The following is a 144,179-nucleotide window of genomic DNA, read 5'->3' as shown; positions in this document are numbered from 1 at the left end:
AATATTTTTGTACATCTGGGTCCTTTCCCCTTTTTTAATGATCTCTTTGGAATACAGACCAAGCAGTGAGACCACTGGATTCTCCATACATTTCTAAATAACTTTAAAATAGCTTATCAAATTGAATTCTGGGGTGACATAGCCAATACAATTGGATTAAGCCAATTTTTTCTAGTCCAAAACAATTTAGGAGATTGAAAGGAAAGGGTTGTGACACTGGGGTTGGGCCTAGCTGAGAACTCGGTGTCCAACCCAGAATTAGCTGTAAAAACAACAGATAAAAAAAGCCCAAAGCTTGGAAAAATAAATTTTCTTCTTGTCAGGTGAGTAGAACTCAATTCTAACATAAAGCCAAAGCCAAGAAATAACCTGGAAAAAAATGGAACAACCAACTCAAAAAAAGGAACTTTTTCACAAAAAGCTACTATGGTGACAGTGGAAGCTCAAGACACAAACTCAGAAAACAATGATGTGAAGAGATTCTGTGAAAATGGATGAATAAGTTTAAAAAATTCCAAGCTCTCCAGATTTCTCCATAAACAAAATAAAATAGCTCCTCAGGGTGAACATGAGTGGCAAAATAAACTAGAGTTGGGAGAGAGCAGTAGTCTTCCTGAGACAACTGGAGAAGTGAAAATACCTCCAAACTATCTTTATTGAAACAACAAGCCCTGGGAACAGTTGGGTTGGATAGTGACCTCAGCCAGGTCCACAGAAATTCTCACCTTAATGATAGTGTTTGGGAGGGAGGTGAGGAGGGTTAGACATCTGGACAGATAAAGTTCGAAGAATCCCAATGCCAAGGGATGCCAGGTTCAGCTGTGCTGTCAAGACTCTCTAGCAGCTGAAAGTGAGAAGGAACCAACATATGCTCAGTGAGTGCAGAAACAGTGGGGTAGGGATGCTGCCAGTTGTAAGCACTTACAGGAGGATGGAGTTCTTGGTTTCAGTTCTAGGCCAGAAGGAAGGACTGAAGATTACAGCCACTGGAAGGTCCTCAAGGAGCAGGAGCATTTCCAGCATAATGTATCTGGGGGTCCTATCTGTGCTTTGGAGGGGAAAAAGTGATGAGATTGAAACCTCAAAAAAAATAACAGCAAGAATATGAAGTCAGAGACACCATCCCTCACATCTCAAGACTAGAGGTGATTATAACAAGCTGCTAAAAATATAAAAATAAAAATGAATAAACAAAGGAGAACGAATCCAATCACTGATAGCTTCTATGGGAATAGAGAAGATGGGTTCATTTTCAGAGGAGCATACTGAAGCAAAAAAAGTCTCTTTTATCTCAAAGAATAATATCAAATGTTCGCCTGCTCATAAGAAGTTTTTGGAAGTACTTAAAAAAGAATTTTAGAAACCAAATAATAGAGACTGAAGAAAAATCAGAAAAAAAAAATAAGAACAATCCAGGAAAACCAAGAAAATTACAAAAGGAAGTCAACTAACTGGAAAAGAAGATCCAGAATCTGAGAAAACAACTTATTGAAAATTGGCCAAGGAGAAATGGAGGATGTTATAAGAAATCAAAAAAAAAAAAAACAAACCCCAAAAAACAAACAAAAAAAAAAAATAAAAAGAATGAAAAAATAGGAAAGAATGTGAAACATCTCATAAGAAAAACAACCAATCTAGAGAACAGATTAAGAAGAGAAAACAAAAATATCAGACTACCTGAAAGCTATGATCAGAAAAAAAATCTTGATATCTTTTACGCAAAAAATTAAGAAAACCATCCTGAAATTTTAGAATGAGAGGGGAAAGTACAAATAAATGAAGGGGGGAAAGTGCCAATTACTCTTCAAAGAGATCTCAGTATGAAAACCTATATGAATATAGTAGTCAAATTCTAAAACCCCAGGTTAAAGAGAAAATATTAACAGTAACAAGAGACAAAAAATTCAATTTCTGTGGAGCAAAAATTAGATTACATAAGACCTAGCAGCTGCTATACTAAAAGACCATAGATCTTGGAACATTTTATATCAAAAAGCAAAAGAACTGGAGTTGGGATCAAAAATAATTTACCAAGAAAAGTTAAATATAATCTCCCCCCCCCCAAAAAAGAATATTCAATGAACTGACAGGGTTTCAGGATTTTTTCACGAAAGATCAGAGCATTATTGAAAATTTGCCATACAAGATAGGAAGAAATATAGGTAAACATCAAAGAACAATTATGAGATTAAACTGTTTAGTTTTTATACATGAAAATTTCAACTGTATGTATAAGATTAATAATTGGGTAATTAGGAAGAAAGATTAGGGAAGAGATGGTTATAATGTGATTCTAAAAAAAATCAAAATTGTATAGGAAAAGATAAAAAGAGCAATTATCTCATACAAATGAGGTGGGAGAAGAAAAATTGATACAGAGGAATCAGGAGCAGAGGGTTAGTAGTGCTGGAACCCGAATCTCCTTAGATTTGGATTTAAAGGGAATAGCATATACTTTCAGAAGGGTATAAAAGTCTTCTAAATGTATAAAGAAATAAGAGGGTAAAGGGAAAGGATAAGGAGGTGATATAGAAGGGTGTGTGGCTTAAAGTTTAGGAGGGTGGGGAAAAAAAGAGAGAAACCTTTAGAAGAATAGGTAGAATGAGGAACAGGAGGGTAAGAGGAGAGCACAAGGAAGAAGTTCTTTTTTAAAATTTTTATTTTATTTTAAAAAACAGAATAAGAAAAGGAAAAACAAAAAAGGAATACAAAACAAAATAAAACAAAACAAAAGAGAACATTATACATATACATAAACACCATCCCCCCTCACACACATATCTTTCCTCTCCCTGCTGACTCTTTGCTTTAATTCTGCTCCTTAATTTGCCTTGCTATTTATTACTTAACTTCCCTCCACCCATGGATCCCCCCCCCATGTATTCTTCCCTCCCCCTTTATTTCTTTATAGATTTTGGAGGGGGCTATACTCTTTGTGGTATATATGTAATAGTGCCTATTTAACCCATTCTTAATGTGAGTAGGTTTTCAGAACTATGAGCTCTCCTCCCCCCACTAATGACTCTATTTCTATTCTTCCTCTGCACCTCATTTATATAATAACATGATTATTATTTTTACTTTAACTCTGCTACAATCTTTCTTTTGAGTTACCTAATTGTTGATGTCAATCTTAAACAAATCGTATACATTTCCTATGTTCAAAAAATTATTTGTCCATATTGATTTACCTGAAATTTATCTTTGATATTGTCTCTTATATTTTAAATTTTCTATTAAATTCAGGTTTAATTAATAGAAAGTCCTAAAAATCTTCAAATTTGTTGAATATTCTTTTTTTTATCATTTGTTATTATAGATAATTTTGCTGGATGTGGTATTTTTTGGCCTGAGGCCTACTAATTTTGATTGTTGGTAAATATGGTTCCAGGACCTGTGGTCTTTTATTATGGCTGCTGCTAAATCCTGTACAATTCTAACTGTAGTTCCTGTGTATTTGAATTTTTTTTCTTTTTTCTTGCAAAATTTTCTTTTTGATCTTGAGATTTCAAAATTTGGCAATAATATTCCTATGTGTTTTTCACAAAAGCTCTTGTTGAGGTAGTGACTGGTGAATTTTTTCTCTTTCTACTTTTCCTTACTGTTCTATCACTCTAGGACAATTTTCTTAAATTATTTCTTACAGTATTATATCAAGATTCTTTTTTTGGTCACAGCTTTCAGATAGTCCAATTATTCTTATATTTTTATTTTCTTGATCTGTTCTTCAGATCTGTCATTTTTCTTATAAAATGTTTCACATTCGGTTCTACTTTTTCATTATAATTTGTTTTGTTATTTTTTGGTTTCTTATGACTTTACTGGCTTCCCTTTACCCAATTATAATTTTCAAAGAATTATTTTCATTTTTGAGATTCTGTATCAGCTTCTTTAGTTGTTAACTTTTTTTCATAATTTTGTTTTTCATGGATGATTTTTATTTTTAAATTTTTTTCCCTCAATGTCTCTCATTAGATTTTTAAATTCTTTTTTAAGTTTTATACATTTTTTCTGGGCAGGAAACCATTTCACACTACTCTTTGAAGTAAAGTGTCCTCCACTGAAGATGAATCCCGACCTTCCCTGTTTCCATAGTAAGTCTCTATAGTGAGGTTCTTTCTTCTTTGATAGTTCTTTTTTTTAAAATAAAAAGTATTAGTGTAAGCACCTCTAATCATGGGTCAGGGGGATGGTTCCCCACACTTCATTTCAGCTGTCTTCTCTGATCTGGAACCCCAAACCAAGAGCTTCTCCCTCTAGAAAGTGCCCACAGCCAGCATTGTCCCTGCCTCTCTACTTCTACACTCATGGCTGTGCTGGTTCCTTATCACTCAGGGATGCATCTCTGCAGCACAGTTGGGCCTGGCATTTCTAATCAGCCAAGGTTCACTAAATTTTCTCAGACTTAGACCCCAATCCCACAAACAGTTTTAAAAAGCTTTTGTGCTTCCTGTTGAAGCTCCAGTCAAACCCAGTTAGCTCCAGAATTCCCTACTTGGTGTTTCTGCAGAGGTAGCCTAGAGTTTGGACTTTCTGGGTTGATCCCTAACCTAATCCCTAATCCCTGGAGTCTTTCTTCAGATGTTTTCAGGTTATTCCTGGAGGACCCTTGTTCTATCCCAAGTCTTGATTTTTCACCATCTATGTTTTCCCTGAGGTGCAAATTTGTTTTATTTGTGGGGGAAATCTGGAGAGTTTGAAATTTACCAACCTACTCCATCATCTTCCCAAGATCCCCCCATCCCCCAGATTTAAAAGGGTGTAAAGAGGGAGGTGGTTAGAAGTAAACTAGAGGAGGGATAAGATAAAAAGAGAGACCAAGAAGGACAATAATGAGGAAAAATAGGGTGAAAAGAAATATACAAATAGTAATAACTTTGAATGTGAATGGCATGAATTTACCCATAAAATAGAAACAGATAGAAAAATGGATTAAAAATCAGGATCCAATAATATGCTGCTTTCAAACACATTTCAAAATTAGAGATGCACAAAGAATTAAAATAAAAGACTGGAGTAGAATATATTATACCTCAGCCAATGCAAAAGGAAAGGGGGAAAAAAACTGTGATAGAAATCTTTATACACCACAAGGTTAAAGTAAACTGTATTTAATTAGAAGAGATAAACTTGGAAACTACATTATGATATGACCATATATTAGGGCACAAAAAATTATAACTAAAAACAAAAACATTAAACATTTTCTTTATAGACCCAATGCAATCAAAATTATATTTAAACAGGAAAAAAATTAATTGGAGGCTAAACAACCCAATTATAAAGAATGTTTTAAAAATAGAAACAATCAGTAATTTCATTAAAGAAAATGACAATAGTGAAACAACATATCAAAACCTATGAAATACAGAAAAAGCAGTAATCAGGAGGTAATTTATCTTTCTAAGTACTTCTATCAGTAAAAAAAGAGAAAAAGAAGACCAATAAACTGGGTGTGCAATAAAAAAAAAAACTAGAAAAAGAGCAAATAAAAATCCCCATTAAACACTAAATTAGAAATCCTAAAAATTAAAAGTGAAATTTATAAAACAGCATAAGAAAACCTTTGAATTAACAAATAAAATTAGCAATTAATATTATGAAAAATCAATAAAATAAACCATTAGTTAATATGATTTAAAAAGAGAAAAAAAGAAAAAAAAATGAAAAAGGAATATATATCGCTAACGAAGATGAAGCCAAAGTAAGCATAAGGAGTTAATTAGCCCGATTATATGTCAAAAAGTCAACAACTTAAGTAAAATGGAAAAATATTTACAAAAGTACAAACTCCTCAGATTTGCAGAAAAGGAAGTAAAATAAAATAAAAAACACCTATTTTAGGGAAAAAAATTGAATAGACCATAAATAAGTTTGCTAACAAAAAGTCACTAAGACCAGATGGATTTACAAGTGAATTTTATCAAACACTTAAATACCAACTAATTTCAATATTAAATAAGTTATTTGGAATGTTAGGGAAAGAAAGGATTTTATCAAATTTCCTTTGTGAAACAAATGTGATACTGATACTTAAACCAGTAAAAGAAAAAAGAGAGAAAGAAAAATTATAGACTAATTTCATTAATGAATATGGATGCAAAAATACTAAATAAAATAAAAATCCTAAAAACTTAAAAGATTATGACAATATACTACAATAGGATTCTGCAGAAAGAGATAGCAAGAGATACCCCATTTAAAATAACTCTAGACAATATAAAATACTTAGGGGCATACTTGTTGAAAAAACCCAGGATCTATATTAATAAAAACAAAAAAAGTTTTGTACACAAATAAAATTTAATTTAAATAAATGGAGAAATATTAATTTTCATGGATAGGCAGGACCAATATAATAAAAATTACAATTTTATGAAAGTTAATCTATATATTCAATGCCAACCCAATTAAATTACCCAAAAAAATCATTTTATGGAGTAGAAAAATAATCACAAAACTCATTTGGAGCATCATAAGGTCAAGAATATCAAAGGAATTAATGGAAAAAAAATGTAAAGGAAAGAGATTTAGGAGCACAAGATCTTAAACTATATTATAATGTAATAAATATCAAAATTATTTGGTACTGACTAAAAAATAGAAAGGTAGATTAATATAACAGAGTAGACATATAATCTTTTTTTTTTTTTTAATTTTATAGCCTTTTATTTACAGGATATATGCATGGGTAACTTTACAGCATTAACAATTGCCAAACCTCTTGTTCCAATTTTTCACCTCTTACCCCCCCACCCCCTCCCCCAGATGACAGGATGACCAGTAGATGTTAAATACATTAAAATATAAATTAGATACACAATAAGTATACATGACCAAAACGTTATTTTGCTGTACAAAAAGAATCAGACTCTGAAATATTGTACAATTAGCTTGTGAAGGAAATCAAAAATGCAGGTGTGCATAAATATAGGGATTGAGGAATTCAATGTAATGGTTTTTAGTCATCTCCCAGAGTTCTTTTTCTGGGCATAGCTGGTTCAGTTCATTACTGCTCCATTGGAAATGATTTGGTTGATCTCATTGCTGAGGATAGCCAGGTCCATCAGAACTGGTCATCATATAGTATTGTTGTTGAAGTATATAATGATCTCCTGGTCCTGCTCATTTCACTCAGCATCAGTTCGTGTAAGTCTCTCCAGGCCTTTCTGAAATCATCCTGTTGGTCATTTCTTACAGAACAGTAATATTCCATAATATTCATATACCACAATTTATTCAGCCATTCTCCAACTGATGGACATCCATTCAGTTTCCAGTTTTAGCCACTACAAAAGGGCTGCCACAAACATTCGTGCACATACAGGTCCCTTTCCCTTCTTTATAATCTCTTTGGGATATAATCCTAGTAGTAACACTGCTGGATCAAAGGTATACACAGTTTGATAACTTTTTGAGCATAGTTCCAAACTACTCTCAAAATGGTTGGATTCGTTCACAACTCCACCAACAATGCATCAATGTCCCAGTTTTCCCGCATCCCTCCAACAATCATCATTATTTTTCCTGTCATCTTAGCCAATCTGACAGGTGTGTAGTGGTATCTTAGAGTTGTCTTAATTTGCATTTCTCTGATTAGTAATGACTTGGAGCATCTTTTCATATGACTAGAAATAGTTTCAATTTCTTCATCTGAGAATTGTCTGTTCATATCCTTTGACCATTTTCAATTGGAGAATGGCTTGATTTTTTATAAATTAGAGTTAATTCTCTACATATTTTGGAAATGAGGCCTTTATCAGAACCTTTGACTGTAAAAATATTTTCCCAGTTTATTGCTTCCCTTCTAATCTTGTCTGCATTAGTTTTGTTTGTACAAAAACTTTTCAGTTTGGTATAATCGAAATTTTCTATTTTGTGATCAGTAATGATCTCTAGTTCTGCTTTCGTCATAAAGACCTTCCCCTTCCACAGGTCTGAGAGGTAAACTATCCTGTGTTCCTCTAATTTATTAATAATTTCATTCTTTATGCCAAGGTCATGAACCCATTTGACCTTATCTTGGTGTCAGATTGTTAAGTATGGATCAATGCCTAGTTTCTGCCATATTAGTTTCCAATTTTCCCAGCAATTTTTATCAAACAGTAAGTTCTTATCCCAAAAGCTGGGGTTTTGGGTTTGTCAAAGACTAGGTTGCTATATTTGTTGACTGTTTTATCCCTTGAACCTAATCTATTCCACTGATCAACTAATCTATTCCTTAGCTAATACCAAGTAGTTTTGGTAACTGCTGCTCTATAATGTAATTTTAGATCTGGTACAGCTAAGCCACCTTCATTTGATTTTTTTTCATTAATTCCCTTGAAATTCTTGACCTTTTGTTTTTTCATATGAATTTTTTTGTTATTTTCTAGGTCATTAAAAATAGTTTTTGGGAGTCTGATTGGTATAGCGCTAAATAAATAGATTAGTTTAGGTAATATTGTCATCTTTATTATATTTGCTCGCCCTATCCAAGAGCATTTAATATTTTTCCAATTGGTTAGATCAGACTTAATTTGTGTGAAAAGTGGTCTGTAATTTTGCTCATAAAGTTTCTGATTTTCCCTTGGCAGATAGATTCCTAAATATTTTATATTATCAGTAGTTACTTTAAATGGAATTTCTCTTTGTAACTCTGTTGGATTTTGTTAGTGATATATAAGAATGCTGATGACTTATGTGGGTTTATTTTATAACCAACAACTTTGCTAAAGTTGTGGATTATTTCTAATAACTTTTTAGTAGAATCTCTGGGGTTCTCTAAGTATACCATCATGTCATCGGCAAAGAGTGATAATTTGGTTTCCTCATTGCCTATTCTTATTCCTTTAATCTCTTTCTCAGCTCTTATTGCTAAAGCTAGCGTTTCTAATACAATATTAAATAGTAACGGTGATAATGGGTAACCTTGTTTCACTCCAGATCTTATTGGGAATGGTTGCAGTTTGTCTCCATTACATATGATGCTTACTGATGGTTTTAAATAGATGCTGCTGATTATTTTAAGGAAAAGTCCATTTATACCTATACTCTCAAGTGTTTTAATAGGAATGGATGTTGGATTTTATCAAATGCTTTTCTGCATCTATTGAGATGATCATATGGTTTTTGTTAATTTGGTTATTAACATGGCCAATTATATTGATAGTTTTCCTAATATTGAACCAGCCCTGCATTCCTGGTATAAATCCTACTTGATCATAGTGTATTATCTTGGAGATGATTTTCTGTAGTCTTTTTGCTAATATCTTATTTAAGATTTTAGCATCAATATTCATTAGGGAGATTGGTCTATAATTTTCTTTCTCTGTTTTCAGCCTACCTGGTTTAGGTATCAGTACCATGTCTGTGTCATAGAAGGAATTTGGTAGGACTCCTTCATTCCCTATTTTATCAAATAATTTATATAGCATTGGGGCCAATTGTTCTTTAAATGTTTGGTAAAATTCACATGTAAAATCCATCTGGTCCTGGGGATTTTTTCTTAGGGAGTTGTTTAATTGCCTGTTCTATTTCTTTTTCTGAAATGGGCCTATTCAAGCAATTTACTTCCTCCTCTGTTAGTCTGGGAAGTCTATATTTTTGGAGGTAGTCATCCATTTTACTTAGGTTATCAAATTTATTGGCATAAATAGACATATAATCTACAGCAACAAAGGCATAGTTACCCAGTATTTCACAAATGTAAAAATCTTTGAATAAGAATTCATTATTTGGTAAAAATTGCTGGAAAAGCTAGAAATCAGACTGGCAGAAATGGGGCATAGATCAATATCTTACACCGTTTACCAAGATAAAACCAAAATGGATACATGAACTATATACAAAGGGAGATAAAAAAAATTTGAAGAATATGGAACATATTACCTATCAGACTTATGGATAGGTGAGCAATTTATGGACAAACAAGAGATAGAGAGTGTTGTTGTGAGATATAAAATGGATAATTTTGATTACATTGAATTAAAAAGGGTTTGTACAAATGAAGCAAATGTAGCCAAGATCTGAAGGAAAACAGAAAAATGAGGGAAAATTATAGACAATTCCTCAGAAAAAGGTTCCATATCTTAAATAGATAAGGAATTTTGTCAAATCTAAAATAATGGAAGTCATTCCCCAATTGATAATTGGTCAAAGAATATGAAAAGCTAATTTTCTGATGAAGAAATCAAAACAATTTATAATCATATAAAAAAAGTTCTAAATCCTTTTTGATTAGAGAAATGCCAATTAAAACAACTTTGAGGTATTATTTTACACCCATCAGATTGGCTAAAGTGATAGGAATGGGAACTGACAAATGTTGAAAAGGATGTGGAAAAATTGGAATCTTAATTCATTGTTGGTGGATCTGCGAGCTGATCCAACCATTCTATTTTTTTTTTTTATTATAGCTTTTTATTTACAAAACATATGCATGGATAATTTTTCAACACTGACCCTTGCAAAACCTTCTGTTCCAAATTTTCCCCTTCTTCCCCCCCACCCCCTCCCCTAGATGGCAAGTATTCCAATACATGTTAAAATATATGTTAAATCCAATATATGTACACATATCTATACAGTTATCTTGCTGCACACACACAAAAAATCGGATCTAGAAAGAAAAAAACTGAGAAGGAAAACAAAAATGCAAGCAAACAACAATAGAAAGAGTGAAAATGCTATGTTGTGGTCCACACTCAGTTCCCACAGTCCTCTCCCTAGGTGTAGATGGCTCTCTTCATTACTGAACAACTGGAACTGATCTGAATCAATTCATAGTTGAAGAGAGCCATGTCCATCAGAACTGATCATTGTATAGTGATCCAACCATTTCAGAGAGAAGCTGGAATTATGTCCAACGAGTTGTTAAACTGCCTATTCCTTCTGATCCAGCAATACCACTATTAGATTTGTTTCCCAAGATGATTAGGGAAAATTAGGAAAACCTATATGTTTTAAAATATTTATCACAGTTCTCTTTGTGATGGCAAAGGACTGGACATTGTGGGGATGATTATCTTTTGGTGAATGACTAAATCAATTTTGGTCTATATTTATGATGGAATATTACTCTGCTCTAAGAAATGATGTGCTCCGAACTGATGCTGAGTGAAATGAGCAGGACCAGGAGATCATTATATACTTCAACAACAATACTAGATGATGACCAGTCCTGATGGATCAGGCCATCCTCAGCAACGAGATCAACCAAATCATTTCTAATGGAGCAGTAATGAACTGAACTAGCTATACCCAGAAAAAGAACTCTGGGAGATGACTAAAAACCACTACATTGAATTCCCAGTCCCTATATTTATGCACACCTGCATCTTTGATTTCCTTCACAAGCTAATTGTACAATAATTCAGAGTCTGATTCTTTTTGTACAGCAAAATAATGTTGTGGTCATGTATACTTATTGTGTATCTAAGTTTTATTTTAATATATTTAACATCTACTGGTCATCCTGCCATTTAGGGGGGGGGGGGGGGTGGGTAAGAGGTGAAAAATTGGAACAAGAGGTTTGGCGATTGTTAATGCTGTAAAGTTACCCATGTATATATATCCTGTAAATTAAAGGCTATTAAATAAAAAAAAAAAAAAAAAAAAAAAAAAAAAAAGAAATGATGTGCTCAATGATTTTAGAAAAGCATGGAGAAAACTCCATGAAATTATGAAGAGTGCAATGAGCAGAATCTAGAGAACATTATATATAGTAACAGCAGTATTGCTTTAAGAACAGCCTTAATTAACCAAGTCATTCTGGTTATCATACCCAAATTACCCTCAAAGATTTTATGAAGGAAGATGCTATTTGAATCCAGAAGGGAATTTTCTGTTTTGGAGGAAATGATAAGCTGGTTGATTTAGGGAAAAAAAAAAACCCATGGAAAGACTTGTATTTATGAAGGAAGATGCTATCCACGTTCAGAGAAACAGATGATAGGAAGAAATAAGCATAGTGTGGCCTTACATATGTGTCTTTGTTTATAAATATCCATGTATGGGTGTGTATATGTACACATATATATTTTTCTCTACATATATGTATATCCATGATTAATTATAGTCTTCTTTAGAGTTGGAGGAGGGGAAGGAAAAGAAGGGGGAAACATTAAAGTAAAAAGTACAAAGCAGAGAACAAAAGAAAATCAACAATGAAGCAAAGAAAAACTGGTCAGCTTTGAAAACAATGTGTAATATTTCGTATATAGGTTTTCTTGAAATAGAAATTTATTATTTTATATTGAGGTCTCTCCTATGGTCTTTTGTGTACATGACACTTTTTTTCTTTTCTCATTTTCTATTTAAGTGTAAAATTTAAAAAATTTAAATGAAAAATAGTCAATGATTTTAAAATATTTACAAAGTACCAAAGGAAAAATGTAGATTGGACACAAACTCAATAAGAATTCCTGGGAAAATTAAAGAAAAAAAATTTAAAGAGTAAAAATAGTTTTAAAAATCTCCTGGTTCTCCTTACTTGATTTTGCCTTGGTTTATCTAAGTCTTCTCATTCTGCTCATTTTTTCATCACAATAGTCATCCTGTGGTATTCCATCACAATGATATGCCAAAATTTGTTCAACCATTCCCCAAATGATGGGAACTCTCATCTCTAATTTCTAGTTCTTTGCTACTCCAAAAAAGAACTGTATATTTTGTATATGTACAAAAGGTCCTTTTCCTTTGATCTCTTTGAGTTATAGACAATGTATCAGAAATATCATAAATTTTGGCCAAAGTGGAATTTATACCAGGAATGCAGGGCTGTTTCAAAATTAGGAAAACTAGAAGCACAATTGACCATATCAATACCAAAACTAACAAAAATAATATTAATACATCAATAGATGCAAAAAAGACATTTAATAAAGTACAACACTTACTCCTTTAAAAACATCGGAAAGCATAGGAATATATAGTCCTTTTTTTTTTTTTTTTTTTTTTTTAAAGATAAATAGTAGCTATCTAAAACCAGAAGCAAATGTTATATGTAATGGGAATAAGCTAGAAGCCATTCCAATAAGATCAAGAGTGGAGTAAAGGTAGCCATTATCTTCATTATTATTCAATATTATATTAGAAATGCAAGTTATACAGTCAAATGATTCAGGCCAATTCCAATAGACTTAGGATGAAGAAAACCGTCTGCATCCAGAAAGAGGACTTTAGGAACTGAATGTGAATCACAACATAGTATTTTCACCTTTTTTGTTGTTGTTTGCTTGCTTTTTGTTTTCTTTATCTTTCTTTCCCTTTTGGATCTGATTTTTCTTGTGCAGCATGAAAATTGTGGAAATATGTATAGAAGAACTGCCCAAGTTTAACATATTTTTAAAATGCAGGTTATAGCAATAAAACTAGTAGAAAAAAATCGAATAAAGATAGTCAATGAGGAAATGAAACTCACTCTTTTCAGATGATATAATGGTAGGGAACCCAAGAGAATCAACTAAACACTAGTTGAAAAACAACATTAGCCAAGTTATAGGATATAAAATAAGCCCGCATAATTTATCAGCATATCTACATATTATAACAAAATTCAGCAAGAGGAGATTTAAAAAAAGAAATTCCACTTAAAATAACTATAGACAATATAAAATAAAGGGGGAGTCTAACTGCCAAGTCACACCTAGGAACTATATGTACATAACTATGAAAATACTTCACACAAAGATCTAAATAATTGAACAAATGTGCATTGTTCATGGGTAGATTGGGTCAATGTAATGAAAATAACAGTTTTACCTAAATTCACTTATTCAGGACATGTTGCCAATCAAATTTGTTCAGTCTTTTCAGTTGTGTCCAATTCTTCATGACCTTATTTGGGGTGTTTTTAGCAAAGATGCTGGAATTGTTTGCCATTTCTTTATCTAGCTCATTTTACAGATGAGGACCTGGGGCAAACAAAGTTAAAGGACTTACCAAAGGTAGTAAGTGTCTGAGATTGGATTCAAACTCAGGAAAAGGAGTCTTGCTGGCTTCAGGCTTTACCTACTTTGTCACCTAACTGCTCTTCCAATCAAATTACCAAAGAATTATTTTATGGAGCTAGAAAAATACTAACAAAATTGATTTGGAAGAAACAACAAACAACAGGTCAAGAATATCAATGGAATTAGTTTAAAAAAAAAAGTGAAGTGAAAATGAGTAGTATCAGATTTCAAATGATTCAAAATAAAATGATAATCATCAAAATAATTTGATACTAAGAAAAAGAGGGGAATAGATGAGTTACACAACATACAGTAGTAATCTAGTATTTGAGAAACCCAAAGAGCCAAACTTTGGGGGCAAAATCTCACTATTTGACAAAACTATTGGGAAAACTAGAAAGCAGTCTAGCAGAAAGTAGGAAAGATGAACATCTCACACCATCTATCAAGACAAGGTCAAAATGAGAATATGATTTAGACATAAAAGGGGATATCATAAGCAAATTAGGGGATCATAGAACATCTCTGTCAGATCTATGGATAAGGAAAGAGTTTGTATTTAAACAAGAGATTTAGAGGATGAGAAGTAAAATGAATAATTTTGGTTACATGAAATTAAAAAAAAATTGTAAAAATACAATTAATACAACCAGGATTAGAAGTAAAGCAAGAAACTGGGAAGAATATTTACAGTCAATTTTTCTGATAAAGATCTCATTTTTTAAATATATAGGAACCTGAGCCAAATTTATAAAGTAAGAGCCATTTCTCAATTGATAAAAGGTCAAAGGATATAAAATGCAGCTTTCAGAAGAGGAAATCAGTACTATCAATTGTCACATTAAAAATGCTCCAAATAACTAATAATTAAAGAATACAACAAAAATAACTTCTAGATGCCACCTTATATGACCAAAAAGGAAGATGACAAATGTTAGAGGCGATGTGGAAAAGTGGGTACAATAATGTATTATTGGTGGAGTTGTGAACTGATCCAATCATTCTGGAAAACAATTTGGAACTATATCCAAAGACCATAAAACTATGCATAATCTGTTGACCTAGCAATAGTGCTATTTAGTCTGTATCCCAAGAAAATCAAAGAATAAAAAAGATTGATATGTAAAATATTTGTAGCATTTTCTTTTTGTGCTTGCAAAGAATTAAAAATTGAAGGGATACCCATCGATTGGGAATGACTGAATAAATTGTGGCATGTGATTGTGATGAAATACTACTGTACTATAAGAAATAATGAACAGGGGGGTTCCAGAAAAACTCAGGACTGATACAAAAGAAAGTGAACAGAACCAGAGAATATTATACACAATAATGGCAATTTAGTAACAATGATGAATAGTAAAAGTATCTATGATGATTAATATAATTATCCACAGTAATTTCAAGGGACTCATGATATAATATGCTCTCCATCTCCAGAGAGAAAACTGATGAACTCTGAACACAGATTGAAGCATATTTTTTCCAGGCTATTTTCTAGCTTTCAGTGGCAAGGTTATTTTTCTAAAGAACATCTTACATGTTTTACACTTCCTCATCTTTTCTTAATGAGCTCTTCTCTCTATTAACTTCAGGATCAACTACATGCTCCCTTATTTGGCATTGAAAGCTTTTCATGAATTGGTCCCTTAGTACTTTTCCAATCCTCTTATATTTTATATTCCACTACCTCCCCACATCCTTACACTTTATAATCCAGCCATACTGGCTTACTTAGGACACTTATTCTCATCTCTATGTCTTTTCACTTGTAGTTTCCCAAACTTACAATATTCTACCTCTTCTCCACATTTTAGTTTCACTGTTGTCTTTCAAGGTTCAATTCATATTTCATTTACTGCAGCAGATTTAACATCCCCTTAGTTGCTAATGCCTTCCACAATCAAAATATCCTCTCTCTCTCTCTCTCTCTCTCTCTCTCTCTCTCTCTCTCTCTCTCTCTCTCTCTCTTTTCCTCTCTCTGTGTCTTTGTATCTCTCCATCTCTAGATGGATTCTTAACTAAATATGTCTTGTATACATTTAATTGTTTGCACATAATTTTCATCATTACAATATGCCTTTGCCATTCTTTGTATCGAAAGCACTTTAGTGCAGTGCCTCTTGGCACATAGTCAAAGCTTAATAAATGATTGTTGATGACTCAACTCTTTTCCATAGCTTTTGTGAAGCATCCTCTTTGAAAAGCAATGTTAATGAATTACTTAGATTGTGGGGATCTGTTGCAAGGGGGATTCTTTCCCATGCAGACCTCACAGTATTATCTTGTGAGGGCAGTTTAAATAACAGGATAATACCATGAATCTTGAGAGGATTATGCATGTACCTGTTGGAAAGACTACTTTACATATTAAAGTGTTTGCCCAGTGATAACCATAATATTATTGGAGTGTTCTGTGTACTTTCTCTGTTTATAGACTCTCATTATTTTTCTTTTGCATTTTTTATAAGCAAAATAAAGACATACCCTTTACCCATAGTAAAATACCTTGATTACCTATAGGGAAGCTGGGCATTCTATTACTCACATTTGGGAAAGTTTATAAATTAGGAGATTTTTCCTGGAGGAACTTCAGTTTAAGGCAATGAACTGAAATTGCTATGTTGAGGTCAGCACTCAGGATCAAACTCAATATGTGTAAACTCAGAATTCTGGTGGGCCTGGTTTACATCTAGAATTGTGTCAACTGGACTGAAACTGGCCAGAGCTGAAACATAGCAGGCTAGAGACAGTAAAGTCAGGACACATACAGAAGCCTAATTAATTTCAGAGCAAGGAAAATGAGGTTTGCAAAGAAAAGTTTCCCCTTCCTAAGAAGGAGGGTTTAACATACTGGAACAAAGGCAGGTCTCATGTACATCAAGTGGACTGTATTGTGAAATTTTTTTTTTTTACAAAATCATTTTTAGATCTTGAGTTACTTGTTCCCATAGGTGCTGTGGGAATGGTATTGTCTCAAGTCTTAAGGGTTGTGCTGAACCTGCAGGGCACAGAACCTATTCTGTGATGGGGAAAGGAGAGGCTTATATATCAGTAACAAGCAACAGAGATAGTGAATATGTGATGGATGGCCCTGGGAAATAGGGGAGCTATTCACAGTGGTGAACACTTGCTGTTGGTCCGAGAAGTACACTTTACCAGAGGATGCTCTCATTCCACAGAGCAAAGGATTATTGTTATGCCAAACTTAGACCACAGCCTGCTTGCTATGGGAGCTCTGGGAAACAAGATATTTCTAAAATATTTTGAGAGTTGACCCAAGCATATAGCATCATTAGCTAATAAGTAAGGAATCACTTATTTATTGATACAATAATCAAAATTATAAATTCTAAAGGAATACATGTTGATATTCTATAAAATAAAAATCCTTAAACAAGAATAACTGAGATTTTACTTTATGCCATTTAAATTGGCAAAGATGACAAAAATTTAAATATAGTCAATGATGGAAGGACTGTAGGAAGATAGGCTTACTGAACCATTGAGAAGCTGTCTATTTATTCTGAAAAACAATTTGGAAGTTTGCACAATAGAATATAAAAGAAACTGATTGGACAACATTTTCTGATACAGTGATCTTTCTACTGAGCATCTTCCATAACTAAATGGGAGATAGAAACAAAAGTTCAATATGTACTAAAATATTCATTGCATCACTTTGTGCTGGAACTAAAAAAGGTAATTCTTCACTGATTAGAGTAGGGCTGTAGAAACTATTGTATGTGTATATCATGGGAGACTAGCCAATAGGTGCTCAGTCCTTCAAGCAAGTATAATCTGCTTTGCTTGGTGCAGATCTGTGAATGCATGAGGATCTGATCTCTGGACAAACCCACCATTTCAGAGCAGGATAGATATTCTATGACTTTCCCTTGTCTATTTGCCTTTTAATTGGATGAGGAGTAGGAACTGAGTATATGTACAAAAGCCTCCAAAGGAGAAAATTTTTTCTGTCTTTCTAGTTGACCATGAAGTATAAGGAAAAATCTTTGAGCTATGAAGATCCAGTGAGCTTCCTCACACTTGTCTGGCTAATGGGAGGATAGATGCCTTTGTAGCCTAATCCAGAATTGACATTTTTCCTATTTCTCTCTTCTTTCCTTTGGTACAACACCTTGCAAAACTCCCCAAAGTCAAAAGAACCACTAGAAGCCCAGCAAGCTGAGCTGGGAAAGGTACCAATTCTGAGCGACTGTGTGACCCTTCCCAGAATTGAATTTAATGGACAATAAGAAATGACAAATAGGAAGATTTCAGAGAAACATAGGAAGATATATGTGAGCATCTGCAGAGAAAAATAAATAGAGCCAAGAAAATAATTCTACAACAATGTAAACAAAAAGATCTTTAAAGGAAAGTTGAACTTTGAGGAATGGAAAAGGCAGGAATGATACTGGACAAGAAATAATGAAATCATTTTTCCTCCTTCATGGCAGAGAGATGAGGAATGAAGAAAAATAGTCCATGTCTGATGGGATTACTCTAAGCCTATTGTTGGTAATTATTTTTCTTTGTTACAAGGAATGCTCAATTCCGGAGGAGAGTAGTTGAAATGACTATGCTGTAAAGACAAAAGACTTCAATAAAATGTGTTGAATAAAAGGAGAAAACATTAAGGGGTGAAAGCCCAGGGCACTGTCCAAATAGCCCCAACTGATGGGCAAGGGACAAGCCTGTATATATCAGCTCTGGCTAGTATGATTTCTCTCTAAGTTCTCCTCTTTCATCTTCTAGTTTAGAGTGGAGGGAAAATGTCTCATATCCTAGTAGACATGCAAGTCCATCAATCTAGTCCAAATTCATTCTGAGGCAGCAGCATCAATCATTTTGGCTGGTTTACATTCTCATCTCTCTAGGGGTTATATTCTCTCTCTCCATTGTCCTATCTTTCACCCAGTGATGTGTCCATCAAACTAATCTAGGTCAGGTTTTAGTCATATCTTACCTGAACTATTGAAAAAGCCAAGTAACTGGTCTTCCTTTTATCAGTCTCTCCTATGTTCAATCCATTTACCACAAAGATAATAAAATAAATTTCCAAATATCACTCTTCTGTTCAAAAATCTTCTATGGTTCTCTAATGCCTGTAAGATAAAATATAAACTTAGATGGATACTTAAAATCCTCTGCAATTGAGCTTCAGACAACTCTTTCAAATTTAAATCACATTTCTCCCCTTTATGTACTCAGCCTTTTAGATTAACTGTTCTAAGTTCTGTTCTCCAAACTTAGACTAAGAGACTCTCTGTGGTTTCCATGACTTCTCATAAGCTATTCTCTATGCCTAAAAATGCATTCATTCCTATTTTCTACTTCTTAAAATTTTTAGCATCTTCCAATCCTTAGCTCAGATATCTTCTTACAGGAATCCTTTCTTCACCACTTCAACTAGTGTTCTCTCCCTTCTCAAATTAGCTTACCTGAACTTGTCTGTATTGACACTGTGTCTAGTCAACCTGGGCCATTAGCAGTCAACTTAACTTAAGTCTTACCATTGGACTTCAAAGATTTTGGAAAAGAGAGTGAGCTTGATGACTTTGCCCAGCTCTGCCTCACTTAAATCCAATTCACTCGAGACAGTTAGGTAGCACAGTGGATAGAGCACCAGCCATGAAGTTAGGAGGACCTGAGTTCCAATCTAGCCTCAGACACTTAACCCTTCCTAGCTGTGTGACCCTGGGCAAGTCACTTAACCCCAATTGCCTCAGCAAAAAAAAAAAAAAAAAATCCAATTCACTCCCAAGTCAAGATATCATTCTTGTGATATTATTGGTCCTCTTCCAGAATGAAGGCTAAAACAGAAATCTAATATACAAAATCTAAGTTTCTAGAGGGCAGTAACTATCTTTTATTCCTAGCATTCTAGGATTCTAGCACTGTGACTCGCACACAGTAGACAGTAAAATTTGTTGAATTGACATTGAATTGCAATTAAAATGTAATCTTCTTGAGAGCAAAGGCTATCATTTTTCTTCTTTGTATTCTCCATGCCTTGCATTGGTATAGTTGTTGAATTGAACTTCTCAAGTAGTCGGATAAATTATTATTGAATGTCAAATCCTCTTGTCCATCCCATTATTCCCAAGGAAAATAGTGACAGGAGTCAAGAGTCTAGAGGAAGAGGGAGTGAGTGTTTAAGAACATCAGAGCGGCCCCTAAAGCATGGGGAATTGGGCCAACCCATATTTGGACCGGACCATGATGCTTTTGGATGGGCGAAGATTCTGAGAGGCAGCTGGTAGGTAGGAGGTGTCTCTGCCATCTCATGCTAAAAATGATTTGAGACTCATATACATAGAATTAGTTTATAGCATGTGTACCCGTTACTGAGGCAAAGGGAGATTCTGCTCCTCTTATACACATAAACTTTGGGTTCATTTGAAAAATTTTTTCCCCTCATTCCAGATACTCTTCACATTCTTTATTCTTCAGTGATTTATCCCCTTTAGCTTTGATGCTTTTTAAAGAAATAGTTTGGTCCACATTATTTGATTTTATATCATTTTCATTTTTTTTCCCTGAGGCAATTGGGGTTAAGTGACTTGCCCAGGGTCACACAGCTAGGAAATGTTAAGTGTCTGAGGCCAGATTTGAACTCAGGTCCTCCTGACTTCAGGGTTGATGCTCTATCCACTGTGTCACCTACCTGCATTCCCCCATTATCTTCATTTCTGAATATATTCCTCCCCTACTCAATGAGTCATACCTTGTAACAAAGACTGAAAAATGTGTAAAGATCCCAAGCTTAACCTTTCCCATTAAGGAAAAAAAGAAAATACAACTCTGGTCTTATACAGACCAAGTTTGTTTCTGAACAAGCCTGTCCCAAAGCAGAAAGTCAAGCTCTTCTCTCATCCTATGGCTTGTCATAACTCTACCATGGAAATGAGAAGAATTTTCTCTTTCTTAAACAGCATTTTATTTTTCCAAATACATGCAAAGATTTTTTCAATATTAAAAAATTTCTTAAAGTTTAGGCATGGCTCATGTTGAGAGCCTCCCAAAAAGTGATTTGCTGTATCCTTTTAAAAGGAAATTTAGTACATACTCTGGACATATGCTTCTAACCTTCACTCAATCGGTGGGCTGAGTTTCCAGAAGGTGGTTGCTAATTCTTCCTTCAGGGTTTTAGGGACCCTAAAGGAGTAGGAGGTGTTTTTCTAGTTCTATAGTTTATGAGTATCCATCTTTGAGCTTCCCATCTGATTATCAATTGCTATTAATTAGCTAGTCAGACTTAAGCAGTCTTTAGTTAAGGGTATCTACTAAGAATAGTAAGAAATAATTAGTATGATACATATTCCACCTCTCCCCTCACCAAGAAGCTGTGACACACCCTTTCATCAGCTATATCAAGACCAGGGGGAAGTGGGCTTAAGCTTGAAGAACATATGTGGCAAGAGTATAACTCATACTTTCTTGGATGCTGGAAATTCATGAAACTTCTCATGAAGTTCTCCTTAAGCATAATATAGCTTTCTGCTGGGTTTCCTGAAAAGACTTAAAGCTGCTTTTTCTCAGTGGGTCTTGTTGGAATCTTTACAAATTGTTAAGTCATTAGAGTTGATAGAGACAATAATTATCTAATTTAGCATGGTTCAGTATGATTGATCTAATCCTATGAGGAGATGTTATGGGCCAGAACTTGAAACAAGGTACTAAGTTCAACGGATAGAAACAATGCTTGTGTTCACACCTTTAGAGAGCTCATATAAGCAAGAAGTATTTAAGTACTCATTGGAGTTCATACATTTGGGAGATTTCAGGGTTTAGTATGAGATATCCAAATTCACACCTCTCTTAATCCCTGCCTCCAGAAGGAGGAGTCAACCTTTGGGAGATCATATATAAAGAGGCTCTTAGCTTCTGGTGAATTACTTCCGAACATTGTCAGGGGTCGGAGAGGAGCACTCTGGGAGATTGAGAGCCAGGAGCACTTTGGGAGATACAGAAGCCCCAGAAAGCTGCCCAGCCCCAGGCAAGGAGGTGCTGGCTGGAGGCTGAAGAAAGCAGAGGCAGAAGCAAAGGATAAAGCTGCAAGAGCTCTTGGAACCAAGTAGAAAGAGAGGCCTTTAAGAAAGCTAACTGGGCTATATTGAAGGACACAATAAAAGATCTGAACTTTTAGCACCTGGCTGCATTTGGGTGATTATTATTTTTAACTGAAACCAAGGCTGCCTCCAGAAAATCACCCCAAAAAACCTGCTCTCAGAGAGAACCATTATATTTTAAAGAAGAAAAAACACCACAGGTCTAGTTTTCCCTTGGTTCCCAATGTAAAAATTGATCCCAATCCATTCCTATTCCACGGATACTGTAGACTCTTGTGAAAAGCCTAAGTTGTTGGACGCTTTTTTAAAATTTGTTTTTTTTTTGTTTGTTTGTTTGTTTATCATTTTTTCTGGTAAATTTATTTATTTTTAATGCACGTTGCTTTATGAATCATGTTGGGAGAGAAAAATTAGAGCAAAAGGGAAAAACCAAGGGAGAGAGAAAAAAAAAGAAAAAAGAAGTGACCATAGCATGTGTTGATTTACATTCAGTCTCCTTAGTTCTTTTTCTGGATACAGATGGTATTTTCAATCCAAAGTCTATTGGGATTGCTTTGGATTAAATTGTCAGACCTTAAATTCACAAGGCTGTCCTTTGGTCAAGGTGGTGGAGGAGACAAGGAGTCTATTCCCAAATGTGCCCCCATTCATCTATTAATTTCCTCTGAAGAGCTCAGATAAAACTGCTCCCCTCTAAATTGCCAGATGTTCAAATTGGATTCCAAACTGTTTTGTTAGTTTGTGGAAGACCTACATGATGACAGGACAAATTAATTTAATGACTTTGGTTGATTGATTAAATAAAAATAACTAGGATTCATTCACACCTAATTCATACTTCTCATTAATTGATTTGATAGATGTGTTCTCATTTCATTTAATAAAGGAATGGGCACTTGTTACTTACTACAATTAGGGAATTTCAATTATGATTAAATTGATTGCCCTACCCTTCAAATAGTACTAAAAATAAAGATTCAGTACAACTAGCTATCTCTTCCACCACAAAAAATTCTTAAAAATTTCATGAATATGAATTGACAATTATTTTAAATATGATACAACCCATCAGAATTTTACCTAAAATATGAAGAACTTGGGGTTGCTGTTTGATCCACCTGTGCCCAGGTAAAGAAACACAAAGTAGAAAATGTAATTAGGGTTTGGAGATCTAGTCTCAGGATCACTGAAAGAGCATATGCTCTTCCTGCTACATACAAATAGTTCCCATATCTTCCATGGGAAGAGAAGAAGAAATCTATCTTCTTTGTAAGAAGTCCAGGGAGAGCTAACAGTGTTACAAACCACACATCCAAATGAGGGGAAAGGATACTGGACGAGGAATCTGGAGAACTAAACTGACTGAGAGATATATGCTTTTTTTCCCTGTTGCTGACCATTGGTCAGTGTTTGTTGTGGGTAGTGGTGAAGAAGAGGAGCTCCTTCTCTAGAGGCAATCTTTCCCTCAGTCATGGCTGCAGGGGCAAAGCTGGAAGTAGTGGGGCATGGCAATTTCCAGAATGCTGAGATTCCTTCATTGCCTTTATTAGGATCTGAGAGAAAATGGTGGTTGGAATGGTGGCAATGATTTAACTTGTCTGACACATTCTGCCTCTTGTCTCTTCCTCAGAGAGAGAGGGAGAAGGAATTAAGGAAAAATTCAGTAGGGCCTTACTAAGCTCCTCTTGAATATAACTTCACCTTCTACATGTGTATTTGTTATATTGCCTTCCTTAAGGGCAGGCTTTATGCCATTTTTGTCTGAACTTCACATACCTCATCTGTAAAATGTAAAATATGTAAATATAACCCATAGTGCTTACCTCACAGAATCATTGTGAAGATCAAATGGTATAATGTTTGTACAGTAAATTGTAAATCTTAAAACACTGTACAAATATTACCTATTATTATTTAAATTTTTTTATCTCTAAAGCCCCAAACAGTGGCATAGATTATAATTAATGAATGTGTTGAATTTAATTGAATTTGAGTCTTTGATGCTTATCTTATATGCAAATCATTTGGCATTTGTATTGGCACAGGTATTGACATTTACCTTTTTATAGTTAGATATGACATCCCTAATTGGATTGTAGGCTCCTCCAGGGTAGGGACTATGTCTTGTAATTGTGCCCTAGAACCCAATATTCAGTGCTGCTACTGATTTTCTAATTTTGTGGTATAGCATCAACTCTGGGGCTTCCCTCCTTTCCCTGCACTCAAACCCTGGCCACTTGGGGCATGGTCAGGGTTTATCCCATCCAATGACAAATTGCCTTTCCAATTCAATTCAAAAATTTTCTTCCATTTGTAAGGAGATAAAGATAGACTTCTCTTTGCATTTATTTTAATACATTAGCACCTTATTACTTCTATAATCTATCTCATATGATGGAAGCAATTGAGAAGAGTCTGAAACCACACCTTCCTACCCTACTCCCTAATACCAGTTTCTCCTTAAAGCTTTTCCCAACATACTTGAAGACTTACCGATTCTAATCTTTAGTGATTTAGATAAATCATGAGCTGCCAAGGAAGAATAACCAAAGTACACAAATATTCTGAAAGGAGGAGGAGCAAGGACTGGGATGGATAGAAGCTCACTAAATCACATTGCCTTGTACATGGCAAGTATGCCATAAATTTCCGTGGAATAAATGAATTGATTTCCTGGAACAGAAGAACTAGCGCCTAGCTTACTGATGTTCTGTTACCTTTACGATAAAATCACATTAGGGACCAAATTAAACAACAGCCCCATGGAAATTCTGGGCACATGAGCAGGCAGCTCCAACAGAACTCATGGGGGAAGTAGAGTTTTGAAAGCTTAGTCTCTAATGATGAATGCCCTAATGAGAGAAACCAATGCTAATGAGGCATGGGCTGAGGGAGTTTTTTTCTCTCCTCTGCTCTCTGGGTATAAAATCTTTCCTTTGCTACTAATGAATCTTACACTCTTATTTGACTTCTCCCTCCACAATATAAGGGAAACCAAGGCACATAGCTAAGATTAGAGTCCAGTCTCAGCCCTCAGCCTCAGCACAATTATAGACTTTTCAGCGAGGGGATTAGTAGGGAGAGTTTTCATGGGAGGTAGGGGTAGGGTTGGGATTGAGAAAGAACCTAAAGGTTCTAAGATATTATCAGGATCATATTGCGATCATAGAAACCAAAGAACCTCTGGTGGATGTGGACATCATATGAAGCAAAAGAATTTGGGTTGGGGGGAAATTGGATAGAGTGATTAGAAAGCAGAATGAAGGACGGGGAAAAGAAAAGATCAGAATTTCTCTGTTTCTGGGAGCTTTAGGTTCAGGTTGCTGTCAAGGCCCTTTTTTCCCATCCTTCCAAATTTTCAAGGATTCCTTAGGAACCCCCAAACCCCTCCTGCCCAGCCTCCCTGCCTCCACTTCTTCATCATTTATTAACGCAATTACTCATACTGAAAGTATCCCTTGATTAGAGAAGCCCTGAGTCCCTTAGATCTCTCTTTCACCATGGTGGCCAGACTGAACAGAATAGAACCCCAGCCAAGAAATGTAACCCTTGGAGTAAGGAGGAATGTGGGGGAAAGTGAATCTGACTATAGAAACCGTCTTGAAGCTGTGAATTGAGACAATGAGAGAGATAGAGACAGAGAGAGAGAAAGACAGAGACATACACTCATGCGGGGTGGGGAGAGACAGAGAAATAGAGACAGAGAGACAGAGAAATATCGAGAAATACACTTTCATAGCCACCTGCCTGGTTGAGATGGAAACGCTGATTCTGGTTCCAACCCCCAGACAGGACTAAGAATATCCTAGGGAAGCAACAGCCACCACCCCCTCTGTCTTTGATATGCTCCTATATTTTGAATGCCATGTTGAGAGCCATAGGGGTTCAGGAGGAGAGCATTAGGGTGGGGGTGGGGAAGGGAAGGCAGGATGAGGATGGGGAGGGAATAGAAGTTAAAAAAAAAAAGAAAGGGAACATAAAGCTAGGGAAAGCACTGTAAAATCAGGGAGCTTAGAAGAAAAAAGAAAGAAAGAAACGAGAGAGAAGGAGAGCCAGAATCCTGGGCAGGGAAATTTTGAGTACAGAACTAGAAAAAGCAGAGATGGCTTTAATGAGAGTTGACATTTCCATGGCACTTTAAGGTCATTATTTCTCACAACAACCTTGTGAAGTAGGTGCTACTATTTCCATTTTACAGGTCACATAGCTAGTAAAGGTTTGAGGCAGGATTTGTAACTTAAATCTTTTTGAAACCGAATCCAACACTATTCACTGCATCTACAAACAGCAATAGGGAAACAAAGATTATAGCACAGGGATAAGAAAGTCTGGGGGAGCCAGGCCAGAAAAGAAAAAAATAGAGAGGGTTGGACAGAATTAGAGTTGGGATCTGCTTTGGAATTGATACCAATTTTCTGAATTCCAGAAACTCTCATCCTGAATAATTCTCTATCCACAAGAAGTCCCTCAAGGAGTAAGAACTTCCTACCAGAGATTTTAAGTGATGGATCTTGATTTTGAGACAGAGATATATGGGAAGGGGTGTGTGAAGTGGTTGGTTGTACACGGTTTCAAAACTGTTATGAAATCTCTGAATTTTGTCCCTTTCATCTTGGACAACTTTCTACCCAGCAGCCTCTGCTGCACTGCTCCTCAGAGTGTATTGCTATTCCTCAAATGTGCTCCCAACCCATTCTCTTTTCTAAAAACCAAACCCAACCCAATATTTGAATTATTTAATTATTCTAGCCTGTTGGTAGAACAACTGAGAGGACATGTGAGAATTTGAAAAAGGGGAGAAGGAAACAAGCATTTATTAAGTACCTATTATATGTTAGTCACTTTACTAAACTCTTTACAGATCTCTATCCCTATTCCTAGGATCTCACTTCTGCAGTATTTTCTTGTTCCTAGGGTAGGAAGAATATTTGAACCTAGAAAGCAGGAATGGAGCTGAGTGAGAACATATTTTCCATCGGATTGGTAGAAAACCTGGAATATCATCAGGAGAAATAAGGAAGATGGGAAAGGACAGGAAACATCATTTATCTATGATTCCATCTAGGCTGTTTCTAAAGTCCCTGTGAATAATTTCTGTTTTAATAGGTTCCTTTTGAGTTTTCTGTTTTGGAGGAGGATGCTTAACATAAACCTTCCAGTTGCCTGTGCTGCTTTGATTTAGGCCTGTTCTCTGACTTCTCTCATCAAGAGGGCATCATTCTACTTTCTAAGAGAGGAAATGGGTGACTCAAATGGCTGAGGTCATGGTTACTATGTATATGGAACTGTTTGAAATACTGGGGATGCAAAAATTAAAAATAACTTCTTCCTTTCCCCAACTTAAGAAATTTCCAATCTAATAAAGATAGAAACATAGTGAAAACCCTAACCCTAACCACCGAATCAGAATTTTAGAGCTGTAGCAGAACTATATCAACCATCCTAACTCTCATTTTACACATGAGAAAATGAGATCTAAAGAAATGTATTGACTTGTCCATGATGCCAAAAATATCAAGATAGAAGAATGATAGATCTAGAGGTACACAGAAAAGTGAGCTATGGTTTCTTGTCCTACATAGAATTTACCATCCTTAAGATGAAAAAAAATTCTTTGACCTACTCTACCACCCTTTCAAACCATATTTTAAAATCCCCTTCCATGAATAATACTTATCAAAAATTCTGTCTACATTTATTATCTTTTTTTCCTTTTTCTCTCCTCTCAGCCACCTCACTCTTCAAATTCTGGTTTCTAACCTAATTTTCCAATTGAAATGACCATCTCCAAAGTTATCAATAACCTTCTAATTGCCCAACTCTGCCTCACTTAAATCCAGTTCATGAGCAAGTTAAGACATCACCCCATGATGTCATTGGTCCTCTTTGAAAATGAAGGACAAACAACAAGAATAGTTCAATCCAAAGATCTTTTCTCAATCTTCATGCACCTTGAATTCTCTATAGTATTTGGAATTGCTGAGAATGAGTACCTCTCTAGCTTCTCTTGCTTTTCACTAAAATGTTTTCCTCCTTGGTTCTCCTTTCATTGGCCTTCCTTCTCAGTCTTCTATACTGAATGAATCTTTGTCCATTTTCTTCCCAGTTTAAGTATGCTCCTGGGTTCTATCCTGGGTTCTCTTGTCTTATTTTTTTATACTCTATTGGTGAACATAAAATATTCTCTCTCTCCCTACCCCCTCTGCAAGGAGTGTTCTTATTGCACAGGTATTGCCATGCTACTCTCCTGCTCAATGACTTCCAGTGTTCCCTATTCCTTCTAGGATCATATCCAAGCTGATCTGTTCACATTTTAAAATCTTCACAATCTGGAATTACATGTCCAGACTTACTACATATCATTCCTCACCACATGCAGTATTCTTACTAAACTGACCTATATGCTGTCCCTCCCAGGCAACATTCTGTCTCCTGGTTCTATGTTTTTGCATAGCTTCTAGGCTTGGAATACACTTCCTATCTCTGAGACCTTTTGAATCCTAATCTTTTTTCAAAGCTCAGTTCCAACACCACATTCTCCTTGAGGCTTTTCCAGATACTCTTGTCTGTTAATGCCTTCTCTTCCAAAATTATCTAGAATTTGCTTTGCATATATTTCATATATACTTAAAGTATACATGTTTCTCCAAATAGAATGTAAGATCCTTGAAGTCAGGAACTATTTAACTGATGTTTTTGTATTTTAAGAACCTAAAATAATTTCTCACACAAGGTGAATAAATATTTGTTGATTGATTGAATGGGTATATAGACAAGAGATATTTACACTGCAAACAAATTGAAAGGAAACAGTAGAACAGTGAATATCGGAAGTTTCCCAGCCATTCCATGAAATCCTACATCTTCTATAAAACCTTCCCAACTTGTTCAAAAGTAAGAGTTTTTCTAGCCTTTTACTTTTCATGAGCATGGAATACCTATAGCTCTTATGGCCTTGAAAGTCTTCCATTTTGCTATGCATATAATGGAAATTCACTTTTTATTTAGGTGGTTGATTGATTTTCCTTTAAAAGAAAGAATTTTGTACCCACTATAAGTTCATTCCTACTAATCCTATCTTTCTTGAGATATTAATTGGCATAGTCTCATGGAAAGTACATTGGATGAATCAGAGGACCTGAATTTAAATTCTGTCTCTTGTTTACTAGCTGGATGATCTCGGGCAAGACACTTAACTTATCTAGGCATCAATAGTCAACAACTGTAAAATTATGAGGTTGAATCTGATGATCTCTGAGGTATCTTCTCATTCTAAATCCTACAGCCCAATGACATAGAAAGACCTTAAATGTTCTTTGTTTAGTACCAAGAACAACTATGCAAATAAGCATGAAACATAAGCTTCCTTTTGATGGTAATAAAGACAAAATCAGAGTGAGTTTATTGAAATTAGCCTCTTCTTCACAAATGTTTCTTGAAGGAGGTCAGATTTCAGGAATTGTTGGAACAATTTTTGGAGGTAAGATATTCCAAGTAGATGATTCAATGTGGGGAAACACCAGAAGGTACAAAGAAGCTGGAAGGAAGTTAGTTGGGAATAGGGAGCGGAAAGCCCTAATAAGGAACAGAGGAAGCAGAGTGAAGTGTGTTTGTGGGATGAGAGAGGGAAGAAGTGAATCTGGGATTCCTGTATAAAAATAGAGTCTTTGACTTTCCTCAGTTGATCAATAGGATCTTAATGACAGAACTGACATGATCGCAGATTCCTGTATTAAAACCAGAGTCTTTGACTTTCCCCAGTTGGTCAATAGGATCTTAATGACAGAAGTGACATGATTGCAGACATGGATGAAAAAGAATGCTGTGAGACAATAATCTTGACAGCATTGGCCAGAGGTACTTAATTAAAACTACCATAAAGGTATGATAGGGTGGTGGGGAGGGTGGAGAGAGAACGGAAGGAAAGGAATCATGCAACTCCTTCCCAAGTGGTATGCTTTATGTGAGTGTAGATGCAAGTTTGGGAGGGGGGAATGTTGACTCTTGCTTTAGGACGAATTTACAGTTTCTTGGTTGTTTGAGAAAAGCTGATTAGAGACTAGCATAGTGACTTCCTGGAGATATGGAGTTCTATACCCAATGCAACAGTTTCGGGGTCCGAAAATTGCGACCCCAGAATGGGGGAGTCAGAAGCTTCATCTCCACCCCTGCAGAGGTCCACTGTTTCCCTAGGCTGCCGGGCCATCTTTCAGCTAGCCATAAAGGAAGTACCTAGATAAGGAGTTAGCATCCTCCTCCAAAGCACAATCCTCTGGCATGGGGAAGAAAAGTGGGGGAACAAAAACTCATGCAAGAATCCATAAGTCTGCATCCGTGGCCACAATGCACACCTATGCACACAATACACATATTTTGCACAACACACGCGCGGATACACACACACACACACACACACACACACACACACTGAGTCTCACAATTCATATCCCTCCCAACCTCTGCAGCGGCTCTCATGGCGGGAGGGAAGAGGAAGAGAGGGAAGGTTGGAGGAGGTAAGGGAGAGGGATGGTCCTCAGAGACCTGCCTCTCCGCAACTTGGGGGGGCAGGGCATCACTAGGCAAGGAGCGCCAGCCCTTTACTCTTCTCCCCCACCCCACGCCCTGGGGCCCCCCGTGCGGGCTCCCCCTCAGCCTCATCGCAAACTCGGCCCCACTGCACCAAAACAAGACAGGCCCGAGACGGACCCCAGAGGAGTGGCAAGAGGGAGACAGCCGCCGGGTGCTCGGAGAATCCTTCCCCTATCCTCCACTGCGGCCAGCCCCAACCCCTCGGCCCTGCCTCGGCTTCCTACAAATAGCATCTCTAAACCCCCAGGTTCCCAGCCGCCCCCCCACCGAGCGGAGAGAACAAGGGGGTGGGGGGAAGGATGGGAGGTGGGGAGGGAAGGGCGGGACTTGGCGTCCCGAGGAGAGCGCTTATTGGTCCGAGGGGCTGCCAGTCGCGGGGGCAGCCCGGGCTCGGATTGGGTGCGTGGGGCGGGGCGCGGCGCCCAGGGGGAGGGGGCCCGAGGGGTGGGGCTGGCGCAGCAGCTGGCGCAGCTCAGAGCCGGAGAGCAGCCGCCACCGCCGCCGCGGTGCCGCTACGTTTCCCCCTCCTCTCCCCCCCCTCCCTCCCCGAGCCCGGGGCTTCCTCCCTTCCTCGGGCCCCGGCCCCCGGGTGCTGCAGCAGCGGCGGTGCCTTTCCTGGCTGCCCCGCGGGGAGCGTCGCCCGGGGCCCCGTGAGCTCTTTCTGCCCCACAGGATGGGCACGGTGCTGTCTCTGTCGCCCGCTTCCTCGGCCAAGGGCCGGCGGCCGGGCGGGCTGCCCGACGAGAAGAAGAAGCCGCAGCAGTCCGCGGGGGAGGAGTCGCTGGCAGGCTACGGGCAGCTGCCGTCGGGCAAGGGAAGCAAGGGCGAGAGCCGCCTGAAGCGGCCGTCAGTTCTCATCTCGGCGCTCACCTGGAAGCGGTTGGTGGCCGCGTCCGCCAAGAAAAAGAAGGGCAGCAAGAAGGTGACGCCCAAACCCTCCCAGGCGGGCCCAGACTTACTGGTCCAGCAGCGCAACCGAGAGAACCTTCTCCGCAAGGGCCGGGAGCCCCCCGATGGCGGCGGCGCCGCCAAGCCCCTGCCCGTCCCCGTGCCCACAGTGCCCACCGCCGTCGAGCAGCCCTCCGGAGTCGGCGTCTCGGCTCCGCCGGGGTCAGGAGGGGGGGGAGGGAAGCCGCCGCCGCCGCCGCCGCCGGCGGCGGCCCCGCAGGCTCCCTCCGTCCCGGGGGGTTCCCCCCGACGGGTCATCGTGCAGGCCTCCACCGGCGAGCTGCTGCGCTGCCTGGGCGACTTCGTGTGCCGGCGCTGCTACCGGCTGAAGGAGCTGAGCCCTGGGGAGCTGGTGGGCTGGTTCCGAGGGGTGGACCGGTCCCTTCTGTTGCAGGGCTGGCAAGACCAGGCGTTCATCACCCCGGCCAACCTGGTGTTCGTGTACCTGCTGTGCCGGGAGGCGCTGCGCGGGGACGAGCTGGGCTCGGCCGCCGAGCTGCAGGCCGCCTTCCTCACCTGCCTCTACCTCGCCTATTCCTACATGGGCAACGAGATCTCCTACCCGCTCAAACCTTTCCTGGTGGAGCCCGACAAGGAGCGCTTCTGGCAGCGCTGCCTGCGGCTCATCCAGAGGCTCAGCGCGCAGATGCTGCGGCTCAACGCCGACCCCCACTTCTTCACCCAGGTCTTCCAGGACCTCAAGAACGAGGGCGAGGTCGGCATCGGGGCTGGGGGTCCCGCGGGCGGTGGCGCTGCCAACGCCAGAGACAGCAGCGCCGGAGCCAAGCACTGGACTATGAACCTGGACCGCTAGGAGGCGAGGCTGATGCCGCCTCCGCCGAGGGGCACCTGGGCCGGAGACAGGGGGCGACCGGGCCCCCTCCCCCCTCCCCCGGACACAGCCACGGAGCCCCCGGGACGCCGCCGCCGCCGCCGCCGTCGCCACTGCTGCTGCTTCTCCAACCCCCTGCCCCCGCCCCTCCACCGAGGAGATACCACCACCCACTGGAGTATGGCGGATAGGACACCTGGGTCCTGCTGGTCTTTGGATTTGCGGAGGGGGGAGGGAGAGCTGAGCAGCGGGAGGGTGAGGGGAAGAGTTGGGAAGAGGAAATGGGAGAGGGAGAACGGATTCTCTCTTCTGCCTGTGGTCTCTCCATCGCTTTCTCTGTCCAATTCTCCTCCTGTCTGTATAGATGTTTCTAAATATCCATTTCTCCTCTTACCTGTCTGCTTTAGTCTCTGCCCCTCTCTTTCTCTATTTGAGGGTGTCTCTGTCCATTTTTCTCTTCTGTCTGTTTCTTTTCTCTCTTCCTATTTGTATCTGTTTGTGTCTGTCCGTTTCTCCTGCTAATGAGTCTCTGCCCTTCTTATCTCTGTCCATCCCCTCTTCTGTCTATACGAGGGTCTACCACCCCGTCTATGTCTCTTTTCTCTCCTCCTATTTGTACCTATTTGTGCTTGTCCATCTCTTCTTCTGCTTATGTGTATCTTTGCCCTTTTCTCCTGTGTGTGTCTCTATTCATCCCTTCTCCTGCCCCTTTCTGTTCATTTCTCCTGTCCAGAAAGATGCTTGTTTCTTTTCTAGAAGTATGTCTCTAACCATCTGTCCTATCTGGAAGTATATGTGTCCATCTCTCTTGTTTATGTCAGTTTTTATTTCCCTCCTCCTCCTGTCTGCATGTGTGTATGTCTCTGTCCAACTTTCCTCTTATCTGTTTCCTGTGTGTGTGTGAGTGAGTGAGAGAGAGAGAGATCTGCGCCTTGTATGCCCCTTAGTCCATCTCTTCCTCTTTTCTGGACATATGACTGCCCCTCTCTGTGATTATCTCTTCCCCTTTTCTCCATGTGTTTTTCTCTGCCCACCTTTTCTCATGTCTACAAGAGTCTCTGATTCTCTGTTCCTTCTCCCCTACCCACCCCGTTTCCTCTCCCCTCTCTGTGGAAGAAGATTGGATTGATTGTGGTTTGGGGCTGTCTCTCCTGCAGCAGAAAGTTGCGGTCTTGGGAGCTAAACCACCAGGATGCCCCTTGTTCTCTCCCCACCTTTTCTGACGCGGTGCATGCCGGGAGAGGGGGGAGGTGCTGCGGGATGAGGGAGTTGGGTTGGGGGGGGGGGAGATTCCACCCCGAGTCCTGGGTAGGGTGGATTGGGAGAGGCCCCGGCGCAGCTCAGCAGAAATGGAGGAAGGGAGAGAAAGAAAACTCTTCTCACTTTAGAAGAGGCCTTCCCCCTTTCTCAGCTCCCCTTTCGACCCCTTTCCCCTCTTTTTATTTATTTGGATGTTTTCAGGGAGTGATCCCTGGGGGAGGGAAGGGGAGGGAGAGGGCTGGCCGGTCGGGAGCTGTCCGAGGTGCTGAGCTGGGGCCTAGTTTCCTGGGGGAGGGGGCCTGAGGCCTGATTGGGCCTGGAGGCCGTGTCCAACGTGCCAATGTTGCGTACCGAAGGCGCGGGCTGAACAATCTGTCTGTCCCTGAGGGAGCTATAAAGCGCTGGAAGCGCCTGCAGAAGTCTTTGCGACTGCCTTTCTTTGGGGACTGGGTGGGAAGGGAGAGAAAGTGAGGAGATTTAACCTTCGCCGATTGGGAAGCAGAAAAATCTACAAATCAACGCCCTTTTAATTCCTCCAGTTTGCTCCCATTTTTTCACAGAAAAGGAAGCTAACGCTGGTTAAAGATCTGGTGGGGTTGGATCTGGTGGGGAAGCTGAAACTCCTTGAAGTGGAGAGGTGAAGATAGGAGAAAACTAAAAATCGCCTTCTAGTTCACTTAGACTCCTTGGTAAGGGAGGTTAGAAAACAGACCATTATCATTTTAGACTAGGAAAAAATGAAACTCAGTTTGACCAATCTCTGCCTCCCTTTTCCCCTTCCCCAGTCCTCATTGGCCTTTACAACTGGTCGAGAGGACAGTAGAATTATTCCATCAATTGAGGCCTGTTTTAGCTCTACTCAAATATTGTTTTATCAAGGCCCTGCCAGCTTCGAGGGGCCCCTTAAAGCTATTTCTTTTTCATTCCAACCCAGAATAGCCCCAGAGACTGAAACATAACCTCTTCTCTCATCATCTCTAGAGAAGAGCTGGCATATATAGAGAAAAGCTAGCTCTGCACAGGCAGATTTTTTAGGCGGAGAGAGAGTCCAATGGCCACTGGCCACTTTCCACTCAGTTGCCCAGATTGTGCCTCTATTATCCATTTCCCTTGACCTTGGAAAACTGGTTCGAGAGGGTCTCTGACCTCAGTCAATGCTAAGTTACTTTCTTTGTCTAACAACCTTCCCGAGCCCCACCCTTTCCAGTCCGGGGCTGACTTGCCTACACTAAAAGATGGGATCTCCAAGTCTGAGTTGCTGGCACCGCTGTCCATGGTACCAGACGTCAGCGGTGGCCTGGAGAGCCGGGTGTGTGTGTGTGTGTGTGTAGCAACGGGAATATGACTTGGTGTCCCCATGAAGTTGGGGCTCTAGGTGGAATCAAGGCCAAACGAGAAAACCCTGGGACCCTCCTCCTATCTCCCCATTCCAGGAGAAAAAGGATCTTCCCCTTCCCGACCCGCAAGCCTTTCCCATCTACACCAATCCCATACCCCCCACAGCACCACTTCCCCGGAGCCGGAAATCCCCAGCACAGATTTGTGAATCAAGTTCCTAGGGGAGTTATCTTGGGGGAGGAGGGAGAGGGAGGAGAGACTGGAGCAACCGTCCATTGGCTAGATTTTGGCGCAGTCAGCAGCGCGCCGTCATCTTCCTTACCAAGCCTGGAGTTGGGGAGGAGGGGGTCGGAAGGAGTAGAACACTCAGGTCACCCTGCGGCTGTCACCATAGTAACCAGACGGAGCTGGGCGTAGTTTACCCTCCCCTGTTCCTCTAGGTGGCTAGCCTGCTGGAGCCACGTTCCGGGTTGCCATAGTAAGGACTGGAGCGGGGGTAGTGGGGAGGAGTTTTGGGGAGGCGGAGGGAGGATCTTCGTCTGGTCCGCGGGGAAGAAAGCCAAGTGTCTGATTGAAGAAGAGAGGACCGGAACAGAAAGAACCTTAATTTTGAGAAGAGAGAGCTGAGTTCCAGCCCCATAGCTGCACCTGCCTCTTCTCTGTCCACCCGCAGCCAACATACACCGGAGAATATATTCCCTAAAATATCCCTGTCGGGCTACAGTCAACCAGAGAGCCACATAGAACTACAATCATTGAGACGTCTATAACCAAATAATCTAGACTTCCATGTTTCACTCCCAATGCCCTTCAACTGTCTTGGGACCCTTCAATGACATTGGGTGCCTAGGATACACTGGGATGACCAAGTATAAGGTCAAATCTCTTTGCCGTGTTATAAAGGTTATCTGGGAGGAAAGCAGCTGTCCCCGGTGCCCTCCCTAATCAGATTAGCAAGGGGGAGGCAGATGCTAGGGATCAGCGTGAGGATGGAGAAGGTATCATGAAGGCTAGTTAGTCTCCTAGGGGCCCACGGAACAGAACAAATCTGGATTCCTGGAGAAAGAGAGAGAGGGAAAAATGAATAATTCTGTACCGAGGCAAAGGCAAAGAAACCCAGACTGATGCTTAGGACCCTGGGTCGGGTGGTACTGGAGACAGGATTCTTTCTCAATTCTCTACCAGAACTCAGTTCAGAAATAGAGTAAGGAAAGGGGAGCATGATGGGGGATGGGGAGAAAATAGAGCATTAATAGAATCAGAAGAGTGTATGAGATAGGGCTGCAATCTATGTCAGACACACTGAGCCCGTGATTCAGCATTCCTCGAAACAAAGGTATACAGCTCCTCTTTCATGATAGGGAAAAGAGAGAAAGAGAGGGAGGGAAGGAGAGAGAAACAGACACAGAGACAGATAAACATAAAGACAGAGAGAGGTAGAAAGTTCTTGGAAATTAATAGAAAGGTGTCACCCTATGTAGAAATGTGGAGAGCACAGCGTTTCCACTGACAGTGTTATTTCAATGGGAAGGGGGAGGAAGAATATGTTTCCTAGGTGGAGGACATCCTGTCCTAAGGGCTCTATTTTGATATCCTCATCACCCACCTGGAACAGGTGTTGTAGAAGGCCATCCTAATGCTAGAATGAGCTGTTGGAAGTGGTAGGGAGGGGGAAGCAGGCATAAAACTGCTGACATGTCCCTGAAGTTGCCATGGTAACCACTTTGCCAAGATGCCTGGCAACCAGAGCATCTGGCAGCATCCATGAAGTTGTCCTATGAGCTCTTATCCTGTGGGCACCTGCTGCAGGCCATCCATATGGACAATTCAGGAAGATTTCCATAATAAAAACCATGCAGAAAGTCCCTTCAACCAACTCCCAGGTCACCAAGGATAGCTACTAAAACAGGCTTAAACTCCCCCAACGTCCTTCATATGTTACTCTATAACAGGGCTTCTAAAACTTTTTCTACTTGAGAGCTCTTTTCACCCAAGAAATTTTTCTGCAACTTCAGGTGTATAAGATATACTTGAATATACAAAATATAGAAAATCTATAATAGAACATAAAAAATATATAAATAAATAAAATATATAAAATAGGTATACCAACCATTTACTGATAATAAATCATAATTTTGCAACCCCCACATTCAATTCTGCAGCCACATATGGGGTCATGACCCTAAGTTTAAGAAGCTTTGCTCTACAGCACATGTAATTTGTGCTTTTTGCCTACCTTACACCTCAATACCTATCCAGTGTTCATCACTTATAAAAATGGGTCAGAACACCACACACACACACACACACACACACACACACACAATTCTCTTTGATGTTTTTCCCAAAGACTAAAATCTGGGGACTATACAGCCTTTGTTCTTTATTCCTTTCCTATGCTTCTCACCCATGAATCTTCAGCACAACATAAGCCCAATCAGTAGACTCCAAGAAATCTTGAAGTACAAATTATTTGTAGATAATATTTCTATTTTTTATTTTTTATTTAATAGCCTTTTATTTACAGGTTATATGTATGGGTATTTTTACAGCATTGATAATTGCCAAACCTCTTGTTCCAATTTTTCACCTCTTTCCTCCACCCCCTCCCCCAGATGGCAAGATGACCAGTAGATGTTAAATATATTAAAATATAAATTAGATACACAATAAGGATACATGACCAAACCATTATTTTGCTGTACAAAAAGAATCAGACTCTGAAATATTGTACAATTAGCCTGTGAAGGAAATAAAAAATGCAGGTGGGCAAAAATATGGGGATTGCGAATTCAATGTTCAGAGTTCTTTCGCTGTGTGTAGCTGGTTCAGTTCATTACTGCTCCATTGGAAATGATTTAGTTGATCACATTGCTGAGGATGGCCAAGTCCATCAGAATTGGTCATCATGTAGTATTGTTGTTGAAGTTTATAATGATCTCTTGGCCCTGCTTGTTTCACTCAGCATCAGTTCATGTAAGTCTCTCCAGGCCTTTCTGAAATCTTCCTGTTGGTCATTTCTTACAGAACAATAATAATAGATATTATTTCTAAAATAATTATGTTCTGGCTTAACACAATAATCAGCATCCCTGTGACCTTTCTTTTCATTGTCCACTAAAGGATAATTATGTTTAATTCTTGAAAAACTGCAGTATTCTGTGTCTTAATGAAATGCAGTAACACTTGCTCAGAAAGAAGAAAGAGAGAAAGAGAGAGAGAAAGAAGAAAACATTTAGTGTCCCAAAGTTAATGTGACCTGATTTCTTCTGCTTTAATTCTAGAACCACCATTTGTGCATTTGGGATGGAAATGAAAGAAAAATAATTTATTTTTTTGATATTTAAAAAATACAATGATCAGGTTCTTAAAGTATATTTCTCCCACCTCTCAAGTTAGCTAATTCTACATCTCAGGCCTCTTTTGTTAGGCTCCAGGAATTCCCTCTCATTTGAGAGACTAACCTAGAAATTCTATCTTTCCTTGGATTGCTAAAAATGTGGTATGTGGACTTTATTCATGATCCCTCTGTATATTTCTTTTTGATCACATCTCATATACCATATTCTCATGTACCATGTCTCTCTTCTGACTTAAAAAATATAGAGCAAAGTTGGGCCTCAGAGCCAGCAGCTTAGGGGATTTTTATGCCTTGCTGGTCTATAGCTGAAATTGTCCTTGAAGCGAGGCATGATGTGTACAGTAACAAGAGGGTCAGTACAGCTAGATTTCTGTCAATACTTCCTAGTTGTGTAACTATGAGTAATGCATTAAATCCCGCTGAGCCCGTTTCTTTATTTCTAAAATAATAATAACATTATTACCATTATCCACATTACATGGTTGCTGTGAAAGAAGTGCTTTGTAAATTTTAAAAGAGTCAGTGATGCCATTTATAAGGAAAGCTATAGAAATAGCCCTTTCCCCCTTTCCCCAAGGTCCATTTACCACACCTTTGTTCTGCATCTTCCAGGTCCAAAAATGGACTCTTTCTGGATAGAGGAGTGGGAAATCTGCATAGTTGCACATTTTCCTACAGACTCACAAAATAATAACCCTGCCATTTACCAAACCAAATTGTGCTGGACAGCTCATTGTCCCAGTGGATAGAGCATTAGACTTCAAGTTATAATAGTCTGAGTTTGAATACTGACTAGCTATGTGATCTTGGGCAAGGTACAACTTCTCTCAGCCTCAGTTTTTTCATATGGAAAATGAAGGAGTTGTATTAGAGTGGTCTCTAAAGTTTCTTCCAACTTTAAATCTATGATTCTATGATCCTAGTGTAATCTTATCTGTTTGTTTCCTTGGAGGATCCCCCACTGCAAGCTTGTTATAATAACCTCAGGATCTTTGAGGGAGGAAAGGAGACTGAATTTCACTCCCGAATACCACTCCCTTCCCAAGCTTTCTATGATTAATTGCTCCGGATTTATCTTGAGAGGGTTAGTAAGAGGTATTGTCACCAGAACAGAATCTAGGATGTAAAACAGAGGCAGGATCTCTTCCTGAGAGAACTCTTTAGCATGGAGCTCTCAGATTAAAAAAAGGCTTCTCTTAACCTCCTATATCTGAGAAGGATTTCTAGGAAACCAAGAGGCTGGCTACCAATGACTGAAGAAGCTCATCAATTCTGGCTTAGATGTCTCTGCAGGAATATAGAAGCAGAGCTCAGAATGAGACTAAAGACTCTCCTGCCCATCTCTACTTGTCTTTGGCACACTAAAGACTCCTGGGAATCTAGACCTCCCCTGAGCTATCCTGTGTCCTGGGTGATATTTGTTTACTCTTCAGCTGCTAGGACATTTCTCCTTTCAGGCCTTCAGTCCCAGCAGAGCCCAAGAATCTCTCCCTATCAGACTAGGTATGAAAGTTACCTCAGATGCCAGGATATAAATTTTGATTCTGGCTCTGCCCAGCTGAAAGGATATTCTGGGATCCATACCTTGCTCAGGTTTCTACTCTAAGGCTAGAGTGCAATACCTAGTCAGTCACCAGGACTGATCCTAAAATGCTCCAGGACTAGTAAAATGGAAGACTTCCCCTAGTACAATCCAGGATCAGGATAGGTCATTAGGTTCCCATTCCTGAGAACCTTCAACTCAGGCTTGCAAGAGTATGAGACTGAATCTGTGACTATGTGTGTATGCACGTTTTTTTGCCTATGCATGTGTGTGTGTATGTGTGTCTACCTCAACATATCTATCCATGGAGATACAGGTATAGCAATAGAATGCAGTACCAACTTGGAGTCAAAATCCCTGGGACCTGGTCTTGATTTGAACACTTACAAGCTTCATCAGCCCAGGCAATTTTGTGCTCTTATAAAAAAAAAAGTATCTGTAAAACTTAGATGTAATACTTGTATCATCTTCTTCACAGAGGTTATTACTAGTATTAATGCAAAAATATATCTTGGGGTATCTCTATAACTAGTATTTATGTACCTTTTTTGAGGTTTACAAAGTTTAAGTAATTCATTTGTCCAGTTTCACACAGATGGCAAGTATCTGAGATGGGATTCAAATTCAGATCTTCCTGTCTCTAAGTTCAGCACTCCATCTACTATACCACTTAACCGTCCCTCCCCATTGGGAGGAATGTAACTGGGGAAGAGGTGAAACCTTAGCATTTCCAACTGCAATAGCTAAATGCAGTGGAAATTCTACTGGACTTGAAGGAAAAGAATCTGGGTTAAAATCTGGCTCTGCTACTCACTGGCTATATGATCTTGGACAAGAAATTCAGTTCCCCAAGTCCCAATTTCCCCGACTGTAAAATGAGGGTGTTGGACAGGGTCCCTTGTAGTTTGAAATCTGTTTCTCTTCATTTTTTAGTTCCTGGATTCTAGATAATTTAATTGATCTTCAGAGATCTTCTTCCATATATAGACTTTGTATGTGTAGGAACATTAATCTTTCTCTTGTTCATGGTCAAGAATGCCCTTGCCATTGCTCTTTCTTAGGGTTTTATAGTGTTGACTCCTTCATCACCTGTATAGAAATCCACCTAATCCTTAATGCTCCATATCTCTCAGGGATAGATTATCATTTCAGTTTACTCCTCTTCTTCATATTCTGAAAGGAGATTGGATTCCCCAAAATTTGTGGGACATTTAATGAAGATGATTATTACTCATATATGAACAATCCAGTGTGACTAGATGGTCTTTTCCAGCTCTGTTATTCAGTGAATCCCCAACCTTTAATGATCTCCCCCTTCTCCCCACTCTCTCATTGCTTTTCCTGTTCAACCCCCTCCCCCAGCTCTCTCCACATTGTAGGACTGAGGAGTACAAAGCTGCTCACAGCTTCCCTGACAACCTCCTGTTATGTTGCTAAGCGACTTGGTCTCCTCTCACTTCCCAGAAAAAAGAACCAGATGCTTGGGGCCCGGTTGCCCTATGCCTCTTGGCTCCTTCCTCTTCCTGGGAAACTCACACCAGTGGATTTTTCATTAATATATTGAAAGAAGTAGCAGTGGGGCAAAGAGATGGAAGAGGCATTGATAGCTCAGGAGATGCATCCTAATGAAGAAAGGAGTGACATCATAGATAGTATGTATCTTCTCTTGGACAAGACCATGCTTGTGATATACATAAGTTGGCCACGAGTTTTTAAAAATAGGGTAAAAGGTTTGTTTTGCGTCTCCTGTTAAATATTTTCTTAAATTCTTTATTTATTCTAGAAGTTGAGATTAAATCCTACAGTGGGGATTGGGTTCAGGAGACACCTGTACAAGTGGTTCATAGGTTTTTCTTTGTTCTATTGTAAACCTGTTTCTAGGTCTGGGTGTCCCAGAGCATCCTCTCTATATTTTTTTTCTTCTATGGAATAGGAATTAGGATGGGGGTAGATGTGGATAAGAAGATTCAGTAATAGTGGCAAGAGCACTTGACCTCAAAGAAAGTAGTGAATTTCTCCTCACACATCTTCAGAGGTTGAATGACCATCTGTCAGGTGTACCAATTGATCACTGAGGTCTTTCCCAATTTTATCCCTCCAAATAGTTCATCTATAGTTCAATCTACAGGAGATAGTAATCACTTAGGAGCAGCAAATTTAGCTACATCTATGCATCTAATAACTTTGTTATTAAGATCAAAATTTGCCATTTTCAAATAAGTTAACCCATTTTGGTTTTGGATGTCCACATTTATTCAACATTGGGATTCTATGCTTAATTCACAACCTGATATATTTTGGGCTCTGATGTATACACATATATAGGTTGAAGTATAGGTAGGGGATTAGGGAAAAGGATGTCTACTTTATCCATAAATCAATAATTTATAATTATTACTTCTTTGTTCTTATGTGAAAAACAAAAATATTATATGATATTGATCTGGATTTTAATTTCTGCTCTGACATTTTTAGCTGTAAAACAGCAAGCAAATCTCTTATCATCTAAGTGTATGAGACTATCTCTGTGACTAACATTATGAGATTTAGAGCTGGAAGGCTGAGCTAATCTATCTCCCCCTCCCATTGCAACACAGAATAAAAAATTCAAGTCACAGCTGTTATTTTCTACTTATGTGATCTAAACACTCTGTGTTTCAATGTCCCTCTCTGTAAAATGTAGAGGGTTGTTCTAATTGATTCTAAGGTTCCTTTCTAATTTAATATCTATGATCTTCAACTTCCTCACTTTACAAAGAAAGAAAGTGAGACCTTGGATTACATAGATAACAAGTAGCAGAATTGGAATTTAAAGTTACATCTGTGGTACCAAGTACAGGGAGTTTAGCAATTCTGTTATGGAGTACTACGCAGGAGACAGGAGGAATTGGTGTTGAAAGGGAGTGTGATCCTGGAAAAAAGGTAAGACATGGAAATTCCAGTTTGAGATGGCTCATAAATACTTTTGGATGTCTAAACAGTCCCTGAATTATAGATAATCTCATTAGTACACTAGATGCAGTGCACTTGACAGTGCTGCAGGCTCAAGTTAAAGCTTCTCTGAGTCTACTCTCTCTGAACTTCAGTTTCTTTATCAATAAAATGGCAAAAGTTTGAAGGGAAAGAAATGGAAAAACCAAAGACTGCAAAATACTACAAAATAGAAACATTGTCTTTAATTTAAGAGGAAAGTCAAGGTCAGAGAAAACAATTTCTTTTTCACAGGAGAAAGAAGATTAAATAACATAAAATATGCTTAAGTATTTAGAATCAGGAAGGTCTGCATTTGGATCATGATTCAGACAGGTGTTGACAATTGTGCTTCAGAGAATTGTGAACATCAAATGAAAGAATAAAAATAAAGCAACCTACAAATCTTAAAGCACCAAATTGTCAGTTATTATTGTTGTTATTAATATTATTGTTATTTTTCATCTTTTGATCTCAAAGAGGACCAATGATATTATGAAAGTGATATCTTGAACTTCAAGTGAATTGGGTTTAAGTGAGGCAGAGCTAGGCAAGACCATCAGATAGCTCACTCTATTCTATAGAAATCATAAGGCATAAGTCAAGATGACTGGCAATGACCCAGGATGCAGTGGGAGTTAAGGTCTTTTCCAGGTTTCAGTTTGTCTGGGGCAACATTTAGTGATTAAGAGTTATACATGAATTGAGACAAAAGATGGACCAGCATCATCACAAAAGAATCATTCTGGGAGGGGAAGATCCTCAGAGTTTCTGGCCAGAGAAGAAATGATTACTTTTTGTACTCACTCTGAGCTATCAAAACCCAAACAGTGACCCAGAGAGACTTGGGCCCAGAGATTATTGGGCCAATTAATGAAAGTCAGTGATTTGGGTTTAAAAGCATAATCAAGGAACCAATGGATTTTTTCAAGGCCTGTTTTTTCAGAGCTATATTTCAAATAATCATAAATGAAAACTACAGGATCCAAAGAATTCACTATCTAAGATTTTTGAAAAAAAGGATAAGATAAATAAGAGGGGAAAACCCCTCCCCAAATCCCAAAATACTTTGTGAAGTATAAGTGATCAAAACTTATGTTCTTTTGGTTCATTGTTAGTCGTCTTGACTTAGGTCTTTCCACTAGATTCTGATGACTCCGGAAAGAGAGAGACTAATAACTGTTCAACTCTATCTCATGGAAGTCCAATTCACTAACAAGTCAAGACATCACTCTTGTAATATCATTGGTCTTCTTCAAGAATGAAAGACAAACAATAGTCTGTGAGTACTAGTAGCTGCCCCTTGGATACCCACCCAGTCAGTTCAGGTTGGGAAATACTGATATGGTTGTAGGTACCAAATGATGTAATTTAGAAGAGCAATTTCAGTCCAAATGATATGTTTGGGTTCAGCACTAAATGTTGAAATTGAAATGCCATTCTTCTTGGGAAAATGTAAGTTTATTTAAAATAGACAAAATGAAAAGATACAATAGATACCAGGAGCAGTAAATATGAAATAGAGTTGGAAGAGCATATAGTTAGCCAGAAAAGGTGTTTTTAACAATTAACAATGGAAAAAACAAATTCCCTAGTGGAATTCATAATTAACCAAGAGAAAGGGAACACTCCATGAGGTTGGAGTAGCCCTTAGCTGACAGGCTAAATCTTAAAAGAGATTTAGCACTTTAAAAGGGTTAGTTAGCTATAAGAAGGAGAAAGACACCATGAAGCATGTTGGGGGGAGGGGATGAGAGGAGAAACACCATGTGGCATAAAGGTGGGGGGAAGGGAAAAATACCACAAGGTAAAATGTTATAGTGTGCTATAACCCCAAAGGGGAATCAGCAAAGATGACATGGTCATGGACAGATTTAAAGGGGAAATTTAACCTCAGGGGTTTGATATAACTCAGATTTCTGACTGGACAACCTCCCCAGAGGGTAGGACTATAAGGTTAAATTGATTCCCATCAGTGTCCTTCCCTATTCACCTCAGAGAGTAATTCCATCAATACTTTAGTCTTTATCAACTTCACCCAGTGACTCAGGACCTGCTATTGTACCTTGGTAACCAATTTTATACCTCTGTATTGTCACCAAATTTAGGCTTAAATTCATCTCTGTAATACTCCCATCCACCAGGTCACTGTATTTCACTCCCAACTTCTGGACATTGCTTAACAAATATTTCTGGATTTGTCCTCTAAAATTTCAGCAGTAAAATTTAGGGATCTTAACCCACTTTTCAGAAGATTTCTTTAACAAATTAAAAGTGTGGAAATGATGAGGTTTGGAGTAACTACATGGGGTTGAAAGAGAAAAACTGAAGTATTAATGGAATTACTTTTTTTTTCCTAAGGCAATTGGGGTTAAGTGACTTGTCCAGGGTCACACAGCTAGGAACTGTTACGTGTCTGAGATCATATTTGAACTCAGGTCCTCCTGAATTCAGGGCTGGTGCTCTATTCACTGCACTACCTAGCTGCCCTGATGGAATTACTTCTTGAGGCAAGCAGGAAAGGGCACTGATGAGGATCAATTCAACCTTATCATCCTCTGTGGAGGTCATGGGTAGCCCCATCTTCCTATGTCTAGTCAGAAATCCGAGTTATGTCAAACCCCTGAGGTTAAATTTCCCCTATAAATCTATCCATGACCCATTATATCTTTATTGAATCCCTTTTGGAGTTACTATCCACCACAATACTCTGCTTCATGGGTTCTTTCCCTTCCCCCTTCTCCTATGCCACATGGTATTTTTCTTCTCATCCCCCTCATCCCCCCCAGACTCTTTTTCCTTCTTATAGATAACTAACTCTTTTAAGGTGCTAAATCCCTTTTAACATTTAGCCCTGCCAGCTAAGTGCATAGTCCAACCTCATGCCGTGTTCCTTTTCTCATGGTTAATTGTGAGAATCACTAGGAAACTTGTCTTTTCCATTGTTAATTGTTAAAATTAACTCTTTCCTTACTAACTATATGTTCTCTCCCAACTCTATTTCATATTCACTTCCTGGTATCTATTGTATCTTTTCATTTTGTTTGTAACTTCTTCTCCTAAATAAACCTACCTTTTGTTTTCTGAGGCAATTGGGGCTAAGTGACTTGCCCAGGGTCACACAGCTAGGAAATATTAAGTGTCTGAGGCCAGATTTGAACTCAGGTCCTTCTGACTTCGGGGCTGGTGCTCTATCTGCTGTGCCACTTAGGTGTCCCTATAAATCTATCTTTTGACAAAAGAGAATGGCCATTGTGAATTCTTCACATGACTGATTCCCAATATTTGGCACATGAACCTCAATCAGAGCATTTGGTGCTTAAATTGCTTGCCCAAAATTGCATCAATACTGCTATTTCTTTCCTTCTGTCCCTCTTCAAAACCACATTTGCTTGAATATCTTGAATATGCACCCTAGTGATGAGAAGGTGGAAAGGCATGCTAGTGTTATAAAGCAACAGATTAAAGATTACTTAAACAAACCAGATTGGTCTAGTACAGTTAAGTTCTCTTGGGCAGAAATAATATTTCCCTTCCCTTTAGTTGGTAAAGTCTTGCTAATATGGAAGATTGATGGTACCTTTTGCCCCAGGATTTAGCATAAAGCCTGGCATTTTAGATAATTTTTAGTTGGCTGACTGGAAGTTGGAATTGGGCAGAAGAGAACAGCTTTGAAATGGATAAGGAGAGGTAGCCTGATGATCTAGAGTTCTGGGCAGGGATGCTATAGTCTTTTCCCAAAGCAGGTTTGCAACTAGCCATGGAGTAGGGCAAGTGCAAGACATGAGTAAGATGGGCATGGGACTAATTAGGTCAGGATGGGGCTCCTGACTATAAAGGGACTGTCTTAGGAGAAAATTCCAATGCTCTGGGCTTGGACAGTTCTGTGCTCTGTGAATTTCTTTTATTTTAGGTCATTTCCCAAATGCTAATGAAACTCATTTGCAAAATTGAACTTTTGTCTTGAGTATACTGAAAGGAATGAAGGATCCATTCAATGAGATCAAGCACAACTGGTGGCCTAATTAGGTAAAGAAGACACTCTTGCACAAGGCACTCAGAGGTGCCAGCCAGTAGTAGTGATGGAGTTAAGCACAGAAAAGAAAGATGCCCACAGGTGTGACTATAACTTTCTGGTTCCTTTCCTTCTTGGGATCCCATTTCCTCACACTATTTTTGACAGGACTTGTGATTTCATTAGTGTAAAAAATCTCTCTACCACAGTAGACTGGCACTTATGCAGAAATTTATACTTGAGGCAGCTAGGTGGCTCAGTAGATAGAGCACCAGTCTTGAAGTCAAGAGGACCCGAGTTCAAATTTGACCTCAGACTCTTAACACTTCCTAGCTGTGTGACCCTGGGCAAATCACTTAACCCCAATGGCCTCAGCAAAATGAACTAAATAAATAAAATTTAAAAAAAAGAAATTTATACTCAATGAATTTCCTGAGGCACTGAGAGATTAAGTAGCCTGTCCAGGGGAACTGAGGCAGGTAAGGGTCAAAAGTGGGTCTTGAGTCCAGGTCTTCTTGACTTGAAGATTAGGTTTCTACCCACTATTCTATGAGGAGCATAGGAGGACAATTGCAACAGGGACTGTAGCTTCTGGTTCCTTTCCTGCCTGAGACTTCATTTTCACATATTTGCATCATAAAATGCCTGGAAAGTGGTCTGAAATTAATGAAGATAATTTTATGAAGTCATGGGGAAAAGGTTAAGCAATTCTAAAAGAGGAGCAAAGAGTTTTGTGAAGAGTAAATAATGTAAAATCAAAATAGAAAGCAAGAAGAAAGAATTAGATATAGTTGTGTTAAATTTAGATACAGTTGTTAATTTCACTTTATTTGAGCTCTAAAATGAGGAAGATATTATTAGATGGGGCTATATCTTGTTTGATGAATTTAAATTTTCCTTAGTTTACTATGAAAGTGGTCTTTGTAGATGAGGTGGGAGAGATCCTTAAAAGACCTGGAGGGGACGCAGGACTATGAAGAAACAAATATGCAGTGGAAAGAATGGGAATCAAGAGATTCCTAGGTCAAATCTAGCTTCTTAATATTGGAGGAAGTCACCTAGCCTCTCTGACTCTTAATGTCTTCACCTGAAAAATGAGATTCATCATTGCAAACTCTTCAGCATTCACAAGACTGGTATGAAAATCAAATGATTTTTAAATGTGTTTTCTATGAAAATCAAATGAGATTTAAATGTGTTTTGTGACTCAGTTAAAGAGATTCTCCATAGTAGTTGTCATAGCACTTGGATGAATTCACAGAATCATGGGGTCTCAGAGCTGGAACAGGCTTGAGGGACCATCTCATTTAAATCACTACCTGATGTACAATGACTTCAGGATTAGTACACTTGTGAAGGACACCAGCCTGAGTAAAGTAGGGATTTCTGAATAGCAGATTGTTGGGGAAAATATGTTTTGATTGATTGATTAACCAACATCAATCCAGGGCAGAATCCAGTAATGTGGTTACGTTAAGTAAGAACACTAGGCAACAGCAAAGGGGATGCAGGCCAGTGAGAAGAGATCAGCATAATTAGGGAAGTGGAATATGGAGAAATTGTCACAAAAATAAAGCCCTAATGAAAGCAAAATATAGGCCTCAAAATTTTTCTCTGCGTGCTCTCTTCTCCAGAATACACATCATACTCCAAACTTAGGAAACACAACAATAATAAGGTGGTTAGTGATGCTGAAGGCTGAGGAAGACAAATAGAATGAAAAAATTTCTGGAACCAGAAAAGAGCCCTAGAGATCATCTAGTCAAAAGATCAATAAATTGCTTTATTTTAAAATGCGAAAACCATTCTTAGCACCCTAGCCTTTCAAAAACAAGATAAGGAATAGATTTTAGGCCATAATTTGTTGGCCCTTGAACTAGTCAACATCCTTCCTTTACATGTAAGAAAACATAGGTTTAAAGAAATGAAATCACTTTGTCAAGGTGATCCAATTAATCAGTCACCGGATCTCAGATTTAAGAGAGACCTCATTGGTTTTCTGCTTTAATGTCTTTGTGAACAGGAATTCTTCTTACCTGAGGAGGGATCAGTCAATATATCTTTGAAGACCTCTGTTGAGGACAGACCTGCAAGCTCCCAAGGCAATCCATTTCATTTTGGGATCATCAAAAAGTTTTTCCTATACAAAGCTCATTTAACCTCTTTGCAACTTCTGCCCATTTCCCACTTTGAGGCAGGTGAAACCCTTCTTTCATGTGACAAGTATTTCAGGGAGCTTAGCATGCATTCCTTCTCCCATATCTTTTCTTCCCTAGAGTAAACACTGAACAGATCCTTCAACTGATCCTTATATACTATAATCTGGAAACCATTAATAATCCTATCTATTTTTGCTGCTCCATCTCTGGTTTCTTTGCTAGATCTTCTTCCAAGCGATGACCACTAACCATGAGGGTCCCCCTGGCTCTGCCCTAGGCTTTCTCTTCTTCCTCTAGACTATTTCACTTGGTGATCTCATCAGTGTTTATGGTTTCCATTATCTTCTCTGCAAAAGACTCTTTGATCTACTCACGCAGACCTAAATTCTCTTCCAGCCTTCTGGATCTTCAACTGCCCATTTAGATGTCTCAAACCGATGTCCCATAGAGAAATTAAAGCCAACATGTGTAACAAAACTGAACTTATCTCCTACCAGTCTTCCTCTCTTCATAACTTCTCTATTGCTGTCAAGGGCACCATTATTTTCAGTCTCTTAAATTCTCAATCTATGTGTACTCCTCAGCTCTCTGCTATCTCTTACCCTCCCCTCCTAATAATCAGTTACCAAGTGCTGCCATTTCTACTTTTTCGACATCTCTTCTATGTGCCCTCTTCTTTCTTTGTACCACCACCTTGGAACAAGCCTTTATCACTTCACAGTGAGACTATTACAAAAACTTGTGGGTTGGTCTTCCTTCTCAAGTCTTTCTGCACTCCTATTCAATTTCCTCTCAAATGTCAAAAAGAACAGGTTTGACCATAGCAACCTCTCATTCAAGAACCTCCAGTGGCTCCCTTGGATCAAATAAAAAGTCCTGTGAGTCTTAAAGCCCTTTGTAGCCATCCTTCCTTTCCCGTCTTCTTATACTTTACCCTGAATCAATGACACTAGCCTCTTGCAGTTTCTGAAACCTAAATATTCCATTCCCCATGCTTAGAACTCTCTTCCTTCTCATTTTTACTTCCTGGCTTCCATGGCTTCTTTCAAGTCTCAAGTAATGCCCTGCCTTCTGCAAGAAGCCTTTTCCAGTTCTCTAATTTTTCAATGCCTTCTATCTGAGCCCACCTACAACTGACACTGTCTAGATATTGTTTGTACCTGGTTGTTTGCATGTTGTTTCTCTCATTAGATTGTGAGTGCCTTTAGGACAGGAATTGCTTTTGTGTGACTTTTTATCTTTCTTTGTAGCCCTGGGACTTAACACAGATCACTGCACACAATAGGGAATTAGATGATTCAGTAGATAGAGCACCATCAGTAGATAGAGCTCATCTTCCTGAGTTCAAATCTCCCTGCTGATACTTCCTAGCTATGTGACCCTGGCAAGTTGCTTCACTCTAATCGCTTTAGTTTCTTCATCTCTCAAATGAGTTGGAGAAAGAAATGGAAAAACCACTCCAGTAACTTTGTCAAGAAAACCCCAGATGGGGTCACAAAGAGTGGGACACAACTGTAATGACTGAACAACAAACATCCCTCCCCAGCACACCATAGGGTGCTTAATAACTAGCATTAATAAATGCTAGTTGACTTTTGGTGACTTGACCATCCTGGTTACCCATCTCTAGACACTCTCAAATCTATCCGTATCCTTTCTAAAATGTAACATGCAGAACTGGACAAACACTGTACGCCACGAGTAATCTAATTTGACCAGCAGGACTCTGTATTATCATCCCTTTAGTCTGATCATGTTGCTTTTTGTGATCCAAGATTTCATTAGCTTTTTTGGCTACCATATCACATTTTTGACAAATACTGAACTTGTAGCCTATGGGATACCACCAGTCTTTTTTGCCTAACCATGCTTCCCTCAGCTTGAACATGAAGTTGATTTTTAAAAACCTAAGTGTAAAACAATATATATTTTCCCTATTAAATCTCATCTCATTGGATTTAGTTGGCCAGGATTTTTTCCAATGCTCACTTTATTTATTTATTTATTTTTTTATTTAATAGCCTTTTATTTACAGGTTATATGTATGGGTAACTTTACAGCATTGACAATTGCCAAACCTCTTGTTCCAATTTTTCACCTCTTACCCCCCACCCCCTCCCCCAGATGGCAGGATGACCAGTAGATGTTAAATATATTAAAATATAAATTAGATACACAATAAGTATACATGACCAAACCGTTATTTTGATGTACAAAAAGAATCGGACTCTGAAATATTGTACAATTAGCTTGTGAAGGAAATCAAAAATGCAGGTGGGCAAAAATATAGGGATTGGGAATTCAATGTAATGGTTTTTAGTCATCACCCAGAGTTCTTTCTCTGGGTGTAACTGGTTCAGTTCATTACTGCTCCATTGGAAATGATTTGGTTGATCTCCTTGCTGAGGATGGCCAGGTCCATCAGAACTGGTCATCATATAGTATTGTTGTTGAAGTATATAATGATCTCCTGGTCCTGCTCATTTCACTCAGCATCAGTTCATGTAAGTCTCTCCAGGCCTTTCAGAAATCATCCTGTTGGTCATTTCTTACAGAACAATAATATTCCATAATATTCATATACCACAATTTATTCAGCCATTCTCCAACTGATGGGCATCCACTCAGTTTCCAGTTTCTAGCCACTACAAAGAGGGCTGCCACAAACATTCGTGCACATACAGGTCCCTTTCCCTTCTTTATGATCTCTTTGGGATATAAGCCCAGTGAATGCTCACTTTATTATAAAGAGTCAACTCTCCCTTCCAATATTGTGCCTTATGCCAATCTGAGAGGCATGTCCCCTGTACTTTAATCCAAGTCATTGAGAAAATGTTAGTATAGGACAGCATAATTCCCTTTGGCAGGGCTCTCTTTCCAAACTCACATCAAACTAGCTGAGTCCATAGTACTATGGCTGGTGTTCAGGTTTCTGACTTTTAGGTCAGAAGGCACTTTCTATTACTACATTAGGTAGTCCTCTTTCTCAAGTTCTTTGAAACATGTTGTAAACTTATAGACCTTTCCTAGTTTCCTTTGATTTTAGTGTCTTCCTTATAAGATTACCATTCATTTATTTCCACTGAATATGCCTTGAATGCACAGTTATTTGAATGTTGCTTCCCCTCACTAGAATATGAAAGTCTTTTTGTTTTGTTTTGTTTTTTTGTTTTTTTTTGTAACCTCAACACTTAGCACAGTGCCTGGCTCATAGTAAAATTGATTAAATGTAGTTGACTGACAGAATAACACAGCAGGGTTAAGTAGAAGGTAGATAAGAGTAGTAAGGAACAAGAAAATGAGGAACAAAAGTGATTTAAGTCAAGTATGCTCTTTTCTCTCCCCCCTCTTTCCAATACCTTCCTGGTCCCACCACACCACATTCAGGTTCCTCCTGAAATTTAATAATTAGGAACATTCGTATCTTTATCCCTCAAAATGTGATTCTCCTGCTATAACACCACTTTACAAAAACTTTCTAAGCACTTTACACATACATGTGAATGCACATACCTATAATTTCCTTTGAACAGATTTTTTTAATGGAGTGGGAAGGGCATTGTGGAAGAAGTAGCACACCTAACTAGAGAGTGAAGCAGAGTGAACAATATAGGGTCCAAGGGTCAAGTTCATAGGATTTTGAGATCTTAAGAGTTCATTTAATCCAATTTTTTCTTTTTATAAATAAGTAAACCGAGGCACAGAGAATTGAAGTGAATTTCCCCCAAATCTAACAGATACTAAATAACATTACTAACAGAGTCTTCTGACTCCAAAGCCAGGACTGTCCCTTCTGCACTAGTATGCCTCCAAGGCCCTGCCACAAATGACTAGTTACACCACAATTTGTGGCTTGAATGAAACTTTAAGGTTTTATAATCTTGTCAGTGGTGGGTCATGTACAGGGAACTTTCCATCCTTTCATGCCTTTAGTGGCCAAAAATTGATATGGGAATAATAGACAGACTTTGAGGTTCCTTAAAGTAAGATCTGGTAAAATCTCATCCCCTCTAGGAGCTTAGAGAAATTACAAAACTCTTCAGTTATGCCCTATCTAACCAGGAGAGAGCGCCAGAGGTCTATGGAAGGAGGCCGTTTTTTAAGCCAGCGGGAAGGGATGAAGCGGGAGAATCAAAGAGAAAGGAAGCCAGAATTAATCAGAACGAAGTGAACTAAGACACGGTTCCTAGGGATTTATCTGTGTCTTTGTTAATTTAGTTCAACGCAGGACATCTTCTAGGAACCCCTTCTTTTCACTAGAGGCTTTTGGAGGAGGATAGGGGGAAAAACCTAGTCTTGAACTTAGAAGTTCAGAATCGTTATGAACATCATTTTGTAGCCGTCCGTAAATATTTGGCCCTTTCTGAGTCATAGTTTCATTTTACGTAAAACAGGGTAATGCTACTTCTACTGCTTGCCTCACAAAGTAATTGTGAGGAAAGTGCTTTGTAAACCTGAGTTGCATAAATATGTTTGTATTCCCACCTCTTAGCTCAGAACCTTTTAAAAAGAGAAAAAACCGGTAGCCTGGGAGATGGATTAAACATTTTAATAGTAGTTTTGAAGGAAAATAGAAACACGTGTGCGGACTACGACCAGAAGGAAAGGTGGTAAGGAGCTACTACGTACAAGAGGAACTGAGCCATCGGGAAAGCCCCACTCCCACTCGCCGCTCCCCTCCCCAGCCCGTTCCCCAAAGTGACTTCAGTGGGGAACGGAGAGCAGATAAGGCAGCACTGGGGTCCCGCCAAGTGAGTGGGGTGCTGATGTCACCGACGGAAGATGAGGCCAGAGGGCTAGGGGACTCACTGGTTAGGCTGTTTGAATCAGGTGGTGATGAGAAAAGGTGGAAAGGAGTTGATCCCCAAAGATTCAGGAATGGAAAGAGAAGGGGGAAGGTTACAAGTGCCGTCTGGAAGTCCTCAAAATAGTCAGGAATAAGAGCTGGAGCTGGAGAAAGATTGAGAAGGCTCTTTAACCTTGGAGGGTTGAGGACACAGAAGAGCAAAGGATTTGGAGGTCCCGTCTAGGGTCAAGAGCAAGGCCAGAGGCGGCGGGATGACCTCCTCAGTGATAGTGCCCTCCCACCCCTCCGAGGTGCGAGGTGGTGGCCACAGCTCCGAAGGGCCCGGGTGGAGGCTGGAGGCCGGGGTTGGGATAGAGAGCGGCGGCGGCGGCGGCGGCGGTTGCCGCGGCTGCGGGGGCCGGGCCGGGCCAGTAGGAGAAGCTGGCGGGGGCCACCCCGGCGGAGGCCGCCACGAGGTTGAGTTTGGAGAGGCCGGGGAAGGGCAGAGGCGCCAGGGTCGCGGGCAGCTTGTAGAGCGCGCCGTCGTGGGCTGCGGCGGCGGCGGCGGCGGCCGCGGCCGCCGCATGAGCATGGGCGTGAGCCGGCGGGGGCTGGCAGGCCTGGGCCAGGCCCTGGAAGTCGAAACGGTAGGCGTAGCGCTTGCCGTGAACTTTGCTCATGATGTTCTTGTCGTAGTAGTAGCGCAGCGCCCGGCTCAGCTTGTCGTAATTCATGTTGGGCTTGCTCTTGCGCTCGCCCCAGCGCCTCGCCACCTCGTCCGGGTCGGTCAGCTTGAACTCGCCGTGGCCGCCCTCCCACGCGATGCAGCCCGCGTTCGCCCGGTCAGCCAGCAGCTCCAGCAGGAACTGCCACAGCTGGATCTGGCCGCTGCCTGCGCTCGGGACACAAGAAGGGCTGGGTCAGGGGCGATGGGCCCGCGGCGAGGTCGCGCGTGTCCCTTTGAGGACAGGTGCCGCCCCCCCTCCCCAGTCTCAGCTGGTCCCCTTCCCTCGGGGGCCCGAAATGGGAGGGTGAGAGCTCAGAACTATGAGGGAGCCCGTGAGACCCGCTGCGCCTCGTCCCAAGTCCAGCGAGGCTGGTGGATCAGAATGTGCGCTCAACATTGTCTCACCACCTACTTTGTCTACTCTCAGTTCAACCGGAGATGCTCTCCCCCTCACCCCCACCCCTGTTCTTTGTCTGCCTTGTCTTCTCCATCTCCTGTTTCATGCCCCCCCTTTTTTTGTAATTATGTCAGTACCCTAAGGCTTAACAAATTCCTTTGAGAGTCTCTCATCCCCGTGTTGAAGTCAGTTTGAGAATGATACATGAAGCTCCTTCTGTGATAGGCAAGACAGGCCGCCAAGAAAAGTTCTGGGGTCTCTCTGCGAATTGTAGACATCTTGATGAGGACCTTATAGCTGGGACCCCTATAGCTGTGTTCTTCCTTAATCTGCTTGGGTCTTAGCTCAGTGACAACTTACCTTCTAGATCTCAGTTTCCTCATAAGTAAAATGGGGATCGTAGGTTTGCGCTACAAAATATCTCTGTAGGGATATTTTGAGGAAGGGCTTTTTAGTAAACTGTATGCTGTCACTTCAGTCTTACCCTGTGCCTCGCTAGTGGAAAGAGAAGTCAGCCTGAAGTCGGTAAGGCGGATTCAAATAAGCATATGAAGTGGGACCTTGGGGAAATCATTTGACCTCTTGAGACACTAGGCAGGTCTCTAAGCAGTTGCCCTTAACAACTGCCTGTTCTGCAGCTGCAATGGTAGAAGGAGATTGCTTGGGGGAAGGGGCTTCTCATACAAATGAAATCAGTATCGCTTTCCCCATAATGGTCTTTAAAAATGTTCCTGATTTCCTCCCCACCCTTCCCTAGACTTTCACATCCCAAATCCCATATAGTCCCAGGTGTCCTTCCTTAGGGCTCCTCGGCCTTCTCCTCTCCTGGCATGACTTTCTGCTCCCGAGAACCCTGATGCTCAGCCTCTAGCACCTGAAAAAATCCGCGGTCTCTTGAGCTTCCGTTGAAAAGGGACAAAGAAGCAAACAATTTTTTCTTGCCCCATTAGAATTCTTTCACTTCTACTCTGGGGAAAACCTCTCCCTCTTTTCTCAATTATTCCTTTCTGAATCTACTTCAAAGTCCCCTCCCCATTCCATTCTAAGTGGCAATACAAAGCTTGAAGAGACCTGGAATGGGGAGTTCGAAGAATAAAGGGTGTGAAAAGCACCCGGGCCCCTTTACTCCTATTCCGGAGAGGTTGGGGAGGGGATGTACTAGATCCTTTGCAGGGATTGGAGGGAGGCGGGAACAATAAGCAATGGGTGTGGATCTGTTATGGGGGTTTGGGGTCCCAGAACCTGTTGCTATGAGGCCAAGTGAGACCCCCAAAGCTCACTTCTCCCTGAATCTTAACAAAGTAATACAGCGGATGAATCAAAACGAAAAGCCGACGAATGGCTACCCCAGATATTAGAACCAATCACGCCAAAAAACATACTACCCTCTCCCTGCACACACATTTGTCCCCATATTTCCCCGACTTCTCTGCTCAGGCTTCTTCCATTTAAACCTCAATAGGTTAATCTGACATTATCCCCTTCCCCCATTGCCTTTCGAGCTTTCGAGGCAGCACCAGGGCCAGCGACATTAGTGATGATGTCACTGGCAGTAGAATTTGTTCGGTCTGGTAAACAGTTTGTCCTGTTCTTTCCCCTCTCTGCCGGGCTTTACTTCCGATTCCCTTTAGAGCCAGAGGAAAATCGCTTTTCACCTCATCTTAGATCAGACTTTTAGGATGGATGTCCCAAGATTTGCATTATCAGGAGCAAAGTTGAAAAATGCCCCTCCACGTACAATCTTGCCTTTTCCCCCTTTCTCCTCAAGTGGGGGCTCTCCCGAAATTCTCGGTTGCCTCTCTAGAAGCAATGAGATTGCTTTGGAGAGGGCAATCGGGAATCGGGAGATCCGGGGACCAGTTCTGGCTCTGGCACTTGTTAGCTTAGACAAAGACTCCTCATTTTCTGAACTTCACTTTGCTCCTTTCTAAAATGGAGACTGTGACGCCGTCCTAAATCCCAGAACTTTGTAAGGAACAAGTGCTGCCCTACTGTGAGAAATTGTTATTATCAGTCAGTTCCGAAAAGGCCCCAAACCGGAAAGTAACCATTTGATTTCTGTTTCTGGGTCTGCTTCTCCAGCCATCCTCCGTTGATCCTCTTTTTTGCATCTATCAGTATTCATGCCTAGGCCTGAGCCCCAATAGATATGCCCCAAGGCACTACCCTCTGTAAATTTTGCCACACGTGTCTTCTCCATCCCCAGTTCCCGTGTGCTTCCCAGTCAGAACTAGTTCTTTCGGGGAGTGCCTTCACCCCCTGATAAGATTCACCCCTCCCAGCATCCCTGGTGTCTTAGTTCCTCAGTCTAGAACACTCACCTTTTTGCACTGCAGGACTCAAGGGCCCCCAGCCACTCTTGCCTTCTTTGAAAAGACTCTCCCCAACCGGATCTAGATGAAAAAAAGAAGCTGCTCAGGGTCTTCTTGAGAGCAGATAGAGAAGCCGGGAGTGGGGAAGGCTCGAAGGAACTGAAGGGAAAGGACAACTGAGGGTGTAAGGGGCTTGGAACTTCATTCAGACTTGCAAGGGTTCAGAGAGTGTGAGGAGGAAATTAAGAACCCGGTGCAAGAAAACCAAGAGGGAAAGAGTCAGATAAGGAGGGGACTCTTGTGTAGAAAGAAGACTTGAGGAAGAAAAGACGGAATCTCCAAAGGGGTAAGGGACACAGCGGGAAGTCTCTAATGTGCAGAGAATTGGGGGAAAATATCCAAAGGCACAGGAGATTGTGGAGAAGATAACTGAGGCAGAAAGGAGCATGAAAAGGAAGGAATATAGGGCTTCTGGGGGAAGACCAGAGGATTCTGGGACCCTAAAGAAGCGGAGGCTCCTTAGAGAGCAGAACTGAGGTACTGGGTGGCAGAACTGGGCGTGGCAGGCATACTGGCCTAGGCCTGCATCGTTCCCTTTGCCCACAGCCCGGCCAGTTCTACTCCTCGTCCCCCAGATCCAGCAGTGGTGTGGCGCAGCGCAGCGCTGAGAGGAGTTGAGTGCCTCAGTGGAGCCCAAATCAGGAAACGCGTCCAGGAAAAAGGAAATCCGCTTTCCGACCGAGCTGGCGGGATCCTTATATAGGGGGTGCTGGGTCCCAGAGAACTGAGCGGGAGCCAGAGAGGGAGACAGCACTTGAGAAAGGGAAGGGGAGTCCCGACACCCAAAGGAAAGAGCGCCAGTGATTCCATTTGTGGAGCCCCAGGGATTAAAAAGCCGACCCGGAGCTTCAGTGGAGAGGAGGGAGCGTTTAAGCACGACAGAAAGGTAGAGGAATAAAAGAAAGGTGAGGAAAGGCCGGTGCGATGAGCCTAGGGGTGGGGGTGTGCCAGACTCCTCTGAGGTTTTTGTTCCCACACTACGCATCTCTATAGCCCGCTGTTGTTGATCCCCCAGCCCTTAGCTTTCGAACCTCCCGATCCACTGTTCCCCCAAACCCCCGTCCCATCCATCCTCAAGACCCCTGGATCCCCAGACCCAGTTCCTCACCCACTAGATCACAATCTCCCCGTCCTTTAACCCACCCCCCCCTGCACTGCTCCCCAAATATTGACAGTCCCGAAAACCCCAAGCTCCCCTGGCCCTGTGCCTCCTCCCAGCCGCTTTCCCCAGTCGGACCCTTCAGGTCACCTGGCAGGTACATGTTCAGCAGCAGGGGCTGGGAGGCGCCGCTCTGTCTCATCGCCACCTCGGGACTGGGCGGTGGGAGGTGGGTGTAGGGGGGCCGGTCCCGGCCAGGGGCGGGGGAGGGCAGGCACTGCGCTCCGGGGCCCCCGAGACCCTCCAGAGGCCGCCGCCGCCGCCTTCACCCAGGAGTAAGAGATGGAGCTAGGCCTAGCCCGGCCGAGGGAGGGGGCACCCTGGGGTGCGGGGGGGGCGCTTGGGAGGCCTGGCGGTCTAGGAGGCTGGAGGGAGGGCCTGGGGCGGTGCTCACACAGGGGCTTCCTGGAGACCCGCCCCCAGCCCCCCTATTCTCCTGTCCCCCTTCCCCCGTCTCAGGCCGAGGCCGCAATTTCCTTTTTAATTAAAGTGCTGCCGCCTCGAAACCCCCCCCGCCCCTCTTATCGGCTCCATCGCAATAAAGTCCCTGCTGTCGAACGCAGCCGAGCAGCGCCCCCTGCCCCCCGCATCCTCCCCCCCCCCGCCCCTTACCGTGACCAAGTAGACACATTGGGAGGCCGGGAGGAAATGGGGGACCGAGGGGTAGGGAAGACTTGGACTCTGATGGGCTGGGTAGAGCTAGTAGGGAACGGGGATGCAGGGACCCATTTTCTCCCTTCTTCAGTCTTTGCAAACAGTGAGTTTAGAAGAGAGCCAGAGAGACCGGGAGGACTGGGATTAGGAGTACAGGGTTCAATTTGATAATGGGGCCCATTCCCCCTCTTCCCCCTAAACTCTCAGCTTCGCTTTTCCCCAAAGTCTCTAATCCCCCTGTATTCACCATTCCCCTTTCCCCTCCTCCCCTTCATTCTCTTCCTTTCTCCTCCCATCCCCTCCCTTCTCTTCCCTCCCTCCCGTCTCCTGGCTGCGTTATCTCCATCTTCACTTTTAAATTTCCGCTTCCCTCCCTCTCCCCAGCGCTCCCTCTCTCGCGTCTCTCCGCTCCCAGCCCGATCTGCCGCTCCCCTTATCTCCTCCCCGCCTCCCTTCATACACTGTCATTCCCCCCTCCCCAGCTCTTCCTCATGGACACATAGAATAATAATAAGAGTCTAAAAGAGACCTTAAAGGTCGTCTTGTCCAACCTTCCTCTTTCCCTGTTTCAAGTTCTCTCTTCTCTCCTTTTCTTGTATCCCCTCTTTTTCTTTCTCCTTTTCCTGTCTCTGTATTCCCTCCAACTCTGCACTTTCACCTGTTTCCGTCCCCATTTTTTCTGTGCCTATTTCGGCCGCTATCTTCCTCCCCACTTTCTTACTTTTCCTGGTTTCTGGCGTTGTCTAATATTTATTCCTTTTTTGCTTGTAGTTTTTTCTTATTTCCTCTCTACAACACTATCAGCGTTTTTCATGCCCTCTCCATTTTCCTCTTTCCTGACCATCTAGCACTCTCTCACTTTTTAATTATTCTCCTCATCTCCTTTTCTCTCTTTCCTTTTCCCATCTCAATTCTCTCTCTCTCTCTCTCTCTCTCTCTCTCTCTCTGTCTCTCTCTCTCTCTCACTTTCTCTCTCTTGCTTTATTATCCTTCCTTTCTTTTTAATATATCCTCTCTTTTTCTCCCTATCCCACTTTTTTCTCCTTACTGTAGCAAATGGAAATACCTGGGCATCCATATCTATGGATGGGTGTGGGTCCTGTCCACTTGAGAGTCCTCGAAGACATATTCACAATAGTTTTCGATCTCCATTCCAGGCATTTAGGGTTTGGGGAGACCTGGCAGGGATTGATTATTCTGATCTGATGTCTCCCGGCCAGGGATCTCAAACCTCACTTATTAATTTCTTTTTAGCAGCTTGTAAACAGAAAAAAAATAAAATAAAATACCGGAAGAAATGAGAATCAAGATTAGGGGCAAAATCAAGCCCCTTTGGCAGGCTTCGCATCTCACCTCGCACCCCCAGGCTGCTTCCACTTCTGTCCTACTCTTCCTCCGTGCCCCAAGGCTCTTGGTAGGTCGGAGATAGAGGGATTGGGGGAACAGTCTTCTTGAAATTCCTGTGTGAGCACCGCCCCGGGAGAGAGCGAAGTGCCCATTCCTTTCCAAATGGGACTTCTTCGGGTCAGTCCCAAAGGCCGAGATTACGGGTTGACTAGGAATATTCCCTCTCCATTCCCACCTGCCTGCGCATTTTATGCTCATTCTTCTCTAGGGTGATACGCTCTCCAGCGCACTCATGACTTGCTTTAGCGTCCTGATTTTTCATATAACCCTACAGCCTGCTGAAAACCAGGGGAGAGCACTGAAGTGCCGGGAAGAACTGAAATATTGGCCGAAGGAATTGGACAATCCTTGAGGCAGGGGCAGAGGCGCAGTTGGAATTGGACTGGGCCGGCGTCTAAGAAGAATATCTAAACTCCGGAAAAATCCCGAGGAGGAAAAATTTCGCTTAAAGGGGAGGGGGGGGGGGAGGAAGGACAGTAGTAAATAGGAAGCTTCCTCACCGGAGGGTCACCTAGTTTTCTGGAGGATTTTCTGAAGGTGCGGAAGGGGAAGATGGAGGCTGGGAATTTAGGACAGGAGGTGAGGAATTTCTTACTCCTTGTGTTACTATGTGGCTCTGATCTTTGGGATCGTGAGGCTCTTGGACCTTGGACACGAGGATCTTAGTCTTTGACTTCCCCAAACGTGACCGGAGGGGTATCCCAATAAGGAGGCTCCAGTTCCTGAAGGGACAGTGATTCTTCCCTCTCTGCCCCACGAGGAAAAATTACTTTTAATCACTGCTACCATGATCACAGTTTCTTTGCTCTTTTCCAGTTTAGGGAAATTGAATGGATTGTGAGACTGGAAAATTGTCGGAGTTCCATCATAGGGTATTCCTTGACAGCTTTTTCCTGCTAGCCACCCTCTCTCTCAGACCAATCTGAGTTCAGGAAAGATTTTGGATGCTTCCCAATACACACAGCACACACACACACACACACACACTTACACCCCACATAAGTGGGTGCCATGGCTAATCCCATTTCCTTCAAACCCAGACCTCATCTCTTGGGGGAAGACAATATGACTGTTCTGTATCACTAAAGATTCTGGGAGGATCATCATCCCCAGAGATCTAGGAAACAGTACAAAAGTGTAGGAAAGGGCCAAAGGAGCCCAGAAGATTGAGGGAAGCCCCAACATTTTAGTGCTCAACAAGGGTCCAGTTAGAGGGGATCCAAGGATGGAGCACCACATCTGAAATCTGGCAATAGGCACGATGCCAGAACTTCAAGGAATACTAAGTATGAGATAATCTAGTGCACAAGGAAAGGGGCTGAACTCCCTGCTTATTTTAAAGAAACTGGCTATCATTGCAAGTTAGTACCTTCTTTGCTATTTTTAGTCTCAGAGGATTTCCTAGATGTTAGAGAAGTTGAATGACTTGCCAGGGTCACACAGCCAAAGTTTCTCATAGGCTTGCAAAGAAGGGACTTGAGAGAAGAGACCTGTTTCCAGGGCCAGCTACCAACTATTATATCCTGATGACTCTTTGACAAAGCCATAACTGAAAGTTAGGTACCCTGACACCCAATTCACTTCAGTCTTAGTGCAATAGGAAAATTCTGCTAAGGTTTGTCATACATTCCTTTCCATTTGTCCCTCCCTTCCTCATTTGCCTCTCTCCACACCACATTTTACTTGGCCAAAGTTCTCAACATTCATTATAAATGGGGAAAAGTTTTGCCTAAAATAATTGTCTAGGATGCCTTTCTTCTGATATCCCCAGAACTCTGCTTGCTGATTATCCTGAATCCTGTGAAAAGATACCTCAAATTATTGCTCCCACTACCCTCTTAAGCTCTGATAAGTTTTTCCTTATCACTACTAACTTATTGAAAAACTGACAAGTTTTTCCTTGTTAGTAATACCAAGATTTCTGGATAGGGGAAAGGGAAGAGAGAGAAAAGAACCTAGGGTTCTCTTGCCACCCTCTCTACCCTGCCTCCTTGGCACTACCCTGTTCTCCTAATTTTCTAATCATATGTAAAGACAATTTTAAACAATTTTTAAAATTTGAGTTCCAAATTTTCTTCCTCCTTCCCTTCTGTACTCCTCTCTCCTTCCCTACCATTCTTTAAGACAGTAAGCAATTTGAAATAGGTCACATAAGGGCAATTGTGTAAACATATTTCCTTATTAGTCATGTTGTGAGAGAAGAAATAGACAAAAGAGGAAAAAATGAAGAGAAATTAAGGAAAGTGAAAATACTTTGATACGCATTCAGACTTTGGATTGTGAATAATATTTTACATCATAAATCTTTTTATCCACACAATTCTAATTTATGCAAGCTATGAACTAAAGCACTGATGTCAAAAAGACCATTAAACCACACTTAAAGGTCCCTGTAGGCTGCATATAGTTAGAAAGACACATTAACATCATGTTTTGTTATATTTTTATTTATTTTGTTAAATATTTTCCAATTGAATTTTACTCTGGTTCAGTTCTCTGGGGAGAGTTGTGGTGTCTGACACTTCTGGTCTAAGACAACTCCTGAGTTTCTTTCCTACTGAAATTCTGTAATTGAGTCAGCATCTTATCCAAGGCTGAAGAAACAATAATAGGTGCCAATTTTATAGTCTTCAGAATTTGCAAAGTACTTTACTTACATCATCTCATTTGAACCAAACATCAACTCTTTGAGATGAGTCACAGTAGTATTATTTCCAGTGACAATGAGGAAATTGTGGCTCAGATATTCCTGATTATAATTCTACTATGCTCTTTACTTTTCCATACTGTCCCTCAGAAATCTCCTTGATAATATAACCTACAAGTCAATTATATTGTAGAGCCTGTGTTTGCAAATACCCTTCCCCCCAAACTCACTATATCACAAATAGCTCATGTCATTTTTGCAGAGCTCTAATTATTCATCAGGAGTGACAGTCTCTTTGAAGTGGTGCCCAGATTCCTTACTCCTACCCCTAACATTAGTTATTTAAAACCAGAATGGTCATGAAAAGTCATTTTAGCCCAACCTTTAATTTTATGGATGGGAAAACAGACTCTTCCAAGGTCAAATATAGTAAGTATATAGCAAGTAGCAGACACAATACTCAAATTCAGGTTTTCTGATTCCTAGCTCCTTTCCATCACAGTGCTATTCTTCTGGAACAAGGATGGGAGGTGAGTACCCAAGAATCTTTTAACCACATCCTACCAATTAGGGTCATTTTGGGAATTTAAAGTTTACTTCCCTAAAATTCTGGGAAAAACTTCCTTTAAAACCTGACAGAGTTAGCCTGATAAAAAATTGGATTTAGAGTCAGGAATGACCCATGCTGAATGGATCACCCTTGGCAATTCACTTAATCCCCCCTCCCAAAACTATATAACTCAAAGGTGCAAAACTGATGCATTACAACTGATCTACATTAGGGAAAAGAGTGAGCACTCCTTGCTGTGAGTGCTAGATGAACTCATAGATCAGATCTTCAACATGGTTAGCATAGAACAATTTTAAGAAGCTCAAGCCGTAAATTGGAATGGAGAATCCCCAATCAAAAGATATCATCCATGTGGGATTCTCGGTTCTTCTGCACACTAAAAATCATAGTTCTGATATTACAGACCCTAACAATAAATGGTTCAGTTAAGAGATTTGTGGGTGTTCCATTATCTAGTTGTAGTTAGGTAGCACAGTGGATAGAGCACTGAACTCAGAGTAAGGAAGACCTGAATGCTAATACTTCAGATATTTACTAGCAGCAGGATCCTGGCAAGTCACTTAACCTCTGCCTGTCTCAGCTCTCTCCTATATAAAATGCTGATAATAATAGAATTTTTCTTAGTGAATATATAATGAGGTAACATTTGTAAAGTAAAATGCAGACCTTAAAACTGTATAAATGCTATTATTAATGGATACTTTTTCTTAGGGATATGTCAACTTACAACTGCCCTAGTTAACAAATCCTCTCCTGGTATATTTAAGAATTCAGAATATATGTTTACAAATGTCATTTCATTTGAGCTTAACATCAACTTCATTTTATCTATATTATCTCCATGTTACAAATAAGGGAATTGAGCTCAGAGAAATTGTTATTTGCCTACAGTGACAAAATCAGACACTATAGACCTGTCTTTTCCAGGTCCTCCTGAATGGGATATCCTGAATCAGGGGAAGGGATAATATGAATTTATTTGATACCTATTGTGTGCCAGATAGTATTCTAAGTACTTTATAAATATTTCATTTGATCCTTATAACAACCCTGTAAGATAGGTGCTGTTAATATATTATCTCCATTTTAGACTTGGGGAAATTGAGACAAAAATTAAGTGAATTTCCCAGAATCATACGGGTAGGAAGTGTCTGAAGGCTGATTTGAACTTTTCTGACTCCAGGTCCAATATTTTGTTTACTATACTACCTAGCTGCCTCAGTACCAAATTACGAGACTGGGATGCCTGGTATTTGAATATCCTCACTTCCTTCCTTTCTGGATGAAGGCAGAGGGTATAGGAAATGATCGGAGTAGATTAGGAATGTATGCTTCTTCGCTCTAAACTCAGAAAGTAGCTACGATTAATTGCAGTGTAACGGGAATTATAAGGAGTCTCCTATCCACCTGTATTTTCTCTGAGGCTCCAGTAATTTACAGACAGGAGCTCATAGGATAGGTAAATTTATAGTTTAGAGACAAAGAAAAATATGAGGGGATGTAAAGCCAAACAGTCTTGGGAAATATTGCAGGGCAAAAAACGTGCAGTCAAGATTAAATAAATGTCTGGTCATTGAAGGAATATTATAATAATGGGAGAGTAAGCATATATATCTTATCCTAAATACAGAACCAGGCTTGAAAATTTTGCTGGTATCACAGCAAGAAGGAATAAAGTTAGACAGGAGAAAATTCCTCACAGAAAAAACTGAGGGACATGGTAGAGGAGACTGAACAAAGTTATTAAATCTTTTCTATTTGAAAAATCTTCATCAGGCAGAATTGGGGAGAAGGAGGTTGGAGGAGATGGAAGCCATTGCATATGGAAAAAGACAAATGGATGAAATATGATTTCTAGAATGAGGTTGGAAGTGTCTTGCCCCTATAGAAACTTCAAGATGATGAAGAGAAATGTGAACTGGTGAGGCAAATTCAGTGCCTTTATTGATGGTTCTGGGTCCAGATGTGTCAGATGCTCAAGGAGACCCCGAAATGAGGGCAAACACAGCCAAATCTAGTGCTGGACTCTTCGGATGGATTGCAGCTGGTTGGTATGGGCCTGGGTACCAAACTCGCTGTATTTTCGAAACTCTCCACTATGCCGGTCCTGCTCCAATACATACTGGTAGCCCCGGAAGCCAGGATATTGGTAGCCTACCCATCTAGACACATGGAGAGAAAAGTATAGGTCACAAAGGATCTTTGGCATCTTCCTCCAAACTATTTGTATTAGGCATCTAAGAGCACCCATTTCCCTCCCTAGTGGAAGCCATCATCCTTACTGATTTGGGTTCTCTGTTTTCCCTGTCCTCCCTTGCCTACCATCTTTGTCCTTACTCCAAGTACTATTTCTTGTCACTTCCCAATTACTCTCTTTCCCATTACCCATTTTCAGTTCTGTATCTCCATAATCCTTCTTCCTTATCACCCCTCCTTGGTCCCAGTTTCTCTGTTGCCCCTTTCCCATCATACTTCCCTGAACTCCATCTCCCAAATCCCTTTCTTGTTGCCCTCCCAATCATTCTCCTTTCCCCATCCTTTTACTTTGTCTTCTGCTTCTCATCAAACCCTTTCCCTCAGTTCCCATCCCACTCCCCAGCACTCACGCTCCTGAGGTGACTTTGAGGGAGCCCACATCCTTGCTGGCCCAGCCCATGGCAGGCAGGGATGGATAGTCATCACTCAATTCAAACTTGCATCCCTGGAAGTTTTCACCCTCATAAAGGGTCACTCGGCTGTCACTGTGATTCTGAGGACCCAAAGAGGAAGTGGAAGGGAGGTTGAGGAGGCAGAGGCCTCTTCTACCTTCCCCAGAAAGGTGACTCTAATCCTCTTGCCTTATCATGCCAAATAAACAAACACATACATAGACATAACACTTCCACTTTTCTCCCTCAACTCATGCACAACTGCACCCAGGGAGTGATGAGACCAATCCAGTCAATTTTCTGATTCTACATTTCAAGTTGCTAGGATGAGATAGATGTCTGGGTCTCTTTGCTGGACCCTTCCTCTAGGGACTTTATGAGGATGGTAGAATGATGGATACCTCATAAAAGAATGAGAAGTATATCAGATCTGCAAAGGATTTATTTCTTCTATTTCTCTATCCCTATTGATGAAACTACCAATCTCCCAGTCTCTCAGACTTCTAACCTAAAGTTATCTTTGACTCTTCTCTCTCACTCTTCATATCTATTCAATAGGTAAATCTGATTTTTCTACCTCTGAGATAATGACTGGAATCCAGATGCCTTTTTGCACTCATTCTTCCAAACTCCTAGTTCAGTTTATTTCAAATAAACTGAGATTTCTCTCTTCTCCCCAGATTATTGCAACAGCTTCTTATCAGATCTTCCTGCCTCTTGGCTCCCAATTCTCCCATTTCTCTTTCCAGTGGTCCTGACATTCCTCAGTGGTTCCCATTGTTTACTAACTAAAGTATAAATTCTGACTGCCATTCAAGGTTCTCTGTAATGACGATCATAACAATAATCGGCATTTATATAGCGCTTTAAGATATGCAAGACACTTTACAAACATTGTCTCACTGTTCAACCTTATATCAGACTGCTCTTTTCCTCCTAAGTCAGGCTAGCCCAGGTTTTCTCAGTCTCTCATTTCCAGACCACAATTTTTGTTCTGCTCCTTTATGCCTTTTTGTATGCTGAGAATAGATCAGTGCTACTCCATCTTTATTTGTTGAAATCCCTCACCTTTTCAGGATTCCAAATGGATTTCACCTCTTTCGTAAAGATTTCCCTGAGCCCTTAGTGAAAATGATCTTGCCCTCCTAAAACTTTGAATAGCACTTTACCTGGCCTCTAATTTGAATTATAATGCAAATTATATGTATATGATATATAATATCATATATATACATATACATATTTGTATATTTGTCCTCCCCCCAGTAGATTATAAGTTTCTTAAGATCAGAGTCTGATCCCTCTCTAAATGCCTAGCCATGCCCACCATAGTGTTTTACAGGCAGAAGATGACTTCAAATGCAGCTGAAGAAAGTAAGACTTGGAGAGGTGAGTTAACTCAGCAGGAATCTATAGTACCTACTGGTACAGGAGAAAGAGCCCAGAGCCCTAGATTTCAAGTGGGAAGACCTAGCTTCAAATATCAGCCCTGCCGCTTGCTAGCAGTGGGACATGAAGCACTTGCCTCACCTTTCTCAGTTTCCTAATTGGTAAAATGGAAGATTTGTACTATATGATCTCTAAGATTTCTTACAAGTTTAGATCCTGTGGCCCATGGAAGTCTGCAACAGGCTAGCGTTCTTCCCCATTCCCACTGAATTGACTCCCAATGGATAGGAGTCAGAGATAGACAGCACTGGACTCTCAGCACCTGCTTCTTGGCTTTTCCCCTCGGTCTCCTTCCTCTCCCTCTCCAGTTCCACAGCCCCACATTCGTTAGATTCAACGTATTCAACACAGAACTTGAAAACATACAGACTGAACTCCTGCATGGATAGTAATGACTCCAATGTTCACCCACCGTCCCTCACACTAACCCTGATTTTTACTGCACCTTTGACCACACCTCTAATCTAAACTGAGCCTTATTTTGCCTTCCTCACAAAACCCTACATGAAATCCAGGAAGTAAGAATTCACTATGCTACCCCACCCTAATCCCAGCTACCCCACCCCACTCCCAGCCAGTCAGAGCTACTCCAGGTCATTGTGCCCCGATCCTCCGGGTCAGATGGCGCCTTAGGATGCAGGGAGCAGGTGGTTGTCTGGCGGCAGTAGCTCGTAAATTCTCGGAGCTGGAGCTCAGGGGTGGGTGCGGCGGAATAGGGGTTTCGGGGGTCTGGACTCACGGCGCAGAGCAGGGGCCGGAAGGAGAGAAGCTGGTCGGTTCGGTAGCCGCTGCTGCCGCTCCACGCAGTAGATCGAGGATAGTCGCCCTTCTCCAGGATGAACTGCTGGCCCTGGAAATCCGGGTATTCGAAGCCCACCCATCTGGGAGAGGATGTGGGGGAGGAGTTGCTATCTCCCCAGCACCACCCCCCATGCCGCCCGTGGAGCAGGGGGCTCGCCAGGACCCAAACCCTTTCCCTCTTTTCGGAGGGATTGCGCAAGACTGAGACTGAGATTTCAGGTCCCACGAGCTGTGAGTCTGATTCTGCTTTCCCGAAGACTTTGGGGAGAGGAAAAGGGACTGGTTTATCTCTGGCTCCTAAGAGTCTAGGGGTTTGGAGTTTGGAGGCTTAGGATCTGGGAGTTGGGGACCCTAGCTCGGGATGGAGAATATCAGGGGTTTTTGTTGGGTGGGGGCACCGGGAAGATGAGAAATGGGGGTGACTCACGCGCCGCTTTCCACCTTGACAGAGCGCACCCTGCGAAAGCCGCTAAGCTCTAGGATGCTGGAACATTCGCTCATCAGCTCACAGCGGCGGCCCTGGAAATTCTCTTCCTCCCAGAGAGTGAGGCGGGCTGGGCTGGAGCCCTGGGACAGGGTGCCGCTCATGCTGCCTGCAACGAGACCGATAAACTCCTCGGCTTAGGGGTCAGTGCCCGGGGTCCCGGGACTCGCCGCTGGATCTGAGGCAGACAAAGTCGGGGACCTCAAAAGGAGATTCTCTTGTACTGCGGACACATCTGCCTCTTTCCCTTCTGACTATCCCTGTAATTTCCTAGACTGGGAATCCCTCCGAGTTACGGCTCCTTCCCGGCTTGCAGCCTCCACAGGAGCAGGAGGAAACACAGCAGGAGCTGGGGCCTGGAAGCTGGATACGAAGTATTAGGGGTTGGGAATTCTGTCCATCCACTACGGGGAATTGAGGCTGGTGGACAGGGGGGTGGTGAGCGGTTTATGATGGAGGGCGAGGACTGACAGACTCTCTCCTTGTTTTCAATGCTCTTCCCAGCTCGCGATTTCTCTTCAGATTCTCGTCTTCCCGCCCTAAACCCTTCAACCCCTGCACGTCTAGTACTCACAGGGTGGACTCCGGCAACTCTGGGGCTGTTGTAAGTTGGCTGCTCCACCGTGAGAGGCTGACTTTGGGAAAAGGGCCTTTATAGCCCGCCCTCTGTAGCCCCCGGGCCCTGTTGAAACAGCTGAGCTGAGTCAGCAGGCAGGCTGATGTCTAGTCCTGTTAGTCGCCCCAGGAAACAAGAAGCTATCTGGGCCTTCCATCCCTGGCCCCGCTCCCACCCACTCCTGACCCCAACCCCTCGGCAGAATAGAAAGTGCTGAGCCACCTGCTCAGGCACAATAGCTAGAAGCTGACACTGTGGTTCTTTTCTTTCTGAACAATGGAGATGGAGATAGGGGCAGCCAGAGGTCATCTTGGTCAACCCCCTGCTTCCTGACACAACCGACACATACCCCTCTAAGCGAAACATACTGAAGGATCCTTACACTTTTCCTTTATCTCCCTGCCTCTCTTCTGTCTCTCCACCAGTCTCTCTGTCTTTTTATGTCTGTCTGCCTGTCCCACTCTCTCTTTTTCACAGAGACCCCTTCCCATTCTTCTTCCTAATATCCTAGTACCCAGTTTTTCAAAGGTTCCTTGGATAAAGTTGCATCCAAGGTTAGTTACTCAGCGCTTTGTCTTATCCAAATCAGCTCAAGGTAATAATAAATTCAGCTTCAAGAGCCTTGGCTTCTCACTGTCATTTCCTGAAGCTTTCCAAGCAGGGTTAGAGGGGTCATTCTGTTTGGTATGAAAAGTCCCTTCCTCTTTTGTCCAGGAGGATTTGAAAAGGAGCCTTGTGAGATCCAGTCTGGGATTTTAATTTGTCTGGTGAGTGGAGGGAAGTACTGTTGGCTGGAAGTAATGCTTTCTAATCTGGAAGAAGAGGTGATCAGGTGAGAAACCTGAACCTGCTTGCCCATCAAGTGGAGTTAAAAGGCCACTTCTGCAATCCTCAGGAGAGAAAGCAGAAGGAAGGACTAAGGAGCAGCCCGAAGGCAAATACTTTAGGAAGCAACTAAGGCCTCCAGGGAGTTAGATTAAGACTAATTTATGTATTAGGCCAATGGGATGTGTGTAAAGAGTATTAAACCAGGGGTCAAAGAAACCTGGCTTCTTTTTCTGTGTTCTGTTACTTTCCAGTAACCCTGTGTGACCAAGTCACTTTGCCTAGATGGATCCCAGTTTCCTCATCTGTTAAAAGGGGATGTTGAGGGGCAGCTAGGTAGTACAATGGATAGAGCACCAGCCCTGAAGTCAGAGGACTTGAATTCAAATGTGACCTCAAACACTTAACACTTCCTACCTGTGTGACCCCATGCAAGTCACTTAACCCTAATTGCTTCAGTAGGGAAAAAAAAAAGGGACATCGAAACAGATGATCTCTGAAATTTCTACCTCTAAGGATAATCCCTCAATTTGTAAGTAGACATAATCATGACCAACAGGTTGAAGTTACAGGGAGAAAGATTTTCATAGTGTGAGAAAGAATGTTCAAGTTATGAGAAAAAAGTATGAAATTATCATATATTTAAAAGAAATTATAATATATTTATTATATACTTATATTTATATTTGTAAATACATTGTATCTATATACTATATTTTAAAAGAAATAGCAAGTTGCACATAATGAATTTGAAGTTTCATGTGCAATTTTTTTCATTATATTATGTAATGCCTGGTTTATTCCATAAATTAAAAAAATAAACAAATGAGTGAATAAAAAGGCAGTGAACCCTCCAAGTCTGGGGGTTTTCAAGCAGAGATTCTATAACTGTTTAAAGTTTATGGAAATCAAATTGGTTCAAGTACATCTGTTTTTTTTAAAAAAAGAAAACCTGTCATCTTTCTGTTGCCTAAGGACACTACCACCTACTCCTCCACTTTTCCCCAAACTGTATACTTCTGTGCCAGAAAGATGCGGTCTAGTTGTTAAAAGTAACCCATTCTAAGTGACCCTTGGGAAGCCTTATGTCCTTCCTCAAGGTGTATGACTGGAAGTTTATATTCAAATATTGGGAAAATATCTAGACTTCAATGATATCTTAACCTCATGAGTACTGGAAATTTTTCTTCCTATCCATTGAAGCATAGGAGCTGCTCTGATTCACTGAATAGGTAAAAACATCAGAAAGAAAGTTATTTTTCCTAGCTGTCCAACTGCTTAATAAAACTTTAAGCAATCTTACCTTTTAAACAAATTTGAGATTTTGTTCTTTGACATGTTAAACATCTCAAGCTTTGCTTTCTATCCTGCCCAATTCAAAATTGGAAATGGCCTGCAGCAGAACTCTTCTATGTGTGTTGTCTCCTTTTGTTAGCTCTTTGAGACTGAGGATTGCTTAATTTTCTATTCCCCCCCCCCCAATTGATTAGCACAGTGCTTGGTACTTAAATGCTTTTCCATCCCATTAGTATGCCATAAAAGGAATTCTTGTACAGGAGACCCTTTAAATTGTATTCCCATATTCCCATCTAAATTTTATAAAATCATGATTTGTGGCCTAAAATTACATAACATTTTAAAACTTCTCTAATTCTTTTTAAAGAACAAAAATCAGCTTCCCCTACCATCACCACAGTGGAAAAACAAAAACAAAACTCTTGTAAAAATATCCATAATCAGGCAAATAAAATTCTTACATTGGCTATGTCAAAAAGTATGTTTCATTTTGTATGTTCAGAATGACTTGTTAAGTGGTAGGTAACACACTTCATTCTTAGACATCTAGAATTATGGTTCATTGCACAAAATTCACTTATCATTGACTGCTGTGGGTTACAAATTTCTATGTCATATCTTCTGACTAGACTGTAAACTCTAAGAGCAAAGGTAAAGGAATTTATACTTCATTCCTTCCCTTCTCTGCACACAGAAAGTCCCTAATAAATTTTGGAATTAAATTGAGTTTCAATACTGTTTATTTATGTTTTTCCAACCTTTTCTCCCTGTTGTTGTAAAATAGGTTTTTTTGCCTGTTTCACGGATTGTATGCCACCTTTCTGAGAAGATTAGAGGGAAAGAGCTTTGTAAAACTAAGTAACTTGGGAGATTTGGGGACCAAGTGATATCTCCCTCCCCCCACACTTGATTAATCACTTCTGGTCATTGGCGGAGCTAGGAAAAACTTGGCTTTGTTTTCTTTGACCTCTTCTATGCACAGCTGGGTGGTATATTGGATAGAATGCCAAACCTGGAGTCGGGAAGACACATCTTCCTGAGTTCAAATCTGGCTATAGACACTTGATAGACCTGTGACCCTGGACAAGTCACTTAACCCTGTTTGCCTCAATTTCCTCACCTAGAAAATGAGATGAAGAAGGAAACGCCAAACGACTACAGTATTTTTGCCAAGAAAACTGCAAATGGAGTTCCAAGGATTGGACACCACTCAACAAAAACATGATGTACATGGACATGCATGCACTCATACACACATATTCATTGATCACAGTCTGTCTTGTCCTAAAACTTGTGCCAGTGTTATTAAGAATTTATTATATCTCCGTGTTACTTTAGGGTTCACAAAGGCAGGTACATGAAAATACTTTGAGAATTACTATTTTTATTCTGCATGTGAGGAAATTAAGTCACAGAAGAATAAGAAATACCTGAGTTGGAAAGAGTCATAAGGCCAGACTGAGATCCAGATTCATTCAGTCAGTCCATTTTATTTGATTATATTCCATTCAATCTAATTTAGCAAATCTCAAATCTGTGCTTTTGACACTTCAAGGCATTGCAGCTTCAATGACAAAAATCAAATGTCCTTTTCCTTGTGGAGATGATATTCTACTGGGGAAAATAATTTGTATACCGGTGCAAATGATGTGCTGGTAATTGTTTAATAAAGGGCTCTCTAGAAAAATGTATACATGGCATACCTTTATGTTTAATCTGTATTAACATTTTGTCCATAATTTACTTAAGTCTAGATAACCAACAATAAATCGAGCCCTGATTTGTCCCATTGACTAATTTCCAAGATGTAAATGTAGAACAATAAGCTCTAGGGGGAGTTAGTTTGTACTTACTGCAGCATACCTCTGATATCTCTCTCTCTCTCTCTGTGTGTGTGTGTGTGTGTGTGTGTGTGTGTGTGTACACACATTAAAAGAAAACACAAAGCAATTAGATGGAGAGGAGAAAGGACATACCACTGAGGAGATAACTAACCACAAAGGGCCTTATGTAGGAGTTGGGCTCTAAATTTAAGATTTAGAAAGTACATACTAGGAATAGAACACTTCTAAGAAATGAAGGAAATACAAAAATTCACGTGGAATATTAAGGAAATGAGTCACAAGCCCTAGAAACTCATTTGATGCAATATTATTGTTGCAGTTATTAATGTTGAAGTAAATGCTACTGAAAAGTACACTGGAGAAATGCAAGATGCTTTATTTATGGTTTATTACTAATGGTGGTGAGCTGGAGATTTTGCCTCTTAACTCAAGTTTAGCAGGATACTGTCTGGGATTCATGGTGCAGAGGGGAGAGGAAGCTTTGGTAGGATAGGAGGGAAAGGATAGTTGTAGAAAGTCAAAATTGCAGCAATCCCAGATGAAACCACTAGAGGGTGTGTCCGAGACACATTTAATGGAAATCTGGCACTTTATAGGGCAGAGAATGGGAAAGGGTTGTGGGAGCTGACAGGTGCACAATAGTATGTGGCTTAACGTGTACATACATCTGTGTTGTCTCTATTCCAATGAGTGTGCAATTCAGAGTTCTCCGGATAGTGCTGGGCTATATTTTGGGTGTGTCTGGGACAGATGGGAGGATGTATGTAATTATGCCTGGAGAGAATGTTCCTGAGCTAGCTACACCAATTAGGATCAAGATTCTAGATAGGAGAGGGCTCTCAGAGGCCCCTTCATTCAAATATTTCATTTTCCAGACAGGGATAATAAAACCAGGAAGGCTGTAACTTGTAAAACTTATATCAGAGTTATTAAGAACGGCCGAGACTTCTGAGCTACTTGAGAATTTACAAAATGTTTTATCCCACTCGATCCCCCCCCCCCCCCCCCCCCCCCCCCCCCCCCCCCCCCCCCCCCCCCCCCCCCCGGCTTCCCTCCTAGGGAAGGGCTACAGATTTGATCTTCATTTTTCAGGAGAAACAATGGTGAAACAGTTTGTCTATCCGTGGTGGGACATCTGCCAAAGGATGGGTCAGTGTGAATCCAGGTCTCTCCTGACACTAAGTCCAGTCATCTTTCAACCATACAGAGATGTTTCATTAGGCCACTTCAAGGCCAGATTTCAAGGAGACCTAGATGCAACAGTGCTTGTTATAAGGTCAACTTTCTGGCAGAGGCCTGGGTGTAGCCTACCACAAGGCAATACCTCTTGCCTCCAAGCCTTAACACCATCTTATTCCTGAATAGATCTTAAGTCTCCTAATTGCTTTCATCAGTAGAAATATGCTCATATTCATTCCCCAATGGCGAGTATCCAATATTCCCTCATATTCTTCCAATTTCAATCCATTCCAGTGATTCTACATGTCCTACTACCCAATAACATTTCTCATCTTCCCCATTCCCATCCTCCTACAAAGTACCGCTCTGTATCTGCCTATCCCCTCCACTCTGCTCTTAGGAACTTGTACTCTATAACTAACAAACTTATTTTCATTCTCTATCTCTCCTCCCTTCCTTCTGTTTCTATCTTCTGACACTTCCTTCTTCCAGATGACACTGCATCCTTGGCCATAATTTTTCTTATACCTGCCCTCACTCTCATTCACTGGTCTTTATAAGTAGGGGAGTCAGAATTGAGAGTGCTCCCAAAATTTCCTACCTATTTCCAAATTCTCCTACCACTATCACTGAGCAACCTCTCAACCTTGAAGTTTTTTCTAACCAAAATTTTCACCTAAACCAGAGCCTGGTAGCTATTGTATAATGATTCTTTGAATATCCTCCCTTTTTTCCCTCAATTAATTTTTAAACAATTAATTGATTCTAGTTAATTCAATTAATAATTAAAATTAATAATTTCTCTTAATTTAGGGACTGTCTCACAGTCTACCTCCTCCACTCAGCTCCTAGCCTCATAGAAGCTTCAATATTCATGTTGATGTTTCCTCATCTGCGCTTCCACCCTAGTTCCTCAAAACAAATCACCTCCTATGACCTGCTCCTCTATTTCACAATTTTTCATTCTATTTCACTATTTCAAAGTACAAGACACTTTACATTTTCCCCAATTGATTTTATCTTTATATTTGATCTACTGCTTTAAATTATCAAGATCTTTTTGGATCTTATAACTCAATTACAGGTAGGGATGGTCACACCTTTGATCAGGAATTCACCCACAAGTATTCTACTTACTTGTTCAGGAACTCTGAAATTCTTCTATCTAATCATAGTTTTCTATGAGTTCTATCTCCCTCTGCCTTACTATCCTTAAACCAATTATGTCTTATTACCATGTACTCCAAGTCCTCCACTCTTCAGTGTTTTCCCAGGCCATCCTCTCTTTCCAACCTTGACTCCTTACTGACCAATTCAATTCTATATCATCCTCTACTCTTGAATTCCTTTTTCTGTTGTCTGGTTGAAGCTCACACCTTCATGCCACCACAAAATTACAGAATTTGAGAACCAAAAGTGTCCTTGGTGGCCAATTCGTACATGAAAATAATCTCCATTATAAATTATCCAAGAATCAGTGATCCAATCTCTGCTCAAAGAATTCTAAGGAAAGGGAAACCACCACCTCTTGAGGGCCTCTTGGGCAGCTCTAATTATGGAGTTTTCCCTACAATGAAGTTTAAATTTACCCCTTTTTAAATTTCCATCTACTGGTTCTTGATCTTCTATTCTCCAGAAAAATATGCCCAATTCCCTCAAGCACTCTTCTATGTCATATACTCAAGGTCCTTCACATACTGTGGATATTAATATTCTTCTTAAACCTTGGTTCCAAGAACTGAACAAAAGATTTCAGATGAGAGATATTGAGGTTAAAATACAGTGTGACTGTCACCTCTTTATTTCTGGAAGCTAGGTCCTTCTTCATTCAGCCTAATACCACATTAGACTTTTTGATTGTCACTTCACACTGCTGGCCTCTTGTGAACTTGCAGCCCGCTAAATCCCCAGATCTTGTTCAGATAAAATACTGTCTAGTCACATTTTGCTCATCTAGTATTTGTGAAATTGATTTCTATAATTAAGTACAAGACACTTTACATTTTCCCCAATGGCTTTTATCTTTATATTTGTTTTACTGCTTTAGCTTATTAAGATCTTTTTAGATCTCAGTTGTTATCTACTGTATTATAATAACTTTTCCCTTCTAGTTTGGGGTCACCTGAAAATTTGATAATTATTTCATCTATGGCTAAGTGAAATGAGGAGAACCAGGAGATCATTACATATGGCAACAACAAGATTATGCGATGATCAGTTCTGATGGACATGGCTCTCTTTTAACAATAAGATGATTTAAATCAGTTCCAATTGTTCATGATGAAGGGAGCCATCTCCACCCAGAGAGAAGGCTGGAGGAACTGAGTGTGGTTCACACCATAGCATTTTCACTCTTTTTGTTATTATTTGCTTGCATTTTATTTTGCTTCTCTCTCTCTTTATTTTTTTTTTACTGGTTTGATTTGATTTTTCTCCTGCTACACTATGATGGTACAAATATATATTGGATTTAATATATATTTCTATCATGTTTAACATATATTAGACTACTTGCCATCTAGGGGAAGGCATAGGAGAAGGAGGGAAAATTGGAATACAAGGTTGTGCAAGGACTAATGGTGAAGAATTGTCTGTTAAGGACCATGCCTGGGTGAACTTGAGGGAATTGCGGGACAGCCTTTACTGATACAGCTATTGCTTGTAAACTGGGAATGAAATAAATTGGAGGCAGAGGGAAGAGGAGAGAGGTCAGACACTGAAACAGCCTCTCAATGGGGAAGTTAAAGAACAGCAACTAACTCTCAGTCTCCTTGTATCATCATCATCATCATCATCATCATCATCATCATCATCATCAATCAATCAAAATCGGCAGCAGCAGCAGCAGCTCACAAGAAGAGATAACAATTCCAGGTACTTAACAATTGTCCACTCATATGTTTTGAAAAATAAAAAGCTTAAAAAAAGAGAGAAAATTATCTGTGTGTATGTTTTGAAATTGAAAAAGCTTTAAGAATAATTTTAAAAAGACTTCTAAAAATTTAATTTGATTTTTAAAAATTTACAGACTATAAGAGGACTAAATGACCTCTGTGGTCTCTTCTTGAACTAAAATTTTATATTACTTGAATCTAAATTTCCTTAAAATTTTGAAATTCTATACTCCCAGGATTCTAAGAATTCTAATTGAATTCTGGATTTGAACATAGGAGATATTCAATAAAAAATAGATGTTCAATAAAATTGTGGTTGATCTTGGTGTAACAAAAAAAATAAATTACATTAAATTTTAAAAAAATCTATGCCTTTATTCAAATCATTGACAAAAACATTAAAGAGCACAATACTAAGCTCAGATCTTTGGGGTACTCTACTGGAGACCTTTTGCCATGTTGACATTTGGCCATTAACAATTACTCTTTAAGTCCTTCCAACCAGTTCTAACTTTATTTTCCTTTCACTTCCTAATATAGTACTCTTTCTTCTTCTCATAAGATGAAGACATAAAACAACTCCCAGGCCTTGTTTAATTAAATCTCCTCTATGACTGATGATGATAGGATTCAGAGTCGACATTTGTATTATCTCCCCATATTAGAAGTGGTTTGTCTTTGTTTAGCCCTTTATGATTGTTTTATAATTATTTTTATATTTCTTTTAATTTCTGTGTTTGATCATCAAAGTTTCTAGACACATGTAGTCCTTTTTCAGGAATGTTTGGAAATTCTTTATTTCATTGAAGACCTCTATTTTCCAATTAGGTTTATATTCAGTTTTGCTAGTTAAGTTACTCTTGGCTATAATCCTATATCTTTTGCCTTCTGGAATATCATATTCCAAGCTTTCCAGTTGTTTTACAATGAGTGGCTGCTAAATCATGTGCAAACCTGCCTGTATTTCCTTGGTCCTTGACATTTTTCTTTCTGGCTGCTTGTGGCATTTTTTTTCTTTGACTTTGTAACTCTGGATTTTGACATAGTCTGGCTATGTCATTCTGCACCCCCCTCCCCATTCAGTAAAGTCCAGCAGCTTCCTATCTCCTCTCTTCCCTCTTTCTTTAATGGAGGGTAATGGAAGGGACAAATATTAAATTTATGTCAAAATAAATATCTTTTTTAATTGTGAAAGGATTTTACTCCTTATTTTCGTGTACTCCACCAACACAAGCATTGGCTAAATGTGGTCGCCACATCTCTCCTCTTTTCTCCTCAAAACTGACAGCCTAGTCCATGGATGATTTCCATAGCTTCCTGTTTGATCTCCCTGCCTCAAGCCTCTCTCTACTCCAATCTGTCTTCCCGACCATTTCAATATCATTTTCCTATGGCCTAAATCTTACCACATCACCCCCTCAATTCAATAAATGTCAGTGGCTCCTTTTGGCTGCAAGGATCAAATGGAAACTTCCCTAATTGGTGTTCAAAGCTCTTCAACCTTTCCAGTCTTCAGGCATATTGCTCCCCTTCTGGCATTCTTTGCTCCAGTTATACTGGTCTTCTCACCCTTCTGAACACAGGACATTCCATCTCTGCCTCTGTTCTTTTGTATTGGCAGCAGATCTCCTATGCCTAGAATAGTCTGCTCATCTCTCTTTCTTGGAATTCCTGTTGCCCTTCAAAAGTCATGGTCTGCATGAAACCTTTCCTGATCCCTCCCCCATCTTTCCAATAATCATCTTGTTTTCATTCCGTATGGTTTATGGCTATATGGATATACTTAGACACATACATGGTGTCTCTTACATTAGAATGTTTTGTCCTTTAGGTCAGGGACTTGCATTTTTGAATGAATTTTACTGGCACTTAGAAATGTTTCTAGCACATAATAAGTACTTAAGAAATGCTTATTGACTGACCAACTACCATGACAATGAATGTACATTCTTGCCTTATTGGCTGAATAAGGGGACTATAAATGGGGGGGGGGGAAACTGTATATGTTAGATTTAGTTTAAGTGTTTTTTAGTATTGCTGAACTATTATCTATTCCCCCAAACTTTAAAAATATCCTTTGTTATAATAGATGGCTAACTGGAAGGGGAAAATGGAGAAATATATTGGGAAATTAAAGTTATGTTTTAAAAGGTATTTCTAAAAATAAAGTAAATCACTTTTCATTTATTCATAAAAAATACTCGATCTTAACTCTTATAACCCAACCTTATTGACCCTTCCTTCTCAAGCTCCCTATCTGCTACACAATTTCATCTCTAACACTCTCTGGTCATTCCCTTCTGCTCCCTAAAGGAAACAAACTGAATGAGCTAGTGGGATAATCGGAGGTGCAGCTAGGGCCTAGGCCATAGCAGCTGGAACTTCTGTCTTTCTCTGCTTAGGCTGTGAAGTCTCCCAGCTCTCTGACGCCTACTGCACCATTCCTTCCGTATTCCACTTCTCAACCCCTTCCCGAGTTCTTTCTCTCCCCACTCCCAGGCTGCCCAGTTCTTTCCCCAACCCTCTTGGCTAGTGCTGTGAAGATGGAGTTTCCCAGGCTGCTCAGTGCCTCCTAGACTGTTCCCTCTATTAGTCCACCTTTCAGCCCCCTCCCCAGTTCCTTTTTCCCTGCTCCACTCCCCACCCCCAGGCTGCCCAGCTCCTGCTCGATTTCTCCCAGGCAGCTGCTTCTGTTTGTTTTCTCAGGTCGGTTGTTCTGGGTGCTTCCTGCAGTGATGGACTCACAGGTGGCTTTGTTTGCTGGGCTCCCCACCCCCGCTCTTCTCTGCCCCGCCTCCTGCTTCCCCCCACCCCACTCAGCCGTGCTCTACCTCTATCCTGCTGATCCTCAGAATTAATGAGAGCAAAAAAAATAAAATAAAAATAAAAAACAAACCTCCATACTTAGCCTCTAGTTACAATTGAGAGCCCATATATTCACATGAAATCCCCTCAAAGATCATCACACGGACCCCCAGAAGGGACTCCCACCCCAAAGGGCTACCCTGGGATCTCAGAGAATTCCCATCACATCTTCTAGAAGACCATGATACTCCCCACAAAGACATTTCTACTCCTTAGAGAGACCTTCAGAGCTCACAAACCTTTATCTTCCCTCAGGCTTGCTCAGATGCTACCATTAAACCCCATTCTACAGGAACCTTCTGGTCTCATTAGGATGACACATAACTAGATCGGGGCAGCCTTCTATTGACTGCCCCACCCCCACATACACACCCTTTCCCTCATTTTACTGGGAAATCATCCTGGGTTTTAGAGGCTGAAAATGCAAATTCAAAGAAAGTTTTCTCTTCCCCCAACTCCCCAAACCTGGAGCTACACCCAGATCCCCTCTTCTTTCTGGACCCACCTGTCCCCTTGTTAATTTGATTTCCCTCTTGTCCCCCACCCCACCCCATTTTCCCATTGCCCTCCAGGTCCTAGTTAGGTTGCTTGGAACACGATGTAACTCGCTTTCCCTAAGGCTGAACCAGGCCTGGTTACCCAGGAGACAGAGATAACGGCACAGGGACCAGGCTAAAGACAAGCAGCCTCTGGGCAGCTGGGCTAGAGCTGGGGCCCAGACTGAGGGGTGTTACACAGCTTCCTGTCTTCAGGGGTTAGTGGCTTATTGTCACGTCCCTCTCTTTTCTCTCTTATTACTCCTCTCCCCATCAGCACTTAACTCTCTGGGGACTGCCCAGCTTTATCCCACCCCCAACCCAACTCACCTGCTGAGGTCCTTCTCAACCTGAACAATCTCCAGAGATTGATCTATCACTAGCATGAATGATGAATCCTGTGAAGTGGCTGAGTTATTAAAATTACACTATTCAAAGTTATTTGTAAAATATGGGGATTGGTTCCAGTCCCATGGAAGTATACAGTGGAAATTCTAAAATGTGAGCCCTTTTTTGAATGTTATTTTTTGAATTTATTATTTATACTAATTGGGATAGCATCTGATAATTCATACAGACTCATAATAATTGGGATACACTTTCTAGCTCCAGGTTTAGGATAACCTGGGAGATCACAGTAGGACTGGCACTGTTTCCCATATAAGTGTTTTCTATTCTTTCTCCCTCATCTGGGAACTGCCTTTTCATTCAGTTAAATATATATTAAGCACCTTTTCAGCCTAAGGTTCCATGCCAGGTTTTGGGAATACTAAAGCAAAAATAATACTGATTTTGATCCCAAGGAGTTGTCATTCTACTGAGGGTGGGAGAGGAAAATGGATGAATATTGCATGTACACAGCGAAGTATAATAACAGGTAAGGAGTGATGGAGAAAGAAGACTAATCAGATAAAGTACTCTAGAAATATTTGAAAGACATCTTGGGAAACTGAGAAAGGCTACATGGAGAGGTGAATCCTGAACTGAGTTTTGAAGAAAAGTAAGTATTCTGAAAGACAAAAATAAAAAAGGAATACATTGAAGATAGCCAGTGGGAACCTAAGAGGTGGAAAATGTAATGTTTGAGTTTGATTGGAACTAGAATGAATAGAGGAAAGTATTGTAAAATAAAGACTAGACTGAGCAATTTTAAACTTACTCCATGGATGATATAGGTTTTAGATTAGGGGAGTGACTATGGTTAAACTGGTACATTAGGAAAATTATGTTTGTGATTAACTGGGAAAGAGATGGGAGAGGAAGAAAGACTAGGAACACTTGAGTTTCTGATGCTACAGCTGGTTTTAGCAAGTATAGAAGAACAGTTATGAAATCTTTCCCTTCCTCTCTCTCCCCCAATGTCTTAGTCACTCGACTATGAAAAATGAACTAATTTTTATCCTTTCTTTTTAGACTTTTCTTCTTTGAGACTCGGCTCCTAAACATACTCTCCAAATCTGGCCCAACCTTCCCTCTCCCCTTTCTGACCAGCTAGACAGAGTTTCAACACCCTGTGCCCATCCTCATGGCTTCTCCACCCAATCCCTAACCCTCCTCCTAGAGAGTGAGGGGCAGAACAGCTACCTCGGTTCCCATGGGGATTAATCCCAGAGAAGGTCACTGAGGTGCCCAGATCCGCTCTCACTCTATGCCCTGGGATTATCATTTGGGTGTGAACATGCCTGTTCTTTTTACCCCCTCCCTTTCTCCAAACCTGGCACACACAAGCTCCCTGGAAACCCTACCTTGGGGACCTATGCTTTTTTCCCCTGTCTTCCCCCTTTAAGAAAAAGCTGTAGTCTATTTTCCCTCCTCCTCGAAGGGTCCTCAATTTCTCTGATTTTAAAAGCAAACCCTGATGCTCCACAGCTGCCTCAATGATTTGCACTGTTAGATTAAATACTCAACCAGCTTTCTGTTACTAACAGCCCCTCTTTCTAAATACGTGATGTGATTGTGGGATTAAGAATGAGATAAAGGGGAAACAAAGGCACAGTACCCCACCCCTCTCACTTAGTGCTCATTTTTTTTTATTTTTAACCAGCAGTTCCTCTTGTTGGGGAGATGATTCTCTTGCAGATGATGCCATTCGGGCCCAGAATCCCCGCTCCTACCACATTTGTACTAGCTAGATTGGGAGGAGGATGATGGATGTCTATCCTGCTGCCAGCTTCCTCTCCACCTCTGTCATCATTCATGGAGTCAGGGTTGTAGGCCCCAATCTAAGACTGGGGACTCCCACTTTAATGACCGTGTTTGTTTCTGTATTTCTCAGTGGCTTTCCAGCTTGCTTCCTTTTCCCCTGTATTTTGTATTTGTATATTTTCTCTATTCTATATTTGACCATTCCTGGTCAGTCTCTTTCTCCCTCTTCCCCGTTTCTTAATGTCTGTCTTTTAGTCCATTTCTCTCCCTCTCCCTCCTTGCTTCTACTCTCCTTCTCCCTCTCCCCGTCTGTCCCTCTCTCCCTTTACTCCTCTTCCTCTCCCTCTCCATCTGTCCCTCTGTCTCTCCTCCCTCTTCCCCCATTCTGCCTGTTACATTTTTTTTCTTGTTTTTCCATACTGGTTGTTTCTGTCTCGCATTCTCTATCTCACTGTCTCATTCAAGGTGTTCCTCTTTCATGCTTGGTTTCTCCCTTCCCCCATCTCTCTGGCTCTATCTCCTTCAACTCTTGCTCCCATGACCAACTCCCATCTAGGGTGCTGATAGTTGCCTCTTTGGGATGATGGAAAACAGGCTCTGGCCTCAAGCTATGATGGGAAAGAGAAGGGGAGGAGTATCGAACACCAGCTGCTGGCTTCCCCCCCCACACACTCATCACCACTAGCACCTGCAGGGCTCCCTGGCGCCTCCTAGACTCCACCCTAGAGGGGGGTTGGGTTCCAGGCTACTATTCACTTTTTATTCATTGCCAAGAAGCTCTGGGGGCCATAATGATTTGATGAGGGAGATGATGGATCTAGGGAAGTGGGACTTGATGGGGGCTGGTGGTGAGGTGATTCTCTGTCATCATGGAATATTTTAAAAGGATAGCTTAGGATCCAGTACCCAGACCATCTCCCAAATCTGGGACACAGAGACACCTGTTCATGTGGTGGAAAAGGCACTAGGAAAGAAGACCTGGTTTGGCCACTTTAGTTGTGTTTAGTTGTGTTAATTTGGCCAAATAAATGTTCCCCTCTCAAAGATCTATTTATTCCTTTGTAAACAAGAGATTGAGTTTTTCCAAGGTCCTTCTAACATTCTGTGGTCCTACCCTTGTGCACCCTCCCAGGGCTGCATGAAGGCATTAGGGAAGAGATACCCAATCCCAGATTCTAGGAGCATAATAATGATAGGTTCTGCCATCCATAGTGGATAAGTGGGAGAAGGTAAGGAAAGGAGCTCTCCCATAATTCATGCATCAGAAAGATCTTAATGCCCAGACCTTAGTCTAGCACCCTATGCAAATCATCTTTATTTCAACAGAAGGTGGAGGGGCTGGACAAAGGATGACTTATTAGGTATGGGGCAAGAAGAACACAAATATCCAGCATCCTTTCCCAGCTTTCCAGCACTAAAGATAGATGTCCCCTTTTGCTTCCTTTCCTCCTTTCCTTTCCCCTCTGTTTGTTCTCTGGTGCTGATTGGGGAGAAGAGATGAGAATTGAGCTCTCTCCGTGATCATTACTAAATTCAGTGAAGCTAACTCTATTCCTTTTAAGGCCCCATTTCTTCTCTGCTTATACTGTCTCTGTGTGTCTGTGTTTCTACCATCACCACCCCTTCTGCTTTTCTTCCCAGTCCTAAAGACTGAGCCAGGTGGATGTTGTGTGTGGGAGGTGATGCAAGGGTGAGGTGGGAAAGGAAGTGGATAGAGAACAGTACACTATCTCCCTCGGGGCAATCTTCTGCTTTGGCCATTCTAGGGACAGTGGGAACTTGTATCTTTTTCAGGAGCCTTTGGTGTTCCCGCTCCCAGAAAGGTGGGGAGGGAACTCTAACACCAATGAAGCACAATTTATACCTCCTTTCCACCCCCTTTCCTCATCCAAGCAGTAGGCCTGACCCCATGGACAATTCATCATTAATTCCTGCAGCTGCACCCTCTGGGTTGAGTTGAGATGGGACCCCAAGTCCCAGCTGTCAAGGAGGAAACTTCCAGAAATAAGCAACTGGGGAAAGTATGATGTGCCCCCTTCAGTTTGGGACAGAAGAAAAGTTTTTGGGGGGTGTTTTAGATAGGGGGCAGGATGGGACTGGGGTTAAAGATGAAATACCTAGTGTATGGGGGGCGGGGAAAGGCAGTTTAGACTGAGCTTTCCTCTCAGGTTTTTGTTTTTTTTTTTCTCCCCTCTCATCAATATCTCTCTAGCTGAGATCTCCTAAAGAGCATTGAGATATGTTTAATGAGCTCTGACCTCTGATTTTAGTGTTTGAATTGTGTGGCTTGGGTTTGAGGATTAATAATGAGGCATCTGGGGTCAGACTGGGATCAAGAATCCGGGTTGTATGGAACCCTGACAACTCAGCGGTCTAGTTCTTACCTCCAGTCGGACTTGAAAAGCCCTTCAACTGGGAAAGTTTTTCCTCAGAAAATGTGGATTAAAAAAATTATAGGTAAATAATAAGACAAATTAATGAGTGTATATTCCTCAATCAGGAAAAAAGTTCTGCTTTCCTGTGCTCCAGTGAACCTGTGTCTGAGTTGGAAACTCGCTCTTCTTCTTGTGTTTTTCTAATTGTGTAGAGAGAAGGCTGAGCTGAGGGAGAGTTTAGGACTAATATATCAAAGACGCTGACACGGTTGGTGACCTAGCCCAGGGCCCTCTGAAACCTGGATCCTCTCCAAATCCAGGTTATCTACCCACCTCAGCCCACAGATCGCCACCGCAGGCTTTCTCCCCCACTCTTTCTAGTGACGTTCAGAGTTAGTCAGGGAGCCCCAGTGTGGGGCTAATCTGCGGGGTTGCTACTACACTCCCCAACAACCAGATGAGCTTTTGGACACATGGGCTGCCACATAGACTGCCCACAGTCCCCGGGACGGGGCCCAGGGAGCGGGGAGGGGCGGGGTGGGCGGGTTCTGGCGCAGCGTAGCCGGATAGGAGCCGGATCTGGGGGAACAATCGCCAGGGGAGGCAGGAAATTGGGGTTGGGGTGGGGGCCGGAGGGAGCCACGCGGCGAGGGCTACAGCGGCGACGCTGGGCAGCTGGCGTTCCGGTGGGGGTTGAGTGGCTGAGCGGCTGAGCGGCGCTTACTTCGGAGCACTTGACGGCCCTTTGCTGAGCTGTGCCAGGCTGCTGGGCTTCTGGCTGGGGCCCGGTGCCCGGTGTCCCGGGGGCGCAGATAGGCCGCCTCCGCCTCACGCGAGCCGAACGAACAAAACGTTCAGGTCCGGTTTGTGCGAGGGGCTCGGCGCGGGCCGGGAGCGGAGGGCCCGGGACACCGGCACGGGATCACCGGAGTCCGGTCTTGGTTTCGGCCCGGAGGCGTTCTTGCTCTTTTTTGCTGCTGCTGGCCGCATCGGGTGGGGAGTCGGGGAGGGGGACAGGATGGCGGATCGGATATCAGCCGTGGACCCGGGGCCCCAGGTGTCCGGCTCTCCTCACCTGCGTGGCTCTCGGGGCTGACACGTCGGCGGACCGGCTGGCAGCCGAGGCAACAGGTGTGCCAGGACCCGGCCTGCCCAGCTCGGCCCCTCCCCACCAACCCCTCCCCGTTCCCTCCCCCGGGCGGGCCTGCTCGGCGTGGTCCCTGGCTGGAGTCTGAGTGCGGAATGCCGAGGCCAGGCTGGGCAGGCTCTTATAACACCCTGTCCGCCCCCACCCCCACCTCTTCGGCTCCCACATCACCGCCTTCCACTCGGGCTCCCGCCCCCAACACACACACACACACACGCACGCACACACCTGTCCGGACTGGTGCTGCGTTTACTCGGGGCAAATATTGATTCAGGGGAGGCGGAGCTGCTTCCCCCCCTACATTTCCACCAGTTGGGACCCCACCATCTTGGGGTCCCCACCCTCAATCCAGACTGATCCTTCAGGACCCCCGGGAACAGGGAGTTGGGAGCTACGTGTACGCCTTAATTTGGGGGGAGGGGTCTGAGGAGGAGAAAGGCTTGGGACATGGCAGTCACTGGAACAACACCAGATGTCATTTTTCCACCCACCTGCCATGCTGAGGGCGGGGGGCGGGGGGAGAGAGGGGGAAGGATGGCCGGGAGAGGTTGAAGAGAAGGGGAGAGGAGGGAGGAGCAACCCCAGCAAAAGAGTTGATGCTGGAGTTCTGCAATACTGGTCTTAAGCTGGGGGTGGGAATGTGGGGGGGTGAGGAGAGCCGGACACCTTGTGGGGGGGGGGGGAGGTTAAAGTGGGGGGAGGTTCTCCCTGGCTTTGGGACGCCAATTTTATTCAGTGTGTGGAACATTTAGCTAAATCTGGTCCTTCTGCATTGCACCGAGTCTAGCAGTAGGATCTGTGGGAAGATCTTAATACATGGATCTTCCCCGAGCCCCGGCCAGGGGCTCGGTTTCCCCAGATTGCAAAGAAATGAGGCGCGATTGCAGGCGGATCGAGGAACCGGCGCAGCGCTAGATGGAGGTGGGGAGGCGGCAATTGAAGGAAGCTGTCACCAACCTTGCTCAGTCAGGGACTATCACCTAACTTTTAAAAAAGCCCAGAAGCTCCGGGCTGACGTTAAGTCAGTCCGCCGCGTCCCGCTACGGCCACCCACCTCCGACTCCCTCCCCCGGGGGTAGCCAGCGGGGCGGGCTCCTGTCAAGGGTGCGAGAGCCGGGGCGCTCACTGCACCCCAGAAGCCGGGCCCCGGCCACCACGCAGCGCCATCTGCCTGCAGCACTCGGATAGAAAGGGAGTAGCCGAGCCGAGCCGGAGAGCGCTCGGGCCCCGGCGCACGCGCCCCAGCCGGCTCTCGGACTTGCCCTGCCTCGCAATCAGCCCCGACACTCCCTCAAGAAACTGCACGTTCCATTTTGTGAGGGGATTAGCTCTTTCCCCACCGTCTCTCCTCAAGCCCATCCCCCAGGAGCCCAGGCCCCGGTGGGGGCAAGAGCAAGACAGAAGGCACGGCTGACTCAAGGTGCGATTTTACTGCAAGACTACAGGACCGGGAGGTGCGGTGGAAGCCTAGGGAGTGACTGGCAAACTTTTTTTTTTTTTTTTCCTGGAGAGCACAGGATCCCCTGCTGCAGGGCCGGGAGGTGGAAGGACGCGAAGACAGGCAGTTGGCCCCGGCTCCGGACAAGCCTAGACTACCACCTCGGAGATGGACGGCTTCGGGAAGACTTGCATCGGGGGCAGAGGCGTTGCGATGTTGCCGAAGCTTCGGCGCCGGGGGATCGACTCCGGGGCCTGCTCACTGGGAGAAATAAAGCACCAGGGGCTGGTGAGTGTGGGGCTCTAGCCCCGATTAGAGCCAACTGGGCCAGCGGCCGTCCTCTCACCTGGGCAAGTTGTTCGCGGGGGGCTGCGGGGGCGGAGGAAGGGCGATGACTCGGGGCTTCGTGGTCAGCACCACCTCCCCGCGGCTGGCCTCGATCATGATGTTCTGGATCATGTTTTCCAGCACTGACTGGCGAAGACTCAGGAAGCTGGGCAGCCTAAGAGGGACCTGAGCTCAGACTACTGCCGCCGGGACGTGGGGAAAGGGGTACTGAACGCAAGGGGAGGGACTGATAGAGTTCAGGAAGGACAGAAAGTCAGCAGAGGCGGCCAGGGGACAGACAGTTGAGGGTAGAAAAACCTCCGGATTGTAAGACATTTTTTTAAAAAAGGTAGTGTAGTGTAATGGTTAGGAACCCAGTTGTCCAGAGCATTGATAGAGACTGAACACTGGGAGTTCCTCTACCGACCCTCTTTTTGAAAACAAAACAAATTTTAAAATAAAAAACCAAAACCCGCTTTAAAAAAAAAGTCTCTTCTACATTAAAGTCGCAGGAGCTAGACAGATTTTGACTTTTTCCCTGTGGTCCTGGGCCAGGATATGTTCCCTTCCCCCGTTTTAGGACCAGAATATCCCCATCCTCTACTCCCTCCCTCTCCAACCATTCCTAGGCTCACCGGGAGATTGCTTCCTTTTCCCGCCAGCTTTTTTCTTCCTTCAGTATTCTATTCAATCCCTCTGGCAGCAGAGACCTTTTCTGTATGATGCTTTGATGAGATATACTTTCATCCAGGGACTCATACAGCTTTCCCTTTTCCCAGGATTCTTCTTCTTCATCTCCCGTCTCATCATCTTTACCTTCATCTTCTCCCTCCTCTTCTCCCTCACATAAGGTGGAGTTATCAGATACACGATCCAAACTACTTTTCTTTTTTGGCATCCGAGATGATTCCTCACTCCAGAATTGGCTGAAGTAAGGAATGGGTTCCACCAGGGCGTTTTCCACATCTTCATGGAACTTCCTGTCTTCCAGTAAGCTCCTATAGAAAGGCCAGTTTTATGGGAAGGGCTTGACTGAGGCTGCCCTTTCCCATCCACCCCGTGAGCCTTTCTGGGATAATAGGGACACCATGTCTAATGGCTCTTGGAAAAGGAATGGAGCAAATCAATCGTCATCTTTGGTTCTAGCCAAGACAACTAAGAGCTGTTCACTTGCCACTCATTCTGATGAAAGATTTTCCCTCTCCGAAGCCCCTTGAGAGGAAAATGATAAGTTTGGGATCTAAGGGATAAGAACAGGGATTCTATGATAGCTTCCAGAATTCCCTTAACAAATAATGGTGAAAAAAGTAGTTTTGCTGGCTCCAGAGTTGGCTTACTTAATTAATGGGGAAGAGGAAGAGCAACTGTTGGCATCACTGGGACTTTCAACCAGGCTTATTGCTCTAGACACCACTAGGGGAGGGTTACAACCCTAGTTACCTAGAGGTTAGTAACTTGAGGAAATCCCCTCTAAAGTTGATTTGGGATATAGAGGTCATGGGAGGAGCAGCAGCAATGGAGAAAAGAGAATGGGGAGTGAGCAGATGCTCAGATAGATTTATGGGACAGAAAGGCTTAGTTGAATGCTGCTAAGAATTTGGGGATCAATACCTGATAACTATGGTCAAAATATCTGTCACAATCCGCTTCGCCTGCCTAGAAAGTGTAGCCCGTTCAGGTTTATCCTCCAGTATCATCGATTCGCCCTCACTTTTCTTCTCTTTGAGTGGCCTGCAAATAGGTGTTGGAGTTTTATGTAGCTTACCAAAAGGATAGGATAAGCTTGATTCCAGCCCAACACTCCACCTCAGTCTCAACCTTGAACAAGGAGTTTCTCCTTACATTGGAGAGGAAGCAAATCGGGTCCTTTTAATTGGAGGTTGCTATTCTGTTCATCTTTAACCAGTGCTATAGTGAGTAAAACTTCAGTTGAATCCCAATAACATTCCCCAACAGTTATTCTGAATTCCTTCTCTTCTCAAAACACCAAACCACACTTTAAACCTCAGTATTCTCAACAGATGACATCTCTTCTTTTCTTTTACTTTCCTGACATAAAGGGTTCCATACCTCAAAATGTATCTATTTTAACAGTTCTGCCAAAGTGGAATGGGGGGGGGGTTTACACCATCATTAGCAAGGCACACAATTCCATCTGTGCTTTTGATCCCATCCCCTTCTATTTATTTCAGAATCTTGCTCCATCAATCAAATCCTTCCCTTTTTTGAATTTTTAATCTTTCCCTCTCCAGTGTCCTCCTGCTTCACCTACCAATATAGTTAGTTCTTCTCTAACCTAAAAAACAAAAACAAGAAACAGACTTTCTTACTTGTGCTACCCACTTACTTCTATTAGTCCATCTTCTTTCTCCTCTTCACTCCTAAGCTTTTATAAAGAGCAGTCCATACTCTGACCTTCCTCACCATCTGTTCATTTTTCAAGCCCTTCCAAAATCACTGGCTTCTGTCCCCATTGCTCTCTCACAAAGTCACCCAGGACCATCACTGACTCATTCAATGATCTTTATTCAGTCCTTGTCTTTATTATTCTTGATCTTTTCTGCTTCTACGACACTGTACACACTTGGTTCTCCTCCATCTCCGATTACTCCTCTAAGTTCCCCAGTTTCCTTAATGTTCTCAACCCCAAGTTTCTGTCTTTAGCCCCCCTTCTTTCCTCTATCCCTTGGTGATCCTTTTCTCCTCCTATGATTCTAATTATCACACTGTAAGGATGGCTCCCAAATATCTATCTCTGGCACTAACTTCTCTCCTGAGCTCTGTATCCAAGTTTCTACTTAACCCATTGCCTTTGTTTGGGGCATATACCTAATATTCAAAATATACAAAATGGAATTCATCTTTTTTCTTCCCAAACTTGCTTCCTTTCTTGATTTTCCTATTTTGATGAACAATACCATCATTTCCCCCATACTAAATTAACCATTGACCCCCCCCTTCAACTAAGTGGCCAAATGCTATAGATTTCAATTCTTAAATATTTCTCTCATAAGTCTCCTTCTGTCCCTTCTTAGGGCACTGGGCACATAGTAATACAGGTTTTCATTATCTCTTCCTGCACTATAATAGTTTTCTAAGTTCTTTGTCTTCAAATAACTCCCCTAACCAAATCCATGCTTCACATTCTTGCAAAATTATTCTTTCTTATACATAGATTGTGAGATCATTACAAAAAAAACTTCAGAGGCTTCCAAATCCCCAGTGAATTAAGTCCAATGCCCTCAATAAGACATTTAAGGTCCTCCTGAAGCTAGCTCCAGCCTTTCCATCCAGTGTTTTCTTACTATTCTTTACATGCTCAAAATACAATGAATAAGTAAGTCCCCTTTCCCCTTGAACTGCCACCATCACCACCATAGAGGTCATAGAAGGTGTGTTTCTCTAACTCTGTGACTTTGCTTATATAATATTCCCTTTGCTCATGTGATCTTCGCTCTGTCCCAAGATCTCTCCCTCCATCACTTCCCCCCAAATTCTCATACCCTGAGGTACATGACAACCACCAATTTCTGAAATACTTACTAATAACTGTGGAAGGCCCTGTTTCCTTACTAGGATGTTTTGGTTTGCAGTTATGCTTGTACATGTCTTACCACCCTATCCTTGGTTATGAATTCTCCAACAATATCTAGCATAGAGTCATAGAGCTGGAACTTGAAGGAATCCTGGGGAAACTGAGGCCCAGAGAAGTTAGATCTCCTTTTTTTATTTCTGAACTTTCTTCCCCCGATGTACAGGGAAGGACCGAGCCCAGGTTGATTTTCCACCCTCTCCAGGTGAGTGGGTCAGAGCAGTGGCAAAACAAGGATGAAGGAGATTAAATGCTATCCCATCCATAAAAGCCATTTTAAGTCCCTTTATCCCATACTGCTCCCTCTTCAACCCTTCCCTAAAAAAATAACCTTGATACAACCTTTTGGCAGGTGATGATGGATGAGGGGACCCAATATCTCTGGGAACTCACAGGTGGAGGAAGTAGCAAGGGAATTCAGTGTAGAAGTTCGACTCGAAGTCATCCAAGTTATGGGCACGAGCAGTGAGGCCCAAGTACAGCAGGCAGGGCTTGGGTGCCTCAGGACAGAGCCTGATCTGCCTGGTCTTAGGGCTCCTCAGTTTCCAGGAGACTGGTGGGGTATAGGGTGGTTGTTTCTGGATAGGGGGCAAGGTCTGGGGAGAGGGAGATGTACAAATGGCAGGTGTCTGGAGTGTACACCCATTTTCCTTCCCTACCCCTTAGTTGGAGGGCTCAGCCCCAGAGTTCTAAGCTTTGGGGTCCAATAGAATCTCCCCCCTGAAGAATGTTAGTGCCAGCTAGCCCCGGGGCTTTCCAGGCCTCCAAAATTTCTTTAACACCCTCCCCCAAACTCAAGTGTCTGTCTGAGAATATCCCCAGGGACCTTGAAGGGGTGAGTAGGGAAAAGAGATATAATTACCTTATACTTCCTGCCACAAGCTGTACAGGATGAATTGGATTTCAAGAATTCAGGTAGTCCCTGTAGAAGGGGAATGGAACCCCTGGCAAAGGGTGATGGGAGATCCCCAAAGTGGTGAATCTCCTCCCCCACCACAGACCCTGAAAGGACTGAACACTCAAATCCAAAGACTTTTCTCTGGCTTCCCTTTTAGGGGAACTTGTCTTTCTCCCCCAACTCCTAGAGAAACCCCACTTCCTCCAGGGCGGGGGGGGGGAATGCCAGGACCAGGACAAGCTTCTGCCTTTCACCTTTCACCAAAAAGGCAGAATCTGATTAAAATCAACGCCAAGGGCAACCTTGAGGCCAAAGAGATATCCAAGAAAGGTAATTAGAAGGGGAGACACTCGGTAGCCACTTCTAGGCTTGAGGAATGAGAATGGGGAGGATGAGGAGAGGGAGTCCCTCAGCATGGTCATTCTGGGTGGGTAGGAACTTTTGCTCTTCTCTTTATCATCTCTTTAATGCCTCTTAAGCAAACTGAGCCAGCTGTGTTGGGAGCATCCTGGGCCTTCTGAGTCTCACCTCCAAATTCGTTTCTGTGATTGTGAACTCAACTTCTTGCCGGTTCTTTTCCTTCTCCCAGGCCTGCAATTCTGCTTCATACTGGGTCAAGACTCTCTGTAGGTAAATCTAAAGGTCCAAGAAAAGGTGGGGGGAAGAGTGAAAGTGGGAAGGGGAATGGAGGGTCAGGCAAACTCCTTAGCCCAGCCTACTTTCCTGGCTTGTCTTCAGGAGCTAAACCATGTTCTCCAAGTACAAAGAGCCCCGAGGTACAGGATATTTATCAGCATCAAGTCCATGTAAAGGAGAGGAATATTAGGGACCACCCTCCAAATAATACTGGCTTCTCTTTTACTCTTCCCCAGGAGTCACTTCCCTATTCCTCTTCCCACCCAGGGTTTAGATAACAGTAGCCATCTGGCTCTGGTCTCCTCACCTTGCAGACCAGGTCAAAGCTGTAGAAACAGGTGTTCTGTGAGGCCTTCATGGTCACCACAAAAGGGACATTTTCCCCAGGAGCCACCACTCCCATCATGGGAGACACCTTCAGTATCTAGTATGGATGGAAGCAGGGAGACCAGGCTGAGGAGGTGTCCATGAGGCTCTTCCAGGGAGAAGGGCCAGTGGGGTTTGTACAGGAGGAGGAACTTGTAAGGTCCACCAGGGCTCAGAGGGAGAAGTCAGGAATGGGGCCAGTGAGTGCCTGCTGGGATTCTCACCACATTATCGATTATATTTGATGATCCCAGGTCCCAGGAGAAGATGACAATCTCTTTCTCTGAGGCGTTGTTGAGAAAGATGAGACGGCTACACCTGGCGTGTGCTGGGATGTTGCCCAGGGAAATTTGAGATTGAGATAGGAATACAACCTGTTGGATGGAGATTATGGCAGTGAGAAGGAATAAGGTGAGACTGAGTCAACCCAGAGCTAAGAATATCAGAAGAGAGTAATCTTCATGCTTTTTAAAGGTCATTATGAATTACATTTATTAGAATAAAGTACTAAAACTTCAGCAGAAGAAATTAGTGAGAAAGTTGGGGAATCATTCTAACAAGTAAAGAGATTGACAATGGAACAGAAAACTGAGGTTTAGTGGGGGTTTTTACTAGAAATCACAGATCATCAACATCCATCAGAGCTTCAAGAAGGGCTAGTTTATCTGGGAGCAAGGATCATGAGGGATTCTTAACCTGGCATCCATGGATAGACACTATGGGATCTGGGAACTTGGATGGGAAAAAATTACACCTTTATTTTCACTAATCTAACTGAAATTGAAGTTTTTCTTCAATTATGGCAACAAACCATCAGAGTACTGGGTTTTACCAGATTCCATGCTACAAAAACATCAAGTATTACAAAATAAGATTACTTCGACAAAGTGTGAAAGAGGATTGAAGTGGGGGTGGGGACAGAAGGAACAAGTGGAAAATAACTATTCTTTCCTGGTTAATTCTACAATTTTCAACCTATCTCTGAATGGCTCAAATCATGCTAGGACAAACCCCTCAATGAGAAGAAAAAACCCATGAAATTTCCTCCTGCTGTTTCAGAGAATGGAAACTAGGTGGCAGTGTAACATTGTCTTTTTTGGCCTAACTGAAGAGCTTATCTCCCCATCCTTTTCCAATTTAATTTTTTTTTTAAGTGCCTAGTGTGTGCAAGGTCTTGGACTATATGATTAGTGAGAGATGAAGATGAAAATTCACATTTCACGATCTCTGTCACTCACAGTCCAGTTTGAGATTATATCTAAGATATATCTATATCTATATCTAAATATTTCTACACACACACTTATGTATATATATATGTGTATATATATACATACACATATAAATAAATCTGTTAAATTAAAGCATTATAGAATTCAGAACTGAATAAAGACTCCAGAGATCAATCTCTTCACTTTTACAAATCAGATATCCTGGAGGAAGGTCCTCAGGAATTGAATGGACTGCAGTAAGAAGAACACTGAAGTTGGGATCAGGAGAAATATGGTGTGTCACTATGGGTGAGACTTAGTTTTCTGACTTGCAAAGTTGCTGATAATTTCACCTTTATAAGGTTGTGAGGCTTGAATGAGATATTTATATTTAAAGTGCTATGTATACTTTGAGGTTCTATCTAAAACTTCTTAAATTGTGGGTCACAAAATTATGATTTGTTATGTTTGATTTGAGGTACCTATTTTTATATCTATGTATCCAAGGTGGAATAAAAATTTCTTGGGCAAAATGGGGTAGGGAGTGGGAAAAAGTTTAAGAATTCCTGATCTATAGCAAAGTGCTTTTCTAAGGCTTATATAACCTCTAAGCACTGTCAACCATTGCTCTGAGTCATGTATAAAGAATTAGATAGCTGAATAAGGTTTCAACTCCTCTTTCCCAAACACAGACCCCAATATGTAATGGTTATGTTTATAAGATATTTGAGAGAGAGAGAGAGAGAGAGAGAGAGAGAGAGAGAGAGAGAGAGAGAGAGAGAGAGAAGGAGGGAGGGAGAGAGAGAGAGAGAAAGATCACATACTTAGGAAAATCAGAAGAGGCTTCATGGAGAAGATGACATCTGAGTTGGACTTTGAAAAAGGATTTGGAAAGAGGCAAATGAAGGGAAATGGGAAGTGGCAGAATGAGATTAAGGAACCACAATGAACAAGTTGAGTTTGACTGACATGTACAGCATGAGAAGAACTGGACTATGAAATAAGGTTGAAAAGATAAATTGGAGTTAGTTCATGAAGAAATTTGGACTTTATTCATTAGGCAATGGAAGCACTATTCAAGGTTTTAGCAGAAGGAAGTGACACAATCCCATTTGTGTGTTAAGTATTGCAAAGAAAGATTATTTCTACAAAGTGTGAAAGGTGATTGAAGTGGTGGGAATATAGGCAGAAGGAACAAATGGAAATCTATTAAAATTTAGAACCCCCAAAAATTATAAAAAAAGAAGTGGTGAGGGCCTAGAGTATGATGATGGAAGTGTAAAAGAAGGAACAGATATGAGAGACTAATTAATTAAGTGGCACAATCAACATAACTTGGCAAGTGATTAGGTGTAGGGAGTTAAGAAGAGTCATAGATTACAGAGGCTTCAAGTCTGAATGTCTGTGAGGATGGTGTCCAATAGGTATGGCGAAGTTAGGATGAAGAGTAGATTTTGGAGGAGGAGATGGTGAGTTCAAATTAATAGTGGGACGTCTGATAGGTTGCTAAAAATGCCAGATTGGAATTCACGGGAGAAATTCAAGCCGTTTCCTTCTCTTTTATATAGTTTTCCTTATCTTTGTTCCCCTACATCAACTATCTTATGGCTCTCCTCCTTGCCTTCCCTTGCACTTATGCATTTCTGTCCTACTTTGCCTCAACCTTTCCTTCAGTCTCACCATTCCTTCAGTCTTTATACATTTACCTTATCCTTACCTGGCCAGGTATAACTAATTTGGTGTCCACTGGAGTTTGGTCATTGTTGGTGACAGTATGGAATGGGGCTGTATCTCCCATAACGAAACGGTCATAGCCCACGCCTTCAAATCTGACGACGGCTGAGTTCCAACCCAGAATGTTGATGGGGACGTCCACCTGTTGAATATATGGGATAAGGAGGGCAACAAGAGACCAAATCAGCCTCAGGGTACTGTGTCAGAAGGAAGGTCCTCTAGGGAATTGAGACTCTTCCTCCCCCCATCCTGGAAAATAAAATTAAGGTAGACAACTTAAATTGGAATTAGACTGAGAGAGAGTTAAATTGGTATCAACTCACAGTGTAAGTCTTGGCTTCTATTGGTGAGAAGATCCAGTAGACCTGAGTAGTTTTGCCAGGCTGGATGTCTCCATGGGGATTGAGGCACTGGAAGATGGGGTGCTGGAAATTTTTACTTTGGACCTCCCATAGAGGGTCCAACTGGATGTCATATAAGACAGGCACCGAACCACCATTATATAGTTCATAAATCTGTGAAAGCATAAGAACATGATTTGTTGAAGTGGGTCAGACTCATAATCCATTCAACTCAATACTCTTCTGGCACCAGTTCTGGGAGGGTGTTCTGAAACATAATAGCAAGCTCAGAGCTTAAGGACAAATCTGAAACCATTTCTATTTCCTGTCAGGATTACTTTGTTATGTACCTGTTACTTATGATTGTATATGAAACTTTTTTTAAAGCTATTTATGTGTTTTAGCCTTTGCTTTTCAACTGATAAGTTTTGCAAGTTTGTTACCCACTTTGTAAAGTTGTTATTTTCAGGCCTAAGGGGTGACTTTGAAGGATTTTTATAAAGTGAGATTAGTATATATAATCTGTCCACACCTTTCACAACTGAATAGATTTTCACTGTGTTGTCTTTCTTTTTTTTTCAGATGGAAGACTCCTAAACTCTTTAGCTCATCCTCATAAAGTCAATCCTTTCAGGGCAAACATTTCTAATAAGGCAGAGGGGATAGTGGCAGGGAGCAGGGGGAGTCTGAGATCATGAAGTCTCCATTTAAAATATGAGATTGGAGAAAAATAGTAAGGGAGAACTGGAAAAGATATTAGAAAAGTCAAATTTCCTTATTTTATGGGTAAAGAAATGGAGGCCCAAAGATCACAAAATGACTTAGCTATGTAATAAGGATAAATAATATATAAAATATAGTTTACATAGCCCCTACAATGTGTTAAGCATTTTATAAATATTATCTGTACAATATTTCAGAGTCTGATTCTTTTTGTACAGCAAAATAACGTTTTGGTCATGAATACTTATTGTGTATCTAATTTATATTTTAATGTACTTAACATCTACTGGTCATCCTGCCATCTGGGGGAGGGGGTGGGGGGTAAGAGGTGAAAAATTGGAACAAGAGGTTTGGCAATTATTGTTAATGCTGTAAAGTTACCCATGCATATATCCTGTAAATAAAAGGCTATTAAATAAATAAATAAATATTATCTATTTGATTCTTACAACATTCCTGTAAGGAAGGTGCTATTATTATTCCCATTTTACAGATGAGGAAACTGAGGCAGATAGTGATTAAGTGTTTTGTTCTAAATACCTTAAGGTTGGAGGCTGGGAGGAATCTGCTCAAAAGACTGCATAGAATTTAAAGCTGGAAAGGCCACAGGCAAGGCTATTGGGGAGACTTGAGTCAGTCTCCTACAGATGAGCCATGTAATAGTTACTGACATTTTTTCAATTTCCAGCTTCTCCCTTTGCTACTATGCTCACAATTTATTATCCCAGGATTCCGGATATTTATTTATTATTTATATTTATTATATATGTAGTATATATTATATTATAATATTATATTATTATATATATAAACATATATATTTATTTATTAGGCCTTCATTTATTAGTCTTTTGCTTTAAGCTAATTTGAAGCTGGATTTGAAATTAGAACTTTCTAACTCCAGACTGAGCACTCAGTCCACAGTGTTGCTGAGTTGCCTGGGTTAGAATCCAATTTTTTTTCCTGAAGCAATTGGGGTTAAGTTAATTCCAGGGTCACACAGCTAGGATGTGTTAAGTATTTGAGGCCAGCTTTGAACTCAGGTCCTCCTGACTTCAGGGCTCTATCCACTGCACCACCTAGCTGCCTCTAGAATCTAATTTTTTTGACTCCCAGTTCAATGCTATATGTTCCACTATACCATAAAGTGTCACTTATACTCAGATGAACTCCTCAGTAACATGGAAGAGGCTACTGGTCTGGGGGAATTCCTCGACTCTTGGGAAAGGATTTCCTCAATGGGTTATTGCTGCTCTGAACCCTTCTTTGGGGTGTTGGTTCCCCAGGTCAAAGAGCTCCCAGTGAGCATCCCAGCTAAGGTTCAGAATTGATAAGTGAGCAGAAACCCAATCTGGGTTTTGAGGCTCTCAGGATGGAGAAGGACATTTCTAAGGACGGCCTGTCAGTTCTGTCTGCCTCTTGAATATATGACTGTTTCCCGGGTCCACAGACACAGGTTCCTGCGCACCTCCAGGTGGTGCTAGAATCACAGTTGCAGAATATCACCTGGGATGGCCAACAGTTGCTACGATAGTTTGTGAGCTGAACAGATTTTGAACAGAGGGAGGATACTGGGAAAAGACTGTGGTGCAAAAAAATAAAACTGTGAAGGCATTAGTAAAACTTAAAACAGACGAGAGAGGACATGAGTTCCTCCACAGCAAAAAAGCAACAGCCTCTCCAGATTTCAGCATCTCACTCAGAAATCATTCTGATTCTAGATTTCTGATTCTCTCTACATTCAGGATTAAGAAGATACTTTCCAGATCTGTGGTTATGTGTGAAGACAAACAAGGGTTTGTCTTAATCTTAAGGCTGCATGCTGGGAATAATTATTTACTCAGAAGGCTGCACAGAATTAGAGGAGCATAGACAAGGCTATTGGGGAGACTTGAGTAGCTACTGATATTTCTTCCATCTTCAGCCACTCCCTTTGCGACTCTGCTCTCAATTCACTAACCCAGGATTCCTGGGCCTTCATTTATTAGTCCTTTGCTTTAAACTGTCAGAGATTTGGGCTAATTAACAATGTGTTATGCTTGGCTCACTGCCATCCAGGCACTGAGGCTTAATTTAAGATTGTTATTAATTTAAGTTGTTGATGATGATGTTAATGATAATGATGACTGACCTGACGTGAGGGAAGGGCTGTGCCAATGGCGACTGGGGTGAATCGATGAGTGGTGGATGTGAAGTGGACATACTTCTCTCCTACCTGCACTGTCACTCCTATGAAATTCAGCTGGAGAGACAGACAGACAGACAGACAGAGAAATAGAGAGACAGAGAGAGAGAGAGAAAGAGACAGAGAGAGAGAGAGAAAGAGAGAGAGACAGAAACAGAGAAACAGAGAGAGACAGAGAAAGAGAGATAGAGAGATAGAGACAGAGAGACAGATGGAGACAGAGAAATAGAGAGACACACAGAGAGAGACAGAATAATAGAGAAATAGAGAGACAGAGACAGAGAGAGAAAGAGATGGAAAGAGAGACAAAGAGAGAGAGAGAAATAAAGAGACAAAAACAGAGAGACAGACAGAGAGAGAGAGAGAGAGAGAGAGAGAGAGACAGAGAAATAGACACACAGAGAGAGAGAGACAGAAAAATAGACAGAGAAATAGAGAGACAGAGACAGAAAGACAGAGAAATAGAGAGACAGAGAGAGAGACAGAGAGAGAGAGAGAATGAGAGAGAGACAAAGAGAGAGAGAGAGAGAGAGAGACAGAGAGAGAGAGAGAGAGAGAAGGAGAGGGAGAAGGAGAGGGAAGAAGGGAGAAGGAGAGGGAAGGAGGAAGAGGAAGAGAGAGGGAGAGGGAGATTAATTTTAGGTGGACTTGAATCCCCCAGGCCTGGGTTAAAAATGTGGTCCTCCAAAAAGAGGATTGGCCTAATATTGGGACTATTGCTGCTTTCTCCCGGGGCACCCTCTCAGGTCTCCCTTAAAGAGTATGTTCCCCACATTGCCCATGTTCCTTTGATAATTAAATGCTTTACCAGAATCTCCCGGCCATGGGACACTTTGAGCAGCACAGGCAGGTGATCAGTACCAACGAAGACATGACTGAAGAAGGTGGGATGGGGGGGGGGGAGGGGAGAGAGAGACACATAGGACCAGGAGTCAATTTCTCATCACTAATGGGAAGTAGGAGAATAAACAGGCTCGATCACAAGCCTGGTCCTCCTTACAAGGTCATAGAGAGACCAAATCACAGCCCAAATCTCTCCCAAATGGTGGGTTCCTTACACAGCAATGATGGATACAGGGGATAGATTGAGACTACGGATAAAGAAACTGAGCACATATACACACACACGTATTACATGACCAATGTAAAATTTTTTCTTGACTGTATATATTTGTTACAAAGCCTTTGTCTTTTTTTTCAACTGGGGGAACAGAAATTTTTTGTTAATAAAAATGCTAATTTACTTAATTAAAAAATTGAATAGTGGCCCCATAGGGCAAGTTTGGTTCAAAACCAGACATTTATTAGACATTGGTAAAAGAGTTCTGCTTCTGGGTCTTGAAGCTACGTGACGGGAGCATCTAGGTGGCAAATTGGATATAATTAGGGCTTGGAGGCAGGAAGTCTCATCTTCCTGATTTCAAATCTGACCTCCGACACTTAATAGTTGTGTGACTCTGGGCAAATCACAACCTTGTTGTCTCAGTTTCCTCATTTGTAAATGAGTTGAAAAAGAGACCAGAGACAGAGACAGAGACAATATCTTTGCCAAGAAAATCCCAAATGGAGTCATAAAGAGTTGCACACAACTGAAAAAAACCCTACACAATTGAAAAAAAAACAACAACCTCCCCCCCCTCTACACACACACTTCAGGGGAGCTATTTGCCCCTGGACTGGTGTCACCTGTGTGTGAGTTCCACTGTTTGCTCTTGCCCAGGACACAGACTTCCTGACTTGGGAGTGATAGAGAAGATCTGGTTGTCCTGAACACGCATCTGATGCAACTCAGCAAAGTCTAACTCTGTCCTTTCTGCCCAGAACTCCAGATCAATTTGCTGGTCACTGGGGAAGAGGAAAGCCCTGTATGGAAGGAAGAGGAAGAAAGAGTTAACTTGGGTAATACAGACAATCTACGGATCTATGGGAGACCTTGGCTAGAATTCTGGATGTTAAGTGAGAAAGCTTCCCCTCTCTCTTTCTACATATATCACCACTCTTCCCTCTCCTCCTCCCCCATTCCCTTAGGAATAGACAAGTTATCTTAGAAAATGTTGTAAATATAAATTTAATAGTTGGTAATTTTATAATCCTCCACAAAGTCCTACTCTTGTGCTTCATTGTGGTATAGGCTTGTCTCCTGGCTATTCAGAGGCTATACTGACAAATAGTGAGTACTATTTTTGACTCTGGGTACATTCTAATAGCAGGTTGTACCTTTATCTACAAGGACAAGTCTAGTCAAGTATGAAAAAGCTCATCCCCAGGCCTGGCCATTAGGGGACAAACTCTTTGGCTATGGTAACTAATGAACCTGGAAGAGAGAAGATGGCCCTCAATTCTCTATGGCTTCTAATTCACTGACGATCAGGTGGGAGTGGAGAAGGTTAAGAAACAATTTTTGGATGCTCTATAAGCCTTAATTTAATTCTTAGAATTCTACATGTGAGAGCTTTGTCCAGGGACCAACATAGGTATATACATGTTTAACCTATATCATAGATTTGCCGTCTTGAGGAGGGGAGGGAAGAGGAAAGGGAGAAAAAAATGGAACTCAAAATCTTACAAAAATGAAAGTTTAAAACTATCTATATATAATTGGAAATATAAAATACTATTGTAAAGGGAAAAAAACAACATAGGGACATATCACTTAGGAAACCATTTGGATGGGGGTCCAGTTTTAATTAGGGCTCTTGACACTATAATCATCAGAATAATGAAGGAACTTATATCCATGGCATAAAAGCATAAACTGGGGACATTTTTTTAAAAAGAAAGCTCAGGTTGGAGAATAGAGAAAGTTATGATCGTTTTAAGTTTCTTTTTGGAAAAGGGATTATGCTTGGTCCTAGAGGGCAGTACCAGGGGCATAGCCAGAAATGGCAAAAAGGACAATTTTAATTTGTTATCAGTGAAAAAGGAAATTGGAGCTAAATGGAGAACTATTTCATAGGAGGTCCTTCTAAGAGAGTCAAATGAAGCTGCTTTTTTATTGCACCTCCAGAGGCAAAAAAAAACCAAAAAAAAACATGCAAAGATATATGGGATCTTGGTTATCTCATACTGCACTGTTGGTGAGAAGTATTTATAAATGAAGATAATGGTAGCATTCATAGTAAAGTATGCAGGGGATGAAGATGTAGGAAAATTCTATTAAGACTTTAATAATGCTTTCTACAATAAATCAACTTTAATTACTTTGACAATTAGTGAATTCATTGCAAATGTGGAAGCTTGGCAAAAAGGAAGTTGGAAAGGATGGTTCAAGAGCAAGAAAGAAAAGAAGCACAAGACTTATAGAAAATATCAAAATATCATAACTACTTTCTTTAAGGAGAAAGTCAGGAAGCTCTGCATATGGCTAACACTGAAAAGTATCACACCCAAAATGAAGCAGATTATGGCTTTACGGGCAAAAACAACTGGTCATCACGGCAGAAGTCATTTCCAAATCAGCTATCTGTGGATAGTCCAGCCATTCACTTGTTAAATATCAATTTAAAATAAAAATAATGACATGTCAAATTAAAATTTGTGATGCTAAAAAAGGAGTGTGTGTGTGTGTGTGTGTGTGAAGATTCATAGAGAACTAGACTATGACACAGACTATCAAAACCATAACCAGAAATATTTGTACCCGGGACAAACCAGGTACAAATCCTTTTGGATTAAAAACTTCCCTCATTTGAATCCAGAGGAGGATGGCTCCTCAGCCCACAAATATTTGATCTTTCTGCTTATGAGAAAGATAGAGCTATCAACTGCAGCACTACTTTGGAATACCAACTTATCTGTGGAAATCTTATAGAAGAGGATGGTGGAAAAATGTGACTAGTATTACAAAACAGCTTGAAATGAAGAGGAAAACAAGGGGCATTAGGTGGCACAGTGGATAGAGCACCAGCCCTGAAATCAGGAGGACCCTAGTTCAAATCTGACCTCAGACACTTACTAACACTTCCTGTCTGTGTGACTCTGGGCAAGTCTCTTAATCCCAGTTGCCTCAGCAAAACAAAACAAAACAAAACCAATATCAAGTTTAAGAAATCTTGATTGGAGACCCAATGAAGCCAGACCAATCTAAGAACTCTTAAGGATGAAATTGTGAAGACAACAAGTAGACACAAAATTGAAAAGGCAAGTCAAATTTCTTTAACATTTACAATATGCCTACTGAGCTTGAGGTACCATGAAATGTACTGAAAACATAAAATGGAAACCAGTAACAAAAACAAAAAGTTGAAAAGTTTGAAAAAACCAAGCTTATTACATTCTACTGGGAAATTGTGACAGAGAATCTGTCTATGAAGACAGAAATGGAATCTCTTAAGATAAATTTACAGTTGCATAGTTCTTGATGAAGAAATAAAATTGGGAACAGGCAAGAATTTTGTAAATAACATTTTCCATTGAATCACATCTTAATAGTCATACAGACTGAAAAGTACATAACTTAAATCTATTGTGCTCATTGTTTGTAACGATATCTTTTTAAAGTCCTATTTTATAGAAAATGCCACCATGAAAGCTCTCCCTTCTCAGTGTTTTCCTCTCATTCATCCACAGAAAACATCCATAATTCCTTGAAAGGGCCAATAACAAAGATAAAGAGATGATTTGGTTTGATGAAATATATAAAGTAAAGCATAAAAGTAGCAGATTTATGCTAGCTACAATGTTTGCTCTAGTCATGGAGGACAGAGTCTAAATAGAAGAGGGATTTCCTGACTGATGAAGTCATTCAGATAGTACCATTTATGAATCACTTTGTTTTGATGGCTTCAAGCCCTAGGATATATCAGAGTTTTCTAAATGAGATGCGTAATCATGCAAAAGAGTTGACCCACCGGCACAAATGAAAAAAGACTACCTAATATCTATCTTGTGATATGAAGTTCATTAGTCCATGTTGCCAGTTGTTTTGACCTTTGTCTTGGCAATGAACTTTGATGACTCTGGAGGAGAGAATGAAGTCGATAACTTTGTCACAACTCTGCCTTACTCATATCCAATTCATTCACCAATCATCCTCATGATGTCATTTATCCTCTTTGAGAACGAAGAATGGACAACATTTTGCACAGACACTACAGAAGGACAATGTGCTGAACCCAGAACTAAATGGGAAGAGTGTAAATTAAGTTGCATTTGAGAAACTGCTTGGAAATTTCAATAAATATCAAATTTCACCCAGAAGCAAACTAATTTTTTGAAACTGTAAAACATGGATTATCATGTTTTTCAAAGGATTCAAGTCGACAGTTCAGAAGTGCCTGGTCATCATGAGAAGACTTGAACATTGCCACTGTGAAAAACTGTTTACAAGTGTTACAATAAAAACAGTCAGAGACATGAATCACTTGAAAAGGAGGTTGATTTGGGGAAGAACATGGATGAGAGCCACACAGGATGAAGAGACATGAAGGTTTTGTGCAATGAGGTAGGGAATACCCACACCCAATTGATGAGATCAAAAATCTCTTAAAGAACTGAATTTGATGTTGGTCCAAAAATGAACAGAAATAGTCTATAAAGATTTATAAAATACCTACAACGTGAGTGGCACCATATGCTGTGTACTAGGGATCCAAAGAAAAGTCAAAGACAGTCCCTAATTCCAAGTTCACAGAACAATGAGAATATGGACATCTTCTTAATAGAGGAGCAAACATCGCTAAGAAGAGAGATAACAGATGAGTTGATGAAGGGGACAAGGAAGTAGTGATTACATACTAACTCTCTTTTCCCTTTCTGTTTCAACTTTGCTCTGTGACTGAAACTATCTACCAGGCACTGACTTGACTTGGGAGTGGGAAGTTGTTAGTGGGCAGCAATCAGCAGGTCTTGTGGCAGAGATAAAGGGATGCCAAAATACCCAGGTAATTTGGTTCTTCTCATTCCCATAGACTTTGGACAGAAAATGCCATTTGTATCCAGAAAAAACACTATGGAGACTGAATTTTATGTTCACTTCTTTTTTTTTTCTTTTTTTCTTTCCCATGGTTTTCCCCCTTTGCTCTGATTTTTCTCTCCCAACATGATTTAAAAGTCAATGTGTAATTTAAATTTTTTTAACTGAGGCAATTGGGGTTAAGTGACTTGCCCAGGATCACACAGCCAAGAATTGTTAAGTGTCTGAGGCTAGATTTGAACTCAGGTCCTCCTGACTTCAGGGTTGGTGCTCTATCCACTGAGTCATCTAGCTGTCCCCCAATGTGTAATTTTAAAAAAGAAGAAAATACCCAGGTAATTTGTCAATAAAAACTGGTCCATGTGCCATCTTTAACTTATATAACTCTTGTTTTCATTTAGGATAAGAGTTATTTCTGAAACAGAATCCTAGTATTTTTTAAGATTATAGCTAAAGAGGAAATCTGTTCTAGGGATGAAAAGAGTTACAGATGAAGATGCAGGAGCTATACTAAGCAGAATTCATGATCAGATAAACATATATAACATGATTAATTACATTTACATTTCTGAAACACTTCATTGTGCAATTATGTAGACCTTGAAAAAACAGGGAATATTGGAGCTGAATAAGACCTTTACATCCAAGCTATTACACATCAACTGAAATCCTGTATCAGCTAGTGACCAATTTCTACCAATTTTACCACCAAAGGTCCTTCCTTCTTAAAAACTATAAAAATAGGGGTAGAGGAGAGAACAATCCTCCTTTTCTGTACATCCTACTATCATCACTTTGGCCTTTTCTATGGACTCCCAATATCTGTCCTGAGTACAGGAGAACTGATGCATGGGACTTCGGAGAGCAGAATAGGTGATGGTAGAAAATTTAGACATTTTACCAATTAAAAGTATAATATGGATTATACAAAACTCATTTAATACAGCCCCTACATTTGTATTTTAAGTAGGTGACAGGACTATGTCCAAAAGACTCATATTAAGGTTACAAAAAAAGATAAAGAAGGAAATATGTTCTACAGGCAGAAACACTGGCTGATCGTGAACTTGAGGAGATGTCTTCCTGAGAGTCCTCTCCTTGTGTTTCATCATAATGGCACTCCTTTTTTCCCCACTGTTCTGGTTTCACCACCCTTCCAGATTCCAATGTAGGCTTCACTCTATTTCTGTTTACCTAACCCTGGTCTCCCAGTTCCCTCCTTCAGTGTTGGCCATACCAGTTCAAAGGTACCACACCACTGTTCTTCAGCAACAGGAACACCACTGAAGGCTCAGATCCAATGGGTGAAGCCCCAAAATTGAAATCAAGCCTCAAAGGGGTGAAGAAGGAGGGAATCCTGTTTGTGCTATATTGAGGAGAGAAAACAGGAAAGTCATGAAAAGAGGACCAGGAAAACTCAGAAGGATCATTCACCTGAGAGCCACATGACTAACTCATCCATGGGGAGTGGCCCACAAACTGAGCTGGATTCTGGACTTCCCTTTATCTCCCTGGGGTTGATAAGAGGAGATTCCTGAACATACTCAGTCCCAGGACTAGAAGGCTGAGGCATCTTATAACAGAGAAAGAGGGGACATGCAAAGAAGGATCAGCAAGCATATTTATGGAAGTGGGAGACAGAGTAAAGTTCTCCGGAAATTCCACCTCAATCATTATTCCATTCCCATCTCATCTTCTATGTCCTAACCAGGGGAACCCTGCCCTTCCACTTCCACACAGGTAGCCATCCCCTTACCTGTGTCGGGTGGGCACCTTATAGGTAAGTTCCCAGGAGGTGGGGTCCCGCTCCAGGTAGTTGTTGAGAGTTTCTAAGGAGAGGAGCTTCCATAAATGCTGGCGAGTGATGCCCCCAGCACTGCCTGTTGCACAGACATCCACAATTGAGAGGGTTGGGTACACCCCCATCATTATTACCTTGCATAGTACCTCCTTAGCTCCACATTTATTTTCTGAAGAAGAAGAAAAGAAGTTAAGGAGAGCAGAAGAGTCTCTTTGCCTAAAAAAAGGTGTTACATTTAATGTCGGACCACCAAGATCTAATTCTAGTTCTAATCCTAACTACCTATGTGATTATAGACCCTTTTCTTCTTGAATCTTAATTTCTTATTCTAGCAAATTATGGGTTATATAAAATGATCTCTGAAATCCCTCTCAGTGCTGGAATTTTGTTCTATATTCTTTTCTTTTCCTAGTAAATCTTACAAAATCCACTTCTCCTTGGTACTCATACCTCATTGGTACCCTCTGCCCCTTTTGATTGGAAGATGGAGAAATGAACTCCTCACCTTCATCTAAGGAGGGGACAACAGAGGACAAACATTTCACCTCTACTTCCCTTGCTCATTGTAGACTTCTTGAACTTTTCCACAAATCACTCACAAACATACCTTGCTTTCTTTTATGTGTCTCCTCCCCAATTAGAGTATAAGCTGCTTGAGGGCAGAATCTTTTCTTATTTGTATCCACAGTGCTAGGCATATAGTACGTGCTTAATCCACATTTCTTAATCACTGATTGAGTAGCAATCTATACAGTCTATATTTCCCTGGTATTCTACCCTTGAAAATAAAAGCTATATAAAATAAGAGAAATGGCTTACATTTGCATAATGGGATTTTTTTTTTTGCATTTTAAGCATTTTATGGTACTTTACAAGTACCATAAGCCATTATTTCACTGTAAAGTAGGTGTAGTTAACTCTATTTTATAAATACCTAATGTCACACACAAGGTAGTGGCAGAAAGTCTTTCCCCTGTTAAGGATTATGCCTAAGTGTGAAACATAGAAAGCCTATAAAGGGTTAAAGGAGACTGTACCATTAAGGAGGGGGGGGGGAGCGGTTCTCTGAAAGCCCCCATAGCTGTGAGTCATAACACATTTGAAGGAATTGAAAATCAGCCTTTCCTGGTGCAGATATTGCTTGTGAATTGGGAATGAAATAAATTGAAGGTAAGAGAGAGGAGGAGGAAGGTCAGAGAATGCAACTGCCTCTCAGTCTCCTTGTATCGTTCTCATCCTCTCATATGAAGGAATCTTATTCTGCTGGTCAGAATTAGATTCCCAGCAGCCACTAGCGATGGCTCCAGTAACATTCCCCCTCTGGCCTGTATTCTTACATCACATTTCAATATCCCATGATCACTAGGCTATACAGACATACCCACAATCTTTTACTTGTACCTCCTTCTACACTTTGCTAATTTAAATCCCCATCAAAACAATGCAAGTGTTTGTCTCTCTTCCTCCCTGCCTTCTCTGTCTATCTCTGTCTCTGTGTCTGAATAGCCAGTACCATCACGGGTGAGGATGGAGCATCTGATGGTCCAAATGTACTGTAGGCGCCGAGTGGGGCGGGCGGTAAGGCAGATGGCTTCTTGTGACCGGGCAGGAAGCATTCCCTCCATTTTGTCCATTTTCAGAGCTGCTCAGAATGGGAAAGAGAGATGAGTAGGCAAGTATAGGCTGCCTTTCCTCTTCCCCATCCCATATCCAACAATGTCCAATACTGCGTTCTTCTACCCTATTCCCTATCCCCACATATCCAGGCCCACTAGAGAACTGGAAAATACTTCAATTTATCTATGATATCTCCATGTGGATACTTCCTCCAGTAGGGCAGATTGCAACCCATTTTCTTATATTTTCTCATATTGTCTAACATATATACGTATCCTCCTATAATCTAAATGCTCTCTGCACAGAGAATCCACCCATTGTGCTGAAGGGAAGGGGAAGCATCTTAACATTACATGGATGTAGAAGATGAATCTGTCTCATTCTCGTTGCATAACTAAGCCACTTTTTTCCATTATTAAATCTCTTTGAAATATCTCATGCTGCTTCTTGCTCACAATTCATCACTGGAAAAATGCTGGTCTATTTGCTTCCCCAAAAGGTCTTTGCATTGCCCTTTGACAGACTTCAAGTTTTTTATTCCTTGGAGATGTTTCATGACTTGCAGTCAGTATGGAGGAACATCAAGCCAAAAAGGTGATTTTTTGTTTCAGGGAAATGCTTGAGGTAATTAAAAGTGCTCAGTCACTTTCCAAATTCAATTCTGATCTGAGTTTATTTTCTCTCCATCTGTAAAGTCTGTCCAACACTGATGGACCAGTTTTATGAGATATTCATCCACTTGTTTTTTCTTATGTGGATATTTATGATGAATTCTTCTGAGTGACATATCAAAATACTGTGGAAGATACCAGGGGCTTGATGTAGTCAGTGCAGTGTCATCTGCAAAGAGGACCTTGAAACCCTTTTCCATGTGACCTTTGCACGTAATTCTCCAGGACCAGGCTGAACTTTGAGCTAGCACACATTTTCCTATTTTATACCTTAATTATTCACATGTATAATTAAGATGGGAGGGGGGAGAATTCCCATTCTTGAAGGAGATACCTTGTTAGAAGAAAGCTTTTGAAATAGTTTTTTACTCTTATCAAATTAAATGATTTTTGTAGAAAATTAAAAATGAACATAACAGAATCTTGCATTTTGTGCAATTTTGTCAATTGCAAGTTCTGTAAAAATTCTGAAAACACAAAAAGTTCTGAGACAAGATGTATAAAGGAACTTGAGTACACAGAGAAGTCATCAAGTAACTTAGATTTTTTAAAGATAAATACAAATATGGAAGGTCACTATAAATTAGAAAATATCTCTGAATGAGCTGTAGCTGTTGAAAACTAAAGACACCAAAAAGACGTGTGTGCAGTTTAAAAGCTATGTAACAGGTGTGGATTGTATAGGAGAGTGTTATCCCTTGAAACATGTGCATATATCTACCAGCCTGGTTTCAAAGACTTATGTGAAGTCTTGGGGTTAGAAGGTAGGATGTGGAGAGTTCCTGGCATGATAACTCAGGTGTTATTCTGTGATGGTCTTCAAATGATCAGTCAAATAAGGTGGCTTGATGATTCAGGAGAGCCAGAACTAAGTGTGCATACTTCCCTCTGTGGCTATGAGGCAATCCTATTTCAAACTGCCTTTATGAGCTAGATTGGGATAATTATGAGCCTTATTTGGATTTGAGTCTTATTTGCTACGCAGCCATAATACAAGTGGCCACCTGTGTATGGATGTTTATCATGATGTAAGGAAACACTTCCAATAATATGTCACTTATAAATTACCTCAGGAAGTAGTGGGTTCTTCCTTATTGGAGGACTTCAAGAAGAGGCTAGATTATTTCTTGGGTGTATTGTTCATGTACAGCATAAAGAGCCTCTCAAATTCCTTCCGATTCCCAGATTCCTAATATCTTCAATGTATTTATAGATAATTATAAATCACATCTGATACTGGGCATACAAAGGTGGCAAAATATAGCCCATGCTGTAAAAGATCTCATTAATTAAAATATGGTAGAAATGAGAAAATAGGCATATATGGGGTAGTGTGATATCTTCTTGGTCACCTTTATTTGGAAAGTAATAGTATACATATTTTTCCTAGTAATTCTATAGCTTTACTTCTTTCATGTACCTTTGAGAGCAACCTCTTATTACCCTCAACATTGTTACTTCTACCACAGATATTCACTATGTGCACTTGTACTAATCCAGTTCCTTTTCTATTTTTGTTTATTCATATATCACCTCCAGAGTTAATGATGTTGAGTTCAAATGTGATCGCTTCATCGACACTGATAGAGAAAACAGTAAGTTATAGAAATATTGACTAATCTTTTTATTTTTTTCTTTTGTTCTCCTAGTTTCATTATTGATGATCTGACTTAATTGGCTCTCAAGCCAACCTGATTTTTCCTTCTAACATTTCTGAGCATTTTATGATATTACTCACAGTTTTTAACTATTCCAACAATTTAAACTATTTTCCAAAAGGTGTTATAAACAAGTTTATGTTCAAAACTATTATGTGCTTGACTACCATATCTCTCTTTTAAATCAAGTATTTGCTGAATAAGGTGGTTTAGAGCCTCTTTTGGTTTGATTGTGGTTATTCACATCAATTAAACTTTAGGATATGATGACAACCTGTGCTAATGTTTGTTCTTCTGTCCATTTCCCATTCTAGGGTCAGCAGTTTATTTAAATAGGTCAGATTATCAGGTTATGGTTGCATAAGTTGTGACTCCTCCCCAATTTGATTTTGATCTCTGCTCTACCAAGAGGCTGGTCTAGCTTGGAAATGATTCCCATATTGATAACCAATTATTCTCATCTACTAAAACATAATCTATTTCATTTTTTGGTGACATTATTTGGTGGTTGTCAGGTTCAGCACCTCAATTCTCTTTTCTTGAAGAAATTGTCCATGATCTCATATTTCTGCATAGTTAAAAAACTTTGGGTCTTTTTCCCTTTTTTAAAAAAAGTTTGATCCATATGTCCAACATATTTTCTCAGTCCAACTTGAAGCACAATGTTGCATTTAAGTTGTTCAATCTTAATGTGCATATTGATTTATTTTATAGGATTTTACCAAATTCTCTGATTTCCTATCTTCTCATTCTTTGCAATGGATGTTGGTATACAAAGCTACAATTATTTTTGTGTAGTCTTTTTTTTTCTTTCTATTTTTTTGGCTTTTGCTCATTTGGGGCACAGCAAGGTGAGATAGCCAAGTGTTCTATTAAATTACATGTGTTATTCCTTTTAGAAACACAATAAAAGCAACAGAGCCTATTCCCTATTTTCCTCTTTAGGAAAACCATAACATCCTTCCATTTAACTTTAACTTCTTTCCATCTTCTGGCTTCACATTTCATAGGTGAGAATGCAAAAAATTAATGTTAAAAAATGTTAAAAATTCAATTCCTCCAGGAATGCAATCATTAGTAGAGTGTCAATAAATTAATATTAATGTTTATAGATGGTGGGAAAATGATGATTCTTTCCCCATTTTATTGCTAAAACTTCACAGTAGAAGGAAGAAATTCAGTGATTGAAGGCTATTCTGTATCTTTCTTGGTTTGCCATGGCCAAAGAATTCATCACCTAGTGACTAGTTTACTAGTGATGAGCCTCTTTATATTAAAATGGCTAATTCTCAGGAAGTAGATTATAGTAGGCTATTGTTGAGCCTGCTTGAAACTGTTTCAGCACATTTGAACCAGGAAGAGCTTGAATTCTGTCCATATAAGCCATGATGAGATTTAAAAATAGACTTTGTGGAGAACCAACCAGAAGAGAAGGGCTCAAAATGAACCTTCTACATCCTTTTCTCGAAAATGATGAGACTATTCCCTTTTGACTCCTATGAATGGGCAATGGACTAAACCTCCAGTTAGTAGTCTGTGCTCTGAATGCAAACACTACTAGTCCCTCAACTCAGCCTCTGTGTGTTATGCCCCAGCCTAATGGGGTTCCTTGTGCAAGGGAATGTCATGGTGCTCGGGTCTCCATACCAATTGGGTCACTTTCCACCTCTTCAGGATCACAGGGCCCTTTCATTGTCTGCTCCACAAACAGGCGGTAGGGAAGGGCACAGTTCCCATCATTCAGCAGGACCAGGTCTTTCCTCTGCTCACTGTCCACGAGCACATTCCCAAAGTCCAGCTCTTTTTCTTTTGCCTAGGGGTCCAAACCCAATCCATGCAGAGATTTCTTTTAGTAAACTCTGGAGATGTTCCCTTAGAAAAGAGCCTCCCCAAATACACAGACAATTCTCTCCCACTCTGAAGGAGAAGACCCTTCCCAAAGCTAGAACATGGTAGTCATGCCTGGACAGCTACAGGGTCATCTTGGATTGGCTACCTCAAAAATCGGATCTTGGGGGAAAGAGGTACCATGCCCGGCACTGATGATATCTTAAGTAATAAGCCCTCACTTAAAATCTCATCTTGAGAGCAGGATTCAGAAATAAGAGCTCACATTTATCCAGTGTTTTAAGGTTTAGGAAGCATTAACTGTGTCATTACAAGATAGCAGAATAAGGGAGGAAATTGCCTGAGCTCTACCAAATTCTCCTTCAAACAACTTAAAATAATGCCACAAGATGAATTCTGGAGTGAAAGAACTAATAAAAGGATGGGGTGAAACAATTTTTCACCCCAAGATAAACCAAGAAGGTTTACAGGAAAGATTTGTCTCATTGATGTGAGAATAGAACTGTTTAGTGCAGGCATCCCAGCAAGGCAGCAATGAGGTCCTGTGCTCCTGCAGCTCTGCCCAGCTAATCAGTGCGGGCCTTGGAGACAGCTGCAACAGTGGCATCAGTGACTTCCAGAATTCTCAGCTCACAGATGGTAAAGAGACCAGACAACAGATCAGAAAATTACAGGAGACACTTTGCTAGTATTTGGTGCAAGACTGCTTCATTGCTTAAACAGGGACCCAGGTTATAGATCTGGGTTACCATCTCAGGATGAAGAGGAACTCTAGGACACTAGGATGCAACCCCAGGGGAGTAGGGATCCTGGTACTGATCCAGAAAGAAAAGTGTGTTTAGGATTGTTCACAGACCAGCACACAGGTCAGGCGAGCAATGCTCAAATCCCTCCTTAAATAGAAAAACTAAACTGCAAACTTATAGACCCCCAGAACTAGCTCTGAAGACAGCCACACAAAAAACCGAAAACTTGGGACAATGCCTCCTCCACCACAGAAGCAGAGCTTAATTTTGACATAAAGTAAAAAAAAAAAACTATACTAGGAAAAAAAGTAAAAAAAATAAAGCACTAGCCATTAAAAATCACTATGGTGACAGGAAAGATCAAAACACAAACTCAGAAGTGGGAAACAGTGTCAAAATGGCTACATGTGAACCCTCCAAGAAAAAAAAAATATGAATTTGGTGTCAGCCCCAAAAGGAACTGGGAGAATTCAAAAGGAGATTTTAAAAATCAAGAAGAGTGAAAAAAATATCGAGAAAGGAAATAATTATGAAAATAGTTATGATAATTATTGATAATTATGAAAAAATAGTCAACAGCTTGGTAAATAAACACACAAAAAATGGACAAAGATGTACAAAAATTCACTAAAGAAAACAATTTCTTAAAAAAGTAGAACTGATCTCAAGGAAAGGGTTGGTTAAGAAAGCTCACTGAAGAAAAAAGAACTGGACTAGTGAAAACTAATGACTTCATGAGACATCAAACAACAAAATCAAAAGAATGAAAAATAGAAGAAAATATGAAATATCTCATTGGAAGAACGTATTACCTGAAAAATAGAGCAAGGAGGAATTATTTAAGGATTATTGGACTCCTTGAGTCAAGAGTCCAGAAACATTGGCTGGATAATGAAAGTATATAACAGTAATTTTTTTGGAAAATTTTTTAGTACTTTGCAGGAAAAGACTCAGGTATCTACATATTTAAGTGACACTGTGTTTTGGGAACCTGAGGAATTTAGAAAATCAACTTTAAATAAAATAAAGTATTTGGTTTTCTATCTAAAAAATAACAAAGGGCCTATGGAGCAATATTTCAAAATTATCAAAGAAAACAGCTCTAAAACAGCTCTGATATCCTAGAACCAGAGGATAAAATAGAAATTGAATCCACCAATCACATACTGAAAGAGATCTCAGATATTATATAATTCCATATTGTTTAATTATAATATAATATTATAAATTCCAGAGCTCCCAGGTCCAGGAGAAAATGCTGCAAGCAGACAAAAACAATTCAAATATCATGGTGCCATAGTCAGAATTACACAGGATGTAATAGCTTCTACATCACAGGCTTGGAATATGATAGCAAGGCAAAAGAAGGATTATGAGCTAGTTTCACCTGCTTAACAAAACTGAACATAATCCAAGAGAAAATGGATATTTAATGAAATAGAGCATTTTTAAGCATTTCTGATAAAAAAGACCAGAGCTGAACAGAAAATTTGATTTTCAAATACAAGATTCAAAAGAAACATCAAAAGATAAACATGAGAGAAAACATAAGGGATTCAAAAAGGTCAAATTGTTTACACTCCTTCATGGAAGGTGACACAACTCTTAAAAACTTTGTCATTATTAGGCCAGTTAGAAGGAGCATGCATAGAAGAGTGAGGTTGTGAGTTAACTATAATGGACTGATATTTTTAAAATCCCCCACAAATTAAGGGGTGAAAAAGAGGGATACACTGGGAAAAAGAAATATAATAGGATAAATTATCTCACATGAAAGAGATGTGAAAGAGCTATACAGTGAAGGGAAAGATGAGAACATATATCTTGAATGAAACAAAAAAGAAATGCAAGGGAAGGATACTCACAGTAATGAAGCCCTTAATGCCCTCCCCAATTACTCGAAGGAGGTAGTGAGTTGTTGGGGAAGGAGAATAGCCAGAAGAAACTCTTGCATCCCATCCCCACAGGACAGCCCGAACCAGGTACTTGGTTTCACAAGAGGGGGTGAAGGTCCATGTATGAATCTGAAATTACAGGATGGCCACATGCACATAGTTTCATGGAATTTTTCCTAATTGCCCTCTGAGAGCTTTCCAACTTATGAACTTCAATATACAGCTCTTATAGTCTAAAACACTTCACACAAGGTATTTTACTTTTTAAAATGTTTCATTTCCCTTAACTAGACTAATCCCCAAGAGAGCAGGAAAATGTTGGTCTTAGACCTTTTTGCATCACAACAATTTAACAAAATGTGAGGCACATAGCAGGTGATTAAGAAATGTTTGTTGGTGTTATTGACTCTGGGGACTCATATTCCCCCAGCTGAAGACTCTTGTCATGCCTTTGGTCAACAAAAAGGGCAGAACAGGGAGTTCTGACTGGTCTTGACTGCAGAGAGTTACCCTTCCTTTCTTCTCGAGTCCATCCTTAGCAACTGGAATTCTTCCCCTCAGGAGTTCTGGGTCCTGCTTGACTTACCATCTCTTCCTGCACCACCCACCCCCTCTTTATCTCCATTTTTTCTGCCATATTCTAAAGTCAAATAAGGTGTAATAGTGGCTTTCCAGACTGAAACTAGTTTCCCAGATAGTCTCTCAAAAATGAAGAGGCAGGACAGAACTCACCATTACTTCATTGGGTAAGATGATACCTTTGGAAGGCTGGACAGACACCACCTTGCTGTTGTGGTAGGCGTACCTCCACTCAAATGACAGGGTCAGGCGTGTGGTGTTTCGGATGGTAAAGGGGCTGGTGGAGGAGCCTCCCACATAAGTGGGCTTGAAATACAGGGTTTTGCCAGACTCTAGCTGAAGCTGTAGTGGTTCTTCCCGGCTCATCATCATGATGTCCTACGGATCCAGGAAAATGCAGTGTGGCCAAAGAGAGCTTCCCATCCCCATCACTCTGCCAGTGGGACGGATAGTCTTAACAACTTTGAATGAACTGGTTCCTGTAAGTGGGGAGTTGGGGTGGAGGCAGAGCAAGGTGTCTTTTCTCCCTTAGTCACTTTTTGCCTCAGAGTTTCCTTGTCATTTTCTGACTCAGATCAACAAGTGAGGGTTAATACCTACAAGTTGTAGGCCCCTTGAAAAGAGTTAGGATACGGCCGTAAGGAATTTGTTTTACTTGACTACAAATACTTGTTATTCCTTCTTCCTCTCTCTTTCCCTGTATGTGAATAAAACTTTTTATTCACACATACCACTCTGGGCCTCTTACTTATCCATGTAATTAAAGAATTGGATTAATGACCTCTAAAGTCCTTTCTAGCTCCACTATGTTATGCTTTGTTACACTGGGGAAACAGAAAAAGTAGAACAGAGATGTATGTGAACAGAGACACAGATCTGATCAGGCAGTGGGTCCCAGGTCCCCTGTTCCTAGTCCCTACCTTGATGTACTTGGGACAGAAGTTGAACTGCAGGGTCAATGGGTGCTGTTTCCAAGGGACCCCCTTGGGGCAGGTGGAAAGGAGGAAGACCTGGCAGGCCCCAGGAAGGAGGAAGCCTGTGGAGGGTCTGAATGTGATGTCTGGACTGCTATTTGGCATCAGGTTGAAGGTGAACATCAAAGATCCACTGTTGCAGAGTAATAAGGTACGATAACTTGTACTTTTGGAAGATACTGCAGGGAAGAGCTGAGGAGGAGAAAACAAAAAAGAAGGAAAGGGGAGTATGAAGGGGATGCTCTCAGACCCTTCTATCACACCAGGGTTAGGCGTGTATTAACGTTAGGGAAGGGGACCTGGGTAATGGTCATCTCTAGGAAGACCTAAGCCCCTGACTCCAGCAATGAGCACATCCTAAGAGGTGAAGGGAAATTCTGGCCCAGGATTGGTGGGAATCAGACCAACAAGAAGCTTGTAGGCTGCCCAAATTGTGTGGGGCCTACTTCTTTTTCAAATGTCTGATTCTCAGTATCTTTGTATGAATGTGTTCCATCATATACATACTTCAATTCTTTGAGGATCTGGGATGCTACCAGGCTAGGTACTCCCTTTGCAGGTAGAGTTTATAAAACCTTCTTTATATAGTATTCATGAGTGAACATGTTGAATAATAACTAACATTTATATGGTGATTTAAAGTATATTTTTACATATGCTGTCCCTTTTGATCTACATAATGACCTTGGGAGAATGTGCTATTATTATTCTCATTTTATAAATGTGGAAACTGAGGTAGAGAAAGGTTGACTTGCCCAGTGTTACATAGCTATTGAGTGCCCTAGAGAGGATTTAAATTTACATCTTCTTGATTTCAAATTTAGCACTCCATCAATACCTAAGATCATGTACTATCAAGCCCTTCTGGGCTTGTCTGGGGGTAGCTTTGCTAATCCTCAGAAGGCAGAAATCTTCCATTGCTGGGCCTGTATTCAGATCCCTTCCAGCTTGGGAGGTGCTGCCAGGAATCATATTTCATAGGCATACAGGTCTCCTTCATGACACATTGAAGAAGATCCCTAATACACAACCACTGGACTTGAGATTGCGTGGCACATGGGACAGAGAAAAGAAGGGGGGAAGGACTTGGAACCAGAAGCAGAAGGTTGGGCCCCAGGGAAAGTGACTGAATATGGCAGAATGTTAGTTCTCAAATATCTCAGAAATGTGAATTAGGGCTCAGGCTATTTAGAGCTGATGGGAAGGAGGAGCCCAATTCCTGGATCAATGTTTTCCCAAAACAGATCTGAAATCCCTCAGATTTCCCAGAAAACCCCAGTGGAGTGACTGAGTCTTGGTCTGAGAATTTTTTAACAAGAATACATCCCTTAGAAATTAAAGCAGAGGCACTTAAGGTGACTGCTGAGCTGAATTGTAGGATATACTGGAAAGAGACAGAAAGGGGTTTGTCTGCCCATAAATTCATAATTCATGCTAAAATTGGAGATTCGGTTTCTACATTTTGTGGCTTACCACTCACCTTGGGAACATCTAAGGTATAACGAGGGAAATTGTGCTCTCTGGTCACTTCATAGGTATGCCCCATGGCCTTCAGTCTAATACACCAGGATGGAAACAAAGTGCAGTCTTCCTCTATGTTGTTATAGCTTCTTAGTACCTGCAAGACAAAGACCAGGATCCAAGACAATCTAGTCATGCTTTCTAGAGATTTCTTTGATCCTCCCAAAGTCCTTTCCCTAGTCCTCAGGATCATACAAGAAGGATTCCCAAGATGAAGATGTGGAGAAGGACTTTCCTCTCTGTCAAAGTAGCCTCATTACTATAAAGATCAAGTAAATCAGCAAAATAATGGTATCAAAGAATAGAAAATTCCAATTTCCCCCCTAAAATAATGGTAAAGTATAAATGACTATTTGAAAACATGCTTCAAATCCTAATTGGAAGAAAGATACAAACTGAAACAAGTATGGGGTTTCACTTCATACCCTAAAACCCTAAAAACTAATAAAGGTAACAAAAATGGGACAATTTTGGAGGAACTTTGGGAAGACAGGCATAAGTATCTTTAAGTTGGTGACACTGTGAATTGTCCAACTAGTCTGAATGTCAATTTGAGATCATGCAAGAAAAATGACTAAATTTTCCATAGACTTTGATCTAGTAACCCAGTCATTGGATATCATCATCATCATCATCATCATCACTCAAATTTATATAGTATTTCAAAGTTTGCAAACTACTTTACATTACCTTATCTGACCATATATCCCTAGGATGTAAAAGACAGGGTGAAAAGTCCAAAATGTACTGAAATATTAATAGCAACACTATAATAGCAAAGAAATGGGTGCTGATAGGCATCCTGCATATGACATATGAATGCAGTGGGATAGTGTTGCATAAGAAGAAATGATGAATATGAGGAATTCAGAGAAATGTGGGAAGATATGGACAAAGTGATGTACAAAGTTCATCAGAAGGATCTCAAACGACAACAATGGGATCAATTTCCCCTGCCCTGCCTGTGACCAAACAAGCTAAGCTGGAAAGAACCAACAGTATAAGGGCAATGGGAAAAATGCAATATTAGCAAGCATTTATGTATAGCCCTCTTGGGGTTTCAAAGTGCTTGATATATAGTAAGTCATTTGAGCCACACAAAAAACTGGGAAGTAGGTGCTAAACAGAAGAAGGAAATGAGACAAATGCTGAGGGTTAAGTTGGTAAGTGTCTGAGAATGGATTTGAATTCAGGTCTTCAAGACTCCAGGTCCAGCATGCTATCCCCCACCCACCTACGTGATCTATGATAAAGAATTAGGAAATAGAGAGGTCCATTGGCCCTATAGGTATCTAGAGTCAGCAAACTGGAGCTGTTGGTTGTAACCCACCCCTTGAAGGACTGAGGGATGTTTCAAGATAAAGCCTGCTCTAGTAAACAAAATGGAATTTTTTTTGTTCTATGGGAAGTGATGAGCAGAATGCTCTTGGGGGAAAAAACCTGGAACTCAAGCAAAATGAAATGTACTGTATACAAACTAAAAGCAACATTCTGGGGTGATCTTTGCTATTCTCAGGAGCATAATGATCCACAACTACTCTGAAGGATTTATGATGAAAAATCATATCTATAACCAGAGAAGAAACTGATTGTGTCTCAATACAGATTGAATTGTTCCTCTGCAGAGGAAGCTGGTAACCCCCTTGCCTAGGAGACCTACCCTAAAGGCTTTAAAACATGAATAAAAAGATGAAAAGAACAATCGACAGCTTCTATGCAGAAAAAGAGCAGGTCAGCAAACCTGAAGAGACCTCAAACAGCAAAAATGCATCAGACTGTCCTCCTTTACAGAATGCTCTCATAGAAGAGACCATTAAAAGTCTCAAAAGAGAGTTAGAAGATAAATGGGGAAAGGAAAGAGAAGCCTTACAAGAGAGCAACAACTTCCTGAAATACGAATTGGAAAAGTTAAAAAATTCTCAGGAAGTGCAGGGAAACAAAATTGGTGAATTGGAAAAAATAAAGAACTCGCAAGAAAGTAGGATCCGTGAATTGGAAAAGACAAAGAACACGCAAGAAAGTAGGATCTGTGAATTGGAAAAAGAAAATAATTCACTAAAAAAAAAAATTAGTGAAATGGAAAAAAATTCCACAGACCAAAACAATACATTCAAAAACTCAATTGGACATACAGAAAGAAGTAAAAAAAGCTAATGAAGAAAATAATTCTTTAAAAATTAGAACTGAACAAATAGAAACTAATGATTCATTGAGACAGCAAGAATCAGTCAAGCAAAAACAAAAAAATGACAAACTGGAAAAAACCATGAATTATCTACTTGCAAAAACGACAGACTTGGAAAATAGATCTAGGAGAGATAATCTGAGGATTATTGGACTTTCTGAAAACTATGATGAAAAAAAGAGCCTAGATACTATTTTACAAGAAATCATCAAAGAGAACTGCCCAGATGTAATAGAATCAGAAGGTAAAATAGGCATTGAAAGAATTCATCGAACACCTTCTGAAAGAAACCCTAAAATAAAAACCCCAAGGAATATTGTGGCAAAATTTCAGAACTATCAGATTAAGGAAAAAATTTTACAAGCAGCCAAAAAAAAACCATTTAAATACCGAGGTGCCACAATAAGGATCACCCAAGATCTGGCTGCCTCTACATTAAAGGAAAGAAGGGCCTGGAATATGATATTCCGAAAGGCACAAGAACTTGGGATGCAGCCAAGAATAAACTACCCAGCTAAGCTGAGCATTTTCTTCCAGGGAAGAAGATGGACATTTAATGAAACAAATGAATTCCATTTGTTTCTGAAGAAAAAACCAGAACTAAACAAAAAATTTGATCTCCAAGCATAGAACTCAAGAGATGCAGAAAAGGTAAAAATAACTCTTGAGAATTGTATTTCTGTTGTGGATATACAAAAAGAATACATGTATAATTTGATTGTACTGATATAACATAAAAAAGGGAAGTAGATATGGAAAAGGGATGATGGCAGAATAAGGTGGGAAGGAGGGATAAAAAGAGGGAAACCACATCCCACAAAGAGGCTAAGGAAACTTATCATATCTGAGGGAATTTAGAGAGGGGGAGGAACATTGTGTGAATCTTACTCTCATCAGAGTTGGCTCAAAGAAAAAATAATTGACATTTGTTTTAGAGAAAATTCTCTCTCGCCTCATTAAAAACGGGGGAGAGGAAAAGGGAAAAGAAAAAGAGTAATAAGGGAAGGAAGGGGGAAAGACTCAAAGGGGGGGAGGGAGGGATTATAAAGAGGATAAGTATCGTGATACAAGAGGGGTACATAAGTTTAAAAGGGGGAAAGAGGGTTGGGGGAGGCAAGAATAAGTAAAGCACAATCTGGGGTTATTAGGATGGCAGGAAATACAGATTTAGTAATTCTAACCGTAAATGTGAATGGGATGAACTCCCCCATAAAGAGGAGGCAGATAGCAGACTGGATCAAAAGTCAGAACCCTACAATATGTTGTTTACAAGAAACACATTTAAAGCAGGGGGATACATATAGAGTAAAGGTAAAAGGCTGGAGCAAAATCTATTATGCTTCAGGTGAAGTCAAAAAAGCAGGGGTAGCCATCCTTATCTCAGATCAAGCAAAAGTAAAAATTGATCTAATTAAAAGAGATAAGGAAGGAAACTACATCCTGCTAAAGGGTAGCATAAACAACGAAGCAATATCAATATTAAACATATATGCACCAAGTGGTATGGCACTCAACTTCCTAAAGGAGAAGTTAAGAGAGTTGCAAGAAGAAATAGACAACAAAACTGTAATAGTAGGAGATCTCAACCTTGCACTCTCAGAATTAGACAAATCAAACCACAAAACAAATAAGAAAGAAATTAAAGAAGTAAATAGAATATTAGAAAAATTAGGTATGTTGGATCTTTGGAGAAAATTGAATGGAGATAGAAGGGAATATACTTTCTTCTCAGCAGTTCATGGAACCTATTCAAAAATTGACCATATATTAGGACATAAAGACCTCAAAATTAAATGCAAGAAAGCAGAAATAGTAAATGCTTTCTTTTCAGATCATGATGCAATAAAAACTACATTCAACAAAAAGTTAGGGGGAAATAGACCAAAAAGTAATTGGAAACTAAACAATCTCATCTTAAAGAATGATTGGGTGAAGCAGCAAATTATAGATACAATTAATAATTTCACTCAAGATAATGACAATGATGAGACATCATACCAAAATTTGTGGGATGCAGCCAAAGCGGTAATAAGAGGGAATTTTATATCCTTAGAGGCTTACTTGAATAAAACAGAGAAAGAAAAGATTAATGAATTGGGCTTGCAACTAAAAAAACTAAAAAAAGACCAAATTAAAAACCCCCAATCAAATACTAAATTGGAAATTCTAAAATTAAAAGGAGAAATTAAAAATATTGAAAGTAAAAAAACTATTGAACTAATTAATAAAACTAAGAGTTGGTTCTATGAAAAAGCCAATAAAATAGATAAGCCTTTGGTAAATCTGATTAGAAAAAGGAGGGAGGAAAATGAAATTAGTAGTCTTAAAAATGAAAAGGGAGAACTTTCCACCAATGAAGAGGAAATTAGAGAAATAATAAGGAGTTATTTTGCTCAACTTTATGCCAATAAATTTGATAACCTAAGTGAAATGGATGACTACCTCCAAAAATATAGACTTCCCAGACTAACAGAGGAGGAAGTAAATTGCTTGAATAGTCCCATTTCAGAAAAAGAAATAGAACAGGCAATTAAACAACTCCCTAAGAAAAAATCCCCAGGACCAGATGGATTTACATGTGAATTTTACCAAACATTTAAAGAACAATTGGCCCCAATGCTATATAAATTATTTGATAAAATAGGGAATGAAGGAGTCCTACCAAATTCCTTCTATGACACAGACATGGTACTGATACCTAAACCAGGTAGGCTGAAAACAGAGAAAGAAAATTATAGACCAATCTCCCTAATGAATATTGATGCTAAAATCTTAAATAAGATATTAGCAAAAAGACTACAGAAAATCATCTCCAAGATAATACACTATGATCAAGTAGGATTTATACCAGGAATGCAGGGCTGGTTCAATATTAGGAAAACTATCAATATAATTGGCCATGTTAATAACCAAATTAACAAAAACCATATGATCATCTCAATAGATGCAGAAAAAGCATTTGATAAAATCCAACATCCATTCCTATTAAAAACACTTGAGAGTATAGGAATAAATGGACTTTTCCTTAAAATAATCAGCAGCATCTATTTAAAACCATCAGTAAGCATCATATGTAATGGAGACAAACTGCAACCATTCCCAATAAGATCTGGAGTGAAACAAGGTTGCCCACTATCACCGTTACTATTTAATATTGTATTAGAAACGCTAGCTATAGCAATAAGAGCTGAGAAAGAGATTAAAGGAATAAGAATAGGCAATGAGGAAGCCAAATTATCACTCTTTGCCGATGACATGATGGTATACTTAGAGAACCCCAGAGATTCTGCTAAAAAGTTATTAGAAATAATCCACAACTTTAGCAAAGTTGCTGGTTATAAAATAAACCCACATAAGTCATCAGCATTCTTATATATCACTAACAAAATCCAACAGTCAGAGTTACAAAGAGAAATTCCATTTAAAGTAACTACTGATAATATAAAATATTTAGGAATCTATCTGCCAAGGGAAAATCAGAAACTTTATGAGCAAAATTACAGACCACTTTTCACACAAATTAAGTCTGATCTAACCAATTGGAAAAATATTAAATGCTCTTGGATAGGGCGAGCAAATATAATAAAGATGACAATATTACCTAAACTAATCTATTTATTTAGCGCTATACCAATCAGACTCCCAAAAAACTATTTTAATGACCTAGAAAAAATAACAACAAAGTTCATATGGAAAAACAAAAGGTCAAGAATTTCAAGGGAATTAATGAAAAAAAAATCAAATGATGGTGGCTTAGCTGTACCAGATCTAAAATTATATTATAGAGCAGCAGTTACCAAAACTATTTGGTATTGGCTAAGGAATAGATTAGTTGATCAGTGGAATAGATTAGGTTCAAGGGATAAAACAGTCAACAAATATAGCAACCTAGTCTTTGACAAACCCAAAGATCCCAGCTTTTGGGATAAGAACTTACTGTTTGATAAAAATTGCTGGGAAAATTGGAAACTAATATGGCAGAAACTAGGCATTGATCCATACTTAACGCCGTACACCAAGATAAGGTCAAAATGGGTTCATGACCTAGGCATAAAGAATGAAATTATTAATAAATTAGAGGAACATAGGATAGTTTACCTCTCAGACCTGTGGAAGGGGAAGGTCTTTATGACCAAAGCAGAACTAGAGATCATTACTGATCACAAAATAGAAAATTTCGATTATACCAAACTGAAAAGTTTTTGTACAAACAAAACTAATGCAGACAAGATTAGAAGGGAAGCAATAAACTGGGAAAATATTTTTACAGTCAAAGGTTCTGATAAAGGCCTCATTTCCAAAATATATAGAGAATTAACTCTAATTTATAAAAAATCAAGCCATTCTCCAATTGAAAAATGGTCAAAGGATATGAACAGACAATTCTCAGATGAAGAAATTGAAACTATTTCTAGTCATATGAAAAGATGCTCCAAGTCATTATTAATCAGAGAAATGCAAATTAAGACAACTCTAAGATACCACTACACACCTGTCAGATTGGCTAAGATGACAGGAAAAAATAATGATGATTGTTGGAGGGGATGTGGGAAAACTGGGACATTGATTCATTGTTGGTGGAGTTGTGAACGAATCCAACCATTTTGGAGAGTAGTTTGGAACTATGCTCAAAAAGTTATCAAACTGTGCATACCCTTTGATCCAGCAGTGTTACTACTGGGATTATATCCCAAAGAGATTATAAAGAAGGGAAAGGGACCTGTATGTGCACGAATGTTTGTGGCAGCCCTTTTTGTAGTGGCTAGAAACTGGAAACTGAATGGATGTCCATCAGTTGGAGAATGGCTGAATAAATTGTGGTATATGAAAATTATGGAATATTACTGTTCTGTAAGAAATGACCAACAGGATGATTTCAGAAAGGCCTGGAGAGACTTACACGAACTGATGCTGAGTGAAATGAGCAGGACCAGGAGATCATTATATACTTCAACAACAATACTAGATGATGACCAGTCCTGATGGATCAGGCCATCCTCAGCAACGAGATCAACCAAATCATTTCTAATGGAGCAGTAATGAACTGAACTAGCTATACCCAGAAAAAGAACTCTGGGAGATGACTAAAAACCATTACATTGAATTACCAGTCCCTATATTTATGCACACCTGCATCTTTGATTTCCTTCACAAGCTAATTGTACAATAATTCAGAGTCTGATTCTTTTTGTACAGCAAAATAATGTTTTGGTCATGTATACTTATTGTGTATCTAAGTTATATTTTAATATATTTAACATCTACTGGTCATCCTGCCATTTAGGGGAGGGGGTGGGGGGGTAAGAGGTGAAAAATTGGAACAAGAGGTTTGGCAATTGTTAATGCTGTAAAGTTACCCATGTATATATCCTGTAAATTAAAGGCTATTAAATAAAAAAAAAAAAAACTTAAGTGGGCTACACAAAAGTAAAAAAAAAAAAAAAAAAAAAATCATAGAGAGATCAGGGATTAGCTTGTGAACCAAACTCCTGTCTAAGTGTTAGGAATCTTCTTAACTGGCTCTGAGCAAATATGACTGTCCTCCTAAATTTTCATTTGCTAAGAACTCCATAAAACCATACAGAAGGGGACTACAGGGAAGTGAAGAGCCATTGTATTGAGCTAAAACTTGTAACAATGTATTTCTAATTAAGCCTCCAGAAACAAAAAGATGAGGGAGAGAGGTAACATATGTAACATGAAGGAAAAGTTTCTAAGGATGGCGAAGTCTTCCAGACAAACCTGTTTGCATATGATATTATACTTGGCAGTTATCCTTCACTCACTATTCCTTTTCAGAGGTGTGGAACATTACCAACATTGTCAGATTTTTTTCAATGTATTAATCTGTTTTGCTGAATTTTTTCTCTTCCACTTTTTCCTCTTAAAAAATTCTTTATTATAAGGGATTACTCTCTGGGAAGAATGGAAGGGAAATGGGAAATCTTGGTGATATAAAAAAAATAGAGAAACTTTTAAAAAAACTATAAAAACCCACATAATTTGTAGAAACACTTTTTATGATGTTATTGTTGCTCTTCATTTATAAAGAGGACCAGTGATATCACGGGATGGTGTCTTGAGTCATGCATAAATGGATTTAAGTGAAACAGAGTTGCATGAAATTGGCAGTTTCACTCTCTCTTCCAGAGTCTTCCAGTGGAAAGACAAAAGTCAAAATAACGAGGGATAATCCAGGCTGCAGTGGATGACCTTGGCTTCTTTACTAACCAAGTTTTTAAAGTTTCATAGCATCTGCTTCGGTTACTTTCATGGGCATTGGAATAGATTATTCTCATCTGCCCATCCCATGAGGGGACCTCTTCACATGCTGAGTGGTAGACAACCCCCTAATTCAGTAATGGATTTGAGGTCTGTTTGATAACCTTCAATCTGGTTTAGCCTAATTACCAAGACTATTGATTGAGAGGTGGCTGTTGTTCATGCTAGAGTTCTTGGAGTCACAGGTAAGAATTGAGTGCTAGGAAATCACCAAAGGTGGATAAGTAGCCCTGAAAAAGACTCAGTAGCCTCCATACCAGAGGTGCTAGTCCTCCCTGAACAACCTATACACAACTATTTATCACTTTTAATAATAATAAAGAATTTGAAACAAGGTGAGTGTCCAATGACTAAGGAAAAACTAAATAAATTTGAAGTACATGAATGTAATAGAATCTTACTGTACTATAAGAAGTGATTAATGTGGTGAATACAGAGAAACACTGAAAGCTCTATATGGACTGATTCATAATGAAGCTAAACTAAGAGAACATTTTACACAATGACTATAATGGTACAAAATGAAATACCCACCCCACTCCCCCGGCCAAAAATCCAAGGTGAATGTTACAATTTTATTAAAAATGGCTCAAAAAAAAGATATAAAAAGGAAACTGTCCCAACCCTATGTAGAAGTGGAAGGGCTACAAGTGTACATTGTACATATTTTCAGTCTTTTTGACGTATTGATCAGTTGTGCTGATTTTTTTTCCTTCTTTTTTTGTATTTAAAAAATACTGCTTATCATATGGATTGGCTCTTGAAAAGGGAAAGAGGGAGAGACACTGTAGAAAATTTTGATGTTATAAAAAATTCAAAATACATCAATTAAAAAATCTAATTTTAAGGAAAAAAGAGACACTGTACTGGTTACAGCAGGCCCTGGAATGTTGGTAGGTGCCAGGAATAGAACCATAACCACTTTAAAAATGTTTGGTCTACAGCAGGATGAATACAGAGAGAATTGGAGAGACTTACATGAACTGATGCTAAATGAAATGAGCAGAACCAGGAGATCATTATATACCTCAACAACAATACTGTATGAAGATGTATTCTCACAGAAGTGGATTTCTTCAACAAAGAGAAGATCTAATTCAGTTTCAATTGATCAATGATGGACAGAAGCAGCTACACCCAAAGACAGAACACTGGGAAATGAATGTAAACTATTTGCATTTTTGTTTTTCTTCCCGGGTTACTTTTACCTTTTGAATCCAATTTTGCCTGTGCAACAAGAGAACTGTTCAGTTCTATACACATATATTGTATCTAGGATATACTGTGACCTATTTAACATGTATAGGACTGCTTGCCATCTGGGGGAGGGGGTGGAAGGAGGGAGGGGAAACATTGGAACAGAAGTGAATGCAAGGGATAATGTAAAAAAAAATTACCCAGGCATGAGCTCTGTCAATAAAAAGTTATAAAAAATAATGTTTGGTCTAACCACATACACAAAAAAGACAAAGTGGATAAAGACAGACCCAGATTATGACATGTTTAGGTAGACCTTGTCTATATGTAAATAGTGCTAAAAAACAAGATGGATACTCAACTAGATAGGCTAAAAACTAAATAGGGAGAAAAGGAAAATGACCTCAATTACCTTTAGAAATATTAAATCTTTAATGGCCAAAGTTTCTTCTAGAAATAAAGGCACACCTTTTTAATAATAATATTCTGTTGTTTAGTTGTTTCCAACTTATTTGTGACCCCATTTCGGATTTTCTTGGCAGAGATATTGGAGAGGTTTGTCATGTCCTTCTCCAACTCATTTTATAAATGAGAAAATTGAGGCAAACAGGATTCAGAGACTTGCCCAGGATCGTACAGATAGTGTCTGTGAAGCCAGTGATCTATCCACTGTGCCATCTAGCTGCCCTGAATAATAATATTCTGTTGGTGCACTAATACTTAGTGAGCCAAGGAACACAATCCTCTCTCAAGATTGAAAACAAACATCACACAGCAAAAAGGATAATGGAGAAGCACATGGGGGATGTGAATAGTCAGTAATATATCACTGATGAGGAACTTCAGAGAACAGGAGTAAAAGAGGCCATCACAAATGTGGTGGGGGTTATATTACCAAGCATTTGATGAGATACCCTGGCATCTTCCAAGAAAATGTGTATTTACTTTTGAAGGACTTTTAACTTAACAAAGGAAATCATTCCTTTGGTTCTTCTCTCTCCTTCTACTGGCTGAAGGAGGGAAGAATTTGCATCAAAGGATTGAGTTTAAAGAAAAGATAGGTTATCTCCTAATTATTTAAGTCTCTCTTTTTGTTCCTATACTTTGCCTACCAAAATGATTTTCCTTAATTGCAGACCTGTTTACATCATGAACCTCCTACTCAGCAAGCTCTAGTGGATTCCTATTGACCCTGGATCATATATTATTTTCTCTTTCTATCATCCTTTTAAAAGTTCTATTTTGTTTATTAAGTTTTATAATACACTGATTATTACTATCACACTAATAAATACATTTATTTACAAATCAACATATACATTTTGGAGGTTCAAAATGTTTTTGCTGATAGGGGAGAGCATAAATAAGGGAGTTTGGAGACCACTATTCTAGAAGAATTCTAAGACATTGCCATGAAGGGGGTAGCATGTGGTAGAGGCAATAGCTTAAAGGTTATAAAACCATGCTTTAAACTGTTAGCATAACTTCCTGATCACCTAAATACAAAAACCCTTTAGGTATGAGGAGAAACTTGTATTTGTTGCTGTTGGAGGTGTACCAGCATGGCAAATACAAAAGCGGAGAGCTAATTTAATCAACATTGTATCCTAGCTGACTAACTCTTCTATGATAAATTAAACAGCTAACAACTTTAGTTAACTATGTTAACTTAAAAGATTAAGTAAATCACTTTTGTTACCATAAATGTCTCATTTAACTCTAATCCCAAACTTGATTTGCCTGACTGACCCAAGTCTGTGTTGTCCCAAACTATCAGGGAGAGCAGACATGGATGGTCTTTCAACTTGCATTTTTGGAGAGGAAACAATCAATCAATGGGATCTCATCCATTTGGATTTAAGTGAGACAGAATTGCATGAAGTTATCAACTTCACTCTCTCTTCCAGACTTTTTGAAGTCCAGTGGAAATGTTTTTGTCAAGAAAACTGGGGATAAGCCAGGATAGGATGCAGTTTGACTTCTTTATTATCTGACCAAGCTCTAAGGCTCCAAATGTGTTGAATAAATGAAAGAGAGTCTTGTTCCAAAGAAAATAAACTATTTTGAGAAGTTTACTCTTCCAGGGTCTATTGTCTAAGGTGAAATTCCTAAACTATTTTTTCTAATAAATCATTTTTTTATGAATTTGGTTGACTCATTTTCTTAGAACCTTATCACTCTGTCGAGTGAATGGATATAAGTTTCTTTTTTAATTATAACTTTTTATTGACATGGATATAAGTTTCTTAACTTGAGAAATTGAGGATCAGACACAAACTCTTAAGTGATCCTACCAAGATGCAGTCACCCCTTTAAGTCCCTGACCTAAGAAACCTGCCCTCTGCTCTCTCTTGGACTTTGTTGAACAAAATACAACTTGCCAGAGCATGAACAAATCCTCAAAGCATGAACCTATCCAAATCAAACCCACACAGTAAGACCAAGAAGCCAGTGCTGAAGGAGGTAGTGGGTCTCCAGCTTCCCCAGAAACTATAAGCATAAAGAGAAAGAACTCTGTGACATTTAAAGAGAAGTAAGTCATAGTACTACCCTTCTAATTCTCCACGTCCATCTTGAGGTACAAAAAAGGATCCCAGTGTCTGTCTCTGTCTCTGTCTCACATACATACCCTCACATACACACATACTCCTTGCGCATATTCACACTCATGTATGGTACATGCACACAGCCACATGTAAGCACGCACATATACATGGCACACTGGGCAAACACTCACGTACCTTGTAGTAGGCAAAGGCCTCGAGTTCAGCTGCATAGACTTTGTTGGGGTACTGAGGCTGGAAGTGCAGGCGGGCAGTCGTCTTCTTGAGTGGGGGGATGTCAACAACTTCAGGTACTACCTGGAAGGCACTGTTGGCTTGATGAGTCCAGACGACTGTAATCTTGCCTCTGGTATAATTGGTCAGGCAGAGTGGGAACGGGTTGGGTTCCTCAAAAATAGAGCACCTGTTGAAGTTCACTACCCGGGGCTCTATGCTGATCGTTGGAAGGAAGATGGCAGTATCATCGGTACCATCGAGGAAATATTCACTGAAGGGGGGAATATCTGGATATTTTATAGGGGGTGGCTTCTGAGGGTCCTGTGTGAACAAAGAGGGGGGTTCAAGTCATCCTTTAAAGCTTATAGGAAAGGACCTGGCCCCACTCAGATCTATTTCCTACCAAGTATTTCAGCCAACGGAAGCAGGATAATTAGTCTTGGTTTTGATACTCTCTTCCCCCCCACCCCCCTTTTCTGGCTGCTTTTCATGGCCTTCTCCTTCCTGCAAAAGATTCTCAAGAGCTGGCCTAGGAATGATGCTTTGATTTCTGATGACAACAGAAGTGTACATTGGAGGGTTTATCATATCCCTAGCTGGATTGTGGGGTACTAGGAAGAGTGCTACAGTGGCAGCATGGGAGCCGGAGTCTGTGCTGGCAAGGTGATGAGTTAGTAGTACCTCTTGGCGCAGCATGAGTGTTCCATCTTCATCCTGAACGAGCTTCTTCTCCTTCAGCATGATGCTCAATACGTCTGGTGAAAACAGTGTCAACCCCCGTGCCATGTGGATACGGTACCACTTGAGGTGTCGGGGTCTCAGGATGGCTGGCTTGGCACTATCAGAGTGGCAGGTTCCAATGATATCCAAGAACAGAGGTTCCTGCAACACACCAAGTGTGGTAATGAGGAACGGAAGGGGAGTCATGGTGGTTTGGAGGTTGGAAGGAGGTCTGGGAGCAGAAGTTAGAGAACAGGTTAATAACTCAAGAGGTCATGGGGAAGAACATGGGGAACAATGATTAAGAGGAGGGAAGAGTGGTGGGGTTGACAGTGAGAATAAAGGAATAGTATAAGAACAGATGCTGGAATTGTTTCCTACCCCTTAGGTCAGATACCTTCTTTAAGAAGAAATTAATGTCCTTTCAGCACACCTTTGACTATGATTTTTGGAACATTAAAGGATGTTCCAGGGGCACCTAGGTAGCCTGGAGGACACTATAGTGAACTGGGCCAAACTACTGTGGACTCAGCTAGCCCACTCTCAAAATTTCAAGAGGATAAAATATAATTAATGTGAATATCCAGGGCAAGGGAGTTTGTAGAAAGATGAAGAGACAGGCCCATTGAACTGACTTGAACTTAGGAGATCCTCTGATCCTTTTTGGTCAACTACAACCTCCTTCCCAAGTTATGGCTCAGAGATCTACCCCACTAAGCAGGGAAGACTGTCCCAAACCACAAGGCAGAGGACAACCTAATCATCTGTATCCCAGGACTAACTTTGGGGGTAGGGATTTAAACAACAGCTCTCTACCTTCTATGTCATAGGATCACAGAATGATTTATTCATAATTGGATCTCAAGAGACTATCTGGTCATTAACTCCCCTCATTTTACAGATGAGGGACTTGAGAAATAGGTCGCACAAACAGTGAGTAAAGATGTAGAATTGGAGCTTAGTCCGCTTAGGTCACACTGTGTCTTGCTGGGGAAGGAGCAGTGGGGAGAGGCAATGATGGCCAGATGGGCATCAAACTATCAAAGACAGCAGAGAAATTCAGGGATATGGTCAGTGTTAATAGTGCTCAATGGATCATATTGCTTTTCACTCATCCTTGCCATACAAAGTATTATTGTCCATAGATCTCTGGAGAGGGAAGTGGATCATATGTATATCCCAGAAAATCAAGGTCAAAACTGGAAAAAAAAATCCTACTTCCCTGGAAAGTCCTGCTCACCCCCAAATGATCTCTTATGTGTCCTAATATTTCCCTATTCTCTCTTTAAAAGACTGGAAAGAGCTTCTGCCTGTGCTACTCAATCTCCCTCCTTCCCTAGTGTTCACGTCAACTTATTCTCTTCATCCTACCTGGTGGTGGATCAAACATGCTACTCTTCGGTAGAAGATGATAGGGTGGGTGGGCTGGAAGGTGACAGTCACCAGTTTCTTCTCCATAGAACCCAGGAGCCCACTTTGAGGCTCTAGAGAGAAAACACTCTCTTGGTTATCAATCTCAAACATGAAGTAAGCCGGGCAATTCGCAGCATTTTGCATCGTCAGAAATTTCGTGGCACTCTTGCCTAAGCTGATCCAGTAGAAATCAACGCAGTCATGGTTGAAGGACACAGCAGGGCCTAAGCAGATAGGAAAAGGAGGAAGACGGCCATACTCAGTGTGGGAAACTCCCTTCCACCAGCCTTTGACTTCACTTCTCTCAGGGACTATGGCCCCAAACTACTGACTTGGAGAGAGTAGGGAAACAAAAGAGGGCTTAATAGGAAACCATCCACAGGGTTCCCCCTTTATAAGAGATGGATTTCTGGACCAAGAGCCTGTAGTGCTACAGAAGGAAATGGACTTCAATGCCAATAGGTGGAGAGATGAGGGTTAGACATTAGGGAGGACCCACATGAGACACAGCAGCGGCTAAGACAAAGAGGACAGGAAGTTTCTTCTCTATTATCTTTTCTAAGAATAGGAAAGCCCTGGGTCAGTCTGGCTGGAGGGTAGTGAACTTGAAGACAATAGGATAACCGGACAGTCTCCAGGAAGCCTCCTTAGTCTGCTATTGTCGGGAAGGATCCCTAGATTAGCACGTTGTACATATGACCCTCCCTGCCCCCCCCCCCATAGGGAATTGGAAACCTTCCAGGGTGCCCGCCCCCCCTAATGAATGGCCACCCGTCCTGTAAATGAATAGATGTGATTCTTACGTTTAGGCCACCAGAGGGCATCAAACATCCACTTGGAAAGTATGAAGCAAGATGAACTTGAGTCATGTTTTCCCACTCAGCCCGTCCCCTTCCAACCCCGTTGGGGAAGTGGGAAGCAGGGGAGGAGGGCATGGGGAATACGAGTACCTGCGCCTATGCCAGTTAGTTTGAGGGAGACTTCAGAGGTGTTCCCAGGGGGTAAAATCTTAAGGTAGTCGACGCTCTGAAGACCCACAGTTTGGGGACGGAATAACAGCGACAGCCACATCTGCTCCCCGGGGGACACCACCCCGCGCGCGACCGGGCACGTGAATACGCGGTCGTCCTCATACAAGTCCCGGTTCACCTCAATATGGAACGGGGCATTCACCTACGGAGGCCAGAGTTGGAAAGGGAGGTCGGTAGCAGCCCACAGAGGGGAGGGTCTGCCCTCAGGGAGCCGCTGCGTTTCATCTGCAACGGTCAGACACTCGCCCCCAAATTCTATGAGATGAAAGAGCAGATCTGTGATCGTCTCAGGGGCAAGTGGTCTTGGAGTTAAGAAACAAGATCCTGTGGGATCTGGCTTGATGGGGAAGACAAGGGAGGGGATATAGTTATTATTGTATAGCTGATATCCATAGATCTCTTTAAGGGTTTCAGAGAATGCCACATAAATGATGCTTTTAGAGGGAAGGAGTATTGCGGGAGGAACAAAGGTTTTCCTGAAGAAGCTGATGCCCTGTGAATCAGAGAGTCCCCTGGGAGTGGGATAAATCAGAGCCTCCTTCCTCAGACCCTGGACTATACCACAGATGGGTTGATCAGCTGGATGCACTTCTTCGTAGTGTAGCCCACTGGGGAAGGACCGAAGTTCACTTCCTTGTGAGAGGTTAGCTCAGCTTCCTCAGGCTCATCCTTGTTTATACATACCAGCAGCTGGCAGCATTTAGCTGAGGAAGAAAGGAAATGGAGACAGTGTTAGAATTTTGGAAGAACACCCAAGTAAGCAACCTGAGTCCTATGCCAAGGAAAGCCTAAATATTCAACCTGCTAGCTGCATGAGAAACCTGATTATTGCAAGGCTGTAAATTTGCTCTTGTGACTGGGAAAGACTACAAGGAGGTGGAGTCTTGGAGAGGTCAATTTAGAGAAGCTGGACAGTGGAAGAGAAGAAGAAAATAAAGGAAATGTTATGTTTCTAGGAGAGGGATGTCAGGAATTAGAATCAAAGCAGAAAATTCAGGTTTGGACCCAAGGAGGCTTGTTCCATTTCCACTAGTAGTAGTGTGCTAGAATGGAAGGAGGTCCAGGCTCAAGTCTGGTTCCTTTATTTAGCAGCTGGCTGGTCTTGAAAAATCATTCTCAGTTTCCTCATTTAATGTGTTGGACTAGATTAGATGTCCCTTCCAGGTCTAAGTTTTTAAGTGTTTATGAGCTCCATCCCCAGTGGTCTAGCCAATGGGAAGGACAAAAAAAGTGGCGGGCTTACCAACAGCTTGGAGTTGGATGACAGTTTTCTGCTCACCAGCTTCTCCATACCAACAGCTGGCCTGGATATCATAGATGAGGGCCACAAGAGGCTGGAATACAACCTTGATCTGGCATACTGAGCCTGGCTCCAACAACCCCGTGGTGGGTAATATGTGAAATGGGTTGGGGGAATCCCATGTGAAGAAGGTGGGCATATCTCTGGGGGGAAACATCAGAACTATGAGAGCTCATTCTCGCTCCCCACTTTTCATACCATCCTAATCCCAGCTCTCCTTTCTCTGGGCTTGTAATGTGTGGTGGTAAAGGGCCCCCCTTCCTTCCCAGAATCCTCCTTAAAGTCACCTCCCAACCTAAAGGGGCATTCCCAGAATCTCTCTGACTTTGGTGTTTTCCAGTTTCCTAGGGAAGGGGGTTTCCTGGAATTTTGAAAAGTTTTCCTCATCAAATGTCCTTTCAGCCTGCTCCTGACTGACAGATCTTGGAGGGATAAATACAGGAAGTCTAGGTGTGGATAGGCAGGTATTTAACAATGAACTCACCCCACATTGCATAGATTGAACCAGGCCTCAGAGGTATCAGACACAGCACACAAAGGCAACTGCAGTGATGGAGGGCAGAATAATTGGTGGCTTGGCAGAATGGCTTTAAGCTCCACTGAAAACTCACCTTCTACCATTTCAAAACATAGACGATCCAAATACTGCTTCTGTGGTAAGAAAGGGCATGAAATGGATGAACAGAGTTGGGGACAGGTACAGAGAAGGGGAAAGGCAGGAGCTACCCTCCTTGCCCCTCTGCCTGGGGCAAGATAACCGGGACCAGAAATGGGCAGCACAAGAACAGAGAGCTCGTCGTGGATTTGGGGAAGAGAAGATGGTTAGTACTGCCCAGAAAGTAGAATTAGAATGATCCATGTCTTAGAATAATATGTGAGTAAAGAAGGAGGAATTTGGGGTCTCTGAAAGATCCAGGAGATTCTGATGGTCAGATGCTATTGGAATATTACTTCCCAAATCCTCTGTTGCCTTTACTCCATGTTTCCTTTAAGGAAACCTTCCCTCCTTCCTCCCCAGATCTTAGTAGGATTGAAGGCTGAAAATCTAATTTTCAAGACTTCTCAAGTAGAAGATTCAGCCTTAAAAAGGGTTTAAGGAATGGCTGGTGTGAAGTTCCTCCCTCCTCCCACACAGCCTATGAACTGATCCATACATACCTCTTCCAAGGGCCGGAAGATTATAGGAAGAGTAAAGGACATCCCGGGGCCCAAAAAGATGGTCTGTGGGTACACTGTGAAAAAGAATTTAGTGCTGGGAAGCCTGTGGGACGGAGCCAGGAGAGACACATTTTAGAAACAAAACTAAATGAACCAGCAATATTTGTAGGGCTGAGAATCTACAAAACTAGAGGAGTTTGGGAAGCTGGGAAGGGTCAATTAATGAAAAGGTATCACGGCTTTGAGGACATATAGACATAGCACATTTTGGGAGGCAATCAGGGCTAAGTGATATGCCCAGGATCAGAGGACTAGTAAGTATCCGAAGCCAGATTTGAACTCAGGTCTTTTTGATTATGGGGTCTTTATCTACTGTACCACCTAACTGCTCCAAACACAACATATTAGCATCTCCCTTCTGGGCTACAAGATCTCCTTCACATACTTCATGTAATTCTTTGGTTTTGCTTCAATGCCTCCTTCTTAGATGAAAAAGCTCTTTTTTTTTTAAACAGAAAATGGCTGAAACTGGAATGGTGTCTAGGGAGACACTAAAGCTCTAAGAATGATCAGAACACCTTTGGGTACAATATCCGAGAGCACCTAATTTCAAGAAAATCTCCTCTGGTAGAAAGTTAAAAAGGGAATGATTGTGACAGAGGAAAAGACCTGAGGATGTCTTTTGTGGGAATGTGAGGATACATGACATGGAGGCTCAAGATGGGGGTGGGCTGGGTGAGCAGGTTTTCAGGTAAAACACTTGAGGGAGAAAGGACACCTCCTTTGTATACCTGTATTTCAACTTCTGGGTTTTCGTGTGTATATTTTTCAAAGTCAAGTTCTTGATGATCTCCTTGCCTAGTATCCAATTTCTCCAGATCAGTGACTCAGCCACCTGGATGCCCCAGAAGACCGCCTTCTTCACTTTGCTCTGCTTCTTCCGTATACATCGTAGAGTCCCTAGACCTTGTTCTGGTTGCTTCAGTGGAAGGATACAAGAAAGAAAAGAAAAAGGATTTCCTCTCCATTCCTCAACTAGGATCAACGATAATTCATCCTTTCCACTCTCCCCACTGTTTTCCTCTCCAGGTGATAACCTTTTCTACTTTATCACTGGCTCCCTCTCTAAGCTATTATCTCTGGCAAACAAACCCATGTTCTTTCCATAAGGTCTGCCCATTTCAGGTTAAACTACTCGACTCACTCTGTGTCCTTTTCTCTATTCCCTCTTAAATTTCCCTCTTTTTCTTCTTTTTCATTAATTTTTTTCATTTGGGGGGAATTTCCTCCAGAAGTTCTTTCTGACTCTAGCTATCACTTCTAGATATCGCTCCCTTTTTCATTTGCCCAGTAAGTAGCACAGGATCAGATCTCCATTCCAATTCTCTCAAGTGATTTAGGAGCCATCTTCCTGAAAGTGAGAGACTAGGCTTGGAAACTCAGCACATCTGGGTTTCATTCTTAGCGTTGTTCTAGGCTTTTCTCTATGATGCAGGCTATGCTTTTGTTTTTCCAGCTGTAACATCGTAGCTTCTCAGTTTTCTAAATATCCCTAAGAAGTCTCTGAAGAACTCCACAGAGACTTCAAAGTTATAGTGAGCATCCTAGAGAATAGAGAAAAACCCACTGTGGGGCCTTCCCCTGTCACTGTGAGATCTATTCTTAACCTTGGCTCCATTCTTCCTATGAGGATGACAATATTATATAGTATTAATAGAGAGTCTGACGTAGTGGAGAGAAAGCTAGGTTCTCCTGGAAACAGGAAGAGAGCAGGATTCAAGTCTCACCTCTGACCTATACTGGCTATACTCAAAGTCCAGAGACTCTTTAAGATTATAAACTGCAGAGAGGATACCCCATTGGTAGAGGGCACTTCCTCACTCAGCAGGTCCCTATGCCTATAAAATCAGAGGTATAGTCCCTATCACATTATATTTCTGGGAGTGGATTAGAATATACATATAATATCACTTAATCCCAATTGCCTCAGCAAAAAAGAAAAAATATATACATATAATATTCATATTTTTATACATGAATATAATATTTTGCAGCCAACTTGCCAACGCGCAAAAAGGAATCAATTGGGAGGAAGAGAGTGTATAAGTCTCAAATGCAGCCACCAGAGCTGTAACTAGTATGTACTAAATGGGGGTTCACCTCATGGTGCTGACACAGAGAAAGACCTATGAATTATTAGCATTTGTCACCTCACTTTGTGGACTTCTGCTGGACTTGGAAGGTACTATACCTGAGTGCCCCTGGACCAACACCAGAACAGTTAATATGAGGGAAGAGCTAATCCAGCTCTTGCCCCAACTGGGGCAGAATAAGAAGAGTTGGGATGTCCCTTTTCTCTATACAACTTCATTCAACCTCTACCTTGCTCAGGAGAAAATACTTCCCAATTGCAGTTCTAACGGTGACATCTAATATGATATACAATAACAAATATACAACACAGGTGTGACCCCTGAGCTGCACTCCCAGTGTATACAATCCATCCAGCTGAATACACAAAAGATTCTGGCTGCTTCACTCAGCCTGCTGAGGCTGGCCCTCCCTCACCTGGGCACTGACGCTAGTGCTGATCCAGGCACAAGTACTCGAAGAGCTGCCAGTTGCACTGGCCCTGCTGGTAACACTGAAGGTGGGGCTGGAGTTAATGGTACAATCAAAGCTGTCGCTGCGTTTCTGCAAAGAGTCGGGGCTCAAGGCCCAGCTCTTCACCTGGGTGAGCATTGGGCTCCTGAAAAAATAATTGGTGGTCAGTGAGTTAATCTCGTCTTCATTGTCATCACAGTATAGAGATTCGCGTCTAGGAGAGGACATAGCAAAGTTGGAGGGGAACTAAGGAGGAGATAAAAATGTGACCGAAAACTTAGCTATAATGGGAAGGCAAAAAAGGAACTAAGAAAAATCTGGCTCAGGAGTTTGAAAAAAGATGGATAGAAGACTAGATAATGGAATCACTATGTCACAGAACCTTAGAATCATAGAATTTTAATGTTGATAAGAAACTTGGAGATCACTGCAACAGCTGTGTTTCTATAGGAAAAACCAAACCACAGGAGAGCAAGGTTTAGGGGGTGAGTGAGAGTACTCAGCCTTGTCCCGCACTGGCTACCTTCCCTGTTTTGTGGTCTTTGTCATTAATTTAGTCTTTGGGTTTTTATTGTAACACATGAGTTATTTGGTTGTTTTCTATAACGATGTATAAGTATAATCCAGGATTAAGGGAGCTAACATGGGGTCCATATTTTCTTTTTTTGTGCCTTTTGAAGGGCTTAGAACAAATGTTGTGTAGTCAATGCTTTATGTTTCTTTATAATTAATGAATTGGTTAAGCAGTCTCCCCAAACTAATTTGGTCACAGAATACTTTAAGTCTTAAAATATGCTGAAGGAACTTATACATGCTGGTCTGGGTCACCTAGGGATACAGGAATCTATCCCAGGATAATAAAGGCTAGGGAGTCTGGGGAAATTTTAGAATGAAATAGAGGAAGCTATTCCTGAAAAAATACCTGGAAAAAATAAATATTTTGATACATACATAGTATCTCTAATACTTAGAGAAGAAAATATTAGTATTAGTGTTTTCTCACAGAATCTCTAGCCATATCAAATACCAGGGCTCTGCGGAATAGTTTCATCCAAAAACTGGATTTATCAAGATTCAGATTTTCTAAAATTCTATGAGCTGAAATCTTCATTTCCTTGGAGCAGGAGACTAGAGAATTCAGGGGGTAGCTTTTTATCTCTACATGAATAAACTGTCATATATACCTCTGATCAATTTAGCTCAGAGTTTCCCTGATATCAATCTCAAAAGTTTGAAGTTAGATTTCAAATATACCTAATTACTTTTAGTAACTTCTTATGGAGATTTTATTCATCAATACACGCATACTCTTTTGGAACTACTTGTGTTTTTAGCCTGTTCCCCATTTAAGATAAAGAGTTCTATAAACCTTTTACCCCTATATACTCTTTTGTTTGTCCCTAATCACCACTGTCAAGTTTTGATGAGTGTCCCCTACAGTTTTAATGCTTTGATATAAATATCACTAAAGTGAATAAATCTAACTTACCCTTTAAGATTTTAAGCATCTATCTACTCAGCCATCTTCTTTCCAGGTTAAAGAATTATAGTTTCTTAGAGTCTGTATTCAGCAGTCCTGAGTTTCCACTGATCAAATTTACTTGCCTTGCTTGTTTTCCTTTCCTAAGTGTTGAACATCTATATAATGTACTTATATTATATCTTGTTTGAGACTCTCTAGGGGTCTGTTGAGACCTAGAATAGGAATAAAGAGGATTCTTGGATATGTTTCAGACTAATTACTGAACAGAATACAAATGCTTTTCCAGAGGCAATGGATTGGAAAAGAGAGAGAGAATATATTCTGTGAGGATGTTATAGATGTTTGGGGTTGCCAGGACAGTGAATCTATTGAAGGGAACTATCTTAGAATGAGGGGAAAATATTCAGAAACAAATACATATAAACCAAGACCACCTGACCCTTGATTCAAACCCCACTCCCATCTTTTCCCTCCTCACCCACTGTCCAATCTTAACTCATTCAATTCCCTGACTCCCAGAGATTCCTATATTCAACAACCGATTACTTCTACCTGGTGTTCCTGAGGTCATTCTGAGTTATATCCCTCTGTCAGAGCTCCTAAAAATTTCAGAAGGGCTCAAGATGGGGGGGAGGAGGAAGGGGGAAGAAAACAATGTCAGGGAAAGAGTGAAGGGAATGGAGCAGAATGATTTTTAAATCTTCTGGGTCTTCTAGTTCAGGACCTTGCATTCTGCCCAAAGTCAATCTGATTTAGTCAAAGTCAAGATCTTTTGACTTAAGACCCTTCCTCTCTTTACCATCTAAGATGGCACAGTAGAAAAACTACTGGTCTAAGATTGTAGTGATTTGAATTCTTGTTCTTCTGCCACTTACTAGCCACTGTAACCCTGGACAAGTCACTTTTCTGGATCGAAATTTCCTCATCTGGAAAAATGGAAACAAGAGCACATCACTAGGATACTAGAAGGATTCAAGACATCTATTCTCATAGAGTTTAAAGCACAGGATTCTTAACATTTTTGTGTCAAGGATCCCTTTGGCAATCTGGTAAAGCCTATAGACCCCTTCTCAGAATAATGTTTTTAACCACATACAATGAAGTATATAATATTATAAACTATTATAGGAAATTAGATTGAAATAGTTGACTAATTTTTTTTTAATTTCACAGATCCCAGGTTAAGAACCCCAGAGGTAGTTGAAATCTTCCAAGTCAGCTAGTCAATTGGTTTATTTTGCAGAAAAGAAATACACATATAAAAACACATATACACATCAATATGTACATATGTACATAACAGCTTTATATTTTCTATCTTTAGAAATATCTCTGTATCTATATCTCAATTTTTATACCTATTTACCTATATTCATATATCTGTTAATCTATATAGCTATCTAAGTTCTATCTCTGTCTACATACCTCTATATCTTTCTCTGCTTCTACCTTTATCCTCTGTATCTATATATCTATTTTTATCTACATATCTCTCATCTCTGTCTCCCCCCACCTCCTCATTCTCTCTCTCTCTCTCTCTCTCTCTCTCTCTCTCTCTCTCTCTCTCTCTCTCTCTCTTCCTCTCCCTGTCTCTCTATCTCTGTTTGTTTCTGTCTCTCTGTCTCAGTCTGTCTCTCTCTTTCTCTGTCTCTGTCTCTCCCTCTTCCTCCGCCTCTCTCTCTACATTCTTCCCCTTCTCTCTCTCTCTCTCTCTCTCTCTCTCTCTCTCTCTCTCTCTCTCTCTCTCTCTCTCTCTCTCTCTCTCTCTCTCTCTTTCCCTCTTTTCCTTCCCCTTTCTCCCTCCCTCCCTTCCCTCTCTCTCTTCTCCCTAGACCCTCTTCCCCTAGACCATTCCTCTCCCCCTCCTCCCTCTTCCTCTCCCTCTCCTCTCTTCTCTCTCCATCTATTTCCTATTCCACCCCGAGCTATCGTCTTTTCAGGTTCCCACTGGAAACGTGGGTCAGAACGGGGATGTCCAAGGAGACTGTACGGGGCCGAAAGAGCCGCAGAAAGGCGGGGTGTTTGGCCTGGCTGCATCACATTTTACTCCACTCCCCCGTTTTCTCCTTCATACCCCACAGGTCCGAGGCAGACTCTTGATCTGGAGAAATTCACGGCGGGGCTCGGACCGCTGACCCAGTCCCATACCTACCTCTTTTGCAGGTCTCTGGAGTCCCAGGGGCCAGAGCTGCAAGAATCACTATAGATACGAAGCAAGCTCTGGGGTAGCGTCTTCTGGTAGCCCCTAGAAACGACGGCGGCTCGCTAGGGCCACGCCTCATCTGAGAAGCTACTGGCTCCTTAGAGGCTAGAAGTGGTCTCGTAGGCTGACCTCTATGCTGTACTCCAGGAGATCACAGGAATAGGAAGCAAACGACAACAAAATCAAATTTTGTTTAAAAAAAATTTAAATGTTATTTTAAAAAAATGTTTATTATAGCTTTTTATTTACAAAACATACGCATGGGTAATTTTCCAACATTGACCCTTGCAAAACCAC

At 40.9% G+C, this 144,179-nt stretch overlaps 4 protein-coding genes across 7 annotated transcripts; 1 reads left to right on the top strand and 3 right to left on the bottom strand.

Moving 5' to 3' along the window:
• The first annotated feature begins 31,027 nt into the window (after positions 1-31,027).
• CDK5R2 (cyclin dependent kinase 5 regulatory subunit 2) lies at positions 31,028-34,062 on the top strand. Its single transcript, XM_031958036.1, has one exon. It carries the CDS (start codon positions 31,272-31,274, stop codon positions 32,358-32,360), a length of 1,089 nt encoding a protein of 362 aa, XP_031813896.1. The 5' UTR covers positions 31,028-31,271; the 3' UTR covers positions 32,361-34,062.
• Positions 34,063-53,560: 19,498 nt separating this feature from the next.
• FEV (FEV transcription factor, ETS family member) lies at positions 53,561-58,666 on the bottom strand. The gene is made up of 3 exons (XM_031958035.1): positions 58,559-58,666; positions 57,259-57,330; positions 53,561-54,705 (listed from the first exon to the last, which is right to left on the bottom strand). The coding sequence occupies exons 1-3, from the start codon at positions 58,608-58,610 to the stop codon at positions 54,095-54,097; spliced, it is 735 nt and encodes a 244-aa protein (XP_031813895.1). The 5' UTR covers positions 58,611-58,666; the 3' UTR covers positions 53,561-54,094.
• A 7,001-nt stretch (positions 58,667-65,667) lies between these two features.
• Positions 65,668-69,376, bottom strand: CRYBA2 (crystallin beta A2). Its single transcript, XM_031963690.1, has 4 exons — positions 69,073-69,376; positions 68,584-68,725; positions 66,354-66,496; positions 65,668-65,909 (listed from the first exon to the last, which is right to left on the bottom strand). Exons 1-4 carry the CDS (start codon positions 69,231-69,233, stop codon positions 65,762-65,764), a joined length of 594 nt encoding a protein of 197 aa, XP_031819550.1. The 5' UTR covers positions 69,234-69,376; the 3' UTR covers positions 65,668-65,761.
• Positions 69,377-88,262: 18,886 nt separating this feature from the next.
• Positions 88,263-142,160, bottom strand: CFAP65 (cilia and flagella associated protein 65). 4 transcript variants are annotated; one of them, XM_012546341.2, is made up of 33 exons: positions 141,686-141,909; positions 140,161-140,341; positions 138,384-138,571; positions 137,593-137,695; positions 136,919-137,085; positions 136,378-136,577; positions 135,696-135,838; positions 135,054-135,276; positions 134,062-134,327; positions 132,652-132,852; positions 131,932-132,291; positions 119,486-119,623; positions 117,952-118,197; positions 117,185-117,409; positions 116,423-116,581; positions 113,611-113,776; positions 109,531-109,659; positions 107,973-108,186; positions 107,454-107,582; positions 101,989-102,165; positions 101,111-101,177; positions 100,249-100,359; positions 97,377-97,568; positions 97,037-97,195; positions 94,333-94,482; positions 94,050-94,166; positions 93,635-93,742; positions 93,071-93,130; positions 92,602-92,804; positions 90,228-90,347; positions 89,252-89,614; positions 88,636-88,791; positions 88,263-88,550 (listed from the first exon to the last, which is right to left on the bottom strand). In XM_012546341.2, the coding sequence occupies exons 2-33, from the start codon at positions 140,332-140,334 to the stop codon at positions 88,439-88,441; spliced, it is 5,526 nt and encodes a 1,841-aa protein (XP_012401795.1). In that variant the 5' UTR covers positions 140,335-140,341; positions 141,686-141,909; the 3' UTR covers positions 88,263-88,438. The 4 variants fall into 4 exon arrangements, 3 of the variants coding, with proteins under 3 accessions (XP_012401795.1, XP_031813894.1, XP_031813892.1); XR_004232787.1 differs by lacking the exons at positions 88,263-88,550; positions 88,636-88,791; positions 92,602-92,804 and having other exon boundaries at positions 89,519-89,614; positions 141,686-142,160; XM_031958032.1 differs by lacking the exons at positions 88,263-88,550; positions 88,636-88,791; positions 89,252-89,614; positions 90,228-90,347 and having other exon boundaries at positions 92,766-92,804; positions 93,071-93,152; positions 141,686-142,160.
• Between the last annotated feature and the right edge of the window lie 2,019 nt (positions 142,161-144,179).

Source organism: Sarcophilus harrisii, chromosome 3, assembly GCF_902635505.1.
Source record: "Sarcophilus harrisii chromosome 3, mSarHar1.11, whole genome shotgun sequence".
In the NCBI taxonomy this organism is placed as follows: domain Eukaryota; kingdom Metazoa; phylum Chordata; class Mammalia; order Dasyuromorphia; family Dasyuridae; genus Sarcophilus; species Sarcophilus harrisii.
Note: the sequence above shows the minus strand (reverse complement) of the source record. Positions and strands in the feature narration are given on the sequence as shown.

What these genes read in the sequence shown, in the direction of transcription:
- CDK5R2 (XM_031958036.1), top strand. Translation starts at nt 31,272, where the DNA reads ATGGGCACGGTGCTGTCTCTGTCGCCCGCTTCCTCGGCCAAGGGCCGG.
- FEV (XM_031958035.1), bottom strand. Translation starts at nt 58,610, where the DNA reads ATGAGACAGAGCGGCGCCTCCCAGCCCCTGCTGCTGAACATGTACCTG. An exon ending in GCTGAACATGTACCTGCCAG is followed by an intron (nt 57,331 to 58,558) that starts GTGACCTGAAGG and finishes TTTTTCATCTAG; the next exon opens with ATCCGGTTGGGGAGAGTCTT. An exon ending in GAGTCCTGCAGTGCAAAAAG is followed by an intron (nt 54,706 to 57,258) that starts GTGAGTGTTCTA and finishes TCCCGAGCGCAG; the next exon opens with GCAGCGGCCAGATCCAGCTG.
- CRYBA2 (XM_031963690.1), bottom strand. Translation starts at nt 69,233, where the DNA reads ATGAGCGGCACCCTGTCCCAGGGCTCCAGCCCAGCCCGCCTCACTCTC. An exon ending in TCCGGCCCCTGCTCTGCGCC is followed by an intron (nt 66,497 to 68,583) that starts GTGAGTCCAGAC and finishes TTGGGTCCTCAG; the next exon opens with AATCACAGTGACAGCCGAGT. An exon ending in CTCAAAGTCACCTCAGGAGC is followed by an intron (nt 65,910 to 66,353) that starts GTGAGTGCTGGG and finishes CCATGTGTCTAG; the next exon opens with ATGGGTAGGCTACCAATATC.
- CFAP65 (XM_012546341.2), bottom strand. Translation starts at nt 140,334, where the DNA reads ATGCTCACCCAGGTGAAGAGCTGGGCCTTGAGCCCCGACTCTTTGCAG. An exon ending in TCACAGAAACGAATTTGGAG is followed by an intron (nt 93,131 to 93,634) that starts GTGAGACTCAGA and finishes CCCCTTCTACAG; the next exon opens with GGACTACCTGAATTCTTGAA. An exon ending in CTTGTGGCAGGAAGTATAAG is followed by an intron (nt 92,805 to 93,070) that starts GTAATTATATCT and finishes CCCTCTCCCCAG; the next exon opens with ACCTTGCCCCCTATCCAGAA.